General features: G+C 32.0%; 1 protein-coding gene across 1 annotated transcript; it reads right to left on the reverse strand.

The window, feature by feature from the left end:
- Positions 1 to 281: 281 nt before the first annotated feature.
- Positions 282 to 88,165, reverse strand: LOC119600796 (COP9 signalosome complex subunit 8). Its single transcript, XM_037951342.1, has 4 exons — positions 87,946 to 88,165; positions 87,817 to 87,881; positions 32,134 to 32,315; positions 282 to 620 (listed from the first exon to the last, which is right to left on the reverse strand). The coding sequence occupies exons 1-4, from the start codon at positions 87,994 to 87,996 to the stop codon at positions 364 to 366; spliced, it is 555 nt and encodes a 184-aa protein (XP_037807270.1). The 5' UTR covers positions 87,997 to 88,165; the 3' UTR covers positions 282 to 363.
- Between the last annotated feature and the right edge of the window lie 16,751 nt (positions 88,166 to 104,916).

A 104,916-nucleotide genomic window follows, 5' to 3' on the forward strand; every position in this document is an offset into this window, starting at 1 on the left:
TGAATGTAAGAAAAGTGGCCCCATTCGTAAGAAACTTTTCCGCATATTTAATAAGTACAAAATTTTACCAATTACTATCATTTAATTTCTTTTAGACATATGTATGTATTAATTCGATCTAAATTTAATAAAAATAAGGTCATAATTCGAAAGTAATGTATTTTTGGGCACTTACTAATATTAAGTTGAGCATAATTAGTGACAATTTAGTTCATGTTTCCAAATTCCATTTGCTGTCAGGCAAATGAGCAAGTTTTAAGTTAATTCAAAATCTGACTATGTTTACTTCAAAACGCTGTGTATTTAGAATTACAAAAGAAATGAAAAGAATTTATACATGAATTAAGTTTAATTTAAAAAATCTTAATTTTCTAAGAAAGATACAAATTCCGTCAACTTAGATAATTGATATTCCGAGTCGGCATTATTATTTGCAATTGATGCAGGTTTCTTTGGATGTATAACTAATTGTTGATCACAATTTTCAACAGTCCAATCAAGGTCCATGCATTTCTGCTTAAATTGGTCTTCATGAAGATTTGTTAATGCGACTAGAGTTTCATCCAAAATTGAGGTGTATGAATTTCCGATCAACCGGAAAATGTTTTCCATTGTAATTTCTGAAAAAATAGATATGGAAGATTTTAATACAAGAATATTAAAAAATATAATTGTTAAAATTAACATATGTTAAAAATTGTGGAAAAATAATGTTTCCATTAAAAATTCATATTTCCAATTTTAAATTAGAACAAAAAATAGTAATATGTATTATACAAAAATTTAACACAATCGGACTTTTAAGAAGAATATAATTATAAGAAAAAACCCCATAATATTTCCAATTATGGTTCAAATCAGAGATTGACAATGAGTATATATGAAACAAGTAACATAACTGTTTACACATAATTTTTGATTACAAAGTATCAACCAATTTACACGATAATTTTTTTCATGAGTGCTCAGACGTCTGTTTTCATGGGATTTTCATGATTGTTTTTGAGATTCCTCTTTACACTCATTCGTACTGTTGATATAATAATAATTTAAACAAGTAAGAGTGTTATATTCGGCCATGCCGAATCTTATATATCCACCATCAAATCATCCTTATAAATAAATATTGATATTATCGATCTATGTATGTTAAATCATATGTCGATATTAATATGAACATCAGGGAAATATTTGGAAGAGGGCCTTTAATAAGGGCTTAAGCATGAACCGTGCTCTTCCGAATTAGGTTAGGTTGATAGGAGGATGTATACTACATCAAATCCGAAGAAATACACCTAGGCCACTATAGGGCCTGTTGTGCGCTCCAATTCATGAAAAAAAATGTTCACTGAATGTGTTATTTTTCCCATGTTCAGAAACTCAGTTTCCTGGACGTAATTCCTAAGAATTTTCCAATCAGTGTTAGTTAGGAATGACTGACAGTGGCAAAGAAAGTGCTCCAGAGTTTCACTGTCCTCCCCACATGCTCTACATTCGTCTGAATCCGCACGTCCAATTTTGTATAGATGTGCACGTAATCCTGTGTGTCCACTCAGAATACGTGCCATCATACTAACCTCAGACTTGCTAATTTTGAGGAGATTTCTCGTCTTGTTCTCATAAGGGTCAGCCCATAGAATCTTTGTGGTTCTACCCACCGTTACATTATTCCAGGAGGCCTTATGGGATTCTCTCATCCATATTTTTAATTCAGCTTTTGTTGCGTCGAATGGTTTTGCGTTTGTCAGGTTAACTATATCGAGCTCCCTTCCCTTTGAAGCTATTACATTCGCCCTTTCGTTGCCGACTACTCCCGAGTGGCCTGGTACCCATATGATGTAAACCTTACCTCTGGGAGAGTATTCAGTTAAAGCTTTCTTACAATTGTAGGTGGTCTATTTCTGTTTCTGGGTCTTCAATATAGAACCCCATGCTCACTTTGTCCCCTAATTTAGAGCCATCCGTCTAGCAACGGATTCCTACTGGTATTTATAACCTTCCAATGTGTCCAGTATACATTGATGACGTGATAACCGTTTTTGGCCAGTTCGCCTAAAGTAAAGAGCCGTTCGGCTGTAAGCGCCGCCTCATATCTTAAATATGTTTCAATGGGTGGAATATCTAGCAACGTTTCCAGAGCCTTGGTTGAAGTAGTACACATGGCACCACTTATACCCAAGCAGCATGTACGCTGATCTCCCTGTAGTAGTTTGATATTACACTTTCCCAAAGCAGTCCACCAGATTATTGAAGCATAAGCTAGAATTGGTCTAATTACACTTTTATAAAGCCAATTTGGCATAGTAGGACTAAGACCCCATTTAATGCCATGCATGAAATGGTCACCGATGAGCCTTGTTGATCCTATCCTCTATGTGATGTCTCCATTTTAATTTCCGGTCAAGTATTACACCTAAGTAGTTAACTTTGTCTGTCACCGGTATCTTCTTGCCCAGGAAGCAAGGTTCAGTATACGTAGAAATTTTTGTCTTTCTTGTGAAAAGACAGATTTCCGTCTTCGCCGGTTTAACATTGAGGCCTCTCGGTTGAGCCCAGCTCAAGGCCGTATTCAGAGCCTCCTCAGCTCTTCTACATAAGTAATTTAAATCCTTTCCCTTTAAAAGTATTACGACATCGTCTGCATAGAAGACAGGTCCAAGTCCTTTCTCCGTTAGGGTCTTTAGGAGGCTATTAATCGTGGTAACCCAGAGTAAAGGTGACAAAATGCCACCCTGTGGTATACCGCGAAATACCTTTTTCCTGATAGTTATATCGTACATCTCGCAGCTTATCCATCTGTTCCTTAGCATGTAGTTGATCGAGTTACGGAGCACCCGGTCAACATAAAACTGGTCTAGGAATTGGATAAGGTATCAGTGTGCACGTTATTGAAAGCGCCTTCGATGTCAATGCATACCGCCAGTGTATACAGTTTGCTATCGAAAGATTCACGTATGTAGTGGACGACTTCGTTTAAAGCAGTTTCCACCGATCGTCCCTTTACATAAGCATGCTGCTTATATTTAAGGTCTTTGTATGGTATACTGCTTTTAACCGGGAAAATGCCATCCGGCCCTGCAGCTTTATAGGGAGCAAAGCTCTTGATTGCCTCTTTAACCATGTCAGATGTAATAACTATTTCCGTGTTACCCTCCCCTTCCAACAATATCGGTTCATCTATGTTATTCGATATACCGGGTGGAAAATGAGAGTCCATTAGGAGTTTCATTGTCTCCTCCATATCCTCCAGCCTCCAGCCCGTGTCATCGATCATAGATTCCGGTTGGACATGAGTTTTGGATAGGATTTTTTTTATCTTCGATACACAGAAAAGTTTCCAGGAGTCTCGTTTGGCTTTTCGAACGATTTTCTTATATTCACCAAGTTTATTACGATACTCATCCCAGTATACTGCGGTCTTTTTACGTCGTGCCCGGTTAAATAGTTTGCGAAGAGTCTTCCCAAGGTTCCGGATCTCCCCAGTTACCCAGGGTTTCTCCTGGGCAGATCTCCGCTCTCGCAGAGGGCAGCTGTCCTCGAACGATTCTACCAGTGCACTTGTGAATGTTTACACTTTGGCATCTATGTGGAGTCTACGTTTTAGTTTTCAATTAAATAATCTATAGTTTATTAAGAACATTTATTGATAATATAAAAAGTAGATAAAAGTTTAAAAAAATAAGTAAAAAACGTTTAATATAAAAAATTACTCGTCACACACGTCTTCATTATGCAACGATCGAACACAGACTGCCTGATTGCTCTTTTTGGGTTGGTTGCATGAACTCATTCCACAATTCGGCCTTCCTGATGTGGATTCGTCTCGAATTCGTCATTACTCAAACTGGAATACCATGGCTTCATATACTCGGCACAGGTTGTAGTAAGTCTTGGACCATCAGTATCTCCAACTCGCTCTACGTTGTACTGTTTTCATACTGTGTAGCTTTTTTCCGTCGCAAATTGTAGGACTTACGGTTCTCCATCTGAATCTTCGCCATCTGTTCTTTAGCACTTTGCCTGGTTTGATCTCTCTCGTCACTGAACTTGGACACGATTTCGTGTTCAATCATCCTCTTTATCTAGCACTGCTCAGAGGTACGTATTTGGATACCAATTAGTAAGTCGAACGGCGTCGTGTTGATACTCCTTGAGTATGTAGAATTAATAACCTGTTGTACCTTCCCGACGTGTTTGTACCACGTAGTTGGATCAGATACACTTAACTTCTACAAAACGGAGATTATTACGGAATTGAGTCTTTCCACTTGTCCATTTGCTCGGGGTAGACCGGTGGTAATGAGATGATGTCTTATATTCTGAGCTTGACAATAATTCCTGAAGTCTTCGGAAGAAAACGCAGTACCTCTATCTGATATTATCTGCATTGGATTACCAAAGGACATACTCTGAACCTCTAATTTCGCTATCACTTCGTTTGTAGTAGTGGATTTAGTCGGATGCAACCAGCAGAATTTCGTGAAAGCGTCCATTACGGCTAATATATGTTTATATTGCTTTGACGTTGACTCCAAAGGTCCTAGGTGATCTATGTGATACGTATGGAGAGGTACCTTATTGAGAGGATGAAGTTCGCCTTCATGCTTTCCACGTTTCTTGTTGTTTATTATACACGGTATACAGTTCGAAATATGGTATTCAATTATCTATTCCAGTTTAGGAATATAATACTCACGCCTTACAAGCTCTTTCACTTTTTTCACTGCAAAATGCCCTTTTTCGTGAGCAAGTCGAATAATTTCCCTTTGCATGCCTTTCGGAACTACGATGACTTCATAACCATCAACCAACTTGTACAAAACATCACCCTTCGTAAAATAGTCGTCATAATGTTCTCTATCTTTGAGGGTGGAAAATATTATCTGTAGCTCTTCGTCCTTCAGCTGGGCTTGTTTAATCATCGTCAGTGTGGAGTCTTCACCTATCATCATAACGGGATACCTGCTCAATGTGTCGACATGTTTTATTCGAGCACCAACGCGATGTTCAACCTCGTAATCATATTCTTGAAGGAGTAGTACCCACCTTGCGACCCTCGTACATAGATCTTTTTTCTCCAGCGTCTTTGTAAAGGCGTTACAATCGGTTACGATTTTAAATATCTCAAGCTCATAACTCGAGTACTTTCGCTCAGCATCCATAGTTTTCCTGCTCATATAGTACACAGGATGTAGTTTTCCATGATTCGCTGCTACCTGCATTAAAACTGCAATCGACGCATCTGTGTGGACTTCGGTTTTACTGTTTTGATTAAAAATACTAAGGACGGGCATATTCACCAACATATTCTTTAATTCATTAAAGGCTGTCATTTGTGGATCCTTCATTTCGAATTTTGTATTAGACTTCGTCAGATCGCTTAACGGTTTTGCAATCAAGGAGAATTGGGGTATAAATTTTCGAAAATATCCAGCTAACCCTAGAAAATTTTGTAGTTGCTTCATATTCCTCGTAATCGGGAACCTTAAAACGGCTTCAACTTTACCAGGCGACGGTGAAATCTATTGATTTTCGATGACATGGCCTAAAAACTCAATTCTCGTCTCCAAAAATTTACATTTCTTTATATTCAATTCGAGGCCACAGTCCACGCAAAGCTTTATCACCTCTTCTAAATTCTTAACAGCTTCGTCCTCATTTGCGGCTGGAATAATAATATCATCCACATTCGGCAAGGCAATGCCCATACGAGTCAAGTCACGAAAAATTTTATTTTCGAATCTTTGAAATACTGCCGGCGAATTTGACAGACCAAATGGTACCTTCGTGAATTGGTACTGCCCGTTGTGGGTAACGAAAGAAGTATACTTACGGCTTGCCTCTGCGACATCAACATGGAAGAACCCATTTTTAAGGTCAATGGAACTAAACACCTTAGCATTCTGGAGTCGATCAAGTTGATCTTCTATCAGTGGCAATGGATATCGACCTTTCACAATAACTTTGTTCACTCTTCTATAATCCACGCATAAACGTAAAGAGCCGTCACGTTTTTTCACCATAACGATAGGGCTGCTAAACTCTGATTCAGATGGCTCTATTACACCTCGGGCATAATGTCTATTTTCATTACGGGAAACCGTCGCGACGAATGTCTATTTCCGCGTATTCACAAAAGTCCTCACCGATAATCACATCAATATCAATAAATTTAGACGAGACTACCACGAAGTTCACATTGTAGGTCCCATTATCGATCTCGATATCGCATCGTAATTGTCCATTAGGTTTTGTTCTATTTTGGCCGAATCCAACGAAATGAAAATCAGCCTTTTCAAGTTTCGTGCCGTTCAAATGTCCAAACACAATATCACTCATTATGCTAAACTTGCTACCGGTATCGAACAGAGCAGTGTATTCGCGACCGCCGATATTTACACTTTTCGTCATCACCAAATTTTGCGATTTCAAAATACGAGTATTAGTTTTATTGTCCTCCGTTCTGTCAGGACAGTTTTTAGCAATATGACCGAATTTATTGCAATGGAAACATTTTGTTCCCTTCTTCTTATCCGTACACTCTTTCGACTTGTGTCCTTTCGAACCGCAATTAAAACACATCAAATCACTTTTCGGCCTATCTTGATTCACATCACTTTTGTCCTTAAATTTATTTTCCGTTCTTTTCGAAATTTCTCATAGCATACCAATTTTCTTTTAAAATCGTTCATATTACAAGCACCGTATAAAATTGATTTATTCATATTCAAGTCATTTGTACCGTCAATAACGTATTGTATAACCGAATCGTCATCGATATTACCGCGCGACGCGTTTTCCTTAATATGAAGAAAATATTCTTGAACGGTTTCGCCTTTTCTCATTTTCCTTTCGGACAGCTGCTTATGGATCTGCGCACTATTAATAGTTGAACGAAACTTTCCGATCAAGGCTGCCTTAAGTTTTCTCCAGGACGTTATGTCGCGCTCGCTTTGAATAAACAGTTTTTCCAAGCCACTTATAGACTTTTTGGCAAAAACATACATTTGAAATTCGTCCCAATTCATTATAGCGGCTGTCTCTTCGAATTCCTCCACCCAGGCATCGATAGGTAAGTCTCTCTTGCCATCAAACGTCCTTATCGAGTCCTCAATGTCTCGAAAACTCATTGCGAATCTTGAAAATTGTGATCGTATCGCTCGCGTCGTCATTCTATTCACACCATTATTGTCTTCAACGGACAAAAAACTGTCGTCAACGTCGTTTACTTCTGTATTATCGTTTTGATTGATGTTTTTTGCTTGATGATGTTCTACAACACACTTCATAACACCACCACATGCAACTTCTTCTTCATCGCAGCTTGCGTCGTCGTCGTCCTCGTCGTTGATTGCGTTGAGCAGAGCACCTTTTTTCAATTGCCGAAAAATATGTTGTGTCAAATCTCCATCGTCATAATTTATACACAAAATGTTGCAAATTGAAGTTAATTCTGCTAACGTGAAGTTTTTATTCACGTATGCAACCTTCTTTCCATACGCCTCGTCTTTCTCGTCATACAAAAAACCTTCAAACTCTCTCAAACGTTGGCGGTTTGAACGATCGCCTTCGTATTCAAATACAAATTTGTGCAAAGCCACTATGTTCTGTTTTGTTGTGTGTCTGAAGTTCTCACGAACCTTGTCAAACATTCTCAAGCTTGCCATTATATTTATTGTTCTGCTGCAACCAAATACAATACACTCATACTAATCACTGTTCGAGCGTATTTTTTTCCTTTAAATTTAAGTTCTGAGTTCAACTAACTTTCCCCGAAAACACCGAATTACATACAGTTCGCACAATTTAACAAAATCTTGGCTGAGCCCCCAAATTGTGGAGTCTACGTTTTAGTTTCCAATTAAATAATCCATAGTTTATTAAGAACATTTATTGATAATATAAAAAGTAGATAAAAGTTAAAAAAATAAGTAAAAAACGTTTAATATAAAAAGTTACGCGTCACACACGTCTTCATTATGAAACGATCGAACACAGACTGCCTGATTGCTCTTTTCGGGTTGGTTGCATGAACTCATCCCACATCTATATCCTCTTTATGTTGACATTGAAAAGTGTCCTGACATTGTCCAATTAGTTTTAGACTTATTCCGAAACTTTATCGGCTTTGGTGGTGGCCTTAGTATTTTGAATCTTATGTACCGATGATCAGAAAAGGAGTGCTCGTCCGAAACTCTCCAATCCTGAATTTCGTTTATAAGCTCTTCTGAACATATAGTTATATCTAATACTTCTTCTCTGATTCTATTTACGAAGGTAGCTTTATTACCTAAGATCAATGTTATCAAGTCTTTAGTATTAAGGAAATCCATGAGGGCTTGTCCCCTGCGATTGGTGTATGTACTACCCCTATTACAATTTTCTTATTTTTCCTTTGTGCCTCTTCAACCAGTTTCATCAGATCCGACGTTGGTGGTAGTGTCGGAGAATCGAAGGGCAGGTAAACAGATGCAAGGAATATGTTGCCACGACCTTGCTTCAGCACCGTTACATCCGATGTTGATAATACTGTTGAGAGGAGAAAACATAAGTTCTTGTGACATAAGATACATGTTCTCGGACGAGAACCTGTATAAGCGTAGAAAAGTTGGAAATTTACGTGATTTAATCCAGAAACCTTGTTGCGAATCGTCCAAGGTTCCTGGATTAAAGCTATATGTATTTTACCTGTGTTAATTTTAGCCATCAGAGCGTTGGTAGCTGTATCGCTCCGATGAAGGTTTATTTGGATAACCTCAATCATGGTCATCCATTAAACTGTCTTCCAGCGAGTTGGTGGTCACCTCCTTGCTCTTTGGATTTGACTCCTCCGGATAGCCTGAAGTGGCTATTAATTCTGTGGGTACTGTTGATGGCACTGCGGTGTCCTTATCAGGCATAGGAATAGCAGTATTTTTAATAGACACATTCCCAATTCTGGAGAGCACTGCTGTTCTGTCTTCTGGCGGGTGAGTGATTTCCTCCTCGCTTTTAGGATTTGACTCCTCAACATTGCCAGTACTTGCTAATGATGCTTTGGGTACTGTCTTAGGTGTTTTAGTGTCCTTGTCGGGGCCGGTTTTGACAGCCCTTTTAATCGGCGCCTTCCCAATTTTGGAAAGGACAACTACACTTTCTTCTGGCGAGTTAATGGTAAATTCCTCGATTTTAGGATTTGACTCCTCAACGTTATCAGTAGTGGATACTGATGCTGTGGTCTTAGGTTTTTTAGTGTCCTTTTCGAGGCTTGTTGTAACAGCCCTTCCAATCGCCACCTTCCCAATTTTGAATATGACAGCTTTAGAGGCGAAGTAAGCCCTACCTTTATTCTTGGCAAGACTAGCCATGGATTTCTGGTCGATACCTATTACAACTAAAGTTCCCTCAGGTTCTTCTTTCCTGTAAAAGACATCCCATTTTTCCACGGCCAGCTCAGCATTTTGACCACCAAGAATTTCCAGTATACGTTCATTAGCCAGTTTACTGCCCCATCCTTTTATGTAGACAGTGGACTTTAAGAGCACCGGTAGCTCGCTCTTCTTTGCCAGTCCCAGCCTAGCGCCGTCCCAGGGAGGAGGGATACTTTCCACCAAGTTCTTTAGGGTGCTAACACATTGGTGAGATGCCAACCTCATCAACATCACGCCCATGCTGAACTCGCAGCTCTCGCTCTCTATTGGTTGTTTGCCCTTTGAAGCGATTGCATGGTCCACTATCTTATAGTTGACCAGGTCTTCCATTTTACTCTGTTGGCCTATTGGAATTTTGAATATCTGGCTTGGCATTGTCACCCTTACTCGCAGGATTCTGACTTGAGGTTCCTTTGAGTGAAGTATGGCTTGGCTTCGACTGTGTATTAGAAGACGGGGAGCTCTTTTTCTTCTTAGGTTTATTCTCAGTTGTCAACTCCTCGGGAGACCTGATCCCTTTTGCCTTAGATCTTGTGAGAGAGTCCGATTTTTCTTTTGGAGTGTCGTGGGATTGACTAACTATAATTTCCTGAAGCATCTTTTTCAACTTCCTCCTCTGTGCTCCAGAAAGTCTTTTCTTAGTAATAGGTAGTTTAGCTATGCTATCACTCACCTCTTTCACCATTTGCTCTACTTCATCCTTTTTGGGGTTTTCTATAATCGTGTTATTATTATCATCTGAGGATTCAGAGTCAGAGCCCTCACCTATATTTAAAGGCTGAGGTAGCTTAGAGCTCACTCCGAGTACATCCTTCTCTTTCACCCCTATATTTTTGCCAGTGGCATGCTGTACACTTGACGCATTGTCCGCCACGGAGGCCAAGGTACCCACCTCCGTAGTAGTATTTTGCTCACGATTGCAGGATGACGACGACACGTGACTCGCGAGTAGATCAACACTTGCCGCCGGTACTGGGTTATTTACGCCCTGCACCGTAACTTTCATCTTTTTATTTTCCATATTTGTTTTTTCCAGTTTTTTGGTCCGCGGGGAATATAATATTCCCAGGTGGTGGACAATCCGCCCTCCCTCAGCTTAAGTGAAATTTAAGCTGGGAGAGGACAGGTGGTCCATCACCACCCCCTATCCGCCACCCGGGGACGCGCTCGGTAGGAAAAACGAGAAAACTCCCCCGAGAACTTTTGATTTAGTGTGTGAGAGAAAGACATGGTTGATATTTCTTTCTCTTTTTCTCACACACAAAAACCTAAAGTTTCCCCAAAAAAAAGTTTTCCTGTTTTCCGGCACTATGGAGAGCAAAATATCGTCTTGTGGTTGGCGACATTGTGGTTGAGATAAATTCTATTCTATTTTTATTGCGCTCTCTGGCGATCCTCTCATTGTTCTCTTTATTGCTGGGTCACACGGGGAAACTTTTTTGGGAAACTTTTGATTTTGTGTGTGAGAAAAAGAGAACGAAATATCAACCATATCTTTCTCCCACACACAAAATCAAAAGTTTCCCAAAAAAAAATTCCCTGTGTGAACCGCCACTAAGCTATAATGGCACACGTCAAAATTTGGTCAAAACTTGTTTATGTGTTAGAGCACTTTTAGCTGAGGGGACACAACGAAAGGGAAGTAGCAAAATACGCACGAATCGGAATTTGAGGGGTTTTCTTTTTATCTCTTTTGTTACGCGTTCATATTTTAGGCAGTTGCTTTATTTTTATTCTGCAGGCAAAGAGTGAAGATCGTGTGCGATACCCTACTGCATGAATCAGTGTTGCCACTTGCAATATTTTGAATTTTATTTAAATTTCATTTAATCCAAAAATAATAAACATTTTAAATATTTGATTGTTAAGTTTTAGTTGTTTTTATAAAAAATATAAATAATTAAATAAATAGCTATATAACTAACAATATTTCACAGCTAAACTCATATTTTAATAATCAATTGGGTGCAATTTCGTCAAATTTGCCTAAATTATTAAGGAATATTGGTTAAACATATTTAATATAATATTCAATTAACAAATATTTTAAAAATAAACATATTTATTGTTAAACAAAATATTATAAACAACATTTAAGAATCATAAATATGGCAGCACCAACAAAAAATGTCGCACGCCTTTCGAGTCTCCATCATTTTACATAGAGACATTTTCCCACTGGGCTTGACACGCTTGCGTGCTCACCCTTAAGAAAAAGTCTCATGTAAACCGGCACTTACTAATTTATTCAAGCAATCATTGAAGAAGAAGCATAAATTTCATTTTTATTTTGTTTTTGCGACGGCAACATCATTTTTTTACCGCATAGTGATAAAAAAATGTATGAACAAATTTTATGAAATGTTTTTGTTTACCATTAATAGCCTGATTTTTTTGCTTGAGCGGAAAAAAATTAATGTTATAAAACTTACATTTCTAAGCAACTTTTGTTCTACAACTTTGTTCATATGTAGTATTTACCTGTGTTATGTGAAAAATAGCTGGTTGGTTCCTAGAGGAACCACCAGGCACCCGGACTTCCAAATTATAAATATTGTAAAACGTACTTTAAAGGCAATGATAAGCAATTTCATTGTTAATGAAGACAATTATATTGGGATATAAATACAATATATAAAACAACTCTTTTCTGATGAAAAATATGATTTTATACGACATTTTCGACATCGAACTTTTGTTAGGGATGAATAATTTGGATTTTTTGATCGCGGTATGCCTTATATTATAAATTTTGGTAAGAGTATTATGTGATCTACGTGAATATCGCTAGTTGGCAATAAACAGAGATTGTACGCAGACGTTTCGAACCAACTTCAATCCCAAAAATTTTTGGTCGATCTTTTTCCACTCGAATTTTAACACAAGATTTCATCAAGCAATGACAGACTACTGGCACAAATGCTATGCTTCATTTTGAAATAAATCAATCAAAAAACATCGCAAAAATATCGATTTATATTATCTGATATATGAAAAAATTTGAAGTCTGGGTGCCTGGTGGTCCCTTAAAGAACCAACCAGAAATTTCTAAAAATCTCTCTAACTAAAGAAGTAAAATCACTTCAAATACCTATTATTACAGTAATATTAGGCAACGATCCATAAAATATTTTTTTCTGTTTAAAATTTTGTCGATTTACAAATAAAAGTACACAATATCACAAAAGTAAATTTTTTTGAGGTTATTGCATTCTTTTGAACATGGACAAGTCAAATGAATCTTTATTCCAATACCGATCAAAGAAATTAGTGGCGCTTGCAATTAAAAACATTTTAACATGAAGTTGACAAATATTTAAACAACAAAAAACTTAATTTTTATTGGTTGGTTCCTGGCATACCACCAGGCTATTATGGGTTAATATAAATGTAATTTTTGTTGTAAAAAACAATTATTTATATTTTGAATTTATTTTTTATTAATAAAAAATTGTTTTATTAAAAAACTGGACATTTTTCTTTGTATTTTTCATGTAAAATTTGGTACTACGCATTTAAATAAATTCGAGTATAAATTTTTTTCATCCATATTTTATTTACCTTGCGTGTGATGTTGTCTCAACAAAAACTAAATAAAAATGAATTTATGCTTCTTCTTCAATTTCTGTTGAAAATCAGAAGTGTTTCGATTTTCATCAAACCAATGCGTGTGAAGGCTCAGTTAGTTTGAAAGTTCCATAACGTTTCCGCTCTGTGACGTTCCTTTGACTGTTTATGTGTAGTTAGTTTCTATGTAAGAACGTAGCAGCTGTTTTTAAAAATAAGCAAAAAAGCAGCTCTGATTTGTTGTGTCAAAAATCAGAGTTTATTTTCTTTCTGTGTGTTTAAAGCTAGATTAATTAATATAAATTAATTAATATTATTATATAATTAATTATATGATTATATAATTAATATAAAAAGTAAAAATTTTATCGAAACACGATTTTTTATTTTCTTTCTTGGTCTTTTCTTCTTTTCTTATGGCGTTTAAGTTGAAAGTAATGTCAATTTTTATATTTTCTTTGACTTATTTTAGAGTTTTTTCTCTCTTTTTATACCCTCCACCACCATCAGTGGTGATAGAGGGTATATATAAAATTGTCATTCCGTGTGTAACACCAAGAAATATTCATCTGAGACCCAACAAAGTATATATATTCTGGGTCCTTATCAAATTTTGAGTCGATTTAGCTATGTCCGTCTGTCCGTCTGTCTGTGTAAAACACGCTCACGATAAAACGAAGCAATAGAGTTTAACCAAATTCACCCAAAATGTTCTTCATTTTCCTAAGTTGTTTGGTATTGCAAATGGGCAAAATCGGTTCACACTGGGAAAAGTTATGAATCAAAATTTAAAACAACCTCGAAAAAAATAAGCATTTTTTACACATTGTGATGCAATTTTCTCGAAAACTATGCAAGATAATTCCATGAAAAACACCATACAATCGTTTCTACACAAGAGCTTCATCCCTGCTGAAAATTGTCAGAATCGGTCCACAATTTCATATACCTCCCATACAAAAGTACATATTCCCGGAAAATAGGTTTTTTGTTAATAACTTCCGCCACAATGTCGATATCTTCACAAAATTTCACAAATTAAAATCTTATGTCAATAGAATTCCTTCAGAGGAAACATTTTATGGATCGATCCATAATTGGACATAGCTCCCATACAAGGTCCCCTCCCGAAAATCACTTAAACGCGCATAACTCATTACTAAATTAAGATATCCATATAAAATTTGGTATAAATATTGCCCATATGCATAGAAATATTACTGTGAAATTTTTTTCCGATCGGTCCATAATTGGTCATAGCTCCCATACAAGGTCCTCTCCCGAAAATCACTTAAACGCGCATAACTCATTACTAAATTAAGATATCCATATAAAGTTTGGCAGAAATATTGCTCATATACAGAGAAATATTACTGTGAAATTGTTTTCCTATCGATCCATAACTGATCATAGCTCCCATACAAGGTCCCTTTCAGAAAAACACTTAAAGGCACATAACTCATTACCAAATAATGATATAAATAAATACTATTTTTGTTCATAAATACTATTTTGTAATGCAAAAAACACTTAATGTTATTTCAAAATTTTTTCACGATCGGTCCATCCTTGGTCATAGCCCCCATACAAGGTTCCTTCCGGAAAATCACTTGAACGCACATAACTCATTACCAAATCTTGATATCCATACATTTAGCAAAAATATTGCTCTTATATACATAAATTACAATATAAAATTGTTTTACGATGGGTCCATATTTGGTCATAGCTCTCATACTAGGTCCCCTCCAGAAAATCACTTAAATGCACAATATTCATTACCAAATAATGATATAAATACAAAATTTTGAAATTTAGTCTTTATATACATAAATGGTCATAGCTCCCATACAAGGTCCTTTTAACAAAAATCTCCTAAAAGCACATTTCTCATTACCAAATAAAGCCATTGATGCAACATTTGTCACAAATAATAGTTTTGTATACAAAAATTATGTTTCAAGATTTTTTCTCGATAGGTTCATAACATGGGTGCGGTGGGTCCCATACAAGGTTCTCTTCAGAAAATCACTAAAACGCACATTACTTATTACTAAATTACGATATTGATACAAAATTTGAATGAAATATAGTTTTTATGTACAGAAATTTTGCTTAAAGAATTTTTTACGATCGGTCTATATTTGGTCATATCTCTCATACTAGGTCCTGCCCCTAAAAGCGCTTTAACCGTATTTAACTATTTGCATTATCAATTTGTGTAGAACAAAATTATATATATGTATGTATTTTGAAAATCCTTAAATCTTTCACACACACGCATACATGCAAATACTAAATATCGCTAAAGCATATCTTAGGGCGCTATAAAAATTTAAAAGAAAGTGGCGTTTCTAATGTTCAATAAATCTTGGAATTGTAGTAGATTTAAGCTGTTTAATTCTTGGGATTTTTCTATTTCTAAGTTCATGAGAAAACTTATTTTTACAAATATTTTATTAATTAGAAATGTATTAATACAAAAGTTGCTGGTGGAGGGTATTTAAGATTCGGCTCAGCCGAATATAGCACTCTAACTTGTTAATTTAAAATTTTTTTCAATAACATTTTGTATGATAATTTTTGTTAATAAATATTTACTAATTTAAGAAGTACATTAACCTTAATGTATAATTTTAAAGTATTTCAATTAATCGTAATAATTAAAATTTTCTGATGTACATTATTTTTAAAACATTAACATCATTGTTTTTTTCTTGTTTACATTTTTATGTATTTTATGTCGGCTGTTTATAGCTGTCACTTAACGTTGCGGATTGAATTCTATTTTCTACAGGTTCATCCGCAACGCATCTTCAACTTTACGGCCAAACTAACGACTTACACAGGTTTTCGTAAGCCAAAACGAATCAGCTCATTCATCACGGAACGCAACGTAGAGACTAACTGAACCTGAACTGAGCTTCGAGATTTTTTTCACAAACACAATCAAAAAAATTACTGTGTGTGTAAATTTTTTTGATCGTCGCCATCCCCTTTAAATCCATAGATCAATTTACTTTTCGTCTCTGAAAATTTTCAATTTTCAGAAATATGAAATTTGGTTGACTTAAAACAACTTCCATAACATTTACGAAATAAAAAATTTTACTCTTTTACCTCTCACTAAGAGATTTTTGGAAAATACTTCACAAATAATTTTTTTTTGCCAATTTATAAAGCTACAACTTAAATTTATTTGCATTGATCTATAGAAAGAAAAAGCATGGAATAAATATTTAGCAAAACCCCATTTACACATATACGAAATCTAGTACTTATAAGATTTCGAGCCAAATCTAGTTGATTTTAATTTGATTTCCCATACAAAACAAAATTTACTTCATAACTAGACTTCATTAAAATCTGCTTAAAATCTATTAGTTTTTAGAGATGCAAATCTGTTTTTTTCCTAAATAATATTAAAAAATACGACGCTGTACAAGAAAAAAGAGAAAAACAAACAAAAAAATGAAAATGTCTACAAAATTTAAATAAATTGAAAAACATTAATGAAAATATAATTTAAAATAAAAGGTAATGTTATATTTAAATACCTATTTCTTATTATAAATAAAATGTTAATAAATATCCCATTTTTCCTTCTTATTTTTTCAAACACAATTTCAAGAAACATTAGAAAATATGAAATCTTCCTAAATGCCAAAAATAGTAAGTGTAAACGGCGTAGATTTTTAAAAAGATTTTAAATGAATTTCGTGTATGTTTAAATGGGGTATAAAACTAAAATAAAACTTAGAATATTCGTTGGCTTAGAGCATAATGTGCTTTTTGCCCATTTCTTCTTCATGTTTCAAAAAATGCTCTTTTTCCTCTGAAACTTCTTATATATTTTTTTTGTGATCTTATAAAGTTACAAATAAATTTTCATTGAATTTGAACAATATTAATTAAAGGTACCAACAAAGAATTCTCCATTGAATTTCCCATTTTCCGCCTAAGCGTGGGCTTTCGAAATATAAATTTTCTGAGACTAGCAAACTCATCGTCTAAAATAGTTATAAAACCAATTTACACGATGTTTTTTTCATGTTTGTCCAGACGTCAGTTTTCACGTTTGTTAATGATTGATGGTGAGCGGGTAAAGAAGAATAGGGGGGGGGGGGGGTTAAGAAAACAAGCATGATTTTGATTTTTTTGTTTGTTTTTGAGATTCCTCTTTAGGGCAGTGTCACACGTCCAATATATATCGTGATATTTGCTGTATTGTGATATGTATTGAACATGTAGCATGTAATATTGATGGATCGTGTTCCACATCAGATTTATAATGGATCACGTGATAAATATTGAAATTGTAGCATGTTTTGTGATATCAATCACGATACATTTTTATAATTTGGAAAAATAAATAAAATAAAATAAAATAAAGCAAATAAAAATGAAAATGTTTTAAAAGTTGTTAAAAAATATAAGAGAAAATTACTTTTTTCTAAATTTTTGTTATTTCGAAAATTTCGCGGCATTCGTTTAATCATCCGCCGACCCGTATACCACAACATATTGCAAATACTGACGAAAATAATATTGAACGTGTAGCATACCCGAAGTATTCATCAATCTATTAAAAAGGGTCTTGATCCATATTGATCAATATATATTGAACGTGTGCCAGTGCCCTTACACTCATTCGTACTGTTGATATAAGGCGCAATTTGCATAAGACTTTTCAGACGTCCGTTCTCTTTTGAGAATCTTCCGAAATATCATGACATGAATAGTTGCATGTAGAAAACCACCGTATAAATGTGTTCATGATTTTTTGGAAGATTGTCAAAAGAGTATTGGAAAAACAGATCTCTGGTAAGTCTTAATGGGTTTATGCATTTATTTATTCATTGAAGTAGTTTGAATTGTTTGCATTTTTGAGTCCTCTTACGCAGTAAATACAGATTTTCCGTTTTCCCCCTAAGGGTGGGCTTTCGAAATATTCACATTTCTGAGACTATAAAAATCATAAAGCACGAAAGTACTAATTTTGCTCGTTTTGCCATTTGGCCTATTTTGAAAAAAAAAATCGGTTCAGCCGTTTAGGCGTGATTGACGAACAAACAAACGAACAGACTTATTGCCGGTTTACATTGAGACTTTTTCTCAAGGGTGAGCACCAGAGATACAAGCCGATTCAAAATGATCGGCGGTCAGCCGCAGCGGCTTATTATAGAAAATATCGGCGGCGGCTAAATTGTCGGCTCAATTTAACTTTTTCTTCAGAAATTGACCTTATAAGCGTTTATTATATAGAAAAATCTCTGTATAATAGTTTTTTATATAGAAACCTGTCTCTATATAAGTTTTTTCTGCAAAATATGGACATTATTATAGTAGTTTTCACTATATTAATATTAGCACAATATAGTTTGGCAACTCTTTTCAATTTGCCATAAGAATTTGAAATAGTGGCAACTCCGTTCAAATTGGTGAAATTATTTTCTGAAATACATGTGCGATTTCAATCTTTATTAGCGGCTACGTTGAAGCCGGCTCAGCTTTTGAGCCGAAAGAAGTCGACTCCGATTTAAGCCGTCTCGGCTTGTATAGGCGCAATTTACATGAAAACTTTTTAGACGTCTGTTTTTTCCAGTTCTCTTTTGAGAATCTTCCAAAAAATCATGAACATTTATACGGTGATTTTTTACATGCAACTATTCATGTCGGTTTTGCTGTTTAGGCGCAATTTACATGAAGACTTTTCAGACGTCTGTTTTTTCCAATACTCTTTTGAGAATCTTCCTAAAAATCATGAACATTTATACGGTGATTTTTTACATGCAACTATTCATGTCGTTTTTGCTGTTTAGTTGTATAATCCTTTTTTATTACTTCTTCGTAATAAAAGTAAAATTAAATTTTTAACATAAAAACAATTTAGTTTGATTAAAAATAATAAATAGTATTTTTTAATGCAAATTTTAATGTTTTTATTAAAAAAAAACACGTATTTATTTTTATAAATGAGTATAATATCAACAGTAAGAATAAGTGTAAAGAGGAATCTGCAAAAAAATCATGAAAATCCCAAATCATGTTTGTTTTCTTTCCCCCCATTCTTCTCTACCCCGCTCACCACCAATCATCGACAAATATGAAAACAGACTTCTGTGCAAACATGAAAAAAAATCATCGTGTAAATCATCTGGTTGCAAAGACCTGGTCCACACTAGGAAACTTTTGTTGAGCAACTTTTTCTTAATTCCCTTTTGAAGTTTCCCTTTCCTTTTGTTTCAGAAACTACGTATTAATTGCATTGATTTGATGTTGTACGAATGAGAAGAATAACAAAACAAAACAAGTTTCCGAGTACGAGAAACTCCGTACCGCGAGAGAGATGAATGATATACTTTCTCTTTCTCTCTCACGCAAAATCAAAAATTTCCCAAAAATAAGTTTCCTAGTGTGGACCGACAGAAAACACGCACGAATCGTAATTTGAGATTTTTTTCGACATTGCTTTTGCTTCACGTTCGTAATTTTGCTAGTTGCTTTATTTCTATTCTACTGTCACAGCGTAAAGATCGTGTGCGACTACTCTCACACACAAATAAGTGTTGCCATTTGCAATCATTTATTTTTTTATATTTCAATTAATTCAAAAATAATTTATTTTTTCAAACGTTAGGACTATTAAAATTAAAAAAAGAACTAAAATTTACAGGTAATGGTAGCAAAAATAAGTATTTTAAAGTATTCTACTATTTTTTAAAAAATTAATAAAATATCTGCTTAAAAAAACTAACACAATATTTAATTTAAACATATTTAAAAATAATGATATTTGTTCATTTATAAAATGTTTAAAACAACACATTAAGAATTATAAAAATTGCAACTCTTACACTCATAATTTCAAAAAGCAGGCATGCCTTAAAAGTCTCAATGTAAACATTCAATATTTTACGAAGGACATTTAAAAGAAATGTGAGAAAAGCCCAGGGGGAAAAAGTCTCAATGTAAAAGTGGATTTACAATGAGATTTGTCGCCCAATGCATGGAAATTTTTTGGAAATAAATCTGGCATTTCTAAACGGCTGATCCGATCGGGATAAAATTTGGCGTGAGATTTGTCGCCCAATGCACAGTGGGGCAGAATGGAAATTTTTTGAAAATAAATCTGGCATTTCTAAACGGCTGATCCGATCGGGATAAAATTTGGCGTGAGCGTAGCCAAGGAGTATTCGAGTTTTGAAGATGAACCCTGCAGATGCCCCAGGGACGGCGCTGTGGCGGCTCAAAGTAGGGTACCTACGACATGTAAAATTTTTAAACTCGTGCCATTTACAAAGATTTTTATATTTTCTGAAAGCGCTCGACGAGATCTTGAAAAAACATGCTTGGACATACTACTTATCTCTTATAATATCCGAGTTATAGGCATTTAAAAATTTAGTGATACAAAATTTACCATACCTTGGTCCGCCTTTTTTTGAATACCGGGCGTAATTTTGGACCAAATGGACTTAATTTTTTCTTGTTAGTTAGACAACAACATTTCCAATAATATACAAAAAATTTCAGATCAATATCATTTACAGATCCAAAAATATACGTTTTTTAATTTAAAAATTAAAAAAATTTTAGATTTTTGCCGTTTTTTTGCCAAAAATGTGTCTTAACTCTTTTATTAATAAAATAAAATTTTCTTTAAGAACATATAACAATTTTATAGTTTTCTAAAAGGTATCTTTACGCAGAACGCTTTGGCGTAAAAAACATGTCCTATTTTTTGAAAATGTTGCCACTGCGTTCTTCCGAATATGACCTATTTTTTATCAAAACTTCAACTTTGGGCGACATGTTCTAAAATCCCAAATCTGGGATCAGAAAACTGAAAGCAGTTTTGGAAACCTCAATATGTTTTCTATTTACTCCAAAAGTGTTTTCCCAGCCCTGAAAAAAATGTGGACCCTATGGGCAAAAAAGTAAAAAATCCCATTTTTGGGATTTTCATTCCTATTTTTGACAAATTTAACAAGCGTTGAAAATTTCATTGAGTTTTGTTCATAAATAAAGATTTTGTCATATATTACATATTTGTTTAATTTCTAAAACTATGATTTAAATCAAAATTTTAATAGGGTCGCAGATAGCTACAACAATTTAGTCCATATTTATCACTTAATATAATTTTTTAGTTAGATATGTAAATTCTCGACCCTTTACAAAAAATTTCAAGCCAATATCTCAATTACATTCCAAAATATGTTCATTTAAACCTGTGTCCTTTAATTTTATCTTTTTCATATTTTAGTATTAAGTATGACAGAACATACATTTGGTGTTGAATAAAATATTTGGACAATTTTTAAAAATTATTTAGTTAATTATTTTATTAAAGACTATAACATTGTATATACACTAAAAAAATTATAATTTTATTATGAGCCACGCACAACAACACCTAAATCACCCCACACAAGCCACCTTTTCCGCCCACCGAAATATAAAACACAATTTAATACAATATCATCAGTTAGTATAATAGCTTTTTTTATTTGAACTGTTTATCTTAAACATAATACAATTAATTCTTACAACCTACTTATATAGTTAATTCCTAAAACTAATTATTTTCTATAAAATAATCTGTCATATCGGTATACATATCCAGAAGGTAATATAAGTCCTTTAAATCTTCCTTGTTTTGAGATGATAGAGTTTCATAACAAATCCATCTTTTTCGCATAGTTGAAAGAACAGGATCAGAAGATAGAAGTAAACTATTAAAAATATATTCATTCTGTGATTGCCTGGAGCATTTTCTTGAGCTGAATAGTTGAACATGCTTAAAATCTCGATTCCTCGCTTCCTGGGCTTCTTCTGTTAACTCTCCAAGTGGAAGAATATTCGATTCAATTATTATTTGACCATGACACAATACTTTGTGTACTGTTGGTGTTAGTTCCCTCCATGGATATAGAGATACAAGTAATTTAGAAATTTATATTCGCCAAATCGATTTCCATTAATTTTATGTTTACTATTCAGTGCCATTAAAATAGTGTTAACTCTTCGAAGCAACTCCTTGTCGATTCCAGTTATTTTTGAAGTAATTTCAAAATCAAGAAAAAACCTTCTCGCCGTATTACCGTCATTTGTACTACCGCAACTTGGAAGTGGTTTGTCGATGTTTAATCCCATCTGAACTTTAAATTCTTCTTGGATTCTGCTTTTTTCCGCAGCTCTCAGTTCTTTCAATTCTTCATTATTTTTTGTTGATTTAGTAAGATTCTCTGGCACACTTCTATATTTGAGGTCGTATGCTATGTGTAAAAAGTAATCCAAAAATCGTATTCTGGCATGAAGTGGTGAAATTCCGAAAGACAGAACTTCTTCATTAATACTTCTGCTTTTGTTTATATTTGAGAATTTCGACTTTTTCTCATTACATATTGAGCATCTCCAGAAGGAAGAAGTTTCTGTTATGGCATTGCTGACCTTTCCATCAATCATTGTTAAGATTAGCTGATATGATACCTTAATAGAGAATTCTTTTATTTTTATGCAAATGGGCTCCAGTGCATTTATTTCATCTTTTAAATATTCCACTAAATCATTTGTTGTTTTCTTTGACTCCTTTATATATTCAAATCCAATGGGTCTACAAAAATTTTTTGAACCCGGAGTTGTATTGATCCATATATCTTCAAATGAATTTCCGATGCTTGACGATGATGGATTAAGGGAATATGAACGAATTCGTAATGGCACTAATGATGACATAAATACACTTTTGTAGTCTGCTAATGTCCGACTTCCACAAGCTTGTTTGTATTCTGGAAGTGCTGATAAACCGTCACATCCCCACTTACACATTAAGACAACATCACAGTTATGAATTTTCCTTAGTTGGTCTTCTGAAAAGTCTGACACAATTCTTGATGCTGTGTTTTCGAGCAAAGATGATATATCAATACAAGCTTCCACATCATTAACAGCAATAGGTGATGGTAGGATAGTTTGTTTTTTTTTCCTGGATCGCCTTGTATGATGGTAATATATTGTGTCCTTTTTCATGCAGAGCTTTCCTTAATATTTGGTACTTATTTCGACTGAGATCCAGTTCCAACATAAGCGCTATTGCTTCCTCTTCAGTAAAATTTGATTATGATGTTGGAGTTGGTATACTTTCCACATTTCGCTTAAGTCGTTTTGGTGATGCATTAGGAAGAATAGTTGCAATATGTACGACATCCATAGGTTGGTTTTCCTCTTTCAGCATTTCGTTAAATGTATCAGCAATTTCCTCATTTGAGATTGAAAAAAGTTTTTGTGTGACCCTCTTTTTCTTTGACCTTGAACATAAGTCTTCGTATGACTTGCAAGGCGCTCCTGTTGATGTGTTGTAAGTTGAGATTTCCGTAGTAGTTTCCATCCAACTACAAAATTTTAATCGAAATTTCTTTTGATTTTCATCCACAGACTTACTTTTTACATCAAAAAGTTTTAAAAAGTTTTAAATTTTTGATATGCCTGTTTTGTCTACTTTTCTACTATATGTAGTTTTTATATAATTTGAAAAGTCTTCAATTCTTTCTGACCCTTTTGAAGACACACTCCATAAAACGGAACACAACTCTTCGTACTTTAATGTAATCTTCATTGTAGATTTATTAAATATGGTACTTACAATCTAAGAAGTTTACTTATATACCAATTCTTGTCATTTCCGATACAGTTATTCCAAAGTAAAAAATTACGAATTGTCTACCTATTAACATTTAGGACTATATTACTATAACCTGTAATTCAGTCATTGATATTTCTTATTAGTGAATGAATCGAAATTATCATTACCTGTATATTTTTACCTACATGATCATAAACGAAACAGAACGAAATGATCTGTCGAAAAAATTTTGGTAAAAAATAGTTATAAATTTTTGGAAATTTAAGCATAATAGGACCTTTCAATTATAAGGATAAGCAAACAAATAGAAAATAGGCAAATATAAGATTTAAATATGTTCTGTCATACTTAATACTAAAATATGAAAAATATGAAATTAAAGGACACAGGTTTAAATGAACATATTTTTGAATGTAATTGAGATATTGGCTTGAAAGGGGTCGAGAATTTCCATATCTAACTAAAAAATTATATTAAGGGATAAATATGGACTAAATTGTTGTAGCTATCTGCGACCCTATTAAAATTTTGATATAAATCATAGTTTTAGAAATTATACAAATATGTAATATATGAAAACATCTTTATTTATAAACAAAACTCAATGAAATTTTCAACGATTGTTAAATTTGTCATTTCAAATAAGAAAATGCAAAAAAAAAATTGAAAAGGTCAAAGGGCATCCCGCAATTCCCAAAAATAGGAATGAAAATCCCAAAAATGGGATTTTTTAAATTTTTGCCCATAGGGTCCACATTTCTTTCAGGGCTGGGAAAATACTTTTGGAGTAAATAGAAAACATATTGAGGTTTCCAAAACTGCTTTCAGTTTTCTGATCCCAGCTTTGGGATTTTAGAACATGTCGCCCAAAGTTGAAGTTTTGATAAAAAATAGGTCATATTCGGAAGAACGCAGTGGCAACATTTTCAAAAAATAGGACAAGTTTTTTACGCCAAAGCGTTGTGCGTAAAGATACATTTTAGAAAACTATAAAATTGTTATATGTTCTTAAAGAAAAGATGAAATAAATGCACTGGAGCCCATTTGCATAAAAATAAAAGAATTCTCTATTAAGGTATCATATCAGCTAAGCTTAACAATGATTGATGGAAAGGTCAGCAATGCCATAACAGAAACTTCTTCCTTCTGGAGATGCTCAATATGTAATGAGAAAAAGTCGCAATTCTCAAATATAAACAAAAGCAGAAGTATTAATGAAGAAGTCCTGTCTTTCGGAATTTCACCACTTCATGCCAGAATACGATTTTTGGATTACTTTTTACACATAGCATACGACCTCAAATATAGAAGTGTGCCAGAGAATCTTACTAAATCAACAAAAAATAATGAAGAATTGAAAGAACTGAGAGCTGCGGAAAAAAGCAGAATCCAAGAAGAATTTAAAGTTCAGATGGGATTAAACATCGACAAACCACTTCCAAGTTGCGGTAGTACAAATGACGGTAATACGGCGAGAAGGTTTTTTCGTGATTTTGAAATTACTTCAAAAATAACTGGAATCGACAAGGAGTTGCTTCGAAGAGTTAACACTATTTTAATGGCACTGAATAGTAAACATAAAATTAATGGAAATCGATTTGGGGAATATACATCTGAAATTTCTAAATTACTTGTATCTCTGTATCCATGGAGGGAACTAACACCAACAGTATACAAAGTATTGTGTCATGGTCAAATAATAATTGAATCGAATATTCTTCCACTTGGAGAGTTAACAGAAGAAGCCCAGGAAGCGAGGAATCGAGATTTTAAGCATGTTCAACTATTCAGCTCAAGAAAATGCTCCAGGCAATCACAGAATGAATATATTTTTAATAGTTTACTTCTATCTTCTGATCCTGTTCTTTCAACTATGCGAAAAAGATGGATTTGTTATGAAACTCTATCATCTCAAAACAAGGAAGATTTAAAGGACTTATATTACCTTCTGGATATGTATACCGATATGACAGATTATTTTATAGAAAATAAGTAGTGTTAGGAATTAACTATATAAGTAGGTTGTAAGAATTAATTGTATTATGTTTAAGATAAACAGTTCAAATAAAAAAAGCTATTATACTAACTGATGATATTGTATTAAATTGTGTTTTATATTTCGGTGGGCGGAAAAGGTGGTTTGTGTGGGGTGATTTAGGTGTTGTTGTGCGTGGCTCATAATAAAATTATAATTTTTTTAGTGTATATACAATGTTATAGTCTTTAATAAAATAATTAACTAAATAATTTTTAAAAATTGTCCAAATATTTTATTCAACACCAAATGTATGTTCTGTCATACCTTATACTAAAATATGAAAAATATAAAATTAAAGGACACAGGTTTAAAGGAACATATTTTGGAATGTAATTGAGATATTGGCTTGAAATTTTTTGTAAAGGGTCGAGAATTTCCATATCTAACTAAAAAATTATATTAAGTGATAAATATGGACTAAATTGTTGTAGCTATCTGCGACCCTATTAAAATTTTGATTTAAATCATAGTTTTAGAAATTAAACAAATATGTAATATATGACAAAATCTTTATTTATGAACAAAACTCAATGAAATTTTCAACGCTTTTTAAATGTCTTCAATTCTTTCTGACCCTTTTGAAGATACACTCCATAAAACGGAACACAACTCTTCGTACGTTAATGTAATCTTCATTGTAGATTTATTAAATATGGTACTTAAAATCTAAGAAGTTTACTTATATACCAATTCTTGTCATTTCCGATACAGGTATTCCAAAGTAAAAAATTACGAATTGTCTACCTATTAACATTTAGGACTATATTACTATAACCTGTAATTCAGTCATTGATATATCTTATTAGTGAATGAATCGAAATTATCATTACCTGTATATTTTTACCTACATGATCATAAACGAAACAGAACGAAATGATCTGTCGAAAAAATTTTGGTAAAAAATAGTTATAAATTTTTGGAAATTTAAGCATAATAGGACCTTTCAATTATAAGGATAAATAAAAAAATAATTTAAATATGTTCTGTCATACTTAATACTAAAATATGAAAAATATGAAATTAAAGGACACAGGTTTAAATGAACATATTTTTGAATGTAATTGAGATATTGGCTTGAAAGGGGTCGAGAATTTCCATATCTAACTAAAAAATGATACTAAGGAATAAATATGGACTAAATTGTTGTAGCTATCTGCGACCCTATTAAAATTTTGATATAAATCATAGTTTTAGAAATTATACAAATATGTAATATATGAAAACATCTTTATTTATAAACAAAACTCAATGAAATTTTCAACGCTTGTTAAATTTGTCATTTCAAATAAGAAAATGCAAAAAAAAAATTGAAAAGGTCAAAGGGCATCCCGCAATTCCCAAAAATAGGAATGAAAATCCCAAAAATGGGATTTTTTACATTTTTGCCCATAGGGTCCACATTTCTTTCAGGGCTGGGAAAATACTTTTGGAGTAAATAGAAAACATATTGAGGTTTCCAAAACTGCTTTCAGTTTTCTGATCCCAGCTTTGGGATTTTAGAACATGTCGCCCAAAGTTGAAGTTTTGATAAAAAATAGGTCATATTCGGAAGAACGCAGTGGCAACATTTTCAAAAAATAGGACAAGTTTTTTACGCCAAAGCGTTCTGCGTAAAGATACCTTTTAGAAAACTATAAAATTGTTATATGTTCTTAAAGAAAAGATGAAATAAATGCACTGGAGCCCATTTGCATAAAAATAAAAGAATTCTCTATTAAGGTATCATATCAGCTAAGCTTAACAATGATTGATGGAAAGGTCAGCAATGCCATAACAGAAACTTCTTCCTTCTGGAGATGCTCAATATGTAATGAGAAAAAGTCGCAATTCTCAAATATAAACAAAAGCAGAAGTATTAATGAAGAAGTCCTGTCTTTCGGAATTTCACCACATCATGCCAGAATACGATTTTTGGATTACTTTTTACACATAGCATACGACCTCAAATATAGAAGTGTGCCAGAGAATCTTACTAAATCAACAAAAAATAATGAAGAATTGAAAGAACTGAGAGCTGCGGAAAAAAGCAGAATCCAAGAAGAATTTAAAGTTCAGATGGGATTAAACATCGACAAACCACTTCCAAGTTGCGGTAGTACAAATGACGGTAATACGGCGAGAAGGGTTTTTCGTGATTTTGAAATTACTTCAAAAATAACTGGAATCGACAAGGAGTTGCTTCGAAGAGTTAACACTATTTTAATGGCACTGAATAGTAAACATAAAATTAATGGAAATCGATTTGGCGAATATAAATTTCTAAATTACTTGTATCTCTATATCCATGGAGGGAACTAACACCAACAGTACACAAAGTATTGTGTCATGGTCAAATAATAATTGAATCGAATATTCTTCCACTTGGAGAGTTAACAGAAGAAGCCCAGGAAGCGAGAAATCGAGATTTTAAGCATGTTCAACTATTCAGCTCAAGAAAATGCTCCAGGCAATCACAGAATGAAGATATTTTTAATAGTTTACTTCTATCTTCTGATCCTGTTCTTTCAACTATGCGAAAAAGATGGATTTGTTATGAAACTCTATCATCTCAAAACAAGGAAGATTTAAAGGACTTATATTACCTTCTGGATATGTATACCGATATGACAGATTATTTTATAGAAAATAAGTAGTGTTAGGAATTAACTATATAAGTAGGTTGTAAGAATTAATTGTATTATGTTTAAGATAAACATTTCAAATAAAAAAAGCTATTATACTAACTGATGATATTGTATTAAATTGTGTTTTATATTTCGGTGGGCGGGAAAGGTGGTTTGTGTGGGGTGATTTAGGTGTTGTTGTGCGTGGCTCATAATAAAATTATAATTTTTTTAGTGTATATACAATGTTATAGTCTTTAATAAAATAATTAACTAAATAATTTTTAAAAATTGTCCAAATATTTTATTCAACACCAAATGTATGTTCTGTCATACTTAATACTAAAATATGAAAAAGATAAAATTAAAGGACACAGGTTTAAATGAACATATTTTGGAATGTAATTGAGATATTGGCTTGAAATTTTTTGTAAAGGGTCGAGAATTTACATATCTAACTAAAAAATTATATTAAGTGATAAATATGGACTAAATTGTTGTAGCTATCTGCGACCCTATTAAAATTTTGATTTAAATCATAGTTTTAGAAATTAAACAAATATGTAATATATGACAAAATCTTTATTTATGAACAAAACTCAATGAAATTTTCAACGCTTGTTAAATTTGTCATTTCAAATAAGAAAGTGCAAAAAAAATTGAAAAGGTCAAAGCGCATCCCGCAATTCCCAAAAATAGGAATGAAAATCCCAAAAATGGGATTTTTTACTTTTTTGCCCATAGGGTCCACATTTTTTTCAGGGCTGGGAAAATACTTTTGGAGTAAATAGAAAACATATTGAGGTTTCCAAAACTGCTTTCAGTTTTCTGATCCCAGCTTTGGGATTTTAGAACATGTCGCCCAAAGTTGAAGTTTTGATAAAAAATAGGTCATATTCGGAAGAACGCAGTGGCAACATTTTCAAAAAATAGGACAAGATTTTTACGCCAAAGCGTTCTGCGTAAAGATACCCTTTAGAAAACTATAAAATTGTTATATGTTCTTAAAGAAAATTTTATTTTATTAATAAAAGAGTTAAGACACATTTTTGGCAAAAAAACGGCAAAAATCTAAAATTTTTTGAATTTTTAAATTAAAAAACGTATATTTTTGGATCTGTAAATGATATTGATCTGAAATTTTTTGTATATTATTGGAAATGTTGTCTAACTAACAAGAAAAAATTAAGTCCATTTGGTCCAAAATTACGCCCGGTATTCAAAAAAAGGCGGACCAAGGTATGGTAAATTTTGTATCACTAAATTTTTAAATGCCTATAACTCGGATATTATAAGAGATAAGTAGTATATCCAAGCATGTTTTTTCAAGATCTCGTCGAGCGCTTTCAGAAAATATAAAAATCTTTGTGAAAAACAAAAAAATGGCACGAGTTTAAAAATTTTACATGTCGTAGGTACCCTACTTTGAGCCGCCACAGCGCCGTCCCTGGGGCATCTGCAGGGTTCATCTTCAAAACTCGAATACTCCTTGGCTACGCTCACGCCAAATTTTATCCCGATCGGATCAGCCGTTTAGAAATGCCAGATATATTTCCAAAAAATTTCCATTCTGCCCCACTGTGCAATGTCTCATGATTAATTAAATTTTGTCATTTTGTTTTATTATTATTTTATTTGATTTATATTTATTGTTTGTGAGCTACGTTAATGTTTACTTAAATTGTCTTATTTACCAATTGTATGATCATTTGTCCGTTAGGATTTTTTTATTGTTTGTATTCCTTTTTGTTCTTATTTGTTTACGAACTAAACGCATATTTTCTACTGCAGTATTTTCGTTCAGTTTATTTACATATTTGGAAATGAACTGTTGTTAAATTACATAAACAAAAAGAAATTTGTAGGCTCAGTAATATCTGGCTTTGGAATTAAAATTTAGTTTTTTAGGGGGATAAAGACTGCGATAATTCGTATCATATTTTAAACAATTAGTAGTTCATTTATTTGGGACTTGTTAAATTCGCACTTGTTAAATGCTCAGGTCGCAATTCAATTTAATTTAATGTCCTATTAAAATCAGTTCAATACAAAAATTTTTCTTAAAACTAAGACCACTTTTAGCTGAGGGGACACCAACGTGGGACACGAGTAATGCGACACGAGTTTGTAGTCAAAGGGGAAAGGGAAGTAGCAAAAGACGCAGGAATCGTAATTTGGGGGGTTTTTTGCTATTTCTTTTGTTACGCGTTCGTATTTTTGGCAGTTGCTTTATTTTTATTCTGCACTCAAGGAGTGAAGATCGTGCGCGATCACTCTAATGCATGAATCAGAAACAATAAACATTTTGAATATTTGCTTGTTAAATTTTAGTTATTTTTATGAAAAATATAAATAATTAAATAAATAATTATAAAACAAGCAATATTTCTCAGCTAAACTCATACTTTAATAATCAATTGGGTGTTATTTCGCCAAATTTGTATAAATTATTAAAGTATATTTGTTAAACATGTTTATTACAATATTTAATTAACAAATATTTTAAAAATAAACATATATAATGTTAAACAAAATAGAAACAACATTTAAGAAGCATAATATGGCATAATATCAGCTAAACTTGCTCTAATACAATTCATTCTTTTCTTACATAGACCACTTTTAGCTGAGGGGACACCAACGTGCGACACGAGTTTGTAGGCAAAGGGGGTAAAGACGAAAGGGAAGTAGCAAATGACGCACGAATCGTAATTTGAGGGGTTTTTTTGTATCTATTTTGCAAGCGTTTGTATTTTTGGCAGTTGCTTTATTTTTATTCTGCACTCAAAGAGTGAAGATCGTGTGCGATCACTCGAATGCATGAATCATTGTTGCCACTTGCAATATTTTGAATTTTATTTACATTACATTTAATCCAAAAATAACAAATATTTTAGATATTTGCTTGTTAAATTTTAGTTATTTTTATAAAGAATATAAATAATTAAATAAATAACTATAAAAATAAGAACATTTTTCAACTAAACTCATATTTTAATAATCAATTGGTCGTTATATCACAAAATTTAACACAACATTTAATTAACAAACATTTAAAAAATAAACATATATATTATTAAACAAAATAATAGAAACAACATTTAAGAATCATAAATATGGCAACACTAACAAAAAATGTCGCATGCCTTTTGAGTCTCCATCTAAACGTTCATTATTTTACGAAGGGCATTTAAAAAAGAATGGAGAAAAAACCCTGCGACATGACCCCTCAACTAAAGGTATCCATCAAGAACAATAAAACAAACTAAAATATAGCATTGCTATGTCAATCTATCAAAACTTTCTCTTCACTCTCAGTCTATTTCCCAAAAAGGGATAAAAAATGGATACTCTCAAAGGCTTACAAACTAAAAGTTATATTTAGTAAGTCTCAGGTCGCAGCGAGCGACAAGATTAATAATATATTTTAGGATTTGAGTTGAAGTTGGTATGAGCATGCTGAATATGATTGTACGCTTTTTGTTTGACGATACATACACATAAAGTGTCTCTATAAGTAATCGAATTTTGGTGAATTTGAAAAACATATGGTAAAGCGGTCAAAGAGTCGGACTTTGGTATATTTGTTCTACTATGAGTAATATGTTTATGTTTAACAGAATAAAGTAAATGTAAATTAAGGAGGAGTTTTTGAGATTTCACTGTAAACTGTTGAACCCAAAGTTCAAATGTTCTTCGTATGCAAAATTTTTTTATTTTATTTTAATCAGAATTTAAAACGATCACGTAATAAACGATTGTTTAGAAACATCTTTAAATGTACGAGAACACAATAGACATGACATGACAGATCTAATTTTTAAGATATATACATAAATATATTTCATTAACCTGATTTTAACGTACCTTTTAGATCATCCATCACACCTTTGATTTCGTCTGACCATTCAGTTTTACTTATATTTATTAAGACTTCCGCAAGATTATTGGAGGTAAGGCTTTTTTGTAACTCGTTCAATCTTTGCAACTCAATAGTTTCAGCTTTAAAATTCATCGGAATACGACTCCAAAGAAATTTGGCATCAAATCTTAAAAAATAAAATATTTTGTTATTAAATGGTGGTAGAGTGATTTAAGACAAAATCGAACACAATCACTTTTATCTTAAAAATTGACCTGCTTTTATAGGAGCTGCATATACAAATTTAACAACTGACACTTCTATAAAGCATTTAATTGCTTATCTTGAAGTCTAAATCGCCATCTGCAAGTATAGTGTTATTATTTGTAATTATTGGTTATTAACCCTTCTACTATTCGTTACAAAAATTATTAATCGAGTGCATGTTTGTAATTTGTGCTCTTTACTTGGAATTAAAATAAAACTATAAAAGCAAATTCAAATTATTATTGTGATTTCTTTTTATATAATATTTAACAAAATGAATTACAATTTGAACCAAAAAGCATAAATTTCTGAGTAAAAGACAACAAAACTAAAATAGCTCGCATGCACTCAGTTTTGCTCGCCACGAAATCTTTAGGAAAGGCTAGCATTTTTAATATTTTTTACAAAGTTCGATATTAAATAAATCACTTTTAGGACACTTTTCTATAAATTGCTCTTTATTCTATTTGAAATACTCACCCCCTCACGCTGAACCCGTTCAGCGTCACTTCAGGGTTTAGCAAACATTTTCAATCGGATTGAGGTCGTGGCTTTTTGCTCACTTCTTTGAAAAATTACTTCTACCACAGAATTGACGCTCTTACCTACAAAATCGATAATGAGTCTACAAAATCGGAATGATGAGTCTAAAAATACTCGGATAGTCTTCTATGCTCAATATTTCGTCAATTATTTCCATTGGTACAAGGTGGCTTTACTATTTGCATGCGGATACAGCCATTTTGACAGAATCTACGCATCTTGCAGACTCGTTATCCCACCTTTATAGATTTATCATCCCAAATTTGTAGACTTTTCCTTCTGGTCATGTATATAACAACGCTCAATAATGAATATTTCAAAGCGAGCAAAATTTTATATTTTAAGTATTATTTAAATAGAATAAAGAACAATATATAGAAAAGTGTCATAAAAAGGGCATAAAGTGATTTATTTAACATCGGTATATTAATACATTCAAGATAAAAATGTTGCTACAAATTGCCTACCTAAGAACTGACCGCTTAACCCCATTTTCCCCAAAATGTAAAATTTTGTGTATATTAATTTTAAAATCATATATAACGGTATTACAAGAATTTATAAAATTTATTTAAAATACATTTTGATGCTTGAGCTCAGGATGCACTAAGTAAAGTGAAGTCGTTAAGGCTCTGATTTTTATTTGTTTATTTAAAAGTGTATAGGTTATGTCAAAACAAATTAATTTATTTTTATTCTAAAAAAAAAATTAAATTTGTGTTTTCAAAGGAAACATTTTAAAATATAAAATTATAAATTAAAATTTTCAGAAAAACCCAGCGCACAGTGAGATTTTTGGAACTTTTAGATCAAAAATAAAAAAAAAAACGCTTTCCAATTGTCTTGCTTGCTGTTATAGTTAACAGTAAACATTCCATATACTATAGAAAAATAGCTAAAAATATTGCAAAACTCGAAATATTGGTGCTAAAAGTTGCTCCTTTTAAAAATAAAATAATTTTCTTGTAATATTTCTGAAGCGCCATATTAATTTGGTGTATATCTTGGTAAATATTTCATATATATAGTTTCTTCAGTGTATTACAATTTAATACTTATAATTTTTCAGACTAAAGCTCAATTTTAAAAGTTTTATTTTTCAGTATAAGAAAAAAATTATTAATAATAAAAATATATTTAAAAATAAAATTTTTAATGGAATTGCAGTCATCAAATCATAACTCTTGCATAGGAAATTTTCTATAGAAACATATATGTATATGAAAATTGGCTGCGACCTTTTGCGATCTTCAGAGATATTCAAAAAAATTAGAGTGTCCTATAGAATTTAATATGTTTTTTTAAATTAAGCGTAAACTCACATTAGGGGTATACATAAATTTTGGCCGTGGCACCTGAGACTGTGCTACAAATATTTAAATTTTGCATTTTCTTATCAATCTGTAGCAATCTGTATAAAATTGTCTTTCTAAAAATATATAAAAATTCAAAATCGATAGCAAAAGTTTTGAGATATATGCGACCAAAAATTAAATTTGTATTCAATATATACTTGTAAAAAAATGGGCGTAGCAGCAGTCTTATCGTGCTGATTATTATGTGGAGCGTTTGGATAATTGTTTGCTAACTGTAACTAAAATAAGAACTCAATATCACTAAGATTTGATTAATGTCGTTCTAAAAGTGCCAACTGTCTCACTGTGCAGCGGTAAATGAAACAAAGTACTTAGATAATATTCGATGACATCAGTATTACGTTCTAAGCGAGCAATCTAAGTACTTAAGGTCCAAACACATACAATACTTTGCGACGAACTGCGACTGACAGCTACGCAACATAAAAAAAGAGATGCCCAATCGTTGCGCCGATAAAGTATGAAAAAATAATTAAATATATTTTAATAATATAAAAAATTCAATATTTAATATAAAAGTATTTAATTTAAAAATGGTGTTTTTCACACGCACAAATCACAATTAAACAGAACAAAAAGGACAAACAATATTTTTGATAGTTTTGTTTTTGTTTTTATTTTCTCTTTCTCTTATGTTTCGTACGCCAAAGTTGAATATTTTTCAACTTTTGTACGTCGTGCACAAGTTTGACGTTTTGATTGTGACAGCTCTCATTTAAACACATACAGTAAACCCGAGCTGTCAGTCGCAGTTCGTCGCAAAGTATTGTATGTGTTTGGACCTTTAGGGTGCAATGTATGCGTAATCCAACGCTCTAAATATAACATAGATAACATAGCAGAGTCAGCTGCCACTTTAATGTTTATTTCTTTAAAAAACAAAAATAAAGTACCGTTTTTTTCTTTTGTATACAAGAAAAGCAGAATTATTTTTGTCAGTTTAAAGTTGATAATTTATAAGTGAAGTTCTGTTTTGTTAAAAAAGTTATTTTACTGTAAAAATCTAAATGGCAAGAACGGATTTAAAAATTACTTCATACACTCTTGATTGTTTATAGAAGCTGTAAAGGAAGATGACCGAAAATTTCAAAAGATTAAATTTATTTATTTTCTTTAAATCATTTTTATTAAATAATAATACATATTAACTCTATTTGATGATAATAGTTAAATAAACAGACCTGGGATAAATGCATTAAATATGTTAATGCATTAACAATTTTTTCTACATTATGGGTACATTTAATGCATTAAATTTGCATTAACATTAAATATTTTTAAATTTAATGCATTAATTTTACATTAACATTAAATATTTGTGAAATTAATGCATTAATTTTGCATTAACATTAAATATTTTTGAATTTAATGCATTAATTTTCCATTAACATTAAATAATAAATAATAAAATTAATGCATTAATTTTCCATTAACATTAATGTATAAAATAATTTATAAAAATAAGAATACAGCGCTAAAGACCTCGGTCTAACTAAATTCAAGTAAAATTGAATGTGTTAAAGTCCTTTCTAATAAGTCCTATACTCGATAATACATATTAGAAGAATAGTATGACTTCCCAGATATTCCTTTTGTAGTTTATTTTGTTAAAGTCCTTTCTAATAAGTCCTATACTAGATAATACATATTAGAAGAATAGTATCACTTCCCAGATATTCCTTTTTCAGTTTATTTTGTATGTGGAATCTTATATAAATATCATATTTAAAACACACAAGTTTGAATGGAATATAGGAGTTATTAGAAAGGACTTTAACCTATTTAATTTTAGTTGTATTTAGTTAGATCGAGGTCTTTTGTGCTGTATTTTATTTATGTTTATCAATTTTTATATATATTAATGTTAATGGAATATTAATGCATTAATTTTATTGCTTATTTAATGTTAATGTAAAATTAATGCACTAAATTCAGATATATTTAATGTTAATGCAAAATTAATGCATTAATTTCAAAAATATTTAATGTTAATGTAAAATTAATGCATTAAATTCAAAAATATTTAATGTTAATGGAAATTTAATGCATTAAATTCTACAAATTTAATGTTAATGCAATATTTTTTACATTAAATTAATTTTTTTTTTTAATTTAATGTTAATGCAAAATTAATGGAAATCGCCCAGGTCTGTAAATAAACTTGCATAATTTTAAAATAAATACATATAAAACAAAAATATATTTGTTCTATAACAAAATCGGAAGGCATGGTACTTTAACTTACAAATGCAAATAGGATTGTAATCTACGTACATTACATTCATATTTGCAAGCGTTTATAATCGTCTAATTAACTTCGCTGAGAACTCCACACATAATGTAAGTGATATTTTAATATGCCCTAATGATATTGTGGCTTGCATTCTAAGCGAGAGCACACCGATGAGGCAGTCTAGGGCACTTTTATGTTAAATCAAAGTGGAAGAATAGGTGAAAGCATCATCACTGACTGCCACGAAATACCGCTTAGATAAGCGAGTACAAGAAAACTGAATATTAAGAAAACATAAATGGACGTACATATGGAGTCATAACGAAAGCGTACAGAAGAGATTGCACAAAGTGATTCTGCAGCAAAAATTAAATAAAAAGTGGGTGTTACAGCAAGCCTAGCTGCAATAAAACGTATTGTAAGAAGAGCCAAGGCTTTAAACATATTAAAAAATCAATAAAAGCCACTCCAATTGCCACTCGTAAAGCAAAAACCTCTTCAGTTTCCACGTGAACAAATGGTTATAAAAAGCAATCTTGTTTTTTCGGATGAAAAAAAATTAATTTAGAAGGTCCAAATCTATATAATCATTATTTTTATGATTTTTGTAAGGAAGAGATGTACCTGACTTGATTTCAAAGCTGTGAGGGAAGTGGGATGATGTGAGGGGTAATTTCATATTATGAAATGAAACTGTACGAACTGTAATAAATGTAAAGCCATACTGGATGGAAACAGTTTTTTTTCACATTTTCTGATATCTCTGAAACTTTGTCGTAGATATTTCCAAATATAATAAAATAACAATCCATACCGCCACGGCTGTAAAAGGCCACCATTCTCTCCCCACCTATTTATTATTGAAAATGGTTCGTACATTCTTTCTCGTAAAGTGTTTAGGTCGGGCAGACAGTATGACACAAAATAAGCCTAAATTGAAGGAATTAAAAAGGCGTGTACCCAAATATCCCTGCCATTACTTAATAAATCTTTATAACTCTTTATAACCTCGAATTTTCGAAGTTATATCGAGTAACGGCGGATATGCTCCCTACTAAATCTTTTATAAAACCTTATAAAAATGTTAAAATAAAAAAGTTTGATGAAAAATGTATTTTGTTGTTTGTGTCAATTGAAAATGATGAGCCTATTCTAAGAGCCAAAAAAATATTGTTTTAGAAAAAAATTAATTAATATATGTTATTAAGTATTGCACTAATGTTTGTCTATCTAGTGAAATGTAAGACATCATGCTACTAAATAAAATTTTAATACAACCAATTAGTCAATTTTTTGTTGGAAAAAAATTAATTTGAATTGAAACAAAAGAGTGAACCTATTTAACCCATTAATGCCTGACCCCTGAATCCGTTGTCCGATTTTGGTGATTTATATTGTCATGACAATTTTTAATTTTTTTATCTACCATACCTGAGCCTGCAGGGCTCATAATGCCTGACCCCTGAATCCGTTGTCCGATTTTGGTGATTTATATTGTCATGACAATTTTTAATTTTTTTATCTACCATACCTGAGCCTGCAGGGTGCAGTTTTTTTCTACCCACTTCGGCATATATACATTAGGGATATAACTAATTTGGCGAAATTTTTGGCATATCACCACGAGATTGCAAATGTTGTATAATTATTGAAAATAATCTTTTTAGGTCATTTGAAAGCAAAAAAATCACGCACCAACCCCAATCTCTAATAGAAACCAAATTTTTAATTTTTTTATTCTAATATTAAAATATTTATATATGGCCATTTTTACCTAGAAGTATATTATTGTCACATCGCGACTCATCACTGCCTATATCTCATGACTTTTTGGCTATTCGCAAATATACTATTTTACATCCCTAAATCAAAAAGTCCATAAAAAATAATTTTTTGATCATATTTGTTTTGACCATATCTCCGATTCTTATGTACCGATTTCACTGGTTTTAAACAACTAAATTCTTATAAGAATATCTAAATTAATAATCTAAGATTTGGATTCTGAAGACATGTGGAGCCTTCAAAAAACTTATTTTAAAAAACAGACGGACAGACATTTGGTGCGTGAACTTTTTAACCAACCGCAAAAAATTATAATGTAGTTTCTCATAGTTTTTAATACTCTATTCGACTATGATATGCTAACTTGTATATTTGTAAAGAATGTCAATAGTTATATCCCTAATATACATAGGTTCTAAAATGTATGTTTTTTTTTAAATTAGCTACCAAGTAAAAGGCAGATTTAAACTCACTTTTTCGTTTTGTTTTGATGAATATGTGAAATATTTTTTAATATGGTGAAAAGTTGAAAACACATATGTAACATATTTTTTTGAACATTAAATAAAAGTGTAAAGTGACATTGTGTTGTGCTACATCATTTTCTCGTATTAAAAGGCTTGTTAGTTGTGTTATAATAACCATCGATAGATCTACTTGATAAAAAGTCTTGTGACTTAACCATTTTTGGTTATAGTAAAAAAATTCAATAAGTCTATAGGAAATATTGCGAAAATTCATCGACATTTTAATGTTTGATAGTTATGGGTAAATAGAAGAAGAATATACCGACGCAAACCACAGGTAGATTGATTTTGTCCTTCATATAAGGTTAATACTGTTAGAAGATATTATTTGTAATTCAAATAACCAATGAAATAACTGAAATTGAGTGTATTAATAAGATCTAAAGTTGTATCTTTGTAATAATAATATAGAATATCCTTTTTATACCTTACGCAACAATAGGGAGGATATTTACGTTATTGAAGAGAAAGTATAGGAAACTTTATATAGAAAATACATATTGTAAGGAATTTCTTCTACACTTGTTAACACCTTAGTAACAATTTCATAAAACCTTATTATTGGTTTTCCAAGTGAATAACAAATTGAGGAGTAATGGAGAAATTTCATATTTTATTGACAAGAAAAAGTACATAAACGGATATACCCAAAGGAAAGAAAAGACTCCTCAGCAGTTCGGCACAGTCTCTACGTAAGCCGTAAAATACAGTAGTTTCACTATTATCTAAACAACTGGTTGACTCTAACTTTTATTTGTTGAGTCATTCTTCCTGAATGTACTAGTTGCAATGCAGAGTAGAGGCAGTCGTTACATTCTCAGGTATTACAAAGCGTAATCTAGAAATATGGACTTTTGTAACTTGTTGTTTTTTCTATTGAACTTCAGAAATTAGTTATTTATAACCTTTAAAAATATATCGAGCGCAGAGTAAATTGTTCATTTGTAATCGATAAAATGTAGTTCAATTAGCTACCTCTTAGGACAAAACTATGTCAAAATAATTTGTCACCTAACTAATTCTGCGACTAGGGGTAATCCGAAAGTAAGTGAGATTAGTAGTTTCGGAATGTCACCTCTAACTGTAGGGTCTAAAAATGCACTCATAAATAACATTCATTCAACATAAGATAAATGTGGTAATCATCATCAGTATAAAAAAATATTTGGCCTCATTATTTCATGGTCGAAAGAATGTTAGTTATGTTGTATCAATCTTTCACCATCTAAATATTTTATATAGTCATGTATTCTAATACCCTATAATGTTTATATTAGGATTTTCTAAAAAAAGCTAAATTTTTACTTGAAAAAATAAATTCATATTTGATACGTTTTAGAACCCACATATACCGAAGTGGGTATTTTTATACCCAGGGACCAGAGATACAAGCCGATATTTTGAAAGCCGCACCGCCGCCGACTTCTTTCGGCTCAAAAGCTAAGCGGGCTTAAACGTAGCCGCTGATAAAGATTGGAATCGCACATGTATTTCAGAAAATAATTTTACTAATTTGAACGGAGTTGCAACTTATGGCTAATTGAAAAGAGTTGCCACACAATATTGTACTAATATTAAATCTCTGCCAGGGACCGAAAATAATAATTATTTTTGAATTTTTAAATAAAAAAAGCAACCACAAGAAAATATTTATTTTTTAATTTTTATTATTTTGAACAAAAAGAAAAGTTATATTTGGATTTTTTTGAGCAAAAATAAAAGTTATTTTTTGACTTTTATTTTTTTGAGCTGAAATAAAAGTTATTTTTTGATTTTTATTTTTTCGATATAACTTTTATTTTTGTTCAAAATAATAAAAATCAAAAAATAACTTTTATTTCTGCTCAAAACAATAAAAGTCCAAAAAAAATTTTATTTCTGCTCGAAAAAATAAAAGTCAAAAAATAACTTTTATTTCTGCTAAAAAAAATAAAAGTAAAAAAATAACACTAATTTTGTGACTTTTACGGTCCCTGTTTATACCCAATCCACAAAGTCTAACATGTAACTTAGAAAAGTGGACCCAATCACTTTTTTTTACTAGTAGAGGACATCCAAGACTACTAGACACTAGGTGGGCATTAGGAACTTCCTCTTCAAATTATATATTCAAAATATTACATTAAAATAATCTTCAAAAATAGACCGATGTTAACCATTTTCAATATACTTCGTCCCTGGGACATTGAAGTTATTGAATTATCTTCAAACCTGTGGTTTGATTTCAAGGTTTACATTGACGGACAGACGGATGGACATATGTAGCTAAATCGACTCAGAAAATGATTCTAAATCGATTGGTGGGTCGATTGGCCAATTCTACAAAAACAAAAATTTTCGTATACTTATGTAACACACAAAAATATTGGTCCTACACCCACCTTAAAGTATACCGATCGATTCAGAATCACTTTTTGAGCCGATTAAGACATGTCCGTTCGTCTGCCCGGCTGGCTGGCTGTCCATGTAAACCTTGTGCGCAAGGTACAGGTCGCAATTTTCAAGATAATTTGATGAAATTTGAACCAAACATGTTTTTTCGTACAGGGACGAAGCCTATTGAAAATGGTTGACATCGGTCCATTATTTCACCTAGCCCCCATACAATCGTACCTCCCGATTTGGGCTTTTTATGCCATTATTACGTCAAATATACTATTATATAAAACTGGCACAAATCAGTTTTATATACGTATAAATGACACTGCAGATTTTCGTAATGATCCGCCTTTATTTGACACTAGCCTCATACAAACCCCCCTTCAAAAAAATTTTTAAACGTCTAAAATTGACTTGTAACCTGTAACATAACTTGTAACATAACTAAATGTTATTTAAAAATATATCCTTTTCCCAAATTTAATGAGGATCGGCCCATGTTTGACCTATACTCCTATATAAAGCCTCATTCAGAAAACTATTTTTTTATCAATAAATTGCTTAAATACTTTGGAATTAAGGTAAAATTCAACATAAAAGTTTCTTTATGAAAAATAAAAATATACTCATGGTGTAGGGTATTATATGGTCCGCCATGCCCGACTATACTTTCCAACTTCTTTTTATTATTTAGTACCATAACTTCTTTTGTACGAATCTACCATTTAATACAAATTTCTAAAAATTTTCTTTTTTGGTACCAAATATACTATTGTTATGTATGAAAAGGTGTAATTTTAAATCATCTTTACAAAGATTTAATTATTAACGACTTTTTAAAATGCTATTTTTTATAGATATTTATGTTTTTTACAATTTCTAAAAGTGAAAAAGTACAATTTGGCCACTGATGGCCTCTAAGCGACCATATCCCAAAGATACTCTGAAATCTTCTCAATAACACCAAAATTAATATGTTTGCCTCTTTTTGCCTCTACGGCATTTAGGCTCACTTTTCTAACACTACATGATATTAAAATATTTACATTTTATTTAATATCTAATTATTGAATGCGAAATGAATTGATTTAAATAATCAGTAAAATAGTAGGAACTAGTAAAATAATGACTTGATTGATGATTTATTGGTCTTACCTTTTTGTAAATAAGTTTTCCAAGAATATTAGACGGAATCTGTTTGTACGGAAAACATTTTTGATCAGAAGAGTAACTCTCATGAGAGTTTGGTACCACTTGAATGGTTTTTAAAGTCTAGTACACCGGTATATAAACCACTTATTATCATGCAGCGTTGTCAACTTAGTGCTTTTAACACTGTTTTTAGTGCTTTTAAAAATTTTTGACGCAAAGAAATTTAGAGCTAGTGCCTAGTGCTTCTATTAGTGCTTTTTCAAGAACTTTGGTGGCACTAAATTTAACATCTAAACAGTAACTTTTATATATTTTTTTTCTAGGAAACTATATTTTCATATCACTGTTCCCGGTACATTCATAAATAATTTAATATTTTTATCCATATTACAGTTTCCAGCAAAGAAATATATTTAATTGTTGATTGATTTTAATTAAAAACATTTTGTTAAACCTGTTTGTTTATTTCAAAAGTAGCGCAGATCGACGGTATTATTGCAGAAAATATTTTAAGGGCACATATTTCGAAAATTTAATTTATTGGTTTAAACATATTTGTTAGTTTTTATACACACCATCATAAAAGATGGGCGTATATTGATTTTGTCATTACGTTTGTAACACATCGAATTTTTGGTTACAGACCCACAAAAGTAAAAGTAAAATATCATGGGTCCTTATTAAATTCTAAGACGATCTAGTCTCGCCCGTCCATCTGTTAAAAACGCGATAGAGTCCGAACGGAATGAGTTAGGGAGCAAAAATATTCTCTATTGCTGCAATTTGTAGCCACCATACAAGTGGCCCCCCGAAATACAGTTTAAACAAGCATAACTGTTTCAAAAGTACGAAAATAGCGACGCAATTCGACATAAATAAGTTTATATGACCCAAAATTTCTCTACCAAATTTTAAGAGGATCGGTCAGTAATTGATCCTACCCTCCATATAAGGTCACCTTCAGAAAATGTCTTTAACCCTCATTACTGACTTAAAATTACGAGTATACTGATGAAATTCGTCACAAGTAAGTTCCTCTCCACCAAAAACTCTAGCAAATTTTGTGAGGATCAGTCCAAAATTTACCCTACCCCCTATATAAGGTCCCCGTCAGAAAGTTAAAAACGAGTACAGCGAAGACAACTCCGTTATCATGATAGTGATTTTTTGTGACAAAATATAGGAAATAAAACAGCTTTTCGTATAATTCCCTATCCCAAATCCTATATATAACTGTAAACAAAACTATCCCTAAAAAAATCCAAAAATCTTCCAGAAGATGCATTAAATTTGGTCTTTCGCGAATGTAATTAGGATATATATTCGGTTAAGCACAATAATAAGTATACAGGAATGCTGATAATTGGTTTTATTTAAAAACGGATATTATTTTTTCAAAAATCAATAAAGTAACACATTTATTTATTAAAAACAATTATGACAATTATTATTCATTACTTTTTTTTCTGGATATTTTTGTTATTTGAGTTCTCATTTAAGGTGAAGTTAAATAAGTGCTAAAATTACGTCACAAAAGTAAGTACACAGTGGTGGAAAAAATAATAGAAACGACTTTATTTTGTGGTGGAAACTAAATTTTCCCAAAAACTTCCTTTTAGAATTTGATGATTTGTATCTTAAATAAAAGGTATTTAGGTCTACTTTCATATGATAAATGGAGTTTGTAAGTTTTTTGCTCCATCGTATTTTATTGGTATTTAAAAAATTTGGCATTGGAAAAAATAATAGAAACGATTCACAGTATTATACAAAGAAATGTCTTCTAATGGTTAAATTATCGAAAAAATTAGTTTTTGAGAAGATTTCGAGAAGAAAAAGTTTTTAACCCACTTATAGATAAGGACAAACCACCGATTTTTGGGCCAAATTTCGAGCAATATTTCGCTATTTTGCAATTCGACCTGTTCTTGGTGGTTAAAAAGGGGCTTAAATATCAAAGTATATGATGGACTTGTGAAATAATGCTAAAAAAAGTTAAATTTAACACAAAAAGTTCACAAAACCTAAAAAAATTTAAAATTCAGTTTGAATTGTAGGTAGCCTACTGTAACGTAAGTTCAGATAAAATGCACCTGATCATATTAAAACATCAGAAAGAATATTCCTTGTAATTTTTTCCATAAAATAAACGTATTAGATTTTAGAAAAGGTAATGAAATAAAACACATATTTTATTTCCCTGGTTTAAAAACATTATGTTTTATTTTTTGCAATAGATCGTATTGGGCCTACACTAATATTAATTCCCAAACAGTACTATACTTAAATTGAAAATTAATTTACGAAATTTTTACATTTTTTGAAATTTTAGTTTTAAATTCAACTTATTTTACCTGTCCAAGAACGGGTTAAATTGCCAAAATGTGAAAAATTACTCAAAATCGGGACAAAAAATCGGTGGATTATCGTTATCTATAAGCGGATTCAAAACTTCTTCGGCTCGAAATCTTTTCAAGAACAAATTTTTAAGTAATTTAGAAATGTTAAGCAATTTCTTTCACTGTTTTAACTTTTTATTAAAGAAAATTTTAAAGTCGTGGATCCAATTCAGTCGTCAGAGCTCATATGGTCAACCAGGCGTTGAAAAAAACATACGTTAACATAAAGAACCGAGGAAACTGTATATTTTGATATTGAGAATATCATTTACAATTCAAATTTTTAAAAAGAAATACAAAACGCAGTTTAAGAAATCTCAGCTTATGTCCACAGTGTAATACTGTGAATCGTTTCTATTATTTTTTCCAATGCCAAATTTTTTAAATACCAATAAAATACGATGGAGCAAAAAGGGTACTTTTTGAGTATTTTTTTAAATGCAGCATTGCTATTCAATTTAAAGCATTAGCAGAAACATTAGATTATTTTCGATGTTTTTTATTGTTAATGTGAATAGTTCAAATGCTCCAGTGGGGTATGGCTTTGCGTAATTTATTTCTTTTTTCCACCACTATATATATATATATATATATATATATATATATATATATATATATATATATATATATATATATATATATATATATATATATATATATATATATATATATATATATATATATATATATAGGTTAGGTTAGGTTGATAGGAGGATGTATACTACATCAAATCCTAAGAAATACACCTAGGCCACTATCGGGCCTGTTGTGCGCTCCAATTCAAGAAAAAAAGACATTGTTCACTGAATGTATTATTTTTCCATGTTCAGAAACTCAGTTTCCTGGACGTAATACCTAAGAATTTTCCAATCGGTGTTGGTTAAGAATGTTATTTCCGGAATAACATCACTCCCAAGATACTTGGATCTAACTTCGACGAATGCCTGACAATGGCAAAGAAAGTGCTCCAGAGTTTCACTGTCCTCTCCACATGCTCTACATTCGTCTGAATCCGCACGTCCAATTTTGTATAGATGTGCACGTAATCCTGTGTGTCCACTGCGAATACGTACCAACATACTAACCTCAGACTTGCTCATTTTGAGAAGATTTCTCGTCTTGCTCTCATCAGGGTCACCCCATAGAATCTTTGTGGTTCTACCCACCGTTTCATTATTCCAAGAGGCCTTATGGGATTTTCTCATCCATATTTTTAATTCAGCTTTTGTTGCGTCGAATGGTTTTGCGTTTGTCAGGTTAACTACACCGAGCTCCCTTCGCTTTAAAGCTATTACATTCGCCCTTTCGTTGCCGACTACTCCCGAGTGGCCTGGTACCCATATGATGTGAACCTTACCTCTGGGAGAGTATTCAGCTAAAGCTTTCTTACAATCCAATACGGTCTTAGATTTAATTCTATCACCTGATATCGCACAAATTGCCTTCTGGCTGTCGGTAAATATATTAAGCCCTGTGGGCGCCATATTTATTCTAATCCAATTTACACATTCCGTTATTGCTCGTACTTCTGCCTGGAAGCTTGTGTTATGATTAGGTAAACGGTGGTATATTTCTGTTTCTTCAATATAGAACCCCAGGCCCACTTTGTCCCCTAATTTAGAGCCATCCGTGTAGCAACGGATTCCTACTGGTATTTGCTCTAATGTTCCGCTTGACCATTTATCTGGGATTAGCGTTTCAAAGTTTCCGACATATTCAGTGTCTGGTATGCGATCAGGCACGTCCGATGAATGTGTATAACCTTCCAATGTGTCCAGTATACATTGATGACGTGTCCTATAACCGTTTTTGGCCAGTTCGCCTAAAGTAAAGTATATATATATATATATATATATATATATATATATATATATATATATATATATATATATATATATATATATATATATATATATATATATATATATATATATATATATTCACATTCCACACGTGTTTTATTATCTTCATAATAAAATTTTCCAAACCATTTGACTCGCTATCAATAATCTAATAAATCAAAAATTTTTTAAAGATCACTTGCATGTCAATCAATATGCATATGTACATACATAAAAAACATTCACATTTAAATAAAAAGGTAGACAATATATTTTTTATACTTTTCCACTTTTGCTTTGTCTGACCGTCATGAAACCTACGGCGACACAATCACACATACATAATTATTTCCCATATTATTAGATCTTTTTTACTACCAACAGAAACTGTTTCTTGCACATACATTTTGCTGATTTTTGGGTCGAATTTAACTTGAATTCAACTCGTTTTCCACACGCTCGTTAGCGAGTTAAAAAACAAAAACATGAAAATAACGCTTACGAAGCGAATACAAAACACATAAAACTCTAATTAAAATTGTGCTCGCATGTTAAAAAATAAAACTCGCGATATATTTAGCTACCCTGCTTACAGTAGAGTCAATTACGGATAGGTATTCGTACAATTTGAAAGATATAGTTCACATTATAAATGTTAAAGGTGATATGGGCTGAGGTCAAATGGTGTGATCCACATTAAATTTAATACAGAGTTTAGTCAATTTCTGACAGAGATTGTTATATGGGAACTATAGCCAAATTTGGACTAATCTTAACGACACTATTCTTGACCAATAAAGAAGGCTTATGTTGAATTTGTTCACGATCGTTTCATAGTAAACGTACTTTCTTGCAATCAAATATTTTCTGGTTTTCCGAGGAGTTTTGATGTAATTATGAACCGTTATTAGCCATTTCCAACAAGGTTTGTATTTGCGATAAATAGAACATATTTTTGTAACAAATTAAGTATAATTAAATCATTAATTGCTTTCAAGCTATAAATACCAAAGCGTTGTTAGGCCCTTTTGATTTTAGAAAAGTCGAATTTAAAAGGGCTTATCCCACAAAACCTACAGAATCAGCTGAAAAAACATTTATTCGTCAAAAAATAAATGAATCATTTACGGATGACAATCCCGAAATCCCGATTGCCTTTTTCCCGAAATCCGTCAACTTCACCTCACAGGTACGGTAAAACTATGAGAGGTATTGGGCTCATTCTTTTTGTGTTCAATTCTTATATACATATATTCTGTTATCCAAATGCACATTTATGAATCTTCTAAAGATAAACATAATATTTTTTGTAACATTTTGATGATTTGCAATATATATATATATATATATATATATATATATATATATATATATATATGTATTTTATATTTATTTTGTATTTTATATATATATATATATATATATATATATATATATATATATATATATATATATATATATATATATATATATATATATATATATATATACATATATATATATATTAGGGTCCGTCGACAATAGGCTCTCGGATCAACTTTTAATAGTGAAATTATGTTGTATTTTAACGTCAAATGGAAGACTGTACAATAGAGTGGGTCGGTCTCTATGGACAAAAAAAAAGTTGTGTCAGTCACCCCCTAGGATTAAAGGTATGTTAATAACATTTCCAAAAATAAAAAAAATATTTTTTTGCCACGCCTAGAAATACCGCCCTTTTTGTTTTTTATATATTACGCCGCCATTTTAAGTTCGATCGTAAGATGTGATATCACTATATTTATAGCTTGACTGTAGCTATATTTCACTCTTAGAAAATTTTTTAATTCGACGTGATATTCTATGCGCGACTTCTGATATCTCGGATCCTTCCCCAAAATATAAAATTGTGGCTATACTGGAATAAAGTACATTGAATTATATGAACTATTAGCTTTTAAAATGCTCACTTTTATGCATAAACACCTATTTTATAGATATTTGAAAATGTTCAAGTATTTATCAACCGTTCTCACAACAAACAATTAATTTGCCAGGAAAAACAGTCGAACATTTTTTAAATGAACTATATAAAACAGAAATCCTTTTCATTTTTTCAGTTACAAACTATTTCAGATCCTACTTCCTTTCAAAATAGAAGAAAGTTCAGTATGTATGTATATCCTGCAGCAATATAGTGGTTTAGCTATGTCCGTCCATGTAAACCTTGTAAAACTATAAGTCGCAATTTTCCAAATAATTTGATGAAAATAGGCTCAAATATTTCATTTTACCAAAGGACGAAGTTGTTTGAAAATGGATTAAATTGGAGCTCTTAATTGCGGCTTGTCGTTATTTCCCTCTTAAACACTTCCATTATGATGAAATTCTGCATATCTAACTCCTATATGAACATAAATCCCTCCACCATATTTTGAGAGGATCGGTCTATAATTGATCCTAGCTCCCATATATAGTCTCTTTCAGAAAATCAGTTTTTCATCAGATTTCAGTATAAATGCTTTATTAAATAAGAAATCACATTTTAGATATATTCATAACTGGTATCATATGGTCGGCCATTCCCGATTATTTTTTTAATAGTTTTTATTTCAAGAACTTCTTTAAAAATATATAACTATTTAAGAAAAGTTAATCTATCATTAAATAAATTTATTACATTTTATAAAAATTAGTATAAACATTTTTGAAAATTGTTAAAAAAAAACAAGAAACATGCAAGTAATTGTATGGTAAAAACATGAAATATTTTTATAAAGCATAACTCTTTAATTTTGCACAGATTTTTATAAAATAAAATGTTTAGTTAATATGTACCTACGTGATTTTGTTATTAATTAATAAAATTAAATGCTGAATAAAATTATCATTCTTGTGTTAAGATAAGGACAGAATGAAATTTGTGTATTGTAAATTAATTTGAAAAAATAGTTTTCGACCATATCCCTAGCAAAGTAATTGTTTGTAGTTAGAACTATACAGGTATTTTTAAATACCTGTAAAATAGCTGTTTATGCATAAAACTGAGCATTTTAAAAGCTAATAGCTCATATAATTAAATATACTTTATTCCAGTATAGCCACATTTTTAGATTTCGGGGAAGGATCCGAGATATCAGAAGTCGCGCTTAGAATATGATGTCGAATTAAAAAATTGTCTAAGTGTGAAATATAGCTACAGTCAAGCCATAAATATTGATATATTATATGTTACGATCGGACTTAAAATGGCGGCGTAATATATAAAAAACTAAAAGGGCGGTATTTCTAGGCGTGGCAAAAAAATATTTTTTATATTTTTGGAAATGTTATTAACATATCTTTAATCGTAGGGGGTGACTGATTCAATTTTTTTTTTCGACCCACCCTACTGTACAATATTATTCCAGTATTTTGAGGGAAAGAGCCCACGCATCGAAGTCACAGCTTATAAATGCGTTTATATGGGAGAAATGGTACTTTTTGGAGTTTTTCCACAAATTATATATATATTCGAGTGCTTCAAGCTTGTACGAAGGAAAAAAAAAATATTGTCCGACAGACCGTCCCCCCTCTAGAATTGTTCTTTGGGTTGTAAAACTATGTCATACAAAAAATTAGGCTGATAGGATAACGTTAACTGGTGCCGCTCGATTTTTTTTTCAGTTTTTGCTCACTATTAAACTTTGCACTTTATTGAGAAGGAATCGTAATGTACACATAATAATCATTTCGGAAAGATATAAAACACAAATATTGGTTGAAAAATTTAAATGGTACTACAAATTCCCCAGACCATTAACGTGTCTCACAGCACATGAATTCGAAATCTGACAAAAAAATTTAAATTTTTTTAGGATATATTGAATATATATATATATATATATATATATATATATATATATATATATATATATATAATTTAAATGGTACTACAAATTCCCCAGACCATTAACGTGTCTCACAGCACATGAATTCGAAATCTGACAAAAAAATTTAAATTTTTTTAGGATATATTGAATATGTATATATATATATATATATATATATATATATATATATATATATATATATATATATATATATATATCAGTATATATATATATATATATATATATATATATATATATATATATATATATATATATATATATATCCTAAAAAAATTTAAATTTTTTTGTCAGATTTCGAATTCATGTGCTGTGAGACACGTTAATGGTCTGGGGAATTTGTAGTACCATTTAAATTTTTCAACCAATATTTGTGTTTTATATCTTTCCGAAATGATTATTATGTGTACATTACGATTCCTTCTCAATAAAGTGCAAAGTTTAATAGTGAGCAAAAACTGAAAAAAAAATCGAGCGGCACCAGTTAACGTTATCCTATCAGCCTAATTTTTTGTATGACATAGTTTTACAACCCAAAGAACAATTCTAGAGGGGGGACGGTCTGTCGGACAATATTTTTTTTCCTTCGTACAAGCTTGAAGCACTCGAATATATATATAATTTGTGGAAAAACTCCAAAAAGTACCATTTCTCCCATATAAACGCATTTATAAGCTGTGACTTCGATGCGTGGGCTCTTTCCCTCAAAATACTGGAATAATATTGTACAGTAGGGTGGGTCGAAAAAAAAAAATTGAATCAGTCACCCCCTACGATTAAAGATATGTTAATAACATTTCCAAAAATATAAAAAATATTTTTTTGCCACGCCTAGAAATACCGCCCTTTTAGTTTTTTATATATTACGCCGCCATTTTAAGTCCGATCGTAACATATAATATATCAATATTTATGGCTTGACTGTAGCTATATTTCACACTTAGACAATTTTTTAATTCGACATCATATTCTAAGCGCGACTTCTGATATCTCGGATCCTTCCCCGAAATCTAAAAATGTGGCTATACTGGAATAAAGTATATTTAATTATATGAGCTATTAGCTTTTAAAATGCTCAGTTTTATGCATAAACAGCTATTTTACAGGTATTTAAAAATACCTGTATAGTTCTAACTACAAACAATTACTTTGCTAGGGATATGGTCGAAAACTATTTTTTCAAATTAATTTACAATACACAAATTTCATTCTGTCCTTATCTTAACACAAGAATGATAATTTTATTCAGCATTTAATTTTATTAATTAATAACAAAATCACGTAGGTACATATTAACTAAACATTTTATTTTATAAAAATCTGTGCAAAATTAAAGAGTTATGCTTTATAAAAATATTTCATGTTTTTACCATACAATTACTTGCATGTTTCTTGTTTTTTTTTTAACAATTTTCAAAAATGTTTATACTAATTTTTATAAAATGTAATAAATTTATTTAATGATAGATTAACTTTTCTTAAATAGTTATATATTTTTAAAGAAGTTCTTAAAATAAAAACTATTAAAAAAATAATCGGGAATGGCCGACCATATGATACCAGTTATGAATATATCTAAAATGTGATTTCTTATTTAATAAAGCATTTATACTGAAATCTGATGAAAAACTGATTTTCTGAAAGAGACTATATATGGGAGCTAGGATCAATTATAGACCGATCCTCTCAAAATATGGTGGAGGGATTTATGTTCATATAGGAGTTAGATATGCAGAATTTCATCATAATGGAAGTGTTTAAGAGGGAAATAACGACAAGCCGCAATTAAGAGCTCCAATTTAATCCATTTTCAAACAACTTCGTCCTTTGGTAAAATGAAATATTTGAGCCTATTTTCATCAAATTATTTGGAAAATTGCGACTTATAGTTTTACAAGGTTTACATGGACGGACATAGCTAAACCACTATATTGCTGCAGGATATACATACATACTGAACTTTCTTCTATTTTGAAAGGAAGTAGGATCTGAAATAGTTTGTAACTGAAAAAATGAAAAGGATTTCTGTTTTATATAGTTCATTTAAAAAATGTTCGACTGTTTTTCCTGGCAAATTAATTGTTTGTTGTGAGAACGGTTGATAAATACTTGAACATTTTCAAATATCTATAAAATAGGTGTTTATGCATAAAAGTGAGCATTTTAAAAGCTAATAGTTCATATAATTCAATGTACTTTATTCCAGTATAGCCACAATTTTATATTTTGGGGAAGGATCCGAGATATCAGAAGTCGCGCATAGAATATCACGTCGAATTAAAAAATTTTCTAAGAGTGAAATATAGCTACAGTCAAGCTATATATATATATATATATATATATATATATATATATATATATATATATATATTTATATATATATATATATATATATATATATATTTATTTATCTAATATGAATAGGTACAAAATCGGTTCAGATCAAAAACCTTTTGAACAAATGGTTAAGGTTATTAGTTTTGCAACTACTTACCTAAGTTATAAAAAGTAAACTATTGACAGTTTACATTTTATAACTTAGGTAATTAAAAGTAATGAATGAAAATATTACTGCCTAATGTTACATGGCACAGTGGGGCAGAATGGAAATTTTTTGGAAATAAATCTGGCATTTCTAAACGGCTGATCCGATCGGGATAAAATTTGGCGTGAGCGTAGCCAAGGAGTATTCGAGTTTAAGTTTTGAAGATGAACCCTGCAGATGCCCCAGGGACGGCGCTGTGGCGGCTCAAAGTAGGGTACCTACGACATGTAAAATTTTTAAACTCGTGCCATTTTTTTGTTTTTCACCCAAATACAAAGATTTTTGTGAAAGCGCTCGACGAGCGCTTTCACAAAAAATGATATTAAGGGATAAATATGGACTAAATTGTTGTAGCTATCTGCGATCCTATTAAAATTTTGATATAAATCATAGTTTTAGAAATTAAACAAATATGTAATATATGACAAAATCTTTATTTATGAACAAAACTCAATGAAATTTTCAACGCTTGTTAAATTTGTCATTTCAAATAAGAATATGCAAAAAAAAAAAATTGAAAAGGTCAAAGGGCATCCCGCAATTCCCAAAAATAGGAATGAAAATCCCAAAAATGGGATTTTTTACTTTTTTGCCCATAGGGTCCACATTTCTTTCAGGGCTGGGAAAATACATTTGGAGTAAATAGAAAACATATTGAGGTTTCCAAAACTGCTTTCAGTTTTCTGATCCCAGCTTTGGGATTTTAGAACATGTCGCCCAAAGTTGAAGTTTTGATAAAAAATAGGTCATATTCGGAAGGACGCAGTGGCAACATTTTCAAAAAATAGGACAAGTTTTTTACGCCAAAGCGTTCTACGTAAAGATACCTTTTAGAAAACTATAAAATTGTTATATGTTCTTAATAAAAATTTTATTTTATTAATAAAAGAGTTAAGACACATTTTTGGCAAAAAAACGCCAAAAATCTAAAATTTTTTGAATTTTTAGATTAAAAAACGTATATTTTTGGATCTGTAAACAATATTGATCTGAAATTTTTTGTATATTATTGGAAATTTTGTTGTCTAACTAACAAGAAAAAATTGAGTCCATTTGGTCCAAAATTACGCCCGGTATTCAAAAAAAGGCGGACCAAGGTATGGTAAATTTTGTATCACTAAATTTTTAAATGCCTATAACTCGGATATTATAAGAGATAAGTAGTATGTCCAAGCATGTCCAAGCTTTCACAAAATATAAAAATCTTTGTATTTGGGTGAAAAACAAAAAAATGGCACGAGTTTAAAAATTTTACATGTCGTAGGTACCCTACTTTGAGCCGCCACAGCGCCGTCCCTGGGGCATCTGCAGGGTTCATCTTCAAAACTTAAACTCGAATACTCCTTGGCTACGCTCACGCCAAATTTTATCCCGATCAGATCAGCCGTTTAGAAATGCCAGATTTATTTCCAAAAAATTTCCATTCTGCCCCACTGTGCATGGCAGGGATGGAAAATGCGATTTTGTTTCAGCATCAAAAAATATTTCAGAAGGTACTTTTTTGGATCTTAGAGTACTAAAATATTTTTTTGCTGAAAGTTGTTAATTTTTTAAATACACCTTCACATATTTAGACATTTTTAAATAATCAACAACCGAAGTGGAAAAGGTATTATATATACCGTAGGGTGATCGATTATTCGACATTTTCCAAAAACCGGTTTTCGAGTAGTTCGAATAGTTGACATTTGAAAAAAACCGGTTGATATTTTTCAAATTCAAAGAAAACGGTTTTTTTATTATAAATAAAAACATCTATTTGAAAAAAAGTTATGACCCGAACTGATTTTTTAAAATAAACATTATTTCTTTAATGTAAACAATTGGAAAGAATCATAATCCTAGTTTATTCTAAAGTTCCTGTTTAGTAAATTTTTATAGGCATTTCAACACTGCTATAATATTTCAGCGACAAATTAATTATTGTAATTGGAATATAATCTTAAGATTGATAAAATTTTATCCAACAGTTATTCCAATCAATTTTACAAATAATTTTTTTTAATTAATTAGGAAAATCAAAAAAGTTTAACCAAAGGTGCTTTAGAAAAATATACTCTAGTTTCTTGACTCGAATATTTTAAAATTTAGACAGGCTATATTATTTTTTATTTCAAAATTTAATTGGAGTAATCTTTGAATACAAAGCAAATAAAAGTATTCGAAACCGGCTTTTAAAATGTTAAAAAAACCGGGTTATTACCCCGATATTGAACTTCGTAAATATGTATATTGAAATCAGTCATGATACAATTTGTTATATTTTAATAAATCCTGTCTTAAAGAAATTCAGACCACATTTGGCCCTACTCAAGGATGAATTTAGAAATTCCACTTATTTATTTATATTTATTTTGTATTTACAAAGCAAGCGTAACAAACAAGTAGATATTTAGGATACATTGTGTTACTATGTTAGTTATACTGAAAAATTTGATTGATAATAGAATGAAACCATTAACCATTAAGTATGTTAGATAAATATAGCTAACAGAATACCTGGGACAAAATAGAGTTTAAAATATTAAGATAAAATACAAAACATAAAGAATTTTGAAAAACAGAAAAAACCGTTTCGGTGACAATATATATTTCTTTGTAAAAATATGAAAAACTTAAAATTTTTCCGAAAAAATACGACATTTGTAATCATTTTGGTGTTGTATACAAAATTGTGTATGTCATTGAAATCGTCTCCTAAGGACCTTTCATATGATACTAAATTTGCATATGGTTTATTTGTCAAAAATGTGAAAAAAATGACATAAAACCCTAAAAAGGACCTTTTTATCCTTTGATCCAGCTCACCAAAAAAAAATTTGAGAAATGGTATCTTAGAATGAACTAAATTTTCATTTTCGGTGGGAACATCAGCAATTTCCATTTTGAGGCAACCCTAATATACAGTGATGTTCCGAAAAATAGAGCCACCTCCTCTTTCGAAGTTTCTTTTTACTTAAAATCCCTCCAATGAAGAATTGAGTTAGAAAAACTAACTGAAATTTTGTATTGATCAATTATGAATGTAATAGCATTATTTTTGCAATAATTTACGCGTAACTCTTCGTAATTTTAATGAAATTTTAAATTAAGCTATATAAAATGGTGTGACAAAAAATAGAGCCAGTTTGCAAAAATATAAAAATATAAGAATTTGTAGACAATTTTCAAATTGAAATCGATACAAATTGTAAGCTTAAGGCTTGTTATTACAATCCTAATATAATCTCATTATAAACAATAATTTTGAGTCAAAAAAGAAGCAGAAGCAAACTTTGCAGGCGAGATCGCAGAAAAATTATAAAAATACGCCATGTTCAAGACAAATTGTTGAAATAATTCTTTGGTCCAAAAAAATAGTATAAACTGTAAAAATGCATAAGTTTGAACCAGAAAATATCAAGAAAGAATAAGAAATAACACTTCTTTTTGGAGCAAGAAATATGGAGTCATGTAAAAAAATTGCGTTTTTGAGGACACAATAGTAGGAATCTCCTTAAAAAGTGCTATTTCTCATTCAGCATAGCATCATTAATTATAATTATGGGATATTTACAGTCCTATCTTCCCTCAATCCGAAATAGACCATGTTCCAAACAAGAAAAAATAAAATTATATTCCCTTTTAAGGTTATACGGAGCACACAAAAGTGTCATCCTCTGCATGAGTCTGATTTTTTCGCTTAAAAAAAGATGTATTTTTTTATTTCTTCTCCATATTTTTTGGCTTAAACTTATATTTTACAGCATCTTCTATTACTTTCTTGGAGCACCTAATTATTTCAACAGTTTGTCTATAGCCCTTTCCTAGATCAAGGAGTGTTTTTATCGTTTTTCTGCTGTATCGCCTTCAATGTTTGCCTCTGCCCCTTTTGTACTCAGAATTATAATTTTTTAATGAGATTCTTTTAAAATAATAATAAAAAGCATTAAACTTACTATTTGGATCTATTTCAATTTGAAAATTGTCTACAAATTGTTAAATTTTTATATTTTTGCAAACTGGCTCTATTTTTTGTTACACCATTTTATATAGCTTAATTTAAAATTTCATTAAAATTACGAATAGCGACGCGTAAATTATTGCAAAAATAATGCTATTACATTCATAACAGATCAATACAACATTTCAGTTAGTTTTTCAACTCTATTCTTTGTAGGAGAGATTTTAAGTGGAGAGAAACTTTGAACGTGATGGTGTCTATATTTCATCGAACATCACTGTACATATGTGTTATTAAATTAAAATTCGATGTACATAGGTGTTCATTTGTTAAAAAATCAATAGTCATATCAAATTCTACACATGAGACCATACATAAGACCATCCATGACATGAAACAATAATTTGCTTTAAAGTCCAAATAATTTTCACCAAAAATTTATCTTATTATCTATGGTTGAATTCTTAATTTCAAAACATATCGTTTTATATTAGATAGAAATTGAGTCCTTCGAGCTTCTGTCATTTGGAAATAATTAGTTTTAAAGTGAAATATTTTTTCAAAATTAAAATTTTTGGTAATTTTCTCATATAATATTAACAATGGAATTTAATTAGATTAATATTCATATAATGTCAATCAAGATAAAAATTCGAAATGAGCTGCATTGGTTATTTGCAAAACATACTTCTAAAAAGTGGCTTTTAAAACTAGATTTCAAAACATTCTTAGAATTTCAAATTTGAACTATTAAAGATACTTTGACCCCCATTTTCTCATTGTCTGATTATGTTTTATCATAACGATAAATTGACATTTTACATACAAAAATTATTTTAACAGGCAGTATATCCACCTGTTAAACGATAACCGGAGGTTGAGATATTGGCCCTGAGAGTATCAAATAAGACTCGGGATTATCACGGTACTTTTGAACATCAAATAGTATCAAAAAAAGTACCATCGTACCAAATTTGCCATCCCTGTTACATGCCCATTCATCGCCCAATAAATACCTAATGTATTTTTTTAAATATGCGACAAATAAATAATATTTTTATTAGTTACCCATTTTTAGAAGTAAACAATAACATATTGCATATGTATATGTTTTTCAAGATAAATATTTGAATAGTATGAATTTTAGTACTTACTATGTATATGAGTTGAAAATTTCAAACTCATCCATTTAAGGGTTTTATACCTTACATATTTCAAGATATAATAATTTTCAAACTCACTAAACGTAGATTTTTCTAATATTATTAATTAATAAGAATATACAATTTTTTGTAATTACTTCACGTGAGAGGCACCAAAATTGGGGACTCTAGCTGTTATAGTTTTCTAGATATACAGATTTTAATAATTAGATTTTAGTATTTACTTCATATGGGAGGTGGCACGCCCGCTTTTGCTGAACTCCCTATTTTTGTCCAAAATATTTGTATTTAAACAAAAGTTACTTGTACAAAATTTGGGGACTCTATACGTGGGACCTCGCTCATTTGAAATTTCAACATAAAAAGCAATTATAACTCCTTCCAGACATACAGGAAGATATTGTGAAAATTTCATGAAAATCAGTTTAGCCGTTTAAACTGATTAAATAAAAAACCCACTTAACGATTTTGAAAATTCTAACTATAATAGTTTTCCAGATTAACAATATGTTACATATGAGAGATGCCAAGCAAATTATTTGCTAGTTCGCCAATTTCTATCTATCTATGAAAAATTTGTATTTTCATATATGTGTGTGCCAAGCCCCCCATTGAAAGTCCGCCCGTTATTCTCTAAATGTTCACATGAATGTCAAAGTTCTTCATGTAAAAGCTTCAAGCTCCCCGGATGAAAGTCCGCCCTTTTTCCTCCAAAATATTCAGATGAATATTAAAATAATTTGTTCAAAATTTGAAGAATCTAGTTCTATTAGTTTCCCAGTTAAACGAAATTTTTTTTTTTGTATTTAATTAATATGGGAGGTGTCGCACAGTGGTATAGGAAAAAAAAAAAGAGGGAAATAATTCGGTAACTTCTAAACGGTTAATCCGATTTTAATGAAATTTGGTATGCACAAAGAGGAGGTGTTGTCGAGTTTAGGTTTTGAATTTGGACCTTATAGGCCAACCAGGGGCCCGGCGGGGGGTCCTCAAATTAGGACACCTCGGCTATGTTAAATTTTTAAAACGATCCTATTTCTTCATTTGAGTTCCGATTTAAAAAAAATTTCGTATATAGAATCTCCTCATCGAGCACTATAAAAAATGTCGTCGTAGCAGTAAATTATCTCTTATAGTTTAGGAGATATTCGCATTTTAATATTAAAATTTTTAAATTTTTACCGTCCTTACTTTAGTTTTTTTGATAATAGCAGGTCCAAATATTTCCGATTTTCGCCATTTTTTTTTATTTGCTTAACAACAAGTTTATATACCAAGCAGTGAAAGAATTATGTAAAAATCATGACTGAGTCCAAAGTTATAGGCATTTAAATTTAAAAAATTAAAAAAAGGCGATTTTTTGTAATTTTTTTGGGAAAAAAGTATCTTTTTCTTTTTAAGTTATCTAAAAAGTTTCTAAGAAGATGTATATAGAATTTATACTTTTTGGAAAGCTGACTTTACATAAAATACGATAAATGAAACAAAACCTAAAAATTTTTGATACCGAGGGGACCAGGTCCATCCAAAAAAACCCTATTTTTTATGGAAAATTAAATTTTGAGCAAAAATTCTCAAATCGCATAGTCGATATCAAATTATAGTGACCTGTTTTATATGACCCAATAAGTTCTTAATCATTTTGTAACGGGTTTCGATAACCCCGCCCCTGGTATGGATATAATAGGCAAAAAACCAAAAAATCCCATTTTTGGGATTTTTTAAAACTTTTTTGGGAATTCCGGGATTTCTAATAAGAAAATTCGAAATTTTTATTTAATTTTGGATTTTGAGTAAAAAAATCTACCTAACTGTAAAATTTCATCAAAAAATATTCATAAATAAAATTTTTATTGCAATTTGAAAAATTTGTATCTTCGCAAAAACTGAATAAAAAACATTTTTTAATTTTTTTTAAAAAAAGTATTCCGCGAATTTTTTAATTTTCAAAAATTATATACAGTTTTGAAAAATAGACAAAATTACCTTTCCATTGATATATAACATGCCTACCTAATGTTTTTTAAGTGACAAATTAATTAGGGAAAACTCAACATCTTTTAGAAAATTTACCTAGCACTATTATTTTCATCCATATATGTAACAAATTTAAGAGTTAACCTTTCCAAAAAGTATAAATTCTATATACATCTTCTTAGAAACTTTTTAGATAACTTAAAAAGAAAAAGATACTTTTTTCCCAAAAAAATTACAAAAAATCGCCTTTTTTTAATTTTTTAAATTAAAATGCCTATAACTTTGGACTCAGTCATGATTTTTACATAATTCTTTCACTGCTTGATATATAAACTTGTTGTTAAGCGAATAAAACAAAATGGCGAAAATCGGGAATATTTGGACCTGCTATTATCAAAAAAAACTAAAGTAAGGACGGTAAAAATTTTAAAATTTTAATTTTCAAATGCGAATATCTCCTAAACTATAAGAGATAATTTACTGCTATGACAACATTTTTTATAGTGCTCGATGAGGAGATTCTATATACGAAATTTTTTTTAAATCGGAACTCAAATGAAGAAATAGGATCGTTTTAAAAATTTAACATAGCCGAGGTGTCCTAATTTGATGACCCCCCGCCGGGCCCCTGGTTGGCCTATAAGGTCCAAATTCAAAACCTAAACTCGACAACACCTCCTCTTTGTGCACACCAAATTTCATTAAAATCGGATTAACCGTTTAGAAGTTACCGAATTATTTGCCTCTTTTTTTTTTTCCTATACCACTGTGTGTCGCTCCCCTCATGGGTCCGCCAATTTATTACCCAAAATGTTTACATGGATCTTAAAGTTCTTCGTGCTAAATTTTAAGAATTTAGTTCTATTAGTTTCCCAGATAAACGAATTTTTGTATTTAATTTATATGGGAGGTACCACGCCCCCTAATGCTAGTCCGCCTACTTTTTGTCCTAAATGATCATATTGACACTAAAGTGGCTCCGGCAAAATTTGAGGACTCTAACTGTTATATTATCTCAAATATACGGATTTTATATTTTCTTAATGTGGGCGTAGCTCATCGCCCACTTGAAAAAGTAGCCTATTACCTATTCCAGACATGCAGGAATACGCTGTGAAAATTTCAAGAAAATCGGTTCAGCCGTTTAGTAGTCTATAACGTTCAAACATACAAACAAACACACATTCATTTTTATATATATAGAAGATATATATATATAAGTGTTGCCAATAATTTATTTTTTAAAAATTATAAATATGGCAATTCTTACACTCATTAGCAGGCATGCCTTAAAAGTTACATGTAAACATTCAAGATTTTTTGAAGGGTATTTAAAAGAAAATTTTCGTTTTTCAGTGTAAGAACTCCCGACGCGTAACTTGTGCTTTTTTATAACTTGTGAAATTTGATTTTTTGATTATTATTTTTGAGTGATATTCCATCCCATTGACAGACTATTTCATTACAATCATCTTCTCTACTACTCTATTTGTGGGTATTACCTAATTGCTCTTCTGACGGTGCCTTTTTAGTGGACATCATGGAGGACGACCCGGACGGGGGTACACCTCGTCTGGAACCAGGGGGCATACATATCTTTCCATGCTAGAAATAATGATTACGAGAAATTTGCCGAAGACCACATGCCAAATAGAAAACGAAAACAAAGTGACAATTCAATTACAGATGAAGTGGAGGATAAAATAGAAGACCCTCCCTTTTTCGTTTCGCAGAACATGCCAACAGTATATGAGGACAATCATAAAGGCCCCTTCACTGTTTATGTAGACACTGTGAAAGCGGAACCAAGAACACCAATTAGTCATTATAGACCTACGAAGAAACTACTGGATCTCAAGGTGGGCGATATAGACAACATTATTAAGATAGGTTATAGTAGATGTAAGGTGATGTTCAAGTCGAGATTTGCGCAAATAATTTTGTGAACTGCAAACAATTGGAGAGTGCAGGTTACACCCCAAGAATCTTTGTCCACCTTTTGACGAAGACGGGAACAGCTTTTGACATTCCGGAGGAGATCTCAATGAACTATGTGATGATAGCATAGCAGTAAGAATGACGAAAAAGAATGGGGACGAGAGAAGTGACTGACACAAAACTGACAACCAAACCTTTTATTCCTTTTGGACAGTGTCATAACTGTTTTAAATTCAACCATATGGCGGACAACTGCAAACAGAGGAGAAAACCTGTGGCAAATGCTTCACGAAACACATTTTGAATTCTGACTGTGATAAGGGGGTGATAACTTGTGCGAATTGTAAGAAAATGCACCCACCCACCGACCGTAATTGTCCGGTTCGGGAGAAAGCGTTAAATTCTGGAGAACTTGAGCATCAGAGAGGCTAGAACCAAATATGCTGGTATCATATGTGGAAATAGATTTGAAATATTAGATGAAGACGGTGTTGAAGAGAATTGCCCTCAATTGCGTAATAGACCGGATAGAATCATTAACAACTCAATAGAAGCAGCGAAACACATACATAGAACTCAATAATTTGCTAAGGTAACCAAATCGAACCCCAACAGGATTAAAGAGGAAGAGAAGGCAAGAAAAGATATGAATCAATGGAGACAACTTACAAGGAGACAATAAACAATAATACAGGAAAAGAGAGATATTGAGAACCCCCACTCGGTTACAGATGTGGAAAGATTGGCTACTCTATTAAAATCATTGGCGAACTCATTTTTCAGCAAATGGGGATATGACTCGCATTCAAGTAATGAGAGAAGATTCGTAATTGAAATTGCAAGAGCTTAAGACAGAGCGCTTATAACTAAGGACAGATATGAAATAATCGCATCCACAAGTGGTGCGATTGCAAAGAACTACTGATACATAATGAAATTTTTACAGTGCAATATTCAAAGTTTGGGGAAGAACCGTAACAAGGAATCGATTGAATTATATATGGAGAAAAATAACATTGAATGTGCAGTATTTTATGAGATTTGGTTGAAAGATAATAGGAGTACTAATTTATTGAATTACAACTTTATTGAAAGGACGGATATGGAGGAGTTGGCATTTACCTGAGGAAGAATATAAGATTCATAATTAATAGAATTGACACAGATGGTAAACACAGATAAACAGGATACTCTCGGGTCATTCTTTCAGCCCACACTCCTTGACTAGATTACGCGTTATAGATGACGAAACCTGACTTTTGTGCAATGAAGTTGACGATGATTCACATATTATATATGAATGTACCAAATACAACCATAACCGCTTGAGGTTTCCGATATTGGAGCAGTATGATAATACCACTTCATTCTTCAAAGATTAACCTATTGGGAACTATCATTTCATAACGGACTTTATTAAGGCTAATATTAAACTTAAGAGAACTTTAGATTGAAATTGTTGATGGCGTTTTATCCCTTTGGATCAGCCAAATAAGTCTTCCATCCTCAATACCCAAAAATTGAGAAAAAGACATGCCTGAAAAGTCACAATCTAAAACAGTAATATGATCTATCAAAATTTTTTGTAGAAGAGTACGGATGGCATCATTGCACATAGCACATTGAGACAAAGTACGGATGGAAAAATTGACAGTCGTATGGCTCTCTTCATTTTTTGAAATTATTCAAAAAACAAACAAGTCGTATTAAATCAGGGATGTATTTTTATATAAACCGATACAAAAAAGTGAAACAGCTGTTTTTATATTACTTTATTATTGTTTTATACCAACCGTGTAAGCACAAAACATATAAATCATACGACTTTTATTCTCTTTTTTGTCATACGGATGCTTAGTGGTGCTTCTTTATTTAGTGGGACTAGTTACCACAAGGCGAATCCACATAAGGTGGCGTTATTCAATCAGCTTTTTTTTTTTAATCCGCCCAGTTTACGTAGCTGTCAAAGTTTGTTATTGTTTACATTTTTATATTTACAAATTTCTGTTAAAACAGAGGAAAACTTCGTTAGTATTTTGAATTATTTATTTAAAAATCTGAAAATACCAAACAAATATTATTTTATTTAAATAATTGCATAATTTCATTTCATTGTATCTTAATTGGTATGTATACTAAAATTTTATTTAAGAAAAATATTGTTTCTATTAAATGTTTACATATGCAACAATATTGTTTTATATTAATACTGTGTAGATAACGTGATTAACTAAAAAAAATTCGGTTCCGGAATCTATATAGTATATAAAAAATGAATGTGTGTTTATTCGTTTGAAGTCTATAGGCGATGAAACGGCCGAACCGATTTTCTTAAAATTTTTACTGTGCCTTCCTCTATGTCTGGAAGGAACTATAGGCTACTTTTTTATTTCAAAACTTCAAGAATGGGAGGTGTCACGCCCACATATAAAATAAATCTTAAAAGTCGCATATCTCAGAAACTGAAACTGCCAGAGTCCTCAAATTTTCTTTGGACAACTTTGATATCCATATGAACATATGAAGAAAATGTTTAATTAGTATATCTAAGAAAGTATAACAGTTAGAGTCCTCAAATTTTGTCGGAACCACTTTAGTGTCAACAAAAAATGGGCGGACTTGAATTATGGGGAATGGCATTATTATGGCTAGAATCTTCAAATCTTTAACGTCCATATGAACATTTGGGGACAAAATAGGCGGACTTTCATAAGGGGACTTGGAGCCTCCCATATGAATTAAATACAAAAATTAGTATATATATAATTTTTTGTGAATATGAACTTTTTTATGTTTATTTTTCATAAAAAAATTAGTTTTACATAATTTCAGGCACTCACTTGGGGTATCTCAAAATAATATTTTTGCTGCAAGAATTTGTATTTAAAAGTTCTAAGATATATTATTGGAATAATTCTTCTGTAGCTAATTCAATTTATTCGAACTTAAGTCCATTTTTTTAATACTAGGGTAAACATTTTTCGTGGAAAGTTGTCTGGTATTAATTCTTTTAGATATCAGCTTTTATACATTTTAAGTTTTCAACATATTACGGAAGTATACAACTCGAAAACATGCCTCGAAGAAACGCCATTCAATATAGTAGAATCATTTTATTAACAATGGCTTACAGGATGAATGTCATTATGGCCTAACTCCAAAATATTGATATCTGGTTAAATATTATTTAAGATGAACAAAATTAACCCAAAATGGACTTACAAGGTTATTGTATTGGGCAACATAAGCGTGAAATAAATTGGGTTAATTTAACTCTTTTTTTAAAAAAAGTCCCTACCCAATAAACAAAAACCTTTGAAATGATGTAAATATGTATTTGAAAACATATTTGCATTTCATACGCAGCCTTTGAGAACAAATTTGAACATTTTTAACTAATATGGAAAATTATTGCCATCTAAAACAAAAAGGCAGTAGGATATCAAACTTATTTTTAAAATGTATTTCAAATTTCAAAAAAGGCTAGAGGTAAGCTTGAAACTGAAAAATTTTTCAAACGTATTTTAAGTATACTTTATTAGTATTTTCATACATTTTTCAAACCCTAATTATAATGCTAACTATTGCAAAATTCATATATTTTTTACATCACCTGAAAATAAGACATTCATACATTTATTTTATCATATTTTTAATTATAGAAAAAATGTTCTGTTTTTATTTTTTTTAAATAATTTATTTTTTGAAAGAAAATTGTCTAACACTTTTTAATTTGATGTGATGGAATTCGAGAGATTTGAAATCGACCGATTTGAAAAGGTGTGATGAATTTCGATCGAGGAATCGAGGTTTTACATAATTTCAGGCACTCACTTAAATTTTGCAAATTAATCTGCCGAAATGGAATTTTTCGTTTGAAACATTATAGAATTTTTCGTTTGAAACATTATTCAATTTAGGATATATTTTCTTCACAATTTTTAAATAAGATATAAAAATTTTACAAAAAATTCCATGAAATAAATTCGCCGTATTTACTGTTTATGACATCTACGTGAACCAAATGCAAAAACAAAATACATGTAAAATGTTGTTGTTGCAGAACTGCCAAAAATGTTGTTGTTGCAGAACTTATGTGAATTCGCCTTGCTAGCGCCGGTATCAAGAAATATTAACACTACCTTATAATTATGGTATATTAATTTTTTTAAAATTTAATTTAATTTTTATGGTATATTAATTATAAGGTAGTGTTAACAGAGCAGCTGATTGTTTTTGCTAATACACTTTTGATTTTTTTTATACGTGGTTTGACAGTGTGCTGGCACTTTGAAGTGTAGGCATACTGTCAAACTCCATATACATATATAAAATAAAATGAATTCGCTCCGTTTTTCAGAATTCGCCGACGACACTACCTTATAATTAATATATCTTGCTTATAATTAATATACCATGGGCCGGTATATAGTATAGTATGGCGTCCGGACTAGTCAGGTGGTAGCACCAGGCTTGACTACTCCGCGAGCTTCTGGAGCAACAACAACAACAACAACAACAACCGCAAGTAGCCGGCCCAAGCTGGCTGCTTGTAAACCAAAACCGCCCACTAAGCCTTCGGTTGTGGGTAAAGGTCCCAGCGGTGAGGTACCTCTGCCTGTCGTGGCGAGTACCTCTGCAGCCGCAAAAGCAGCCCTTGCTGATTCAAAGTCAGCTCAATCCCTATCTTCGGGTGACAACAAGGTCTCCCAAGTGCCCTGTGCGAATGTGGAATCGTCGACCCTGATGTCGGATTCCTCTGCTGCACCTCCCCCTACATTGGAAAAGTCGTCGAACTCGTTGTCGGGCTCTTCCAATGTATCCCTAGAGTCTTCCCCCAGGCACAAAACACCTTCCAGAAGGGCTTTTGTTCATCGGCGGGCCGCCGAGCGCATCGTTGAGCGTCATGGCGCCAAACCCAACGATGCTTTAACGAGAGACGAGAAATCGTCCCTCGATTGGGCGAAAAGCCTCCTGGCTAGGCTAAAGGGCTCCGATCCTCCAGCTGAGGCAGAAGTGGTTAGACCTGCTGCCGAGGCGCCTAAACGGCAACGATCTGAGGAGGAGACCCTTACTTCTATGCCGAACGACCAGCCGACTAAACGTCAAAAACAGGCGCAAACCATTGTCATCAATAGGCCTTTCAGTGAAGTGGCTAGAAACCCACTGGTAAGGGCTATTGTTGACCAAAGCAACAGCGACGGAGCCATCTCCCAGGAAAAATGGGGGACTATCCGTCAGAAGATGCTAGGCGTGTACTGGAAGATCCTCAAGGAGAATCCAGGACCCGCCCCCCAAAACGATGATGCTGGTTGGTACCAGGGTCACATTAAGCTGCTAGCTTGTTCAAATGAGCGCTCTGCGCTTCTGCTCAAGCTAGCTATTCAATCCCTTGGGGAAGTGTGGCCAGGTGCAAGGTTGGACGTGATCCCGGTTAGCGAAATTCCTCGCAGACCGAGATCAATTGCCACCATCCCAACTGAGCCACATGACCCGGCGGAAATTCTGGCGTTCCTACAAAGCGGAAATCCTCATCTACCTACCCATGATTGGAAGGTGGTGAAGGTTTCCGCCCCGATGGGAAATGTCAGAAAGGCGACTGTTGTCCTTAATAAGGAAACGTTGGCGCCATTGCGTGAATGCGGAGGTAAAGTTTACTATGGTTTTGATAGTATCTCCCTTCGCATTTATCGCAGTGACGCCAAACGCAGCGCCGCCGCCTCTGGTACTAAGCCGGAGGCTCCGTCCAAGGAGGATAATGGAAAGGCCGACGATCCCGCTGGTTCTGAGAACCAAGAAGACTCCCAGTCTACCACAGGTATAATGGGTGAGCTTCTTGGCAATCTGAAGTTAGCGGAGGATGGAGACAGTTCGCAGGATTCCGATCCTGAGGACGTCGACGTCACTGTCGTGTACGATCCTGATCTCGGAGATGGTGAAGGTAACCCAGATTAACCTTCACCACTCCAAAGCAGCATCAGCTGCTTTGCTCCTCCGGATGGCTGAGAGAGGGGAGGAGCTCATCTTGGTCCAAGAACCGTGGACCCACCACGGCAAAATCCTTGGACTATCTCTCAGAGGTTACAAACTTCTGTTTTCAAATCCTGCAGGTAATATTAAAAATATTAGAGCCTGTATTCTGGCCAAAAACCATTTAGATATCTTCATCTTATCTGATTACAGCGATGAGGATACGGTAGCGGCGGCACTTGAGACCGGAAACTCCACTATCTGGCTCCTTAGCTGCTATATGGCGCATGACCATGGTGAACAACCGCCAAACGACCTGGTCAGAGATCTAATGCGCGAAGCAAATAGGCGTCACGTTCCTGTGATAATTGGCGCTGATGCAAATGCTCATCACAGTGTCTGGGGCAGTTCAGACACCAACAGTAGAGGTGAGTGTTTACTTGACTTTTTATTAGAATTTAATATGACAGTCGTTAATAGAGGTTCAGAACCTACTTTTGTTGTGACAAACAGAAAGGAAGTTCTGGATATTACAGCTATTAGTACAAACTACATAGAATTGATCAAAGATTGGAATGTCTCCAATGACTGCTCCTTCTCTGATCACCACTACCTGGACTTTGACATAGTGGTCCAGGTCAAAGTTTCAAAACCCTTTCTAAATAGAAGGAAAACAAATTGGGAGAGGCACAAAGCTTCTCTGAGTACTATTCTTCCCTCTGCTCCGACGGTAGAGAGCATAAGGGATATTGATTTGGCTGCAAATTGGATTGCTAGTTCTCTGAGCGTTGCCACGAAGAGATCTTGTAGATTATCCAGTGGCCTAAAAAAGGACAAACCACCGTGGTGGAGTCCTGACATAGCGAGCATGAGAAGGACATGCCGCCGGTCTTTTAACGAGGCTAAGAGATCAGGTAACTGGTCCCTTTATAAGGCAAACGTTAATAAGTTTAAAAATTTGGTTCGGAATGCGAAGCGGAACTCGTGGAGGGTTTTCTGTAGCAATATTGAAAGCTCTTCCGAAACCAGTCGTCTCCGTAAAATTTTGTCAAAGTCCCCTTCTGTTCCTAGCTATATACAGAAAATGGATGGGAGCTGGACTTCAGGTAGTCAGGAGACTTTAGAGCTTCTCCTTAATACTCACTTTCCTGGTTGTATTCCAATTAGTGATTTGACTAATTTCTCTCCAACTTCAATGCGGACTGTAACACACGTGCCTATTGAAGATGACATTATCCGTTGGGCAATTAAAAGCTTTGATCCTTACAAAGCGCCCGGCCCTGATGGTATTATTCCTGCAGATCTTCAACACAATATAGATCTTGTAGTTCCTTGGCTGCGGAACTTATACACAGCCTGTCTCTCTTGGTCATACATTCCTACTCAATGGACCAAGTGTAATGTGATTTTTATTCCCAAGGGGGGTAAAACTTCACACACTAAGGCAAAAGATTACAGACCAATATGTCTGGCATCATTTATGCTGAAAACATTGGAAAGGATAATCGATATCCACATTAGGACCTCGATAGATAAATCCTTTCTCTCTGCCTCTCAACATGCATACACGAAGGGCAAATCTGTTGAGACGGCTCTTCATACTCTCGTTGGTCATATTGAAAAATCCATGAGGTATGGAAATTATTCACTGGTTGCCTTTCTTGATATAGAAGGCGCTTTTAATAACGTCAATCCTGCATCTATCTGCCAATCTCTATCTCGGGCTGGGTTTGGTAGGTCCGTTGTGGGATTTGTCGAGAATCTTCTCTCAAATAGGATCATTGAATCCTCCTTAGGAGATACAGTAATCTCTAGAAAAGCTTTAAGAGGTACTCCACAAGGGGGAGTACTATCACCACTCTTATGGAACATGGCCATAAATGATATTCTGGTAAAACTAGACTCTCTTGGCTATAAAACAGTCGCCTATGCTGATGATGGCGATCACCTTGAAACCATATCCCAAAGGCTAGAACAAGCACTAAAGATCATTAGCTCGTGGAGTGTCGAATGTGGTCTTAGTGTAAATCCTAGTAAAACGGAACTTGTGCTATTCTCTAGCAAATACAAGATTCCTTTATTTCCTCTTCCTTGCCTTAACGGCGAAGTATTAAAACTCTCGGACAGCGCTAAATATCTTGGCGTTATCCTAGATAAGAAACTATCTTGGAGTACAAACGTACTCTCTAGGGCATCTAAAGCCATTACGGCACTATATGTTTGTAGGAAGGCCATAGGAACATGCTGGGGCATAAATCCAAAGAATGTTCACTGGCTCTTTGAGGCAGTTATTAAACCTATTATGCTATATGGGGTTGTTGTATGGTGGCAGGCGCTTGAAAAGGCTTCACTCAGACAACAACTGGAAAAAGTAATGAGATCAACTGCGCTTCTTATCACAGGCGCTCTCAGAACAACTCCTTCGAAGGCGCTGTTCACTATGCTCAACTGGCTCTCGGTCGATCTCCTTGCAAGGAAATTGGCTATGTCAACTGCGGCCAGATTGAGTGTAACTGGCAAATGGAAACAATGCTCCATAGGCCATGCTAGGATCATAGATCTTATACCGGATAATCAGTACATTGTTGATTATTGTATTCCAGTACCGTCTCTAGTGAGAAAGTTCCAATATCATATATCTTCGGAGTATGAGGAATCTCTCCTTCCGCCGAATAATTGCTTCCGAGTGTATACAGACGGATCCAAGACGACGAAAGGAGTTGGTGGTGGCATTTTCATTGAGGAATTTGGAACGAAAATCTCCTTCCGACTTAATGATGAATGTAGTATCCTTCAGGCTGAAATATCGGCGATAAGGAGGGCGGTAAATTGGCTAAGGTACTATCGGATATCTAATAGGGATATCAGAATTTATACTGATAGTCAAGCTGCTATTAAATCCCTAACTGGTGTGTTCTCCACATCCAAAATTGTCCATGAATGCCGGACGTCTCTCAATGAGATGGCGAGACATTCGAACATCACCCTAATTTGGGTAAAGGGACATGGGAATTCGTATGGCAACGGTATTGCTGACACATTGGCAAGAGCTGGCACTATGCTTAGCAGAATGGATATTGATCAGTTCTGCGGTATACCACTACTTGCAGTTAAGAGGCAAATCAGTGAAAAATGCCTCTGCATCGCTCGCGACAAATAATCGCGTGAACACACGTGCTCAACATGTAGAGCACTGTGGCCACAAATGGATCCTCAAAGGTCTAAATATCTTCTTGGTCTCCAATGACCGCAGTTAAGTAGGCTGATATCAATAATCACTGGCCACTGTAAATTTGGGAACCATGCTAGACGCATTGGTCTCCCGTTCAACGACTACTGTAGGAGTTGTCAAAACGAGGATGAAGAAGAGACTATTACTCATCTTCTCTGCGATTGTCCTGCTTTGGCGGAGGCCCGTTTTCAGACGCTTAGATCGACCTATTTTGGTGATCTAACCGAATTGTCAAACATTCAATTAGAACGTCTTCTAGAGTTCATTAATTTGTCAAAATGGGTGTGAATCCTATTACTCACACTACTCATCCACGGCAGCTGCCCTGGCTTTCTCATTTCTCATCATCTCCTTCTCTCTGCAACTGTCTCTGTTCTTTCACTCTCCTCTATCTCTCCCTCTCTTTTCTTTTCTTCTTCTTACAGGTATTTTTACAAAGGGATCAACATGGACCCAAGTAAAGCCGAAATTGGCTACCTGTGTAAACCTAACCTAACCTATATAGTATAGAAACATTTTGGATTGAAATTTATATTCGCGCAACACTCGTGAAATTAAACGAAGTATTCGAGCATAGTTTATTAATTATTATAATTTATATATCTTGTACTCGAATTTTTCAAAAATTAAGTGTGCATCTGCTTAGATACAGTGTCTCACATAATTATTCGAATTTAGGTATACTATGAAAAGAAACCAAACTTGATATTTTTTGTGTGCAAAATAAATAAACAAATTTGTTGTATTATCCAGACAGTCCTTAGGTTTAATATCACGCTTTTGAAATTTGAAAAATTTACATTTACTGAAATGAATTTAGATTATAATAAATAATATGAATTTTTTTCCTTTTCTTTTTTTATTTTGTGTTTTCTTAATAAAGAAGAAAACAAACAAAAAAAAATACAAAAAAATAATGCTACTTTTATATTGAAATTATAAACAAAAAAATGCACATTGGGGCAAAAGTATTGGGGAATAATTATGACTGTTTTTTCTTTATGCACATTTATATGTTTATTTAGGAACAAATCTGACATACACCTTACCCTCTTTTAACGCTGAAAATGAAATTTTGTAAAAAGAGGAAGAGGTGTACTTCAAAGTAAAAATTTAAAAATTCAGAAACAATATACATATAAACTGATTCATTACTTTACATATCTCTCTAAGAAGTTTAATAAGATGTCCCGTGAGTTAAAATAACTTTATACAAATAATTTGTCTGCAAAGATTTTCTCAATGATTATGTTATATTTTCAAAAAACTTTAGTTTTATTTCAGAATAATCGAAGAATTAATTACCCCTCAAACTAATTTAGCTCAATTTGATTATATCTATTATTGTTTATGTTCTAACCCTAGTTTAAAATCGGGTTAAAAAAAATTAATTAAAAATGCACTATGGCAACTCTGGATACATAAATTTCGGCGTATTACTAATTTCTAGCAACAAATAAGAGTCCAAGCTACAAAATGTATTTTAAATGAATTCTTTTAATACCGTGATATAGCATTTTAAAATTAATATGAATAAAATTTTACATTGGGGGGAAATGGGATTAAGTGGTCTAGTTCTCAGATAGGCAATTTGTGGCGACATTTTGATATTGAATGTGAGAATTTTTTACTATATTTGCTTTTTAAATTTTTTAATTATAAAAATAATAAATTATGTTTTCTTTATAATAACAAATTTGATCCCGTTTTTACATAAATGTTTATAAAATTTTACACATGTATTAGAAACAAATTATTTTATTGTAATTTGTTAAAAATTTGGACTTTTTATAACAAGTTATCTTCTTTTCTTCATGATAAACATACACTTATTAAGAAACTGAATTTAATAATTTTTTTGTTAGAATTTTTCTCCGAATTTAACTTCCGCCTGAGGGTAGAAAACAATATTCAGGAAAAAACTAATGACGGGGTTGCATGGAGGGAAATGTCAGCTTTCCAGCAATATAAATTTTTCTTCTTAAATATAATTTTTAATTATTGAATTATTGCCAACCTTCCTTATATAGCTGCCCCAATGTGCAATGTTAAACTTACAATTTCATCCTCGTTGTAGTCTAAAGAGCCCTTGTTGATGGCAGCGATGACGTTGTGTAGATTTTTTTGTTGGTAATTTTTAATGTAAATAATAATTATACAGTGGTTTCCCGGTTTAACGAAAGATATAATGTCAGGCCCATTCGTAATAACGAAAAATTCGTTAAACCGAATAAGAAATTTTAAGTATTTTACGGTAATTTTGTTTACAAACAATTCCATTTCTCACTTTATTAGTAAAATAATCATAATCGTCCCCTTAAATAAAGATTTCTACATTAAAATGTATGTCTATTTAACAAATCCTGTTTGTATTTCCGAAAATTATTTTCTATGTTATTTTCATTTCTATTTGAAGACTTCTTGTATTTGTAGATTTTGTACCCATTGAATTGGGTATTGAAGTTACATAAAATCTTAATATGTTATTGATTTTGGTTAATAATGAAGTTTAGTGATCTCTCCGTATTATTTTGACCTCTTTTTATAGAATTTTTTTTAGAAATTCGTTATATAGAGTAAAAAATTTACTCATTCATTCGTAATATAAATGGAAACAATTAGCCCGTTCGTTAAATCGCCTATTCCCTAAACTGAGTATTGGTTAAACCGGGAAACCAGTGTATTTTGTATTTAACAGTTCACATTATTTTATGTTTGCTTTTTTTATTTTTTTCAATGTTTCACTTAATCACCCTTATTATGTATGTCGAAGTCACGTCGATTTTCTCTCGAATTTTCAAAATGGTATTACATATGTCGATTTTCTATAGAAATATAACTATGTTAAAAATCCATTACTAAAAATGGTATTGTAATGGAAAATTCGAAAGAAAGTGTCGATGTGTATTTTACTGGTGACAAAAACTTTCAAAGCTATTGGCATCAGTTCCCGTAGCTCAAATTTGCTGAAATTTGGAAGTTATGAGTACACCAGAGGAACATATAATATAATGTTCGAATATTTGAAGTTAAGTTCAAAAATTCGAAATAAAGTTCGAAAATTTTTTTATATTTTCCTGAATATTCAAACACAATATAGTATTGTGTTCGAAAATTCTAAATTAAATTCGAAACATGTTTAATGGTTTTAAAATAATATTTGAATAATAAAAAATAAAAAAATTTCGAAAATTCGAACTTATGTTCGAAAATGATTTAAGTCTATTAAAACTAGTTCCTGTAGTCTAAATGGACTGACGAAGACATTACAATATTATGTTCGAATATCCGAAATTAAGTTCAAAAGATTTTTAAATAATCTATGGACCATTATTAACCATTATTTAATTTCGAACTTTTGTTCGAAATACAATAAAATATTGTTGGAAAATAATTTAAGGCATTAAAATAATCTCTAATTTTTTTATGATTTGTTATTAATTCAATGTGCTAACATATAATGGTCAAAAAACTAATTAAAATACTGAATATCGAGACGATTTTTACTATTTCCTCTTTTTCATCAGAAGAAATATGCCGTAAAACTTATCATTTAAAAAAAAGTAAAATTATATAAAAGTTTTCAAAGTTTCAAAAGTTTTTATAATCTACTACAAAAAAACTACTCATGTCGAATTTGACACATTTGACTACGACGATTGACGATTTTCGACTAAGACATACATAATAAGGGTGAATATTTTTCTTTTAAGTAAGTTTGCCTTATATAAATTATTGCCAAAAATTAAAACTGTCCCGGACAACATTATTGATCAATGATTATATGTAGAATATTTATTTTGACATGATTTGCACCCAACTATTAAGTATTAACAGTTGGTGCAAAAGAAAGAGACAATCGGTGTGTGCAAACTTGGAATTAGAATTTGAGAACTAGCAATCAAGATAATTGGTATGATACAAGGAATTAAGTGATAATAGGAATTTCATTCATAAAAATAGTTATGTTGGCATGTAGTATTTCGTATTCCCGGTCTTGGAATTTCATTTATAAAATAGTGATGAATGGAAACTACTGTAGTAATAGTACCTTTTGGAACAACCCAGGGGTGGAACTTCCCCGTAGGTACACGTGCAAATTTACTAGTCCAAGCTCAGATAGATGTAGTTCTCAAGAGTTGTTAATGAACTGTTCCTTATATATTTTTTTCTTTTCTGGCTATTAAAAGGGCCAATTAATCGTACAAGGCTTATCTTCCTCACTCCACCTTATCTTGTGATTAATTGTGCAACAGCAAATTCTTAACTCGGAATTTTACAAATGCCAATGGTCTTAACAAATATTTAGTTCATTAACTAAATTTTGGGATTGATTGATCCAAATTGAAATTATATTGGTAAGGTTTTAACACGTTGAAAAAAAAGAATGAATGAGAGGAAATGGTGCGTATAGTGCAAATACATGGCGAGTAGTAGGTAATAGAGTAATCAGGGTACTGATTACTTGATAAGCGATGAGGATGATTTAATAGGGTTTCTGGTTTCAATAACACATCGATACTTAAAATAGAAATCGTTACAAATTATTTGAATTTGTATATAGATTTCAATAAGGATTAAATTTTTAAACAGACTTAAATTAAGAATAAAACAAAGCGGTTAAAAGTGTTGAGAAAAATATAAAAACTCGAAATTAGACCAATAAGTTGGCAAATATTTGCCACCAATTGATTTTAATATATCTTGTTAAAAATTTACATCATTAAAAAATATGATCAGAATTTCTTTAATTAAGAATAAAGCAGAAATGGTTAGTGTTGAGAAAAATATAGAATATCGATATTAGACCAATCTGTTGGGAAATATTTACCATATATTAGTTTTAACATAACTTGCCCGTTTAGTTAAAAATATTATCTGAATTTTTTTAGAGATTTCAATTACGAATAAATCAAATTTGTTTAAAGTGTTGAGAAATATATAAAAACCAGAATTGGGAATTGGAAATTGGGAAATATTTAAAATAATTTATTTCGCTATTATTATTAAGAATAAAACAAAATGGTTAAAAGTGCTGAGAAAAATATAATAAATCTAAATTAGACCAATTTGTTGGGAAATATTTGCCATTTATTAATTTGAACATAACTTGCCCGTTTAATTATAAATGGGCTGTTTTTAAGCTTATTTTTGCTTAAAAAATAATTTTTTTTTTAAATACTTCCAATATTTTAATTGGTCACAAAAGGGTTAAAAACGCGAAAATTTATATAAACCTATCACAAATTATATAAACCTATATAAACCTATACAAATTAATTTAAGGCCATAAAATAAAATACCTCACCAAAAGTATTCGAATTTTTATTGTATTTCATATTTCATCAAATTATTCGAAACACAAATTTTATCATCGAATTTTTTTTAATGATGAAACAGAACACGACTGTAACTTCAAGCAAAACGACATAGGCCCATAATTAAAGCTACGGAAGTAACTACAAATTCTCTCATGTTTCAATTTATTTTATTTTGTTTTTATTTTTCGTTGTCTATTTACATGGTTTTGTTTATAAAATGTATGAAAATATTTTGAAAGTATGTGAGCATAAAAATAAACGCTCTCAAAATAAAATCTGAGACAATCTTATTCCGAAGATTGTATGTTGTCATCAAAAAAAAACACAATTCGGGTTTAAAAATATACAATATTTATTAAAACACACTAGTAGGTTTTTATCTTTTTTCAATTGAAATTGCACGTCCGGTACTAAAAAGTCTGGACAATGTTCTTTACAATATGAAAGTCAGAATGCTACTTAACTTCTACAAAGCAATGTCGCTGCTTTTATACCATTTTCAAGCATGGTTGTTGTAATGGTATTCAGAATAATAATATCAATGCACAGAGTTGTTTTAAAATAGTATACAAAATAATCATAGTGTTGTATGTGGAAATAAACGTTAAGTTCAAATATCAATATGTTTTCATACAGAGGTGCACTTCGATCAATGCGTTAAATTCAAATATGATATGTCCTCATACAGAGGTGCATTTTAAGCATTACGTTAAATTCAAATATGGATATAAATTAATACAGAGTCGTGTTCAAACAGTAATGTATACTAAATTGTATTTTAAATTAAACGGTAGATTCAAAAATAGTTTTAAATAATAAAATAATGATTAAATATAATAATAAAATAATGATTAATAAATGTGTACTGCTACAGACTCCCCCTCTGATGCCGATAACGTCCCGGTGAGGCAGCAGCTAGATTCTTGGTGGGCGTCCTCTTCGTCTATTCATCTGTACTGGCGTTATGGCTTCATCTGATGCGTGATAAGTATCCAATGGTATAGTTATGTCGTCTCCATGAGTAATTATAGATGTAGTTGCTCCTATTCTGTCCATTACGATGTAAGGACTATCTATTTTTGGCACGTATTTGTAGTTGCTAAACCCATAGTTTGCAACCAAAGCTTTGGAATCAATTTCCAGTGGGTGTGAAACATGTTGGTGATCCTCTGTACCCTCCCCCTGGAGCAAAACTGTCCCAAGAGCGTTACAACTGGGAATGTGGGACATCAGAAGTTTGTCTAAGTCCTCGTGTTTCCTGTCTGTCAGCCCTATATCATCGAAATCTTTTAAAAGGCGGATATCCAATGAGTATAAGGGCAAAAAGACTTCAGCCAAGTATGCATCTTGTTCGGATTTCCTGACTTTAATTGGGGGACCAAATAGTGAAGATATCTCACCTGGAGTTCTCTCTCCAACAGGTATTGCGTCCCGAAATATACTCTGGATAGAGTGTGGTGAATAATCATTCGAACATTTAGGTGTGTTCGATAAGGGTGAAATTTTCTTCTTGTCCTCAACAAAACTAATGAACTTCGAAACCTCGTTCATAGCTTTACTGCATGGAGAACACTCGTCACTCTTGAGGTCCATATTAAAAATACCAACTTCCATAGGATTTTTAAACAAAAATTTGGCTTTTGGATCATCCTCAAAGTACCAGCATCTTTGCGCCATATTCAGGACTATTCCAGCCTGTTCCAAAAAGTCCGCTCCAAGCAAGGTTCGGCTTTTATCGGAGTTTGGAAGATAGACAAGTCGTATTTTACGAATTCTATCGCCAATTACCACGTCACAAATGGTGTGCATAACCTTTCCTGTGGTACTGGAACCGTTGGCTAACGTAACCTCCGCACGAACGTCCTGGAACACACAACCGTTTTTAGTTAAGATCTTCTTTAGGTTGAGGCTGGCTATGCTCGTTTTTGCTCCAGAATCGAAAACTGCTTCCCCTTTTAAACCAAAAATTTCTATATGAGTTGTTGGCAATGCGTGACCAATAATGGTAGATGACAGCGAATTAAATGCCAAGTATTGTGGGCTTTCCTTTGAGTGGTTGCTGCACGTAGGACAATTGGCCCGATACACTCCAGGAGCACCACATCCATAACAAGAAAACGTTGGTTTTCTTAGCAAAGTGTTGTTCGGTTGACTTACTTGTCTTTGTCGCTCTATTTGTTGCTGCTCCTCTACTTGTTGTATGGCTAGTTGCTCATCACGTTTTTTCTTTTTTAAACAGCTTTCAATATTGTGGCCCTTCATGCGGCAAAAACAACAACGGCTGCTAGAAACATTTTCCTCTTTTATGTTCATGTTACTTGTTGCTGGGCAAGATTCTGCTACAAATATTTCGGCCTCTCTGCTTGCAGCAATGAGCTCGCTGAATGTTCTTACATTCTCACGGCGAACACGCTCACGAATTGTCATACTTAGAAGACCATATATCATATTAAGCTGAACTTCCTCCGATACAGGCACTTTTAATTGGGACAGCAGGAGTCTCTTTTTGCAAATAAAGCTGTCCGTAGGCTCACTTTTTTGCTGTTTTAGCTCAAAAATGTTGGAAAAAATACGCCAATCTGGTATTGGTGGCGAAAATGTTATTCGAATGAGAGCTTTCGCATCCTCAAAACTGGTCACTGTGTCTTTGACACCAATCCACCACGAGGCTGCATAGTCCTCAAACAGTAGGGGCATTCCACGTAATGCATCTCTATCAGAAATTTTCTCGATATCTTTAAACACACTGATGGCAGCCAAAAATTCCTCTACAGCAGCGGGGTCTCGCTGCCCCTTATAGCGCGCTGTACACTGGGTAAACGAACCGCCTCTGCTGTTACCACCCATAGCTGCTAGTATTTGCTGAAATTGTTCTGCAGAAAATGTTGCCATGCTGACTGCGTTTACGTTTTCACCTGTGGTATGGTCGTCTTCGTTTATTACGCAAACCGCTTCACTGCCACTTCTATACGATCTTCTGCCGGCTTCGTTTTCAACGAAAACCGTGTTGTCGCTAATTTCAGCTGCTTTTGACGACGTTACCACAATATAATCGGCCTCGGCGTTGGCCTTCTTCAATTCTTCCTCGGCTTTTAAATTCGAGTCCACTGAGTTGGGCGCCAATGAGACAATCTTATTCCGAAGATTGTATGTTGTCATCAAAAAAAAACACAATTCGGGTTTAAAAATATACAATATTTATTAAAACACACTAGTAGGTTTTTATCTTTTTTCAATTGAAATTGCACGTCCGGTACTAAAAAGTCTGGACAATGTTCTTTACAATATGAAAGTCAGAATGCTACTTAACTTCTACAAAGCAATGTCGCTGCTTTTATACCATTTTCAAGCATGGTTGTTGTAATGGTATTCAGAATAATAATATCAATGCACAGAGTTGTTTTAAAATAGTATACAAAATAATCATAGTGTTGTATGTGGAAATAAACGTTAAGTTCAAATATCAATATGTTTTCATACAGAGGTGCACTTCGATCAATGCGTTAAATTCAAATATGATATGTCCTCATACAGAGGTGCATTTTAAGCATTACGTTAAATTCAAATATGGATATAAATTAATACAGAGTCGTGTTCAAACAGTAATGTATACTAAATTGTATTTTAAATTAAACGGTAGATTCAAAAATAGTTTTAAATAATAAAATAATGATTAAATATAATAATAAAATAATGATTAATAAATGTGTACTGCTACAAATCTATTTTTACAAGCGCATTCTACGACTTCAAAAAATGCCAATTTGTATGGAAAAAACGTTATGCCCCAGTTCTGTTTCATCATTTATGCTTAAAATTGTTTAAGGGGTTACTATAAACCGAAAGGATATTTTTTTATTCCATTTGGTCTACAATTTTGGGTGATTAGTACCATCATTTCATGTAATATCATTAAAATGGCCATTTTTGAAAATATTTGTTATTTTTTCTCCTTTTTTCCAGGGATAAAACCAAAATTTGATAAAATAAAAAAAATTATTGGAATCATTCTTTTGTAGCTAATTCAATTTATTCGAACTTAAGTATATTTTTTTTAATACTAGGGTAAACATTTTTCGTGGAAAGTTGTCTGGTATTAATTCTTTTAGATATCAGCTTTTATACATTTTAAGTTTTCAACATATTACGGAAGTATACAACTCGAAAACATGCCTCGAAGAAACGCCATTCAATATAGTAGAATCATTGATTTTATTAACAATGGCTTATAGGCTGACTGTCATTATGGTCTAACTCCAAAATATTGATATCTAGTTAAATATTATTTACGATGAACAAAATTAACCCAAAATGGACTTACAGGGTTATTGTATTGGGCAACATAAGCGTGAAATAAATTGGGTTAATTTTACTTTTAAAAAAAAATCCCTACCCAATAAACAAAAACCTTTGAAATGATGTAAATATGTATTTGAAAACATACATATTTGCATTTCATACACAGCCTTTGAGAATAAATTTGAAAATTTTTATTTTCAAATGGAAAATTAGTGCCATAGAAAAATAAATAGAACTGAGACTGAGAATAAGAAATATTACTCTCTCACATGTACAGGTTCTGTGTGAATTTAATACAATTGTATGAGTATTTTTATTTTTGTTTACATAAAATAACAAAAATATGAAAGTACAAAATGTATCCGAATACATCATACCCTACCACATTGCGAGTAAGTAGCAATAAGTTATTTAGTATTTTTTAATGTAGAAGTTATATTCAAGAGATTGATGTTTGCTTAATTAATGAATGTACTGCTCATTATAACAAAATATAGTCAAAATTTCGTATATATAAAGTCGAATTTTATAAATACCCTATTCTTGTATAGCATGTACCGCTTACAAAAAAGTTCAATAGGCTAATTTATGGACGGATTACATCATTACATCGACGCAGGTGTTACAAACTTTAAGACATAAACAAAATGCCGTTCCCATTAGTGTGGTGTAGGGTGTATTTTGACTGCATTTGGGCTGCTTTGAAATTAACAATAATCGTTCATATTAAGCGTTAATTTTAGCATTAGCACAATTCCTTTGGCAAAATAGCCCCTGTTGCTGCAATAAACACTGCTAAAAGTTATGTTTTTCCCATAAAATTATTGAAAACATTTTCAGAAAAAAACAAATTTTTCAATCGTTTTTATTTTTTTAATATTATTTTCAATTGTCAATATTGACTCAACCCAGCAAACACAAAGAGTTTATTTAAAATAATGAATAATTTTTAATGAAGATCATTCTTACATTGGTCAACTGATATTGAATAAAAATGGCTAATTCAAACCATTATTTCATGAAATATCGAAATATAATATCAAACAAAAATATAAAAACTTTTTAAACGAAAGAGTTTGTGTTTGTTGGGTTACATATTTTTCAACTAATACATTCTCAAGAGTTAGGTTTTTGACAGCAGACTTAGGTTTTGTCATACTCAGTTTCAGTTCTATGTATACCTTTTCTATGATTAGTGCCATCTCAAACAAAAAGGCAGTTAGAAATCAAACATATTTTTCAAATGTATTTCAAATTATTAGTATTTTCATGCATTTTTCAAACCCTAATTATAATGCAAACTATTGCAAAATTCATATATTTTTTACATCACCTGAAAATAAGACATTCATGCATTTATTTTATCATATTTTTAATTACATCTCCGATTATTTCACCTATAATTAACGTTTTTTCGCTTCTTTGCTGTAAAAAAAATATTCTGTTTTTATTTTTCTAAAATAATTTATTTTTTGAAAGAAAATTTTCTAAATTCAAATAAAACAGAACTTAGAAAATTTTATAAATATCACACATTATTTTTTATTAAACGTTTTTTGAAATTATAATGTTTTTTTTTCAAAGGATACACTTTCAAATTTGAAAACAATTTGAAAAATACATTCCGGTATGTGATGGAATTCGAGAGATTTGAAATCAACCGATTTGAAAAGGTGTGGTGAATTCGATCGAGGAATGGTTCATTATTTTCTTGCAAAATACTACACAGACAACAAAATACTTTCCAAGGCAAATAGATTATAAGGTGAAGTCTCTTCATTTTGCGGCGAATTCATAAAATTTTTTATATATGGAGTTTGACAGAGTCGGTAATGAGAGAGAATTTTTTTATATGGAGTTTGACAGCTTCAGGCTGAATTTCCATGGACAAAAAAACAATCAGCTGTTGAAATGACTTCACCTTATTAGTTGCACCATGATACTTTCCATTTAATAGAATCAATTTAAAAAATATGATAAATTGAATGAAAAACCGCAGAAATTTATGCCCCTATTATGGTTTACAAATCAACTCTTCTTTAGTTGAAATTTTGCTCTTTGGTATTATCGATAACAACTTAAAATTTAAAGTTGAAATTTATTACTACTTTTTTGGAAAAAATTACAACTTATCAAAGCAGTTTTAACAAATTACAACTCAATTGTTTAGAATAAATTTTTAAAATAAAACAAAGTAAAGTCTCATTTACGAAAAACACAAATTCATAAACTTTTCACTTAATTTTATGACAAAAAAGCACTTTTTAGGTTGGCAACATCAACACAATTACAACTGAAATTGGTTGTAATTCATAATACCAAAAATAAGTTGAGTTGTTCTAAAGTTGAGTTGTTTCAATTTCAACTCAACTGAGTTGAGTATAAACCATAATAGGGGCATTAATATCAAATAATAAAAAAAAATAGTTTTTTGTCGATTTCAAATCGATTTGATTTAAAAAATGAATTTCATCACATACCTGATTATTTAGTTAAGAAAATTTAAAAAAATTTTCACAGGTTTGAATCAATGTTTATTGGGAAAATAAATGTAATTTTTAATGAAGGTATTTTAAGCTATTTGACTTTTAAAATTAAGATGACAAAAGATGACATATTATTGAAATAGATGACAGAAAGAGGACATAAATTTTAAAGATGACGCCCAGTTAAAATAGATGATTGTTCTCTAAAATTAGGACGTATGGTCAGCTTAATAATATATATGAATGAATTTGTTAACATAAATTTACATAAATTCGTTTATTTTTATACATTTACATCACTTTTCAAAGAAATTCCTTTAAACTCATTTTATTGCACTCAATAAAAATTTCAAAGAATAAATGTCTCTTGTGTGCAAAAAATTATTTCATGTTATTTAAGCCTTCTGTTATTTTTTTACTGTGATGGGATGTTCTGTTTTTTTAACGTTATGATGTTTAATGTTTATGTTAAGTAGGAACAAGTAAGAGTGCTACATTCGGCTGTGCCGAATCTTATATACCCTTCACCATAGTGTAGTTAAAAAATATCAATTTTATAAGATTTAAATTTATTTCATTTTCCCGACAATATCATTATTATAGTAATAGCTAAACAAAATAAACAACAACAACGCTAAACGATATAAACACACAAAACACAGTAAAACCAACAGACATCCAAACATACGAAACGAAGTACACAAAATAAACAAAAACAAAATACACAATGGAACCAACAGACATCCAAACATACGAATACACTAAGAAACAAAAACAATATACACAAGGCTATGAAACAAACATACGAAACTGAATACACCAAGAAACAAAAACAACATACACATGGCAATGAAACACACAGCCATTCAAACAAATCAAAAAAAAACAAAATACACAACGCAATGAATAAGCAGTGTTGTTGTTGCTTATTTTTTATGAAATTTTCAGAGGTTGTCTCGGATTTTTGCTTATATCTCCGTTGTTTATGGGCGGATTTTGCTGATTTTAAATAGGAAACTTCTCGAAAGCATGTCTGATAGAATTATTGAAGATTTGGATCCCGAAGATAAGGATTCAGAATATATATACTTTATAGGGTCGGAAAATTATATTTTGGAAATTACAAACGGAGTGACAAACTTATAAATACCCTTCTCACGAAGGTGAAGGGTATAAAAATACACAAGGCAGTAAAACCAACAGACATCCAAACATACGAAACGAAATACAGAAAAAAACAAAAACAAAATACACAACGCAATGAAACCAACAGACATCCAAACATAAGAAATTCAATAAACCAAGAAAACGAAAACAATATACACAAGGCAATGAAACACACAGCCATCCAAACATACGAATTTGTTTACAATTGCTATATAACCAACCTATTTTTGAACATTAAAATTATTTTTTAGGAGTTTTACGATTTGTACTGGATCGATTGTAACCATTATATATAGCAAATTTAATAGAATAATTTCAATCCATCCATTAGTCACAAGATATAAGTCGTTTTGAAGAATAAGCAAAAAAAGCGACTCTGATTTGTTGTGTCAAAAATCAGAGTTGATTTTCTTTCTTTGTGTTTAAAGATTAAGTTATGTAAATTAATTAATATTGCTATATAATTATTACATAATATAATTATAAAAAGTAAAAATTTGTATTTTCTTTCATGGCGTTTATGTTAAAAGTAATGCCAACTTTTATATTTTTTTGAAATATTTCAGAGCTTTTTCTCTTTTACTTTTACTTTTTCATTATCGATTTTTTTAATTTTATATTTCATCACATTTAGTATGATAGTTTTTTAATAAATATTTACTAATTTAAGAAGTACATTAATTTAAATGTTTAAGTTTAAAGTACATATTTCAATTAATCGTAATAATTAAATTTTTCTGATGTACATAATTTTTAAAACATATTAACATCACTGTTTTTTTCTTGTTTACATTTTTTTGTATTTTATGTCAGCTGTTTTTAGCTGTCACTTAACGCTGTGGATTGAATTCTATTTTGTACAGGTTCATCCGCAACGTAACTTCAACGTTACGGCAAAACTAAAGATAAGCTTAAAGGTAGAATTACCCGAACGTTGCTGTCCACGTACTGTAACGTACCGTTACCACGTTTGTGCGCTAATAGAACATTTAAAAACGTAACGCTTGTCTTGGAAATAAACACAAAATAATTTAAGCTTTTAGGCGTTTTTTTTAATATAAATGTAAATTAATTAGCAATAACTTGCCTTTTTTGTTATTTCTTTAAGACTATTTTATGTAGATATTTAAACAAATTCAAAAATTATAAAAAGCAAAAATAAATTACATAAATATTCAATCAGCTGTTCGAAACAGTGATGGTTATTGATAGGCACTTTCTTTAAAATGGTTAAGTAGAAAAAGTACCAAAATTAAAAAATTTATATGTATAAGTAATAGCGTTTAACTCATCAAGCGTTTTTTTTTCCTGTTGTTTTTAAAATTATTTTCAACTTTTTTTAGAAAGTATTGAAAAATTTAAAGCTACCTTTACTTGCACTTGCAAAATTGAAGGTATCGAGCTATATAAATTGCATTAAATACAAATCAATGATTTTAAAAATATACATTTTTAAACTAACGTCTGTATTTAATGAGATGGAGCTCTCAAATTTATACCATTAGAAAGCCCAAATTGTTGTCTACAAAATTTTATGTAATATGAAGTAACGTTATATCGATATATTTTTAGATAACTGAGATAACGCCTGTTTCTATAATTATAATTAGAAAGTATTTTAAACAGTTTAACTTTGATTTGTTGGAGTTTGATACGTTATTAACGTGTTTTCTATAAAATTTTATGTATACACATTGCTAACATTGCTAATATGCATCCTAAAAATTTAAAAGGTAAACAATTTATTAAATTTAAGCATAATAATATAAAAATTCAAATTTGTACATACAAATAAAAAAAGTATGAAAAAAAGGAATTTGCACCACAGTTCTATTCTACATACAAAAGTGCCATCACTGTTCTACAAATGTCACGTAAAAACGTTATAAAATTCTATTTTATACAGGTTGAAACGTTACGGCTACATTTCGGTAAGCATTTTCATTGTCTTTCCTTAATCAAAAACGATCAGCTGACACGTTTTCTTACAGCTACAGTACGTTGCGCTTGGGTAATTCTACCTTAACCACTTACACAGGTTTTCGTAAGCCAAAAACGAATCAGCTGATTCATCACGGAACGTAGAGACTAACTGAGCCTTAACATTTGCCTTTATTTAATATTAAATTATGATTTAAATAAAATAAACTTTTAATGTAATAAAATGTATAAATTTTTTAGTGTATTTGGGAGAAAATGTGTAAGCAATGATTCGATCAAATAAAAACACAATCAATAAAAAAAATGAGATCATGACGGTGAACTCTCAAATCAATGTATTCGGAATACATCGTGAGAGCGGGAAATTCGTAGTATTTTAAAGAGTGTGATATTAAATCTTAGGACTCTCTAGACAATATTACAAATTTAATTGTTTGTTTTATATACAAAACAAAAATAATTAAATTATGTTTCTTTTCAAAGTACACCTAAATTCGAATACTTATGTATGTGATACACTGTACATAATTTTTGAGTGAGCGTTAAGACCCATTCACACGAGCACACAAGTAATATTATCTTTCACAATTTTGTGTAGAAGAGTACAGGTGGGATCGTCTAATGAAACCATCACACATTGAGAGAAAATACGGATGGAAAATTTGAGTCGTATGGCTCTCTGCATTTTTTGAAATGATTCAAAGAACAACCAAGTCGCATTAGATCCTTACTTTGTTCATCATCATATGACTTTTATTCTTTTTTTTGTCATACGGATGTAATTTTATTTTACTTCTTCATTAGACTTTACGTACGTAAAGTGCGATCGTCTGAAGGGCCCTTTAACGATTAAAAACAAAAAAATTAACTGGCAGTAAAGCAAATTAAACACAGTCAGGATGCACTAAGTAAAGTGAAATCAAGGCAGCTTATTTTTATATGTTTAATTAAAAAGTGATTGGGTTATGTCAAAAATAATTTATTTATTTTTATTCTAACATAAAAATTAGTGTTTTAAACAAAGAAATTATGAATGAAAATGCTGATAAAAGGGTTCCAAATGAACGCAATTTAAATGTTAAGTTTGTTATCCGGATTAACTAAAAGCAAAGCCTGTTATCTAAATACCCGATAGGTAAAAACCGAAAGTCGGCAATTAAAAAACTACTTTTTCAATGCCAGTTTTACATTCCCCATTTTTTTGTTAAGAAGGATCATTGCGTACCTTTACAGATCGTATCATTATTTCAAGAGTTACATATTTAGAAGTTTGACCCCTTATCCTAAATTACGTCCACTCTTAAAAAAGCTGAATAAATTAAATGTAATTCTTACAGTTTATTTTGCACCAAGTAATATGCCGTAAGTTTAATGTACAAATTTACTTCCGACGTGGGCATCTAAAATAAATGTAAATTTACTTGACATCAACAATATTATGCAAAAGAATTTAACTAAAAGTACCTCTAGTTCCTCCTTTTCTAATAACTCAATTTTTTCATTGTATTTTTCCATTTTGGTAAATTATTTATCTGTTTGTTTTATTTCTCTTTAGTTCAATCCCCAAGGATGTTAAATTTAGTATCAAAACACATTCAGGGTGCACTCACACAGTTGCCAGATTTGTCGTTTTTTTTTATGACGATTTAATCATGGTATCAAGGCGAATTCAGATAAGGTGGTGTTATTCAATCACCTGATTATTTTTTTCTTCACTTGACTGGTACGCACTGATGTTAGAGTTTGTTATTGTTTACATTTTTATATTTAAAAATGTCCGTTAAAACAGAGAAATACTTCGTTAGTAATTTGAATAAATTATGTAAAAAATCTGAAAATACCAAGCATTTTGTAAACAAATATTTTTCTTATATAAATAATGAATAATTGGTACGCATGTACAAACTTAATAAAACAATAATATTTTTTTCTATTAAATGTTAACAAATAAAACAATATTGTTTTATATTTACACTTTGTAGTTAACGCGATTAACCAAAAAAAATCTGTTCCGGAACATTTTATATAAAGAACCCACATGAGGTATTTACCCGACCGGTGGCAGCCGTCTTCTACGTTATGGTCAATTTTCAGATCTAAATAAAATGTAATAAATTGTTTTATATTTACGCAGTGTGTACCAAATGCAAAAACAAATTACATGGAAAATTTTATTGTTGCCGAACTGCCACCAACTTATCTGAATTCGCCTTGGCAAGGTACTCTGTTCAAAATTTCGTGTGAAATACTGTCACTACCCTACAAGAAATGTCCCTACAAGAAATGTATGACCGAAACTAACACATACAAAATTATTTCACTAACACTCTTGCAACATTTTTTTATAAAATTGCTAAAAAAAAAGTAGTTAATGGATAATTCCATTATCAAATGACCGGTAAAATGACTGTTGATGTACCCAATGTGTAGCAAAGGGTTTAATTTGTATATGAAAGAGTGAAACAACTACATTTGATTTTTACTGTGTTTCAGAGTTATATTTTTCGACGTTATAAATTAATTATTTCTGTAAAAACCAAAGATCAAGAAGCGAAAAATTAAAAAATTTACAAAGACTATAAATTATTAAAAATAAAGAGAATTATTATAAACAGAGTTTAAAAATAGTGCAGGAAGTGGAGCTGAAGATAAACACTTCGGAGTTTAGTCAATCTATGGTAACATGATTACTTACTTTTAATTTTTATATTTCGATATTTATATGTATATCTTCACAGACAACTTATGAAATGATTGTTAATTTATGTATATGCTTATTATATTAATAAAATTTAAAAATATATATCTTAAAATATTAATAAATTGTGTTTTATTATAAATTGGTATAGCCTCCGTCACATTTGACGGATATATTCTTCAAATATGATTTGTCAACAATAACCGATAAATACATCATTTTTAATTTGTTAACTGTGATAGATATATCCATCAAGCATGATCAGTCAATCGTGACTACTATTTATGTCATCCTTGGTTAGTAAACAACAAAAGAGTGAGGAGCTCAAATATATGTTTTAAAGTCGATAGAATTCATAAGTGCAAGGGAGAAGAAAAATCACATGTACACAAATGTTTCCATCACTTTTGTCCATTTGCCTTAAGAAACTGATAGAAACTTTGTGATAGAAATAATGCATCAGTAGTGCCATTCAAATGACCGATCAAATGACTGTCACTGTTATTGTAGGGTACATACAAAATATTTGTTATGAAACAAGGTATATTAATTATAAGGTAGTGTTAACAGAGCAGCTGATTGTTTTTTACTAATACTCTTTTGATTTTTTTACATGTACAGTGACTGTCATTAATATTCGGTTTTTACATTTCCGTTTTCTCTGTTCTTAATTTAAAAAAAAAAATATATTTTAAGAAATTAAGTAACAAGTTAGAAAAAGCCGAATATTAATGAAGCATAGATTTATGTTTAATCGATGTATATACAAAATTTGGTACGCATAAAAAGCTCTTAATATGTACAACAATAAGTACAAAATATTTTTTTAAATACCTTAATTTTTATTTAAAAGTTAAGAATAGAAAAAACAGAAATGTAAAAACCGAATATTAATGACAGTCATTGTAGTTTGACAGTGTGCTGGCACTTTGTTGTGTAGGCATACTGTCAAACTCCATATATAAAAAATAAACTGAATTCGCTTTGATTTTCTGAATTCGCCGACGAAACTACCTTATAATTAATATATCTTGGGTATGAAATATTTGCTAAATAATTTCGCAAAAGCAGTACCAAGGCGAATTCAGATAAGGTGGTGGAAGTTCTGCAAAAACAACATTTTACATGTATTTTGTTTTTGCATTTGGTTTACGTAGATGTCAAAAACCATAAGTACGGCGAATTTATTTCATAAAAAATGTTTTTCAAATTTATTCATATGGGTAAATTTTTCATATGTGTTTCTTTATATAAAGTGTTCCGAAAGAGTTAGTTACGTAGTTATTCAGTTAGTTACGTTATCTACACAATGTTAATATAAAATATAAAACAATATTATTTAATATGTTAACATTTAAAAGAAAAAATATTTGTCTTAAATTACGTTTTTGTATACATACCAATTATGCCATTATTTAAATAAAATGATATTTGTTTACGAAATGCTTGGTATTTTAAAATTTTTTACATAATTATTTCAAAATATTAACGAAGTTTAACAGAAATTTTATATATAATAACAAACTTTGACAGCTACGTAAACCAGGCGAATTAAGAAAAAATATCAGCTGATTGAACTTTTTCATACTTTTCGACTATTTCCGACTTTTTGACTTTTTACGACTTTTCGACTTTTTTCAACTTATCGACTTTTTTGACTTTTATTTACCAAGTCGACTTTTCGACCCTTTTCATATACGATAGTCGAGTTATCGATTTTTTGGAACAAAATAATCCTGTTTTAGAGCACTTTTAGCTGAGGGGTCATGTCGCAGGGTTTTTTCTCCATTCTTTTTTAAATGCCCTTCGTAAAATAATGAACGTTAGATGGAGACTCAAAAGGCGTGCCACATTTTTTGTTAGTGTTGTATTTATGATTCTTAAATGTTGTTTCTATTATTTTGTTTAATAATATATATGTTTATTTTTTAAATATTTGTTAATTAAATGTTGTGTTAAATAATTTATACAAATTTGGTGAAATTACGACCAATTGATTATTAAATTATGAGTTTAGTTGAGAAATATTGTTATTTTTATAGTTATTTATTTAATTATTTGTATTCTTTATAAAAATAACTAAAATTTAACAAGCAAATATCTAAAATATTTGTTATTTTTGGATTAAATATAATGTAAATAAAACTCAAAATATTGCAAGTGGCAACACTGATTCATGCATTCGAGTGATCGCACACGATCTTCACTCTTTGAGTGCAGAATAAAAATAAAGCAACTACCAAAAATACGAACCCTTAACAAAAGAGATACCAAAAAAACCCCTCAAATTACGATTCGTTCGTCTTTTGCTACTTCCCTTTTTTCTTTACACCCTTTGCCAACAAACTCGTGTCGCACTTTGGTGTCCCTTCAGCTAAAAGTGGTCTTAGGCTGTCACTTTTCAGGCATGCCTTTTTCTCAATTTTTACATGTGACTTTTAAGGCATGCGTGCTATTGAGTGTGAGAGTTGCCATATTTATTCTTAATGTATTGATTTAAATATTAGTTGTGTTTTGTTGCTATCAATGAGTGTTAACGCTTAAAGTTAGCAACAAAACGAACATTACCTGACTTGGCATCACTCCACAGAAGAAATCTGCTAAATCTTGAAATTATTTACAATTTCTTGAAAAGGTTTTTTTATTTGGTAATTTTCTTTGATTTAAATTTTATTTTAAAATATTTTTTTATTGTTTGACATAAACACATTAATATTTGTATTTTTATTTTTGAATTGGTAGCACTTTTATCAACGTTAAAATTAACTTGTATAATTTTACACGTTAACTCCTAACGTTTATAAATTTTAAATTTATATGAAATTGCCTTTGAACGTTAGCAACAAAACACAACTATTATATAAACGAATTAATATCTTTATTTTTTAAATCTTTGTTAAATTAAATATTGTGTTATTTTTTTAAGTAGTTATTTTATTATTTTATGAAAGACATTACTAAAATACTTTATATTACATATTTGTTTACCATTAGCTGTAAGTTTTAGATCTTTTTGTAGTAATTTATTTTTATTAAAGAAATAATTTAATTTTAATAAGCTAACATTTGAAAAAAACATTTTTACTTTCGAATAAAATAAAATATAAAAAATTAAATTATTGGAAGTGGCAACACTTAACATGTGTGATAGTAAACGCACGCGATCTGCTGTGCGAGCAGAATAGAAATAATGCAACTACCAAAATTACGAAAGTGTGACAAAAGCAATGTCAAAAAGACACTTCAAATTACGTTTCGTGCTTGTTTCGCAACACTCTTTTCTTCTTTTCTCCCTTTGCCAACAAGCTCGTAAGGTCTGACTCAAAAGGCATAGTCGACTTGGACTTTTTTCGACAAACGTCGATTGTTCGATTATTTGAAAGTCTATTTATAGAACCCTAGTACTCTGTTCTTCTTGTGAAAAACATTGTGAAATTTATCTGGCAACCTTGTTTACCAACTTAAGGTGGTAATAGACGACATGTATTTTGCATACGTACTGTCAAAATTTCCATCTGTAAAAGTTGTACATATCGTCTGATACATATGAAATATTGCATATGTAAAATACATGTGGAAATACATATGTAATTTTTTCGATTATAGCGTGCTCTATTTTCGTATGACAAGCATAAACAAAACAACTGTTTTGCTTTGAAATACAATTTTTTGAAAAAAGTAAATTAAAGAAAATGAATAACGAATATGAAAAAGTAAGTATTTTTTCATTTTTAATAAACTAATTTATAATTTTAACAATTTTTACACATTAAAAAGACAGCTTTGATTACATTATAGGTTATGTCATATGGAAAAACACAGGCAGGTGTGATAAACTATGAATCATATGTAAAATAACAATTTTGACATACATTCGGAATTACATATGGATACAAAAGTGACAGTACATATGTAAAATACATGTCGTCTAATACCACCTTTAGTACGCAAACGTAACAAGTACACTTTTAATAGAAATTGGGATTTTAATGCATAATGGTAGGTAGTATAACTTGAAATACACATGTTACAATCAAAAAATTACTTTTGATTGTCAGGGCTACGAATAGCACGTGTTAATTTTTATTTATTTTATTTTATTGATAATTTTTGGAAGATTATATCACACTGAAACGTTATTTTTCATATTAATATGGTTTGGCCGGAAGATCGAAAACTTGTAACGAAACTGACAAAGGACCGGTGGATGTGAAGGTTCCTTGCTCTAAACACTATGTGCATGGTACAGGTATTTTTACAGCGTTTATTGGTACTCGCGGGAATGACGCCCTTCCCATGGTGAAATTGGGAAGGTAGATTTATGATAAGTATGAGAATGTGGAGATATTTTATGTGACTAAGAAGAAGATCAGAATAACATCTCTTGATTTGAACGTGATTAACCGTATTGTACAGGATGGGGAACTGCTCAAATCCTTTACTGTTTACATTCCATCGGACATGTGTGAGGTAAAGGGTGTGTGCCCTATTCCCGTGGATTACTCGAAAAAGGAAATATTCGAGGGTGCTTGGCCCAAGAATATTTCCAGATTCGGCTCCTTACCTGACTATTGTAGGATAACGGAGGTATTTCGTTTTACCCTACCTGTTGATGGTGGGCGGATACCATTTGACTCTGTCCGTATTTGTTTCCTGGGGGATGTTCTACCTTCTCATGTTTGTGTCAACGGGGTGAACTTTCCGGTTATGCCATATAGGGATCCCATTATTCAATGTAGAAGATGCTGACGTTTTGGTCACACCGATAGGGTTTGCACCCGGTCCACTTCTGTATGTGGCAGATGTGCCGTCACTCATTTGGATGTGGCGGGTTGTAACGCGGCCTTGAAATGTGTGAATTGTGGCGGCCCACATGAGTCCTACACAAGGGAATGTCCTATTTACAAGAATCAGATTAAATCCAAGACTGACAAAGCCAATTTATTAAGCCAAAATTACCAACTATCTCTTTACCAACATACCCTAGAACAGCACCCTCATTTAATTTGACGAACTTCCCTGTATTGACACCACGCCCAACTAGTGTACCTATGAAGAGGATCCAGGCTGAAGAGCCAGAACCTCATGACGTAATTGTGACTGCCAACCCCGTTGAGTCTACCGTGGTTGTTTCCAATGTTTCGACGACATCCGATCGCAACGTTTCTGCGGTCATTGCTCGCAGACCTGCTAAGGAGCGTAGGGTTACTGGTGAGTCCAGTGGTGACGTGATTGAGGAGAGATTGTGTTCTAGACTAAGGAACGTAATCTCTGCGCATTTACGTGACTCGGATTCCGAGTCTATGGATCATTTTAGGCCATTATTTAGTGCCATTGCTAGGGGTTTGATGAAGACTCCCAATGGTGCATATGAGAGGCTGTCCACAATATTTGGGGGAATTTTAGGTACCTACGATAAGAATCATGAAAATCATTCAACTTAATTGCACTAGCGTTCGTAATAAGAAACACCAACTAGAACAATATTTACATAATAATGACATTACAGTAGCATGTCTTTCGGAAACCTTTTTGATGCAGAACGATGCTTTTAAACTTATAAATTTTAAGGTCATCAGGAGGGATAGACGTCATAGTACGGTTCATGCTGGCGGGGTCGCTATCATTGTTCGCAACGGTATTGATTGCGTCAGTTTGAATATCTCATCCACTAACAGTTTGATAGAAGTTTGTGCATGTGGAATATCCACAGTTAACGGTCCTATCATTGTGATAAGTTTATATATACCTCCATATTGTAGATTCTCACAACGCGATCTCTCCTCTATGTTCACTGCAGTGCTGGACGGCTCGTTGCTTATCTGCGGCGACTTTAACTCACACAATGTGTATTGGGGTATTTGTGAGAGTAATCATAGAGGATCAAGATCTGGTTCTGCTGAATAATGGCGACCCCACATTTTTCGGTAGATCGACCCCTTGTATAGACTTGTCCATATGTTCATCGGACCTGGCGTTGAATTGTGATTGGATGACTCAAAGGGAACCCTTGGCAGTTTACACTGTATTATACATATCCATCTATACATCCGTCCGTGTTATGAGCTGACGAACACCATGACTATTCCCAGGTTTATAGACGAACGTTATCTTAACAGGAAATTATCTAGGTTCATGGATGCCGACTGTCGTTCTGACTCTATGGCTGGGGAATTTTTTGACAATTTTTCTTTTAAATTTAACATCACGTTTGGTGTTACGGTGAAACGGACAACAAGACCACATAATCCCTGGTGGAATTCAAAATGCAATGAGGCAAGTACTGGACTGAGACTGGCCGTTGGTAGATATACAGCTGACCCATCTCGCTCAAACTTCTTTCGTCTATCCGACGCTAAAAAGCACTAAAAGTATACACTGCGTTATGAGAAAAGAAAAGGTTGGCGGGATTATTGTTCGACCCTGGATGGTGACATCTCTGTGGCGGATCTGTGGAGAAACGTTCGATTCTTCAAGGGTAATTATAATGGAACACTGCCTGGCTTCGCGGGCTGTATCCAACAATTTTGTGGGAATATTTCGGGTCCGATTGGTCCCATACCTTTTATTCCACCGGCTCCATTTTGCCACGACCATCCCCTTACAGAATCGTTTTCTTTAGCTGAACTGGATAGGGCGATATCTGTGTCGAGGGACACCACACCCGGTTTGGACGGTATCCGTAACTCGCATATTCGGGTATTTAATACAGCCAACAAACTTGGTATATTACGGGAATTTAATGCTATTCTTTCTTCGGGTGTCATCCCTATGAGTTGGTACGATTTCAGAATTATTCCGCTTGGGAAGAAGGGAGGCAATCGCAATGAGGCGAGTTCGTATCTTTCGATTGCTCTGGCGTCTGTATTGCGCAAACTATTCGAACGAATACTTTGTACTCGTCTGGAATGGTTCCTAAAGTGCAATAATATGATTAGCGACCTTCAGTCTGGCTTTAGGAAGTCAAGATCAGCATCTGACAATATTGTTGCGCTATGGTCTGCCGTGAAATTGGCCTTTAGTAAGGGTAGGTGTTTTTGTTGATATTAAACGTGCTTTTGATGGGGTTAATATTTCTCTATTGTGTGAGAAGATGATTGATCTTGGAGTCCCTGTAGATTTTTCCAAATTTATATATAATATTTTCCTATACAAGAGACTCAACGTGTCAAATGGTGGGGAATGCACATCTCGAAGTTCCTTCACTGGAGTGCCGCAGGGATGCATACTCAGTCCTATTTGCTTTAACATATATGTGGACGACGTATTTCATGATATACCAGAGGGTGTTCATGTCTTAGGATATGCTGATGACATTGTCATATTTAGCTTCCACTCTGATATATCGTTGGCAAGAACGAGGGTACAGCCTTCACTGGACCGAATCTCCGCAAAATTGCTCCAATTGTAGTTGTCCCTGTCGGAGACGAAGACGAAGGCTATGATTTTTACTCGCTCAAGAAGCGAAAAATTAAAAAATTTACAAAGACTATAAATTATTAAAAATAAAGAGAATTATTATAAACAGAGTTTAGAAATAGTGCAGGAAGTGGAGCTGAAGATAAACACTTCGGAGTTTAGTCAATCTATGGTAACATGATTACTTACTTTTAATTTTTATATTTCGATATTTATATGTATATCTTCACAGACAACTTATGAAATGATTGTTAATTTATGTATATGCTTATTATATTAATAAAATTTAAAAATATATATCTTAAAATATTAATAAATTGTGTTTTATTATAAATTGGTATAGCCTCCGTCACATTTGACGGATATATTCTTCAAATATGATTTGTCAACAATAACCGATAAATACATCATTTTTAATTTGTTAACTGTGATAGATATATCCATCAAGCATGATCAGTCAATCGTGACTACTATTTATGTCATCCTTGGTTAGTAAACAACAAAAGAGTGAGGAGCTCAAATATATGTTTTAAAGTCGATAGAATTCATAAGTGCAAGGGAGAAGAAAAATCACATGTACACAAATGTTTCCATCACTTTTGTCCATTTGCCTTAAGAAACTGATAGAAACTTTGTGATAGAAATAATGCATCAGTAGTGCCATTCAAATGACCGATCAAATGACTGTCACTGTTATTGTAGGGTACATACAAAATATTTGTTATGAAACAAGGTATATTAATTATAAGGTAGTGTTAACAGAGCAGCTGATTGTTTTTTACTAATACTCTTTTGATTTTTTTACATGTACAGTGACTGTCATTAATATTCGGTTTTTACATTTCCGTTTTCTCTGTTCTTAATTTAAAAAAAAAAAATATATTTTAAGAAATTAAGTAACAAGTTAGAAAAAGCCGAATATTAATGAAGCATAGATTTATGTTTAATCGATGTATATACAAAATTTGGTACGCATAAAAAGCTCTTAATATGTACAACAATAAGTACAAAATATTTTTTTAAATACCTTAATTTTTATTTAAAAGTTAAGAATAGAAAAAACAGAAATGTAAAAACCGAATATTAATGACAGTCATTGTAGTTTGACAGTGTGCTGGCACTTTGTTGTGTAGGCATACTGTCAAACTCCATATATAAAAAATAAACTGAATTCGCTTTGATTTTCTGAATTCGCCGACGAAACTACCTTATAATTAATATATCTTGGGTATGAAATATTTGCTAAATAATTTCGCAAAAGCAGTACCAAGGCGTATTCAGATAAGGTGGTGGAAGTTCTGCAAAAACAACATTTTACATGTATTTTGTTTTTGCATTTGGTTTACGTAGATGTCAAAAACCATAAGTACGGCGAATTTATTTCATAAAAAATGTTTTTCAAATTTATTCATATGGGTAAATTTTTCATATGTGTTTCTTTATATAAAGTGTTCCGAAAGAGTTAGTTACGTAGTTATTCAGTTAGTTACGTTATCTACACAATGTTAATATAAAATATAAAACAATATTATTTAATATGTTAACATTTAATAGAAAAAATATTTGTCTTAAATTACGTTTTTGTATACATACCAATTATGCCATTATTTAAATAAAATGATATTTGTTTACGAAATGCTTGGTATTTTAAAATTTTTTACATAATTATTTCAAAATATTAACGAAGTTTAACAGAAATTTTATATATAATAACAAACTTTGACAGCTACGTAAACCAGGCGAATTAAGAAAAAATATCAGCTGATTGAACTTTTTCATACTTTTCGACTATTTCCGACTTTTTGACTTTTTACGACTTTTCGACTTTTTTCAACTTATCGACTTTTTTGACTTTTATTTACCAAGTCGACTTTTCGACCCTTTTCATATACGATAGTCGAGTTATCGATTTTTTGGAACAAAATAATCCTGTTTTAGAGCACTTTTAGCTGAGGGGTCATGTCGCAGGGTTTTTTCTCCATTCTTTTTTAAATGCCCTTCGTAAAATAATGAACGTTAGATGGAGACTCAAAAGGCGTGCCACATTTTTTGTTAGTGTTGTATTTATGATTCTTAAATGTTGTTTCTATTATTTTGTTTAATAATATATATGTTTATTTTTTAAATATTTGTTAATTAAATGTTGTGTTAAATAATTTATACAAATTTGGTGAAATTACGACCAATTGATTATTAAATTATGAGTTTAGTTGAGAAATATTGTTATTTTTATAGTTATTTATTTAATTATTTGTATTCTTTATAAAAATAACTAAAATTTAACAAGCAAATATCTAAAATATTTGTTATTTTTGGATTAAATATAATGTAAATAAAACTCAAAATATTGCAAGTGGCAACACTGATTCATGCATTCGAGTGATCGCACACGATCTTCACTCTTTGAGTGCAGAATAAAAATAAAGCAACTACCAAAAATACGAACCCTTAACAAAAGAGATACCAAAAAAACCCCTCAAATTACGATTCGTTCGTCTTTTGCTACTTCCCTTTCTTCTTTACACCCTTTGCCAACAAACTCGTGTCGCACTTTGGTGTCCCTTCAGCTAAAAGTGGTCTTAGGCTGTCACTTTTCAGGCATGCCTTTTTCTCAATTTTTACATGTGACTTTTAAGGCATGCGTGCTATTGAGTGTGAGAGTTGCCATATTTATTCTTAATGTATTGATTTAAATATTAGTTGTGTTTTGTTGCTATCAATGAGTGTTAACGCTTAAAGTTAGCAACAAAACGAACATTACCTGACTTGGCATCACTCCACAGAAGAAATCTGCTAAATCTTGAAATTATTTACAATTTCTTGAAAAGGTTTTTTTATTTGGTAATTTTCTTTGATTTAAATTTTATTTTAAAATATTTTTTTATTGTTTGACATAAACACATTAATATTTGTATTTTTATTTTTGAATTGGTAGCACTTTTATCAACGTTAAAATTAACTTGTATAATTTTACACGTTAACTCCTAACGTTTATAAATTTTAAATTTATATGAAATTGCCTTTGAACGTTAGCAACAAAACACAACTATTATATAAACGAATTAATATCTTTATTTTTTAAATCTTTGTTAAATTAAATATTGTGTTATTTTTTTAAGTAGTTATTTTATTATTTTATGAAAGACATTACTAAAATACTTTATATTACATATTTGTTTACCATTAGCTGTAAGTTTTAGATCTTTTTGTAGTAATTTATTTTTATTAAAGAAATAATTTAATTTTAATAAGCTAACATTTGAAAAAAACATTTTTACTTTCGAATAAAATAAAATATAAAAAATTAAATTATTGGAAGTGGCAACACTTAACATGTGTGATAGTAAACGCACGCGATCTGCTGTGCGAGCAGAATAGAAATAATGCAACTACCAAAATTACGAAAGTGTGACAAAAGCAATGTCAAAAAGACACTTCAAATTACGTTTCGTGCTTGTTTCGCAACACTCTTTTCTTCTTTTCTCCCTTTGCCAACAAGCTCGTAAGGTCTGACTCAAAAGGCATAGTCGACTTGGACTTTTTTCGACAAACGTCGATTGTTCGATTATTTGAAAGTCTATTTATAGAACCCTAGTACTCTGTTCTTCTTGTGAAAAACATTGTGAAATTTATCTGGCAACCTTGTTTACCAACTTAAGGTGGTAATAGACGACATGTATTTTGCATACGTACTGTCAAAATTTCCATCTGTAAAAGTTGTACATATCGTCTGATACATATGAAATATTGCATATGTAAAATACATGTGGAAATACATATGTAATTTTTTCGATTATAGCGTGCTCTATTTTCGTATGACAAGCATAAACAAAACAACTGTTTTGCTTTGAAATACAATTTTTTGAAAAAAGTAAATTAAAGAAAATGAATAACGAATATGAAAAAGTAAGTATTTTTTCATTTTTAATAAACTAATTTATAATTTTAACAATTTTTACACATTAAAAAGACAGCTTTGATTACATTATAGGTTATGTCATATGGAAAAACACAGGCAGGTGTGATAAACTATGAATCATATGTAAAATAACAATTTTGACATACATTCGGAATTACATATGGATACAAAAGTGACAGTACATATGTAAAATACATGTCGTCTAATACCACCTTTAGTACGCAAACGTAACAAGTACACTTTTAATAGAAATTGGGATTTTAATGCATAATGGTAGGTAGTATAACTTGAAATACACATGTTACAATCAAAAAATTACTTTTGATTGTCAGGGCTACGAATAGCACGTGTTAATTTTTATTTATTTTATTTTATTGATAATTTTTGGAAGATTATATCACACTGAAACGTTATTTTTCATATTAATATGGTTTGGCCGGAAGATCGAAAACTTGTAACGAAACTGACAAAGGACCGGTGGATGTGAAGGTTCCTTGCTCTAAACACTATGTGCATGGTACAGGTATTTTTACAGCGTTTATTGGTACTCGCGGGAATGACGCCCTTCCCATGGTGAAATTGGGAAGGTAGATTTATGATAAGTATGAGAATGTGGAGATATTTTATGTGACTAAGAAGAAGATCAGAATAACATCTCTTGATTTGAACGTGATTAACCGTATTGTACAGGATGGGGAACTGCTCAAATCCTTTACTGTTTACATTCCATCGGACATGTGTGAGGTAAAGGGTGTGTGCCCTATTCCCGTGGATTACTCGAAAAAGGAAATATTCGAGGGTGCTTGGCCCAAGAATATTTCCAGATTCGGCTCCTTACCTGACTATTGTAGGATAACGGAGGTATTTCGTTTTACCCTACCTGTTGATGGTGGGCGGATACCATTTGACTCTGTCCGTATTTGTTTCCTGGGGGATGTTCTACCTTCTCATGTTTGTGTCAACGGGGTGAACTTTCCGGTTATGCCATATAGGGATCCCATTATTCAATGTAGAAGATGCTGACGTTTTGGTCACACCGATAGGGTTTGCACCCGGTCCACTTCTGTATGTGGCAGATGTGCCGTCACTCATTTGGATGTGGCGGGTTGTAACGCGGCCTTGAAATGTGTGAATTGTGGCGGCCCACATGAGTCCTACACAAGGGAATGTCCTATTTACAAGAATCAGATTAAATCCAAGACTGACAAAGCCAATTTATTAAGCCAAAGTTACCAACTATCTCTTTACCAACATACCCTAGAACAGCACCCTCATTTAATTTGACGAACTTCCCTGTATTGACACCACGCCCAACTAGTGTACCTATGAAGAGGATCCAGGCTGAAGAGCCAGAACCTCATGACGTAATTGTGACTGCCAACCCCGTTGAGTCTACCGTGGTTGTTTCCAATGTTTCGACGACATCCGATCGCAACGTTTCTGCGGTCATTGCTCGCAGACCTGCTAAGGAGCGTAGGGTTACTGGTGAGTCCAGTGGTGACGTGATTGAGGAGAGATTGTGTTCTAGACTAAGGAACGTAATCTCTGCGCATTTACGTGACTCGGATTCCGAGTCTATGGATCATTTTAGGCCATTATTTAGTGCCATTGCTAGGGGTTTGATGAAGACTCCCAATGGTGCATATGAGAGGCTGTCCACAATATTTGGGGGAATTTTAGGTACCTACGATAAGAATCATGAAAATCATTCAACTTAATTGCACTAGCGTTCGTAATAAGAAACACCAACTAGAACAATATTTACATAATAATGACATTACAGTAGCATGTCTTTCGGAAACCTTTTTGATGCAGAACGATGCTTTTAAACTTATACATTTTAAGGTCATCAGGAGGGATAGACGTCATAGTACGGTTCATGCTGGCGGGGTCGCTATCATTGTTCGCAACGGTATTGATTGCGTCAGTTTGAATATCTCATCCACTAACAGTTTGATAGAAGTTTGTGCATGTGGAATATCCACAGTTAACGGTCCTATCATTGTGATAAGTTTATATATACCTCCATATTGTAGATTCTCACAACGCGATCTCTCCTCTATGTTGACTGCAGTGCTGGACGGCTCGTTGCTTATCTGCGGCGACTTTAACTCACACAATGTGTATTGGGGTATTTGTGAGAGTAATCATAGAGGATCAAGATCTGGTTCTGCTGAATAATGGCGACCCCACATTTTTCGGTAGATCGACCCCTTGTATAGACTTGTCCATATGTTCATCGGACCTGGCGTTGAATTGTGATTGGATGACTCAAAGGGAACCCTTGGCAGTTTACACTGTATTATACATATCCATCTATACATCCGTCCGTGTTATGAGCTGACGAACACCATGACTATTCCCAGGTTTATAGACGAACGTTATCTTAACAGGAAATTATCTAGGTTCATGGATGCCGACTGTCGTTCTGACTCTATGGCTGGGGAATTTTTTGACAATTTTTCTTTTAAATTTAACATCACGTTTGGTGTTACGGTGAAACGGACAACAAGACCACATAATCCCTGGTGGAATTCAAAATGCAATGAGGCAAGTACTGGACTGAGACTGGCCGTTGGTAGATATACAGCTGACCCATCTCGCTCAAACTTCTTTCGTCTATCCGACGCTAAAAAGCACTAAAAGTATACACTGCGTTATGAGAAAAGAAAAGGTTGGCGGGATTATTGTTCGACCCTGGATGGTGACATCTCTGTGGCGGATCTGTGGAGAAACGTTCGATTCTTCAAGGGTAATTATAATGGAACACTGCCTGGCTTCGCGGGCTGTATCCAACAATTTTGTGGGAATATTTCGGGTCCGATTGGTCCCATACCTTTTATTCCACCGGCTCCATTTTGCCACGACCATCCCCTTACAGAATCGTTTTCTTTAGCTGAACTGGATAGGGCGATATCTGTGTCGAGGGACACCACACCCGGTTTGGACGGTATCCGTAACTCGCATATTCGGGTATTTAATACAGCCAACAAACTTGGTATATTACGGGAATTTAATGCTATTCTTTCTTCGGGTGTCATCCCTATGAGTTGGTACGATTTCAGAATTATTCCGCTTGGGAAGAAGGGAGGCAATCGCAATGAGGCGAGTTCGTATCTTTCGATTGCTCTGGCGTCTGTATTGCGCAAACTATTCGAACGAATACTTTGTACTCGTCTGGAATGGTTCCTAAAGTGCAATAATATGATTAGCGACCTTCAGTCTGGCTTTAGGAAGTCAAGATCAGCATCTGACAATATTGTTGCGCTATGGTCTGCCGTGAAATTGGCCTTTAGTAAGGGTAGGTGTTTTTGTTGATATTAAACGTGCTTTTGATGGGGTTAATATTTCTCTATTGTGTGAGAAGATGATTGATCTTGGAGTCCCTGTAGATTTTTCCAAATTTATATATAATATTTTCCTATACAAGAGACTCAACGTGTCAAATGGTGGGGAATGCACATCTCGAAGTTCCTTCACTGGAGTGCCGCAGGGATGCATACTCAGTCCTATTTGCTTTAACATATATGTGGACGACGTATTTCATGATATACCAGAGGGTGTTCATGTCTTAGGATATGCTGATGACATTGTCATATTTAGCTTCCACTCTGATATATCGTTGGCAAGAACGAGGGTACAGCCTTCACTGGACCGAATCTCCGCAAAATTGCTCCAATTGTAGTTGTCACTGTCGGAGACGAAGACGAAGGCTATGATTTTTACTCGCAGGAGAAGGATACATGGTATCACCCCGATACGGGTGAATGACAGGCCCGTTGACTTTGTGAATTCCTTCAACTTTTTGGGCTTTGTATTCCACCCCAAACTTTCATTGAGGATCCACGTTGATATGGTGGTATCACGGACGTTTGGCTTTGTCAATGCATTGCGTAAGGTCACATGGGTCACATGGGAATTAAGGGTAATGATTATGCTGATTGTGTAGCGTCTAGTGGCGATGGAACTGGTATTCAAACTGGCGTCTATATATCTGATGTCAGGGCATTAGATCGCTCTATCGCGATTGCTAATTGGCAATCGCGTTGGAGTGAATCTGAATATGGCAGACATCTTTTCATGTTTAATCCTCGTGTAAACGTGAAACCTTGGTTTAGTGATTTTACTCTTCCAAGGGAGGTTATATGTATGGTGAACCGCCTGAAGTTCAACCACACAAGATGCCTAGATCATGTTTATAAGATAAACATATAAGATAAACATTTGGACAATGTTTATCTTATAAACATGATCTAAGCATCTTGTGTGGTTGAACTTCAGGCGGTTCACCATACATACATATATATATATATATATATATATATATATATATATATATATATATATATATATATATATATATATATATATATATATATATATATATCTCTATATATTA

Source organism: Lucilia sericata, unplaced genomic scaffold (assembly GCF_015586225.1).
Source record: "Lucilia sericata isolate MDLA Ls3-8-SP2 unplaced genomic scaffold, ASM1558622v1 Contig000121F_arrow, whole genome shotgun sequence".
Taxonomy (NCBI): domain Eukaryota; kingdom Metazoa; phylum Arthropoda; class Insecta; order Diptera; family Calliphoridae; genus Lucilia; species Lucilia sericata.

Coding starts and splice junctions, on each gene's coding strand:
- LOC119600796 (XM_037951342.1), bottom strand. CDS start 87,996: ATGGAAAAATACAATGAAAAAATTGAGTTATTAGAAAAGGAGGAACTA. Junction 87,882..87,945: donor TAGAAAAGGAGGAACTAGAG/GTACTTTTAGTT, acceptor CATTTATTTTAG/ATGCCCACGTCGGAAGTAAA. Junction 621..32,133: donor TGTGATGGATGATCTAAAAG/GTACGTTAAAAT, acceptor CTATTTTTTCAG/AAATTACAATGGAAAACATT.